General features: G+C 36.3%; 4 protein-coding genes, 2 long non-coding RNA genes, 1 other non-coding gene and 2 pseudogenes across 11 annotated transcripts; 7 read left to right on the top strand and 2 right to left on the bottom strand.

Moving 5' to 3' along the window:
* The first annotated feature begins 82,705 nt into the window (after positions 1–82,705).
* On the top strand, positions 82,706–87,671 carry LOC145015347 (AMP deaminase-like). Of its 2 annotated transcripts, XM_078973811.1 has the most exons (19): positions 82,708–83,179; positions 83,777–83,958; positions 84,053–84,236; positions 84,360–84,538; positions 84,618–84,669; positions 84,758–84,885; positions 84,980–85,159; positions 85,243–85,310; positions 85,393–85,535; positions 85,615–85,676; positions 85,768–85,881; positions 85,970–86,110; positions 86,214–86,366; positions 86,456–86,509; positions 86,639–86,749; positions 86,826–86,999; positions 87,064–87,144; positions 87,213–87,311; positions 87,408–87,671. In XM_078973811.1, exons 1-19 carry the CDS (start codon positions 82,831–82,833, stop codon positions 87,474–87,476), a joined length of 2,523 nt encoding a protein of 840 aa, XP_078829937.1. In that variant the 5' UTR covers positions 82,708–82,830; the 3' UTR covers positions 87,477–87,671. The 2 variants fall into 2 exon arrangements, 1 of the variants encoding a protein (XP_078829937.1); XR_013665846.1 differs by lacking the exons at positions 87,213–87,311; positions 87,408–87,671 and having other exon boundaries at positions 82,706–83,179; positions 86,710–86,749.
* Positions 87,672–88,169: 498 nt separating this feature from the next.
* On the bottom strand, positions 88,170–89,792 carry LOC145017145 (uncharacterized). The gene is made up of 5 exons (XR_013666391.1): positions 89,677–89,792; positions 89,373–89,470; positions 88,753–88,814; positions 88,607–88,665; positions 88,170–88,443 (listed from the first exon to the last, which is right to left on the bottom strand). It is a non-coding gene; the product is annotated as an uncharacterized LOC145017145 (long non-coding RNA).
* An 8,057-nt stretch (positions 89,793–97,849) lies between these two features.
* Positions 97,850–102,392, top strand: SAC8 (SAC domain-containing protein 8). Of its 4 annotated transcripts, none has more exons than XM_078975932.1 (20): positions 97,852–98,187; positions 98,558–98,632; positions 98,845–98,972; positions 99,048–99,139; positions 99,230–99,287; positions 99,454–99,510; positions 99,611–99,644; positions 99,753–99,833; positions 99,921–100,027; positions 100,173–100,259; positions 100,368–100,445; positions 100,589–100,653; positions 100,742–100,840; positions 100,935–101,037; positions 101,130–101,244; positions 101,337–101,409; positions 101,489–101,582; positions 101,696–101,782; positions 101,880–101,946; positions 102,112–102,392. In XM_078975932.1, the coding sequence occupies exons 1-20, from the start codon at positions 98,025–98,027 to the stop codon at positions 102,234–102,236; spliced, it is 1,788 nt and encodes a 595-aa protein (XP_078832058.1). In that variant the 5' UTR covers positions 97,852–98,024; the 3' UTR covers positions 102,237–102,392. The 4 variants fall into 4 exon arrangements, 3 of the variants coding, with proteins under 3 accessions (XP_078832058.1, XP_078832056.1, XP_078832057.1); XM_078975930.1 differs by having other exon boundaries at positions 97,854–98,187; positions 102,109–102,392; XM_078975931.1 differs by having other exon boundaries at positions 97,855–98,187; positions 100,938–101,037; positions 102,109–102,392.
* A 6,637-nt stretch (positions 102,393–109,029) lies between these two features.
* LOC145017528 (protein ZW2 pseudogene) lies at positions 109,030–110,118 on the top strand (annotated as a pseudogene).
* A 6,309-nt stretch (positions 110,119–116,427) lies between these two features.
* LOC145018013 (protein RESPONSE TO ABA AND SALT 1-like) lies at positions 116,428–117,311 on the top strand. The gene has a single exon (XM_078975951.1). It carries the CDS (start codon positions 116,440–116,442, stop codon positions 117,148–117,150), a length of 711 nt encoding a protein of 236 aa, XP_078832077.1. The 5' UTR covers positions 116,428–116,439; the 3' UTR covers positions 117,151–117,311.
* Positions 117,312–119,738: 2,427 nt separating this feature from the next.
* Positions 119,739–122,098, top strand: LOC145016127 (uncharacterized). Its single transcript, XM_078974539.1, has 4 exons — positions 119,739–120,698; positions 120,763–120,953; positions 120,998–121,228; positions 121,306–122,098. Exons 1-4 carry the CDS (start codon positions 119,739–119,741, stop codon positions 122,096–122,098), a joined length of 2,175 nt encoding a protein of 724 aa, XP_078830665.1.
* Positions 122,099–123,734: 1,636 nt separating this feature from the next.
* TRNAA-AGC (transfer RNA alanine (anticodon AGC)) lies at positions 123,735–123,807 on the bottom strand. The gene has a single exon. It is a non-coding gene; the product is annotated as a tRNA-Ala (tRNA).
* Positions 123,808–132,962: 9,155 nt separating this feature from the next.
* Positions 132,963–133,974, top strand: LOC145018918 (18S ribosomal RNA; annotated as a pseudogene).
* A 23-nt stretch (positions 133,975–133,997) lies between these two features.
* LOC145018662 (uncharacterized) lies at positions 133,998–139,174 on the top strand. Its single transcript, XR_013667111.1, has 3 exons — positions 133,998–134,305; positions 135,234–135,581; positions 139,064–139,174. It is a non-coding gene; the product is annotated as an uncharacterized LOC145018662 (long non-coding RNA).
* The last annotated feature ends 5,005 nt before the right edge of the window (positions 139,175–144,179 follow it).

The raw sequence follows: 144,179 nt of genomic DNA, 5'->3' as shown, positions 1-144,179 counted from the left end.
ATGTATTTTAAATTAAACGTATTTTTTTACATATTTATACGTATTTTACATATTTTATGTATTTTGATGTTTTTTTATGTATTACACATTTATATGTATTTTTATATATTTATGTATTTTTTTAAGGTTTTTATATATATGTTTATGTATTTTAAATGTATAACTGTATTTTTTTACGTATTTATGTATTTTTTTACTTCAAATCGTTTTCATCATTTCATCAAATTCGTACAATGTAACACCGTAAATTTCCAAAACAATTTTTCGCATTTATAAAAACATAATTCATTTGTAAATCATAAAAACATCATTGTTTGAAACTCAATGTATAACATATAACAATATCCCAAGATCTCGTATCATAAAATCCCATGTGTGTACTGATCAAGCCGGCTCCTTCCCGCGATCCTCACTAGTACCTGAAACACATAACACAAAACACTGTAAGCACAAAGCTTAGTGAGTTCCCCAAAATACCACATATAACACATATTAGCCACTCGAGGCTATAACTCTATGGGTCCGTGCACCCAAACTCTGTGAACCCTCAGGTTCTAACTCTGTAAGCATGCACAGCATAAATCACATAAAAGAATGCAGTACAACAAACAATATATATATAAAGCACTGTATCACATAACTCTATTTACCTATTCAAGGTAAAGTATAGTGAGAAGACTCACCTAGCGTATCTCGGTAACTCGTAAATCCCTGAAATCACTAGTGCTCGATCTCCCGAGCTATATTCCTCCTATAACACAATGCATCTCTAATTAACACTTCCTAATTAAGGTTGACTAACTCTATCAAGTCAACAACGGTCAACTCTGGTCAATGGTCAATGGTCAACCCCGACTCGTCGAGTCTGGCGTGGACTCGCCGAGTCCCTACGAGGACTCCATTTCCTCTGAGTCCCTTCCGACTCACCGAGTCACTCACCCAACTCGGTTACTCAACCTCTGGTTCGAAATCTATGAACAACCTGCATTAACTCGTCGAGTCTGCCAATAGACTCGACGAGTGCATTCCATGCACAACCCCAAACGACCTTCTGAGGTCAGATCTGTTCCACTAACTCATAGATCCAGTCCTTCCAAGCTTATTTATCATGTAAAGTTCATGTCTTAGCGTTCATATCACACCTAATGGCTCATAAATGGTGTTTTGACCTCAAACACAAAGATCCCAAACCAAAACCTCCATGGATTCATAAAAAGCTTGGACAAAGGGACACTCTGGACCTCCAAGGGTCCAGATCTAGAACCTAACTCGCTTAAGGGACCAAATGGGCACTAGATCTAGCCACAAAAGGGCTCAACAAACCCTAAATCAACATGAGCATCACCTCAATAGAAAAAGGTTCGAAAATGGTACCTCAAATGTAATGTTTTGGACCTCCAATCTTCAGGAAGTTGTTCCTCTTGCTTCCTCTTGGCTAAAACTTCCTTTCCCTTGCTAAACAACACCTCCAAGGTTTATAATGGCTCCTTCTCTCACTACACACGCTCAAATGCACTAGGGTTTCGCTCTGGGGGATGGTGAGCACAAATGACGGCCATAAGGCCCTTTAAATAGGCCCCAAACCGGAGAAATTAGGGTTTCATTAAACAGCGCTAACTCGCCGAGTCCACTATTGCGACTCGTCGAGTCCGGTCATTAACCCGGATGAGAAATCGCGTCTCTACTCGGCGAGTCTACGCACCAACTCGTCGAGTTCTTCCTCAAAACTCAAAATAAAAAGAAAAAATATAATACTTGAATTTTCCGGATGTTACATACAACTTCTTCAATTATGTCTAGATGGTTTTCCTACATATCCACATATTTTAAGCTTTTCCCATTAGCTTATCTTGAAATAAACATCGAATGGGAAAAGCTTAAAATATATGAGTATATAGTAAAACCATCTACATATACTCGAAGAAGCTGTGCAAATTAGATAAAATAATGAAGACGAATTGAAGTAAAAAAAAATCCATAAATACGTAAAAATAATACGATTAAACATTTAAAATACATAAAAATATATAAACATCTATATAAAAAAAACTAAAAAAATACATAAAAATACATAATACATAAAAAAAACACATAAATATATGTAAAAAATATGTAAAATACTTAAAATACATATAATTACGTAAAAAAAATACGTTTTTACATCTAAAATGCTTAAATATACATAAACATCTTTATAAAAACTTTTTAAAAGATACATAAATACATAATACATAAAAAAACACATAAAAATATATAAAATACTTAAAATAGATATAAATACATAAAAAAATATATGTTTATACATTTAAAATACATAAAGATCTACATAAAAAACTTTAAAAAAATACATAAATACGTAAAAATACTATATAAATACATAATACATAAAATATAACACATAAAAATACATTAAAAAGATATGTAAAATGGTTAAAAATATATATATAAATAAGTAAAAATATATGTTTACACATTTAAAATACATAAAAATATAAAAATATATACATATAAAAACTTAAAAATACACAAATACGTAAAAATAGATAAAAAGACGTAAAAAAATATTTATACATTATATACAAATTTTGACGAAATCTGCAAAAAAAATATCATTATTTTCAAAAAATTAACAATTTGGTCTCATGATCTGCTGAACAGATAAAAAAAGGAAAAAGTGAATAAATTAGCCATTTTTGGATTTTTCTATTCAAAAAGTGAAAAAGTTAAGATTTTTTTGTTTAAAAAATAAAATTTAAGACTTTATTAATAATTTTCCAAAAATATTAGGACATTTCTAGAGATTTTGACATGAAGGCATCTTAGAATACGGAGTACAAATCCTCAATGAACAGATGTAGGAATAGTAACAAACTGACTGACAACATGAACATCATTAGCGATATTCGGACGAATAACTTTGACATAAACCAAACTTTCAACAACGATTTGGTAAAGATTCGGATCAGACAAATGAACACCGTCAGTAGGAGAGTATCGTTCATTGGTTTCAAGAAGAGTATCTACAGTCCAGTTGTTAGAGAGCCCCGCTCGTGTAAATAAGTCATATATATATGTATATATATATATATATATATATATATATATATATATATATATATATATATATATAGTCTGGGAAAGAAGATACCCCTTCTTAGAGTGAGGTACCTTAATACCTAATAAATAATGCAACAAGCACAAATCCTTCATAGAAAAGTCAAATCATGATTACACTGAACAAATCAATTATAGGTAGTCACTGTGGAAAATTTATCACACCAAGCATGAGGTGCTTGCTTGAGACCATAGAAGGCTTTGCAAAGCCAACAAACCTAACCCAGCTACTATTGGATTCCTGGGGTAGGAGACAAATAAACCTCTTCATGGAGGTAACCATTCAAAAAGACATTCTTGACATCCATTGGAAAGATCTTCCATTGTGGAACAGATGCAACTTGTAACACTCGTGTTTCTAGCCTAGACATTTATATTGAGGTGATAGTCTAGGTTAACCTTTGTAACTCATTTTGAAGAAATGAAAAGGAATTATGTGAATTATGTGTTTTATGCTTAATTATTAGGGTTTAATTAATTAAGAATAAAAATGAGCGTCAAAAATTAAATTTTAGATAAATCCGATATATATATTAAGAAACTTGAAATGGGCGTGACAAGGATTACGGATATATAAAGATTACTGAAATCCGAGTTATAACGAAGAAGTTATGACATGTCGAAGTTTCATGACAAAACCGGCACGGGGTCGAATGTCGTAAAAAGTGAGTTTTCGATAAACTACTTTTTGGCCTTAGTGATCTAAACGAAACTCGTAGTGTTCGTTAAACCGAGAGTAGGTATAAAAAGAACACCCAAATCTGACTTCGTATGAGAAAGTTATGATTTTTCGAAGTTTCAGCTTAGCAGTAGACAACTAAAAACTCGAATTTTAGATTGAGTGATTTTTAGTCGACACAACCCAAACGAGAATCGAAGGTCTCGTCATTAGTAGCACAACGGTAAAAATTCTGATGAAAACGGATGTCGAATGAAGAAGTTATGAATTTTTAATAGATTTCCTATCCCGATCTGTTAAAAATAATAATATAAAAATTAAAATCAAAATTAGCCGACAAAGTTTAAACGAAAGTTGTAGAGCGTAATTTTACCTATGCGTGCATATAAAGAACATCAAAAACGGAGCTCGTATGCGAAAGTTATGGGTTTTAGAAATTCTTGCACAAAAACCGAGAAAATTCGCATAGTCACATTTTTGCCACGTCACCCTCACTCAAAACGCACCACGTGTCCAAAATTCTGCTTTGTCATCCGAGCTGCTAAGCTATTTGAAGTGGTCCACTAGGAGTCTGACGCATGTCCCTTATCACGTGTCCGAATCTCGCAGGAGGAGCCACGTCCGAAGCCTCAGACTAGACTGTGGTCCAATCAGGAGGCGACAGCGAGCCCTTCGCATGCGCAGCCCGCGTGCAAAGCCACCTGCCCCCTTCGGATCTGCTGCCACCTGGTAGCTTCTCAGCCGTCCGATCAGAAGCCCCCTATAAATAGAAGGTTGCGAGCCTTCTCGGATAATTTTAATAATTTGTCCATTTTCACCCCCTTTTCTCATATTTCTTTCATTTTAACATCCCCCAAAGCCTTGGTATCGATTATAAGCCCTGGATTACGCCTCTAAGTGCCCGAGAAGCCTGGGAAATTTATCTTTTCAGTTTCGAAGCCTGACCTTTGCAGAGCCCGGTTTCTTAATAAGACTCCCGGTTTTATTAGAAACGAACATTTTAGGAAACGAACTGTTGCCCGATTATCATCAAATCATGTGAGTGTATAGTCACCTTCATCTTACACCTAGATATGAAGTATTTTATATGAAATACGTGCTATGTGTAATTATATTTATTGTTTAACTGAGGTGACTGTTGAATTGATGTTTTATACAAGTTTTAAATTGTATATGTATTTTTATCTACAAATATGTTGGGTAAAAGATGGGTAGATAGTGATGTGTGATAAAATAAAAGTGATGAGAGGCCTCGATGTGATTTGAGATCCAGTCATCTAGCAGAGTTTGGATGACGACCACGGACTTTCTAGACAGTCCAGTGGAACACTGTCAGGCCCGCAACCTATAGGTGTAATAAGCTAGAGTGTTCATTTGTTGTACTCCATCCCCCTCATGGTTGCCTTTAGGACATGTATGGTTGAGGAAACCCCTTAGCAGTAGTGTCCATCCCGATGATATTCTTTAGGCTAGGTCCCTTGTGATAAGTGTTTAGGGACGTAAAGTGAGGATAACGGGAACGGGTAATCAGGGTTATTGTTGATCGATGAACTTAATAAGTTTATTATTACTGTGGGTTGAAAACCTTATATGCTCACCAAGCTCCCAAGCTTGACCCACTCAGCTTTTAATGTTACACGTAGTGGACCCCGAGCATAGTCGGAGGACGACGAGAGATTTTTGAATTATGTTGAAAGGCTTATAATGTCTTGGTTTATGCTTTTGATCTGTATCGGAACATGACATCCCGAGGTTTTGATATGAAATGAAACTATACATTTCTTAAAGAAGGTTTTGATAAACTTTTATCATGTTTTGTTTTGGGGACCAATTCTGCAACATCTTTTAAAAAGATTTCTCTAATTTTATTTTAAAAAGCATAAATTAAGTCGGTCTTTTCTGGCCGAGAAATTAGGGGATGTCACACAACTACAATCATAGTACGAATTATCATCATCTTTTCCACTGGTAAAAGATCTCCTCATAATTAAAACATTACTGTTGGGAATACGCTTTTGCTACAAGTTTGGCCTTGTACCGCTCAACAGACCTATCAAATTGTGGTATCTTGTACTCCCAACGACAACCAATCATATGTTTCCTAGGAGTAAGGGAAACCAAATCACATGTATGTATCTGATGAAGAGAAGTAAGTTCCTCGGCCATAGCATTTTTCCAAAGAGGATCTAATAGAACTTCTTTATACGATTCTGGTTCAAACAGATGATGAATTCTCACTATAAATGAAGCAAATGATCATGAGTATGTAGAGTAGGAAAAATATGGAAGCTTGGTGGACTTGATAGAACGAGTAGACATCCTGAGGTGTGGTGGAGGTAGGTCTTCAATCTCAACAGTCGAAGGTGCGGACTCATGTATACGAGAAGTCGATGTACTCTCTAAAGAAGTTGGCATGTCCTGAACTGGAGGATCAGGCGGTATAGATGAATCTCGATCCTCTGTATCTTCATGAAAAGGATCAATATGAAGAAGATCTGACTTCGTTACATCGTGGTCTGCAGCAAGAATCGAGTAGAAAGGAATATGTTCCAAAAAAGTGACATGTCGAGAAACATATAACTTCTGACTCACAGGATCATAGCAATGATATCGTTTCTTTCCAAAACCATACCACAAGAATACACAAATAGTAGATTTCAGTCCCAAATTTTTCCTCTCAACATGAGGAAGAAGAACAAACCAATTACATCTAAAGACTCGTAGAGCAAAGTAGTATTGTAAGTGACCATATAGCTTCTCAAAAGGAGACATTATTGAATTCAATGCATTAGGGATAGGATTAATCACATAAACATTTGTTAAGACTACTTTTCCCTAAAAGGCACTAGGAACCTGCGTAGAAAAGAGTAATGAACGAGTTTACTCAACAATATGACAGTGTTTCCATTTTGCTACACCGTTTTGCTGAGGAGTATTGGTACACAATGATTGGTGTATGGTATCATCAAAAGCAACTATATTAGTAAACTCATTAGAGGTATATTCACCCCTGAGTTACACATGAAGCACTTTATCACAATTGAATATTGAGTTTTATCAAGAGCTCTAAAATTATTGTAAATGCCAAGGAAATCAAATATGCATATCATAAGGTAAACCCAGGTATATGAAGTATAATCAACTATAAAAGATACATATTAGGTCGACCGACCTTTTATGCATACTAGTGTAGGACCCCAGACATCATAATGAATAATGTTAAAAGAAGCAATAAAGAAAGACATACTTTTACTGAAATGTATTGCAAAGAATTTTACCAGTTTACAACCACTACAATCAAAAATATCACAAGTGTTCAAATCACCTGAAACATCCCTAGAAGCTAGAAAACTAAAATATGATACATATAAATATCCCAAACGAGAATGCCAAGGATAAAACTGAGACGAAAAAGGACTCAAACAAAATGAAGACAAATCAATACTGGATGCAACAACATACACTATGAGAACCTCCAAGACATAAATTTCTCCCACCCTATGGCCGATACCAATCACCTTGTGAGTGTGTTGGTCATGTATAACACATATGGAATCAGAAATGAACACCCAATTACCAAACTTACATAACTGGCTAACCAAAATAGGATTCAAAGTGATCATCATGCTTATGTAGTCAAGATGGTATGAACTATGCAAGAAGGATTTAACCATTAATGAAAATGATCGACACTCTAGTCCATGTTTGACCAAAAGTAAAACTGGTCAAAATTCAAACATGTTAAAAGTCAACAATCAAAGCCAACTCAGTGAACCACTACATCATGGTGAACTCTTGGTCACGTTGTGGCCAAGTCTGGACAAAACAATCAAGAGGCAGAGCACCACCACGCTGTGGGCCTTCCTTGACCGTGTCGTGGTCTCTGGCAGAATGACCTTTTTCCTTCAATAAGAACTTAATCCATAAACACCAAGGCTCAAAACATTAGATATGGTACCTAATAGCTTTATAATGAATAAAGTTTCCAACTTTATCCATTAGGATGGTCCATGCAACCAAGATCTAGATTTTAAGTCTCAAAGGGCCAAGAATTCATCTCTCTCAACGTAATCAAATAAGTCCAAGTCTCCAGCCTACAGATCTGAATCAACATGATGTTTAGATGGATAAAGTTTCCAAATTTACCCATAATAATGCCAAAAACTTTCAATATCTAAACATGAATAAACCCAAAATAATCTAAAGGAACAAGATAACTTGTATGGCTTAAAGGGAAGGAAAAAGATCATAACTTTCCTAGTCTATGAGTTCCAATAAGAATTCCAAATAGATCAAAAGATATTGGAGTTCACACAACTCCAATATTAGCCATAAAATGGATTAAACGTTCTAAAAACTACAAATGACAAGATCTAATGAATTAAAGAGAAAAATATGAACTTTATACCCACAATAGTCCATAAACGGAGTGACTTTGATGGATCCAAATGTAACACCCACACAACTACCACCCTACGGTGGCTTATGGTGGCAGAAATGATTTCAAGGCATCAACCACCATGGTCGGCAGCCATGGTGTGTTTTTCCTCAATCTCCGGTGAAGCAAACACACCCACTCACGTTTTCTGGTTCGTAAATTAGTCCAGCCACCCACCTGGTGGTGTTCAACGGACGACATCAACCCATAATGGCAGACAACCGTGGCGCTTGCGGTGGCGGCAAGCCACAATGACAGCAAAAGTGGTCGTCGTAGCTTCTTAGTGGTCATTTCGAGATACTGGCAACCATAAGAAGAAGAAGAAGAAGAAGAAGAAGAAGAAGAAGAAGAAGAAGAAGAAAAAGAAGCAGGTAACAGGGGAGGAGTAGCAACGAACGGTCGTAACTGCATCGGTGGTCTTCACTAGCTTCTTCCCGGCGGCCCTCGATGGCTATTGGAGCGACGACATTGCTAGAAACGACCGTGGTGGCACTAAACGGTCCGGCGACCCACCAAACTGACATCACATGTGGCTCTTCATCGTTGTTGTGGCTGCAACGACGGTAGGATTTGATGGGTGGCACAGGTTGGGCTAGGAAACGACGGTCGGACACAACAACAATGTGAGTGGCGGCTGGAGGGACAAGGGTGTAGAGGGTGGTGATGGTTGTATGGTCTATTAGGGTTAGGGTAATGTAACAGGGTAGCTGTCTGGTTTGAATCCCGCTTCAATCAAACGTTTGCCCATTTTTACAAGTTCGGTCCCTCCCCCATTGGGATATTTTCAAATTAGCTCCAATAATTACAATTATGCCCCTCCTCTACAAATTTGTTCTCAATAAAGTCCCAATAATTCACAAGTTAGTCCCTTAGCCTCCAAGATCTCTTCAATGAAGTCCCAGAAGTTACCATATAGCCCCTACCTTCAAAAATATATACAAAACTCATCCAGAATTTACAAAACTACCCCTTGTTTGACAATTTCTTTTCAGTTAAGGTCCAATGCTCAAACTTCAGCCATGTTAACATTTTTAGTCCCTACCTTCTAACATTGTAGCCTTTGGTTCCCGGAAACCAACACCATGCCATGTAATTATTTATTTTAGGGCTACTAATCGTTCATTATTTTAGTTATTTATTTAATAAATAAATGGGTGTTACAACTCTCCCCCACTTAAATTAGATTTTGTCCTCGAAATCATTCCTTACCATTTCTTATGCACCAAACCACTCAAGTAATATGGTCACCATCTTGGGCACACCTTGGCCTTCCCAGGGTAACTGTGACCAATCTTCGCAAAGCCCTAGAATACATTGTCTCGAGATGGCCTGATTCCTTGACAGCCCACTCATACTGAATCATTATCCTTAAATCCAACATGTTTATCCCTCAACATACTACTCAACTTCTAATAACCTGAGGCTCCCACTAGAAAACTGAAATGGCAGACCAAATTATCCCTATAGGTCATTAAGCATAACCCAAGAAATCTGGTATTTCGTCCAAACTTGCAACCTAGAACACAAATACTAATGCTACCCAGACGCTGAAACTGCCTGAACATTGAACTGCCTGAAGCGGTATGTTGCCACATGTTTTCTTTCCAAAATCTAATGAGAACTCCCTGGTCTCTATTCGCTCACCAATCATCTGAAATACCAGTTTCCAACTAGTTGCGGAGCCAAAGGACTCCCACTTAGTCGCCTCTCACGACTTCTGAACAAGATCCTTCTCTAGAACTAGTTGCCACTAGTTATCATGCCACTGTGGCTCAAACATCCTTCTAATCTAACCGATCGGGTCTATGCGTCGAATCCTGTCATCATCAAATCCAAGGCTAAAAGTGATTGCCACCTAACCGATGGTAGCCTTATATCACAAGCAATCTTATACAGTCCATTGCTTTCCTGATCCCATAACTGTAGTGGCGCTACTACAGTCTTATCACTGGCTCAAACAGATCTAATCCATCTGGGTAACACCAAAATCCAATTTGTGGATTTCCATATCCTCACTAATGCACCCGAACTGGTGGGTACTACTATTTCTTCCACATTCTAACAACACCCTCAGGCCATCTACCAACCTAGTGAATGTTACGGCTACACCCGCAGTCTCAAGACACTCTATCACTATCTGGCCGCTAGTGAATGCTACGGCTACCCCGGTCGTCCTACAACACTTTCCATACCACCTGATCGCTAGTGAATGCTACGGCTACCCACGTAGTCTTACAACACTTTCCATACCACCTGATTGTTAGTGAATGCTACGGCTACCCCTGCAGTCTTATAACACTTCCCATAATACCTGATCGTTAGTAAATGCTACGGATACCCCTGCATTCTTACAACACTTTCCATACCACCTAATCGTTAGTGAATGCTACTGCTACCCCCGTATTCTTACAACACTTTCCAAACCAGGTCGAACACGCACTCGACCTAACACACCACTGAACTTGAGTCCTAACCAGAACTCTAACCTGATTCCCAAAACCGGCTATCACGTGACCCCACTGTATCAGTACCGTACCTATTCCTGTGATCAAAGCGTCACAGTAAACCACAAAATCATCTACACCCTCTGGCAGGGTGAGAATCGGTGCCTCGCACAACCACTATCTGAGAGTCTCAAAGGTTGCCTACTTCTCAAGCCCTCAACGAATGGCTACCGACTTCTTGGTCAGTCAGGTCAAAGGAACCGCAATCTCGGAGAAATTCCGCATAAATCTCCGGTAATAACCTGTTAAACCTAGGAAACTCCGAATCTCAGATGGAGACCTCGGAATCTCCCACTGCATCACGACATCTATCTTGGCCGGATAGACTAGTATACCCTTCTGGTTGACAAGGTGCCCAAGAGATTGCACCCTGCGCAACCAAAACTCACATTTGGAGAACTTTCTAAAAAGTATCTCCCCCACTTAGATTCAACTAAGTCTCACGACATGCAAGAACTAAAGGATTTCCAATCCTTCTCGCATTCTAGTATGCCACTGATGACAACCAGTGCTTACCAATGCTAGTGATTAATCGCCGGTTAAACCTTAAGATTGCCCATACTCGGAAATCTTGATGAGTACTCTTGAAATCTAGTTTAATCTGACACCTCAATCCACCTCCCGTGATGACACTAAAGGCCTTAATCTTCACTTTGGCTGACGAGTCCTCGTTCCCACTTCCAATCTCACAGTACCACTGAACACTAACTTCACTGGAGAACTATCACCCCAATCCTGACCGAGTACCCTCTAAACAATACTCCTGCATAGATTTCGACAAAGATCCGAAATAACAACGGTACACGCGGAACTCACTCTGCAAGGTACATCCCTCGGTGGGTTCATCGAGGGCCTTTCGGCATGCTGGATGACATATATGATCCTTGATAACCCAAACACTAGCAGAAAACTGACCCGAGATCCGACTTATCCAAACTCGCTCACAATTCCAAAGCGATACGTATTCCTAACATTCATCTAGTAGAAGTAAAAGATGACATACCCGCAACATCTGTAGGAATCCTAATCACCTCTAGCTGACATGATCAACCCTGCCACACCTGTAGCAGTCTAAATCCTTGGAGTGACAAATTCCCTCGTGTACTTCCTCGTACATGTTGCACTGACTCAGGCCCTGCTGGCCTTTTCACCCGATGATCGGAGGTCATGCATCTCTCCCCGGGACCTTCTATCATACACACCTAGCACGAACCTCTCTTCTCAAAGTGCTCCAAATCGATCTCGCATTTGCACCCTCTTGGAAATCATATCATTCAGGGTCGGACACCCGGTCACACTCACTAGCTCGCTTGCCAATGGTTAAGCTATAACAACTGGAACATCCTCTGTCCCCAAACCGGGTCACAAACTTCTCCCCGAAGCTTCTCTGATTCTCCAAGACTCTCGCTGATTCGAGTATGGATTTTGTGCTTTCAGTAGTACGGGCCCAATACTACCTTCCACACTTTCCTCAGTAATCCTCCTGAATCCTCCAAGTCACTTCCTCAAACTGGTACCCTAAATACTCGCTAACAGCGCAACCAAACCCACTAAAATACTTCCTAGGATTTCCTAGGTTCCCGTACTCACCCAGTCCTCAGCTGCTAAAGGACTTCCCACTAATGTCAACTAGCTACCTCATAAATATAGCCATTCGCGACTTAACATATTCACTTAGTAGCTAGCTCACATTACTAAGAGTCCCTCAAAGCACAAAGCAAGAAGCATTCAGACAATGTAAAATCTAACCAACATATTTCAATTAGATCAGTCCATCCTCTTGCTAGGGATCTATACTAGCATGCGATTCTAAGGCTCACACAGTCAGGCATAACCTAAACAGACTATCCTATCACTAACTGATCATTACTATCATGCAGCTCAACAAGCACATACAACATGCATATAAGGCATCTTCCTAGATCCTTATCCCTAATCTAGCATGCAGTTCTCATCGTCATATTATATCATAACATAACATGTACGGGTATCTTGGGGAAAACTTACTTGAGCTCAGCTGATTGCACGTATCACACACCTTGTTCTCTTTAAAGTTCTTTTCTCCTTCCAAATTCTTTTCAAATTCTTTTTATAAAAATAATTTTCTTTTACAAATTTTCATGCCAAGCCCTCAGTTTGAGTTCAGACACACCCGAGAGTGTGCCCGAATCCCTTAAACCAAGGCTTTGATACCAACTTGTAACATCCCAAAATTCAAGACCAAAAATTCTGTTTTTAAATAAGTTAATATAAAACCATATGTAATAAAACCGTCAATAATAATGTCTCGTGTCAAAACCAAAGTGTCAATAATAAAACCTAACATCATAAAACCATATCAGAATGTAACCCCAAGGATCTCATGTGCGGAAATCATAGTGTGATGCGCTGCGATCAAGCCGGCTCCTTTCCTTTGAAAACAAAGCTCCTGAAACCAAAACTGTAAACCGTAAGCACAAAGCTTAGTGAGTTCCCCCATCATACCACATACCACATAATACCATCGGTATCTTTCAACCGGTATCTGGGGATTATTTCACCCCTACCACTATCACATAATAATATATCATAAACATACTGATCACATACTAACATCATAAACAGATAGATAAGCATTGCATGGGTTCTGTATACCCCTTCGGTATCTTTCAACCGGTAACTGTCATCGGTATCTATCAACCGGTAACTGCCATCGGTATCTTTCAACCGGTATCCGCCATCGGTATCTTTCAACCGGTAACTGGGGACTATTTCACCCCTACCACTATCATACAATGACAAGATATAATCATACAGTTAGCCATATCTAGGGTACTAACCTACCCTTCGTTCCTAACAACCGAGTCAGGGAAAAACTATTCCCTACTACTACTACTAACACACATATCATATCACATAAGCATATAACATAAGCATATCTCATAAGCATATCACATAAGCATATCTCATGAACATATCACATAAACATACCAAGATAATTATCACAAAGACAATTATCTACCAACTACCCCTGTTGGTGGGCCGATATTTTGGCCATAGACCCACCCCTACTGGAAGGTAATTCACCTCACACTACTGAAGTCCCGTAGACACACTCCCACACTGCTGAAGTCCCGTAAACTCAACCCCAATTGTTGGCTGACAGATTCCCGAACTGTCAACACCAAAATAACACCCAATTAATAATTGGGTTCCACTACATAACCATGATTACATACTTTGGATAATTACTACATTACCCCAAGCTTGGCTTTATGCAAGTCCAAGGCACAATCCAAGGCCCAAAAGTCTAACTATGGCTCAAAGCCCAACATATGGCCCAATTTTCCAAATTGGGCCCAAACCTTTATAAGGTCTTACCACAAGGCCCAACCTTTTAGTCCAGTCTAACATTTAATATTCTAATGGACCAATATCACATAATCATAAAGGCCCAAAATATTGGCCATCTATGGCCCAATTTTCCAAATTGGGCCCAAACCCCTTACATGGGTCTTACCCTAGGACTATTAAATTATTTTTATCCCATTTCCTTGTTCTTGGATGGCCCATTATTATCCTAATCATCAAAGCCCAACAGAAGGGCCCAACTTAAGGCCCAAGTGAAATTAGGGTTTCACATACAATGATGATTAAGGTTAAGTTTCCTACATAACCCATTAAGGACTTAATCCACTAAGGACTTAATCCATTAAGTCCAATATTGCTTAGATTAATTCTTGCCAATGATTATTATTTAATATTTCAAGTTATCAACTAATTCCCGTGTGTCCCGATTAATTCCCCAAATTAGGGTTTCCAACCCATATTAGCCTAATAGGCCCACAATCAAGTCCTTAAGCCCATGAAGCCTCATTGGGCCCATTAGGGTTTCAAACACCCCAAACGAATCAACACAATGAGGCAAAGCACTCCGTCACCCGACACGGCAGCCGGTGGTGGCAGGAGGCGGCAACCACCACCTCATGGTGGCGGTTAGGGTTTCATTTCATTATTCTGCTGATTACAACTTACAATACATTCTAAAAAAATACACACACGCACACAACATAGCCGCTTAATGGCGGCAGACGGTTGTTCATGGTGGCAGCCACCACGCCGCAGTGGTGGTGGCTTTTCTAGATAATTTCGGTTACACAATATAGCAACAATGCACATACATACAAAGTAGCACGCACACCCACACAACCACCACCCTACAGTGGCTTGTGGTGGTAGAAATGATTTCAAGGCATCAAACACCATGGTCGGCGGCCATGGTCCGTTTTTCCTCAATCTCCGGTGAAGCAAACACACCCACTCATGTTTTCTGGTTTGTAGATGAGTCCAACCACCCACCTTGTGGCGTTCAACGGACAACAGCAATCCATAATGGCAGACAACTGTGGCGCTTGCGGCGGCGGCAAGCCACAATGACAGCAACTGTGGTCGTCGTAGCTTCTTAGTGGTCATTTCGATATACCAACAACCATAAGAAGAAGAAGAAGAAGAAGAAGAAGGTAACAGGGGAGGGGTAGCAGCGGACGGTCGCAACTGCATCGGCGGTCTGCATTGGCTTCTTCCTGGCGGCCCTCGATGGCTATTGGAGCGACGACATTGCTAGAAACAACCGTGGCGGCACTAAACGGTTTGACAACCCACCAAACTGACGTCACATGTGGCTCTTCATCATTGTTGTGGTTGCAACGGTGGTGGGATTCGATGGGTGGCACAGGTTGGGCTAGGAAACAACGGTCGGACACAACAACAATGTGAGTGGCGGCTGGAGGGACAAGGGTGGAAAGGGTGGTGACGGTTGTATGGTCTATTAGGGTTAGGGTAATGTAACAGGGCAGCTATCGGGTTTAAATCCCGCTTTAATCAAACATTTGCCCATTTTTACAAGTTCGGTCCATCCCCCTTGGGATCTTTTCAAATCAACTCCAATAATTACAATTCTGCCCCTCCTCTACAAATTTGTTCTCAATAAAGTCCCAATAATTCACAAGTTAGTCCCTTAGCCTCCAAGATCTCTTCAATGAAGTCCCAGAAGTTACCATATAGCCCCTACCTTCAAAAATATATACAAAACTCATCCAGAATTTACAAAACCACCCCTTGTTTGATAATTTCCTTTCAATTAAGGTCCAATGCTCAAACTTCAGCCATGTTAACATTTTTAGTCCCTGCCTTCTAACATTGTAGCCTTTGGTTCCCGGAAACCGACACCTTGCCATGTAATTATTTATTTTAGGGCTACTAATCGTTCATTATTTCATTTATTTATTTAATAAATCAAGGGGTGTTACACCAAACTTGTAACAACATTCCTTACAACCAAAAGAACATTATTCTTCTTCAAGATTCATCAAAACACCACTTAAAGCACCCAAAAATGAGAGAGGAGACGGAAGGAGCTTAATCTAAAAAGGGAGGTTAGTGTTTGCTAAAAAGAGGGTTTCTTGGTGCAAAGGAGGCTAAAAGATGACCACAAACAATGGGTTGAAGCCCTTAAATACGAGCCAAACCTAATTTAATAGGCTTGGGATACACAACATTCCATGGCATAAAGAACTCATTTTCACACAGTGGAGAACCTGATTTTCTCACAGTCCATTACAACTTCAAATACCCATAACTTCTTTGTTTCAACTTCGTTTTCAGTGATCTTTATGTGCATGCGAAGCTATTGACATACCCTCGGCTTCTATCTAATTACTTTTGACTTAAAACATACCGAACTAAATTATTAATTCACGCAAAAGTCGATAATATCACTTTTCCCCATATTACCCTTTTGCTCCAAAGCACAAATCAAGGGCTTAACTCACTTAACCAACATTATCAATATCTGAAAAGTTCTAAAATTTATTCCATTGAAGCCCAATGCCTTTTTATGATTGAATTACGGTTCAAAATCCCAAAATAAGAAACATCCCAAAACTGGATGTTACACCCCCACCCCTCCCAACTTAAACATAATTTTATTTTTGAAATCCATCTTGGTTGGAATCTTTGAAAACAATATCAACATAATTCATTATCTCCCTTCAACCACTCTATAAAATTAAATCACCCTTATAGAAAACTCTAGAGACCACTTAGAACCCAACTGATGCCACCAAACAACCCAAACACTTGAAACACTTAACTACAACAACTACTACTCTTTCCCTAACTATAAGACCCAACCTAGAGCGGAAACCACTCAATCTAGGAAACTCTCAAAACTACAACTACACACCAAATCTAGCAATATACTTCACAAAATTAGGAATCCATCTGCCTAAAACTCCTTAAATCAAACCTAAGGACTGATGGTTGCCCATTCATGATACCTACCCCTAATACCTTACTCGGATCACCATCAAGCATGCATAACGAACACCTAAAAAATCCCAATCTTGAATTCCAACAAATCCTAAATCTAGAAACAATGTCCTAGAAGACCTCAAATACACACTTAATTTCCTGACAAGTCATCATTAACCAACCGCTCCCAGGAGCGTAACCATGGTTAATCCACAAATTTTACATGGCATTAAGACTCCCATAACAACCCAGGTGCGCCACCAACTGACAAATCATCCCAAAGACCTTCAAGGAATTCCATCATTGATAACTAAACTCCTAAAAAATAGCTCACAAACAAGGGAGGTCCACAAATGCAATTTTTCTGCCCGTAACTTCTTATGCACAACTAAGTCTTCCAACAAAACAAAATTTTTACCATCCACATGATCCAAACCAGTTGGCCACTAAGCCTCCCGACTCACTAAAATATTATCCCACCCAACCATGACAAAGACTAACTATCCAAGACCTAAAAGTCTTAATCAAATGACTATCAGGTCCCACCCACATAAGTAATAAAATCACTATTTCACGGTACATCATGACACCTTCTAACCACTAGAACGAGAAGCTCAATATACAACGCCAATCTTTCCATCATTCCATCACCGACCTAAGGACTCACGACCAGCACCACAATACCTAAAGGTACTCAACCATCATCACATCATCTTGTAGGAACCCAATCAACATCCATCCCAACACTTAATAAACACAAAACAAGGTATGTAATTCTATATCACACAATCTTCCCTGTCTAGGCTGCTACCAACACGAAATCAGACAAAACATGGTTGTACACAACCAGAGAATAGAGAGACAACTAAAGGCTTATTCCAAATGAAAGTAATAAATTAAACAAGAACCATGTCATAAATCCAAACCATGTGTTCTCAGTCTATCATACTCAATGCACGTGTACCTCTCATTAAAATATTTGATGGACTACCACAATATTGTAAGGTCACACCTTCTGATCCGATGAGTCAAACACTCTACACACTATCTGTTAGCATTAGCATCTACATAACCACCAGCACCAGCGTATCATGAAAAATCAACGTCAGCACTTAGTATCGTTATTCTATGTAATCTTTTGTATATTAGGTAATGATATAGATAAGTATATAATAAATAGCAGATCCGATATCTTTGTGATGAGGGTCATTTCTTAGTATAGATTAGATATAATCCCTCCAATCAAGGGATATACTTGTAGAGATTAGTATATTATCTACATTAGGGTAAATCCTAATGTAGAGTTCGTCTTTATGACCATCTTTGTAACAAACTGTCTTCTTGGTGAAAGACAATGTGGAGAACTCCATGTGTTATTTACTATTTGTTCTTTGTTTTCTTAGATTAGTTTACTTATTTTCTTTATACTTAAAGTATATCCAATCGATACAAAACTTCAATTGGTATCATAGCAGGTTTTTGATACACTCAAGTAATCATGTCTACGTCTCTTTATCTAAAATCATTTGTCTGCAACAAGATCCCTCCGTTTAGTTAACATAACTTCTCTTCATGGAAATCAAAGGCCATGGAAGCTCTTGAGTTCATGCACTTTGATATGCTCGACATCATCAACAAAGGTCATGTGGCCACTATGCATCAACCATCCAATGATAGTGCATCTGGTAGTAAGTTGAAAGGGAAATCTATGACTGGTTATAACAAGGAAGAGAAAAGGTTGTTGAATCTCGATGTAAAGGCAAGAACTGCTATTAGAAACTCACTCCTTTATCCTATATATCGTTTGGTTCAAAACTGCTAAACCTCTAAAGAGATGATGATTACTTGATCATCTGCTTTTGAAAAATAAAACTCCTCAAATGATGAAGGTAAGTGTCTCATGGCCAAGATCGTTGAATCTCACATTAACACTTCAATTGACAACGTTGGAATTCTTGACGATGATCCTTCTCAAGCTACTATAGACCTTAAGAAAGAATAGGACACTACATCAGCGTATCAGGTAAAAAATTTCGTTAACTACTCTATAGTTGAAAACATCAAAAAAGATGACATGATTGATCACTTACGTTTTGACTTATTGGCCAAAAGTAAAGAAAGATCTTCTCTTAGTTTTGAGTTAAAGAAACTAAAAGAAAAACTCTTTTTTTAAAAAAAAATTCTTTATGTATTAGAAAAAAGGAAAACACATGTATCTCTTTGAACAATATTTTTCTTCACACTGAAAAATAAAAAGTTGTTTATCATGCTAGATGCATTCAACTTATTTTGAAAAATTAGGCCTCTTCTCACTTTAATATCACGAAAAGTATTAATGCTCAAATTCCAAATCAGTGTAAGAAAATTCTTGGAGACGACATAGAAGGTGTTATTTCTTTAACAAAAGTTGTTGAGACCAAACAAACCTTATATAAAGCTAACTGTTTAAAAGAAGATTTTAAGAATAGATTTGTGAGTTCTTTTTTTATAAATCAAACTTTAATTGATACTCATTGCTCTACTGATTCTAACGGTTTCACCAAATCTGTTTCTCAATTATCTGCTCTTGATCCCTCTCATCGACCTTCTCACCGTTAGTATGTTCTTCCCTCCACCAAGATTTTCCTAAAATTTACTATATGTAATGGTGAAGCTCATTCGGTAAACGAAAGTCTTAGCATTTTTCCTCAGTGATCTGTTAGCAATTCTGAACCTGAAGAACAACCAAATTTCTCTACTTCTAATGAATCTTCAATGATTTATGAGACTCATGACAAGGTATCATCTGAGCATACCATCGATGACATTCCTTGTTCCAGAACTAAAAAAAGAACTCTTCAAATCAAATTATCAAAGTTCTTTGGATTCAACAGTTAAAAAGAAATCAAAATATATTGTTAAAGGAAAGAATCCTAGAATCAAAGTTTGTTATCAGTGTGGCGATGTTTCTCACAAAGTCGGCGAGTACACTTTTGAAAAGAACTTCGTTCAAGCTGATAACATCATGACTCGTAACGATAAGGGGATCAAAAAGGAAACTCGTTGAACTGTCTCCCTGATGATTGTTATAATATCTTTTCTCGAGTGACCAATTTCAAAATGAGTCGATGTATATTGTGTGTGTATTTTTTATTTTGTTTTTTGTTTCAGGGCTTATTGTATCTTTTAGTTTTAGGGTAAAGAACATATTTGGTATTCAGACAGTAGTTGCTCAAGACATATGACAAGATTAAAGTCTCTCCTCGAAGATTTCATATAGAGGGATGGTTCGATTGTTACATATGGAGATAATGGAAAGGGACCTATGAAGGGATATGGATCCATAAAGTGCAATTATGCTGTTTTCAAGAATGTATCTTATGTAAAAGTTCTTCAGCATAATCTCATTTCAATTAGCCAACTGTGTGATGTTGGATATGAAGTCCACTTCAACAATAGAGAAAGATAGGTTGTTGATCAAAAGAATGTCACTGTTCTAGCTACAAACTGACAGAATGAAATTTATGTTTTGGATATGTTTTCTACTGATAACTTTCTTTGCCGTTTATTTTTTTCTCGTGCTCAGTCTCATCTAAATTGGTTGTGCCACAAGAGGCTATCACATTTGAATTTCATACAGGCCAAAAATTTCATTTTAATTAAGTTATTACATAAAGCCATCAGTATAAAACATTCATAATAATATCTCATGTCAAAACCAGTGTGTAAATTATCAGGCATGTCATCATAAAATAATATCAGAGTATAATCCCAAAGACCTCCTGTACGGAAAACATAGTGTGATGCGCTGCGATCGAGCCGACTCCTTTCCTTTGAAAATGAAGTACCTGAAACCAAAAATGAAAATCGTAAGCACGAAGCCTAGTGAGTTTCCTAGAGCATACCACACACATAATCCACATATCACATATCATGTTAGCTATAAAAGCTACACACATATCATATATCCTGGTAGCTATAAAAGCTACACACATATCACATATCCTGTTAGCTATAAAAGCTACACACATCACATATCCTGTTAGCTATAAAAGCTACACACATATCACATAAGCCATGCATACATAAAACCTATAATAGTGTCATGGGCTACCCCACATGGTCTTTACCTAGGACTGCCATGGGCTCCTCCACAAGGACTTACATCCAATGCCATGGGCTACCCCACATGATCTTTACCTAGGACTACCATGGGATACCCCACATGGTCTTAAATCCAATGTCATGGGCTACCCCACATGGTCTTTACCTACGACTGCCATGGGCTACCCTGCATGGTCTTATATCCAATATCACGGGCTCCCCCTGGGGTCTCCATGTAAAACACACAATCACATATCATATCAAAACACAGAATGGATAACACATATATCATAATCACATAATAGGTCGGCCTTGGTGCCTTAGACCCATGGATATGGTGAGAAGAATCACCTGACACTGCTGAAGTCCCACGGATAAAACTCCAGTGCTGGTTGACAGGTTCCCAAACTGCCAACATCAAACAATACCCAATTAATAATTGGGTTCCACTACATAACAATAAGTATATACTTTGGATAATTACTACATTACCCCAAGGTTAGCTTTATTCAAGCCTAGGGCCCAATCCATAGGCCCAAGGTCAACTAGAAATCAAAGTCCAACATATGGCCCAATTTTCCAAATTAAGCCCAAGCCTTTACATGGTCCTATTCTAAGGCCCAACATTATATAGTCATTAAGGCCCAAACTATGGCCCATCTATGGCCCAATTTTCCAAATTGGGCCCAAACCCCTTACATGGGCCTTACCCTAGGCCTATTAAATTATTTTAGCCCATTTGCTTGTTCTTGGATGGACCATTATTATCCCAATCATCAAAGCCCAGTAGAGAGGCCCAACAATAAACCCAAGTAAAATTACGGTTTCACACAAAATGATGATTAGGGTTAAGTGTTTCTTACTTAACTCATTAAGGACTTAATCCTCTAAGGACTTAATCCATTAACTCTAATATTGCTTAGATTAATCTTTGCTAATGATTATTATTTAATATCCTAAGTTATTAAATAATTCTCGTGTGTCCCGGTTAATTCCCCAAATTAGGGTTTTATTGGCATTAGGGTTTTCATCCCAAATACTAGCCTATTTATCAATTTGTTGGGCTTTTAGGTCAATTAGGGTCCATTAGACCCATTAGGGTTTTCACTAAGCCCATTAGGCTTCATTGGGCACATTCGGGCTTATAAGGCCCATTATGGTTTCAAGCACCCCAAATGAATCAAACTCAACGAGGCAAGCACACCGCCACCCGACACAACGGCCAGTGGTGGTTCAAGATTTCTATTATTATTTTGGCACCATTATAATGTAAAACTCGGTAATACATACATAGACACACTAATAATAACACACACGCACACACACAACCACCCTTGTGGTGGTCAGTGGTGGTAAGTGGTGGCAACCACCACCTCTCGATGGTGGTGGTGGCTTTTCCGGCTAAAAACCAACCTTACATCATAGAAATAACACACACAACACCCTTTTCCAAGAGAAGTAGCACAACCACCCACCCGGTGACATTTGGCGACGGCAGCAGCCGCACCGGCGGCGCAACGACGGCAGATGGCGATAGATTCTGATGGCGGCCACATGGGTCCTTCCCATCGGATAAGGAAACAACGACAAGAGTAGGGTGTTGGTTGCTCGGATTTACTGGAGCAGACCACCACGATTGAAGATGGTGGTGCGGCAATCGGCGCTTCAGTTTCTGATAGTGGCAGTTTCGCTACGACGGCAGAGTAACGACTGGCGGCAAGGGCTCCCACGTCGAAAAACAGTGTCATAAGCAATCCTTCGCACTGTCGATCTTCCTGGTTGTCTCGCATCGGCAACATAGCAGTGGTCAGCAAGCTCCGGTGGTTCTTCGGTGGTGGCGAGGAGGCGGCAATGAAACAATAGCGAGACGTGTCTTTGCCAGTAGCAAAGCCACGATGGCATTTCGATGGTGAGTCAGCAGGCGGCGGCATTCAGGACTCCATCTCCTTGGAAAACAAAAAAGGGACATCAGCGATGACTGGGGAGAATGAGAAGGAGGTGGCGCCAGAGATGGGAGGTATAAGGTGAAGAAGTGGCGGCTAAACATATTATCGTTAAGGTTAGGGTTTGCTTAACCCTTTATACCCGTCTCTACTCAAGAGTTTGCCATAATGGAACTAATAGTCCCTCCATGCCCCTTTTTATTCAAATGTAATCCATATTTTACCTTTTTAACACCTGCCATCTAAATACATTACAAATTAGGTCCGAGATTTACAATACAGCTCCCTCCCCTACCAATCCTTCGATGAAGACTCATTGAGTTAATCATCCCTCAACAATTCTGAATGAACTTACTCAGATTCCTTCAGACCATGTTCCTGATTTCTTGTCAAATGACACTGAGCTTATTGTTCCCAATGTTGATCAAATCCTCAGTTCACAACCTATCTTTGAAGATCAGTATTTCATCCTTAAAGAATTTGAACCATCCAATTGGGTGGACTCTGATCAAAGTAATATGAATGAAATTTCTATTTCAAAAATTCTTTGAGGTCATCCTGAATCTCAAATCATTAGAGATGTAAATTCTTGGATTCTAACTCGTAGCAGGGCCAGCAATAACTTCTGCATGTTTGTAAACTTTGTCTCAATGATTAAACCAAAGAATGTTGATGAGGCCTTGAAAGAAGCTGACTGGATCAAGGCTATGCAGGATGAGCTAAATGAATTTGAACGTTATCATGTGTGGACTCTTGTTCCTAAGCCTCAAGGAAAGACTATCATTGGCACTCGTTGGGTTTTCAGGAACAAAATGGATGAGGATGGGATCATCATAAGAAAAAAATATAGACTTGTATCTTAAGACTTCTGTCAACTAGAAGCGTTAGACTATGATGAAACTTTGCTCCTGTTGTGAGACTTGAAGCAATTTTCCTATTTCTTGCCTTTTCTTCTTTCAAGAACTTCAAAGTCCATCAAATGGATGTCAAGACTTCCTTCTTACATGGAGATCTTCAAGAATAAGTTTTTCTAAAACAACCACCATTGTTTGAAAGTGAAGAGTTTCCAAATCATGTGTATCATCTTGATAAAGATGTCTATGGTTTAAAGTAGGCACCTAGAGCATGGTATGGCACATTGGCGAGCTAACTTCTTGCAAGTGGATACAAACAAAGAAAGATTGAAAGCACTTTGTTCATCAAGCATTCAATATCTCATATCATTATTCCTCAAGTGTATGTTGATGATATCATTTTCGGATCTACTAATGAAAAGCTAAGTTTAGAATTCGTTGAGATCATGGCTAAGAAGTTAGAGAGGAGCATGATGGGTGAAGTAATGTTCATTTTGGGGTTGCAGGTTAAACAACTAATTGTCAGAATTTTTCTTGTCAAGCTAAATATATTGCAAATATGTTGAAGAAGTATGGTTTCTCTGATTGCAAACTGACAAAGACTCTGATGTCCTCATCATCGTCTATTGGCGCTAATCCAAATGGTGCTGATGTAAATGCAACTATGTTTCGAGGAATGATAGGCTCTTTGTGTCACACCCCCAAACCAGACGGTGGAAACGTCCGGGGGTGGAGGACTTCATTTGTAGTATCACAACACATGCATCATAGTAATCAAAGTACAAACAACCATTGTATTTAAAAGTATAATATTTACATGTTTTCAATCATTGTATATTGAAACCAAAACAGTTATACAAAAAAAGAAGATAAGACTCATAATGGCTCCATCTTCTCAAAAAGCTCGGGGAGTACCTGTTATTATTTCCCTAATAATACAAGTAATTTGAAAAGAGAGTATCAACAATAAGTTGAGTGAGTACATAAGTCTTTATGTTTGCATGGGTGTCTTTGTATTTTGAATATGAAAACTGTTCTAGAAAATTCTATATTTTCTGTGGTATGTGAAAAGTAGTTTTATTTCCATAAAATTGTCCTATTTGTAAACCAATGTATTTGTAAAACTTGTAACTGAGTGTGTGCTTGGCTTCGCTAGCTGTTATTGAAAACTGTAGTATACCATTGTACTTTGTATTTTGTAAACTGGTACTTTGAAGAGGTACTTACGTTTAGTTGTTTATACACTAACGTGTTGTTAATATATTTTTAATGAGTTATTATAACCATACTAAGACGTGAACGCCTGAAACAAATGCTTTGAGAGCGCTTAAACTGTTGATAACAATTGCCACTCATTGCCGTGTATGCCTGACTGTAGCTAGCAGCCTGAGTGCGGGGTTGTCAATCCCGATATAGATCTACACACAACTTGTTTTGATCCCCGGAATGGAGATTCTGGTTATAATGTCAGGGCTTTACCTTGGTTGTCTAAAATGAATTAAACAACCTGAATTGGATGTCTCATAAAAAGCATATAAACGTTATATGTATATTAGTTATGAAAACCCAATCATTCTGAAATAAATGATTGATAGTATGTTCTTGAATTAGTATTCCGAGCATGTATTTGACAAGTGTAAACCCTTGATTTGTTTTGAATTAAAACCCTTGTTTCATGTAAAACAGTGTATTCATGTATACTTAAATCATGAAGTATTGCTCTATGTATTATAAGTTATTATACTTTATATGTACTTTATGAATTGGTAAATAACTATTTTTGCATGTAATCCTTTGCTCAACATATTACAAAGGGTATTTAAACTGATGAGATAACTTATATATTTATATACATATACAATTTTATATATACAAATATGTATATTTGGGAAAAATATAAGTTTATAAAAGAGTTCAATATTTGGAGTATTTTTGATGCTTTAAAATCGTTTTATCGTGATTTGAAATCATTTATTTATAACACAAAGTTGTTGTGTTATACTTGTATTCCCCCCTTAAAACAGTACAAATTATGAAGATACGGGGGTATGAACTCACTTGATAGGTGGTAATTCGGACAAAGTTTTGACAGGAAAGAGGATGAATTCTCAAAAATTTCGGGGCTTCAAGACTTACTTCGGGCTCGAGTCTTGATACCGGGGCTTTAGGGGTTGTATATGAGCTTAGGGGAGTGGAGAATGTGAAAGAGGGTGAAATTTAGGGTGAAAAAGTGTAAAATACTCGGAACCCTCGCATGCCTTATATAGGCCGAAGCCTCGAATCCGAGGCCATGCGAGGCTACCGCGTGTCGGACAGGTAGCGAAGGGAGGGGAGCTTCTTCGGACCGGAAGCTCGTTGCTGGCTGGCTCGGATTGGACAGGACTTCGGTCCAATAAAAGAAGGACATGTGCGAAGCGGAGCGTGCGAGGGGCGTGCGATGGGCGTCTCCGGTGTGTCTCCATGCGAAGTTGTTGGCTTCTTAGTGGACCTCTGCTGCGGTCCAATCAAAAGGCGACACGCGAGGCATCGGTCCAATCAGCAGTCACCACGTGGAAGCTCGCATGCGAGGGTGATGTAGCGTTACTGTTCATGCGAAAATTCCCAATTTTTGCTATTTTTCTTTATTTTTGTGCCAAAACTTGTAAAATTCATAACTTTTGCATACGAACTCCGTTTTTGACGTTCTTTATATGCACGCCTAGGTAAAATTATACTCTACGACTTTCATTTAGATTTCATCGGCTAACTTTGACTTTATTTTTAATATTATTATTTTAAACAGACCGGGACGGGAATCCGTTATAAATTCATAACTTCTTCATACGACATCCGTTTTTGTCTGTCTTTTTACCATTGTACTACTAATGACGAGACCTTCAATTCTCGTTTAGGTTGTGTCAGCTAAAAACCACTCGATCTTTATTTCGAGTTTTGTCGCGGATTTTCGATTGGTCATAATTTCTTCGTTATAACTCGGATTTGTTTGTTCTTTATATTTTTGGAAACCTTGTTACAATCTCTATCACTTGGTTCATCCCAATTGAGATTATTTAATAATTTCTTTTTGAGGGTCAATTATGTAAATATACATAGTATGCTAAAATTTCGCTTTATTAATTTACAAAGAAGTACAAATTGACTTACACTATTACATAGATTTGAAATAACAGTTTGTTATAGTTTGCTATATATTACTATCAGTCGTCCAGAAATTATGTTTGCTACTATATTATGTGCTCGTTATCAAGCAAATCCTAAGGAATCTCATATTCTCTCCATAAAAATGATCTTTCCTTACATAAAGCATACACACAATTTTGGGTTATGGTACCCTCATGATTTTAAGTTCAAGCTAGTAGGATACACTGACTCCAAATATGGTGGGTGTGGCATTGATCGTAAAAGCACTTCAGGAGGAGCTCAAATGCTTGGAGATGGATTGGTAAGCTGGTCCAACAAAAAGCAGACATTGGTGGCTTGTTCTACCGCTGAAGTTGAATATGTAGCCATTGGAAGGGGTTGTGCTCAGATCCTATGGATTTAAAATCAACTCTTAGATTATGGTCTAAACATCTCAAAGACTCCCATTTGTTGTGAAAACACTAGGTCCATATAGAATCCAGTACAATATTCATAAACCAATCACATTGATAACTGTCAACATTTCATCAAGGACATTGTTCAGAAATGAAAAGCGGAGTTGTTCTACATTCCATCCACTGATCAGTTGGCTGGCATTTTCACAAATGCATTGGATGAGAAGACTTTAACAAATTGGTTGCAGATCTTGGCATGCTTTCGATGACTTAATTGTTCTTTAACTGTTTTTATTTAACATTGCTTCTATGTGCTTTTTAAAAAAAACACAAAAATGCAAAAACAAGTGTTGCTTTTATTGTGTTTACATATTTTTACATAGCTTTGATTCTAGTATTTACAAGTAGTTTCTTCTATCTCTTATTCATCCTTCACGCATATCTAAGATTTATATGCATCTCCTTCCTTCAGAATTTGTAAGAACTATAGCCATCCAGAAAGATCCCAATGCTCTTGGTGTTAATAAAAAGAGGGGAATCATGTCCTCTTATTCTTGTGAATACCCTCTTTCTCCTCCACTTGCTTTTATGGATGCAAGGATCAACCATCAATACAAGGAGTCTTAATTTCATCTACTGATTCATAATCTAATGAAAACTCGAATTCATTTGTGTTGATCTTGTTAACATAATGGTTTCATAGATTAGAGTCAGTTAACTCGTTGGTTACAAAGACTATTTTCTGCTCCTTTTTTGATGAACATGTGGCTTGGAATCGACCTGCAACATCTCAATGATAAATAGCTTCATCATTCTTGGTTTGTAGTGAGTTGTATTGTATATTAATGGGTTCTTAATTGTGTTTTCTTTTATAGCCAGATTTGAAGAACAAATTTTTCAAAGAAAGGAAACTAATTAATGAGTATTTATTTTAAAAGATTCTTCTGTTGAAATTTTACTCAAAAGATTTTTTGCCTCTAAGATTTTTTTAAAAAAGGCTACTTAAAGTCTTCTGAAAAAACTGTTAAAAAATATCACTTTATTGTTTGACTATCTCTTGTTTGTATTATTATATCTTATACCATTCTTAAGGATTTGACAGTGGCAATTTAAAATCCAAGTATGCAACTATTGACACTTAATTTTCCATAGAAGCATGTTATTGTATGTGCCTAAATTTCTCTAAGTATCTAATCTGTGAGACCATCTGTTGAGAACACTGAGTCACCCCCTCACGCTGATTGTTTAACACTGTCTAAACTTTCTAAGTGAGATTGCTTGGTCCAAATATAATTTTTTTATAGAAAGGATTGGGTGTTTATTCTTATATAACTACTTTACCTAACTTCGTCTTTGGAAGCATACTTGTCGTATGCATCAAGTCTCATGTTCTGTTGAAATATTGAGCATAACCTAATGGATTACCCTGACCGCACATTAATCAGTATAAGAGATATTTGTATGGTCCTTAAATGACAAGGGATTGTTCATGTCCTTGACCTCCTTGACTGAGGCATGACATGGTACCGTTATGAATTGACGATGAATCATTGATCCTAGACTGCAACTAAACTTTGTGATTGAAGGATAAAAAACATTTCTTGCAGATGAGTTATACTTATTAATGATTCACACTAATTCCACCTCAGCATGACTAAAACAACTCATTCTTTCCCTTATATTCTTCTTTAAAGCTTTATGATTTAGCATAATGTACCATACGCCGATGAGAGCTTGACATATATGTGCTGATGGTTAAGCAAAAACACCACAACATATCACACGCATCAAGCCATTATTTCTATAAATTCTTCTATAGAATTTTATGATTTAGCATATGATACCAGATGTTGATAAGAATTTGAAAAATCTGTGTTGATGGGTATGTCATTGCCCATGATATATTACACGCACCTACCCATTCTTTCCCTTTTCTTATAATAAAAGTGATTAATGAGTCAACGTATGAAAACACATGCTGATGAAATCTCGCAATACTGTGTTAATGAATGATAGTTAAAACATATACTATCACGAGACATCACGATATTACTAGATTGCAAGTTGCAACTCTGATGCTCTGGTCTCCCCCTCCAGTTCCATTATTCTGCTGAATTCAAAAAGGGGGAGCATCTTGCTAGCAAGAACTGAAGAAACTAGTAGATGTTATTGATTGAGCTGAAGAAACTAAATGATGTTATTGATCGAGCTGAGGAAACTACTAGTTGTTAATAATCTAAATATAAGCACAATCTAAGGGGGAATCAAGATGACATCAACACTCTCAGCTCATCACCTATCTGTCCACGACAATTCATAAATGCTACCTTAACTGCTTGATAATCATGGGAAGTCATTCACCTTCTCAGATGGAGCATTAGTTAAAGTTGGATAACTTAAATTTTCATTCTTATTCTCAAGGAGAGCATGAGCTAAAGAATTAATTGAAGATTTGTTTTGACATCATCAGATAGGGGGAGACTGTAAGGTCACACTTTATGATCTGATAACTCAAACACACTACCTACTATCTGTCAATGTCAACGTCTACATATCCACCAGCACCAATGTATCAAGTCCATCAGCGTCAACGTTTAGTGTCATTAATCTATGTAATCTTTTGTGTATTAAGAAACGATATAGATAAGTATAAAATAGATAGCAGATCCGATATCTTCATGACGAGGATTGTTTCTTAATATAGATCAAATACAATCCCTTCAATCAACGGATATACTTGTACAGATTAGTATATAATCTACATTAGGTAAACCCTAATGAAGAGTTTGTCATTGTGACCATCTTTGTGACAAACTGTCTTCTTAGTGAAAGAAAATTTAGAGAACTCCATATGTTATTTACTTTTTGTTCCTTGATTGCTTAGATTATTTTACTTTTGTTATTTATACTTGAAGTGTATCTGATCAATACAAACCTTCAAATACAAACCCTCAAGGGAACACATAACCAACCCTAGGTCTACTACATTCCTTCTTCATTACAACTTTACCCAAAAGTGAAGTACCAGCGGATCTAACAGGCGATGAAGCCCAACTACTAAAAAACATCCTCATGAACAACCAAAACAAGATCCCACACTTTAATCGAAACTAAACACATCCCATCAATGTGCAACTAACCCGATAAGACTTCCAAATTCGAGGAGAATTCCAAATCCATTTGGAAATGTTGGCAGAATCCTAATCGGATCAACCCAAATACCAATTATGCCAACATGATATGCATATATCGAACATTGTGTAGATCCATTGTTACACCCGAAAACTGAATAATGTCACTTTTACTTCCGAACTTCCAATAACCTAGGACACCTGCCAAACGTAATCCTGCTAGAGACAATGATTCTACAACTAAACAATCAAGATTAAACATATCTAGAAACCATTACATACACCTAATAGAACTTTAGTATTGGTTGAAGATGAATGAAATAAAAACAATCAAAAATGGTAGACTAACTAAACCCAATGATTCCACATACTACCAAATAAGCCAATACAAAAATGCACATATCATTTTCTAAAATGGATCAACAAATCAACCACTACCCATGTTGACCAAAGATAACTGATCCATACAAGGAGCTAACCATGTCCTCTATATTTGGTACATGACCTGAGCAGCTCAAACGCTCCTCTATCAATAACATGGCGCTTCGAAAAGGAACTTCTTACTATGGTGAGTTCATTGCCGATTCTTGCATTGAGAGGGCAACACAAACATCCGTGAAGACGTAATTCCAATGGAAAATTGGTACATGCCCATGATCAGACGAATCCTTGAAGGACTTCTGACGGATTACCATAAAGGACTTCTGATGGATCATTGAGACACACAACGACAATGTTGGAGTATGAAGTGCACTACGATGATAAGTGATTTATTAGGCAAAATGTAACATCCTGTTTCCTGCCATTTCTGAGCCATGGACCAGAAGTTAATTGTGTAAGGTTTTGGACCTTAATGAGGCAAAGTTTAGTCCTTATGGAAGGAGGTAATGATAGTCAAGAGATTTTACCCTTGAATTGTGCTTTGGGCTGAAGGGTAGAATGGGAAAAGTCATAGGTTGGGTTCTTGCATGAAATGTGGAATTTTGTTCGAGAAGTTTTAAGTCTAATATATTTAAATAATATTGTATAGCTCTTAAAAACCTTTCCGTGGATATAAAGAACGTCGGAAACAAAGTTGGAAAGAAGAAGTTATGAGTCTTTGAAGTTAGGGCAGTTATGGGTTGAGCCGAGTACATTGGGCGTACTCAAACGTGTACGTGGGGCGTACTAGGGCATCCCTGGTACGCTAGGCGTGATACTGAGTACATTAGGCATACACGATCAGTTCCCAAACCCTTTTTATGGTTTAAGCCCTATTTAAGATTCTTAACTTCCCCAAACCCATTCCATTCTCATCCTCCACCTCTGCAACACCCTCTCCTAAAACCCTAACCCTAGATTGAGCCTTGTGGGCAAAAGAATGTGTTTTAAAGTGCTTTGGAGTGTTCTTGTTGTACCTTGGAGAAGAAGGAACTCATTGAAGAAGTGTTGGTTGCATTGGAGCTTGAAGAAATAGACTTTGTGCACCATTATCTTTCTTCTAGAGGTATAAAGTTTGAATCTTGATGATGACATTGTTAGATCTAGCTAGTTTTGAGTGGTATTAGCTTCTGGTCACTTTTAGTGCATAAAGTTTAGATCTTGAAAGTTTGTGACCTTGTTATGGATAAAGTTGGAAACTTTATCCATCTAAACATCATTTTGATTCAAATATGAAGGTTGGAGACTTGGACTTAATGGAATAAGTCGAAAAAGAGGCACTTTTGGGTCCCTTTGAGACTTAAAGACTAGATCTTGTCTATTGGGACCATTCTAATGGGTAAAGTTGGAAACTTTATCCATTATGGAGCTATTATGAACCATAAAAATGTGATCTTGGACTATCTATCCCTTCCATGCAAGAGTTGTAATGTCTTATTGGGTTAAGAACATAGGGTTGTGAACATTAAGCACTTTATAGACATGCAAAGTCATAAAGTTGGAAACTTTATGACTTAGGACATTATTTTGGGCTTGGATATGAGCTTTAGACATAAGGCCTTAATGGAATAAGCTCTTAACGGAGTTTTGGGACTAGGCTATATACGTTGGGTGTACCTGGTGGTACGTTGTGCCTATGCAGTCAGCGCCCCGATATTTGGTCAACATCAACGTACACCGATCATACTCTACTAGGGGAAGAAATATTGACTTTTGGACCTTGACCGTTGACTTTGAATTTGAACAGGGTTGACCATGTTTGAATTAAGGGTATTTATGGTATTTCGAGCTATAGTTAAGACTTGGTCTCTATCTGTTAAATAGGTGACCTGTAGAGTCGGTATTTGGAGCAGTGTATTGTTCAGCTATTCGTTAGACTACTATGTGATTTTTCCTCACTGTACTTACAGGTTGAAGGCACCAATGTCGTCCCATTGGATTGATATCTTGGTTTATTGTATGTTGCTATGCCATAGTGATCTGTTACATTTGTATCCTGGTATATAGGATGTTGTTATGCTATAGTGATATGTTAGATCTTCATGTTTGCTTGTTGACTGATTATGTGTCCTTTTATATGTATATGTAGACATAGTATGGTTGGGTTGAGGTGGTACTGCTTTGTGTGGTAGCCAACAACTGGAGCAAGCCAGACATAAGATGTGGGTCCCGAAGGCTAACCACACTTATGTTGTGGCTCAGAGCAAGCCAAACATAAGTTGTGGGCTTCGAGGGCAAGCTAGACTTATGATGTGGGCTCAGGAGCAAGATAGACATAAGTTGTGTGCACCGAGGACAAACCATACTTATGTTGTGGACTCAAGAGCAAGCCAGGTATGAGCTATGGGCCCAACAGGCAAGCTAGACTCATATTGTGGGCTTAAGGGTAATCCAACCGGATGGTTGTGGACCCGTGGGTATTCCATTCCAATGACTGAATGGACCCAGCGTGCTTGTTTGTATATGATATGTGTATTGTGTGTTGGTACTTTGGGGTAACTCATCAATCTTTGTGCTTACAATTTTAGTTTATGGTTTCAGGTACTTTAGAGGACCATGGCAAGGCGAAGGCGTGATCGTACACATCCTGATTTTAATGTTATTGATCTTGGGAGATTCTGATTTTAAATATTGTTTTTGAAACAATGGTTTTGTAAACACTTTTAGTAGTAAATTGGTTGTTTTGAAAAGTTTAAACTGGTTGTGATTTTTGAGATGTTACAAGTTGGTATCAGAGTCTTGGTTTGAGCGAATTGGAGGAACATCTGTGTGAATCCATGCTTAAACTAAGGAACTATAAAGGTATTAAAATGTTTTTCAAAAAAAATAACCAAAGAAGCACGCAATGTGTACAATCAGCCAAATCCAGTAAGTATACCCCAAGTTACCACATTGTTATTTGATGTCATGTTATGTTAGAACAACATGTTAGTTGTAGGATAAGGATCTTCAGGAATTGAATGATAGAATTATCTGATATACGATGCCTTATTTCCTATAGAGTTTTCTTGCTAATTGTTTTATGGCTATTTCGGGTGTGAACTAACTACTAATTGAATACGTTACGTCACATGTTGCATGGGTAAAAAAAATTAGGGTAAAGGATTTGGTCCTATTGTGCAACTCTTGTCTGAGTCCAACCGTGGTAGGGTTAAATCTTTTAATCTTATATTACTTAAGTTATGTTGCATGTGATTGTATTCATACAATTGTTAACTGGGACCAATGGGGGTTGTTTAGAAGTTGATGGTAGGGTGAGATGTTGATCCTAGGATAGCCTACGGAGCATGTAGTGCTCATAATACGCTCTTGTTGGAAGTTTTATGGATGGGTTTATGTATGAGGAACCAGTCTGAGGAGGAATGATTAGCCACTCTTGACAGGGGAGGATAGGATAAACGTGTATATATCTAAGATGCTTGGGCCTAGAGGATGGGGATTTCATGTGAGGATCTTCCTGATTTTAGTGTCTTAGGGCCAGTCGACTCCACTTCGCGAATGTTGCTTGCTTTGTGCTTTATGGGACTCATATTGATGTGAGTTAACTATCAAATGAATACATTAAATTACATGCTATGAAGGTTAAATAATCTTAGACTGAAGGATTTGGTTCTATTGCGCAGCTCTTGTCTAAGTATAACTATTGTAGGGTTGAGTCCTTTAGCTAAAAGATTATTTAAACTTTGTTGCATGTAATTGGATTCATGAAATGGTTAGTTGAAATTAGTATGGGTTCTTTAGCAGTTGGTGGCAGGGGAGGTGGGGGAATCCCAGGGAGCCTAGGAATTATATTAGTGTGGTTTCTATGCTATTGAGTAAGTATTGGGAGAATTATTATGAGTAGGTGTCTTAGAGGACCCGATATGATTCTTGAGGAAAGCGTGGATAGGTTTGAAAGGTAGTATTGGACCCATACTACTGAAAGAACATGATCCATACTCAAATTGAGGAAAATTTAAGGGATTCTAAGGATTTGTCGGGGAAGATAGCATGGTTTGAAACCATAAATCGTGACAGTGGTTCTGTATCTGTCAATCTTTTGGTTATCATTGTTCAAGCATGAGGATGGGTCTGGTAATTGTTTTGGGCTCAGTGGCGATGTCAGTTTCGGTTGAATGGTGCAGACCTAGATATTTTTGTTGGTTTTGAGGACTTGAGGGCTTTCCTCGAGGTCGTGCACATGAGTCGCGGGACTCAAAAGGAAAGGATTGTTATGATCAGCTTGAGGATTGCAACTGGAAGTTGGGTGGTTGACTGATGGATTGGAATGTTGCCATCTATGGTGAGGATTACTTTCTTTCAATTTTTTGAGTTCGGAGAAGGAGTAAGCAGGCTTGTGACTATCAGAGTTAGGATGTAAATCCAACATGGGGCCAGTTGGTTGTGGTGTTTGGTGGCAGTATGACAGTGTAGGAGTGCGCATGAGGATTGATGTGGTATAAATGCTTAGAGATGTGATCAAGGGTCTGTTTTCTTTGGATGTAGGCAGGTCAGGTACCGAATCAACGGTCGGGATTGCAGGCGAGGAATGAATGTTTTGGATAGTAAGTTGGTGTTTGCTTATGCATTTGCATGAAACCCTTAATGTTAAAGGTAGTTATGATTGGAATATTTTATGATGTCTTCATTTGAATTTCAGAATCTTTTAGGGTTGTTTGGTCCTTATATAGAAGATCATTATGTGTGTGTTATACATTCCAGGGCCAGGGATGGTTGTACCTGGTTGAGCCGGTTTGATATATGGTTGAGTCAAAACACTAGTGGGTGGTAGTTCGGACCCTAAGTAGCGGAAAACTGAGTACTCTGCTTGTAGGATCATCAATCTATTCAAGTTCGTGATTTTGGAAGAATGGCTCATAGAGATCTACGGTGCGGGTATATGGAATCTCGGTCCAAGATTTGATCAAGTCAGGGGTGTAGAGTAAGTGACTATCGAATGTATGTATTCAAGAGATACATGAGTTGTCTCTCAGTAAAAAAAAGTTGGTCAAGGAGCTTTTTGCAGCCATTGGTTCCTTTTGGGAGTGTCAATCAATAGATGATGAGCCGATAGGATCACTCGGATTGAGTATCGGTTGTTGAGGGAATTTGTCAACTCGTTGGATGGATTGCTATTTATAGTCTAGCTTGGGCAAAAGACGATCAGGAAATCAATTTTAGATTTGGGTACGTTCAACTCCGCATGGGTTTTGGTTCGTTGGATTTAGTGTCAATGTGTCCTCGATCATTGGTCAATTTGTTCATCATCAAGCAAGGGTTCTCCAAAATTTTCAAGTGGTGGCAGTTGAATTTCAATGGATGTGTCATCCTATCGTCAAGTTCCATATGTTTTATGTCTCTTTGGTCTCTGGGTATGTTTACCCTAAATTGTGGTGTGTACTTTTGGTTCATAGCAGGCTCAAGTCTGGTAGTTGTCCTTAGTGATTGGAAGTTTGAATGTTGGGGCAGTGTCGTTCAGTTTTCAGGTGTGACTTTGATCTGTGAAGAATTTGTTCAGATTCAACCATGGTGTGGAGTTTGGTTCGGTCATTCATAAGGATGTTTCTAATAATGGTTGAGGATCATCATTTCATTAGATCTACTGGCACTTCACCCTTTTGGGTAAGGTTGTAACTTGTAAGGATGAAGGAATGCAGTAGATCTAGAGATGGTTATGTGCTTCCCTTGGGGATGTATACGATGGTAAATTATTAGATATAGTCATGAGGAGGTGTATATGGATTTTGTAAGATAAAACATGAGAACACCTGGTCTGAATTCTTTTGTATGGTTCTTAATTGGTTTGTAGCCGTTGAGTTGGAATACAACCGCCTATCCCATTCTTTGGTTGGATGCGACCATATTTTTGTCTAATTTTGCATTGGTAGCAGCCTATGTTGTGCAAGGAATTATATGTTAGAGAAGGGTATGGCATGGGTCAGGTTTGGTTAGCATCGAAAGGAATGTTGAAAGGGTTTTCTACAAGATAATGGATTGATGGTTGAGTATCTTTAGACCTGGTAGTCATTTGGTTAAGACTCTTAGGTCTCAGATCGTTAGTCTTTTCGGTATGGTTGGATGGCAGTGCGTTATTCTTGGGAGTCAAGAGACTCAGTGACTAGCTGGTTTGGATCATGTGGTCAAGAGAAGTTATTTAGAATTGTATATTATTTTGTGCACCGAAAGTCGCTTAATGAATGGTAGATATGGTGGACCCCATCTTCTTGTGGGCTGTCTATTAGGAGTTGATTTCCAATATAAGGAATCGGTCCAAAAATCTTGAGTGATTGTTAGGTGGAGGTACACCTGAGTTGTACGGGTTGGATACAGTATGAAAAAAATTGGATTGACCAACTTTGTTCGTAGGAGTAGTGGGTTGGTAATGACATGTCGGGAATCAAGGGTGTATATAAGGTTTTGGTACCACTTCCGGTTTTAGGATTTGGTGAAATTCGCGATCAGTGTGTTATGAGTACTTTATTCCGCGTGTTTCGTGGTGATCATAGTCAAAGACAAGGGGTGGGTTCAACAAATGGATGAATATCAGTCCTGGAATATGGGTTTAGAAGTTTAGATATGATGGTTTCCCAGTATCAGGAAGCATATTGACAGAGTTGATTCGGTGATTTTAGTTTTGAGAGTCCCCGACTCTGTGGTTCTCACTAGAAGTTCGGTCTTATAGATAAGAAGTTGTTGAATATGTTGGTGTTGTACGTGCTTCTCTGCAGTAGTTATATAGATAAGACTCGCATTAGGAGTCACCTTGTTTTTAAATGGAGGTTCCAACAACAGTAAATAGTCAAGGTTCTTCTTTCCAGTTCGTTCTCATCGCAACAGTGCACCTATGTGCGGGTTTAGAGCTGATTAAATCTTTGGGTTTTCGGAAAGGGATGTCATCGTGAAGCGGAAGCAGGAGATGATTTCAAGGAAAAAGTCTAATTTAAGTGGGGGAGAATTGTAACATCATGTTTCCTTCCATTTTTGATCCATGGACCAAAAGTAGATTGTGTAAGTTTTTAGGCCTTAAGGAGGCAAAGTTTAGTCCTTGTGGAAGGAGGTAATGATATTTAAGAGATTTTACCCATGAATTGTGTTTTGGGATAAAGGTTATAAAAAGAAAAGTCATAGGTCGGGTTCTTGCATGAAATATGGATTTTTGTTTGAAAGTATTTTAGTCCAAGATATTTAGATAATATTGTATGACTCTTCAACACCTTTTTATGGATATAAAGAACATCGAAAACGGAGTTGGAACAAAGAAGTTATAACTGTTTGAAGTTAGGGTGGTTTTGGGTTGAACCGAGTGTGTTTGGCATACTCAAATGTGTACTTTGGGCATACTTGGGTATCCCTAGTATGCTAGGCGTAAATTGAGTACGTTGCATGTACGTGATCAGTGCCCAAACCCTATTTTTGTGGTTTGAGCCCTATTTAAGCTCCTTAACTTCCCCAAACCCATTCCATTCTCAGCCTCCACCTCTCCAACACCCTATCTTGAAATCCTAACCCTATATTGAGCCTTGTGGGCAAAAGAAGGTGTTTTTAAGTTCTTTGGAGTGTTCTTGGTGCACCTTGGAGAAGGAGGAATTCATTGAAGAAGTTTTGATTGCATTGGATCTTGTATATCCAAAGTTTGTTCACCTTGATCTTTCTTCTAGACGTATAAAGTTTGAATCTTGATGATGAAATTGTTAGATCTATCTAGTTTTGAGTGTTATGAGATTTTGGTCATTTTAAGTGCATAAAGTATAGATCTTGAAAGTTTGTGACCTTGTTATGGATAAAGTTGGAAACTTTATCCATCTAAACATCATTTTGATTTAAATCTGAAGGTTGGAGACTTCGCCTTAATGGATTAAGTGGAAAAGGATGCACTTTTGGGTCCCTTTGAGACTTAAAGACTAGATATTGTTTGTTGGGATCATTATAATGGGTAAAGTTGGAAACTTTATCCATTATGGAGTTATTACGAACCACAATTGGACTATTTATCCCTTCCATGTGAGAGTTGTAATGTCTTATTGGGTTAAAAACTTAGGGTTGTGGACATTAAGCACCTTATAGCCATGCAAACTCATAAAGTTTGAAACTTTATGACATAGGACATCATTTTGGGCTTGGATATGAGCTTTGGACGTAAGGGCTTAATGGAATAAGTTCTTAATGGAGTTTTGCGACTAGGATGCTTATGTTGGGCGTACCTGGTGGTACGTTGCACGTACGTGGTCAGCGCCCCACTTTTGGTCAACATCATAGTACACTACGCGTATTCTCTTATAATGCAGTGCCTACACAGTTGGGGAAGAAATATTGACTTTTGGACCTTGATCGTTAGCTTTGACTTTGACCAGGGTTGACCAAGTTCGACTTAAGGGTGTTTATGATATTACGAGGTATAGATAATCCTTAGTCTCTATCTGTTTAATAAGTAACATGTAGAGCCGGTATTCGGAGCAGTGTATTGTTCAACTATTCGTCAGACTGCAAGGTGAGTTTTCCTCACTGTACTTACAGGTTGAAGGCACCAAGGCCGGCCCATTGGATTGATATCCTAATTTGTTGTATGTTGCTATGTTATAATGATCTATAGATTTGTATACTGGTATATAGGATGTTGTTATGTTGTAGTGATATGTTAGATCTGTTTGTTTTCCTATTGACAGGTTATGTCTCCTTTTATATGTATATGTCGACATAGTATGGTTCGGTTGAGGTGGTACTGCTTTGTGTGGTAGAGCAAGCCAGATTTATAATGTGATTTTTATGATATTACACAAAATCTGTAGTCATCGGAAATAGATCACAAACAATTACAGACAAGAATATACCGAGGTATTTAGATCTATTGAAATTTCGTCGGTAATGCCAATTAACGACGGACTACCGACGGTTTTGACTGCCGGTAATGTCCTTTTTAGTAGCTCTTTGTGTGTGTGTGTGAGAGAGAGAGTGAGAGAGAGAGAGAGAGAGAGAGAGAGACCAAATGTAATTTTGAGCAATAATTATACAAAAAGACCAAAATGCCTAAATTGCATGGTACATGACTAACATGAGGGATCTCACAACGACATAAGCCTAGTTACACGAGGGGCCAAATCTAATAATTTAGTTTAAATAAGGGACCAAACTTGCAACAAACATGATATTTGCACCAAAGTTGCTTGGGGTGAGCAAAATCGAACTCGAAAACCCAAAAACCAATAAAAACTGACAAAATTGAAACTGGAATAGAAACCGAACCGAATATTTAATTATATATAAAAAAAATACACATTATGTATTATATATTAGCGTTGTAAGACACAAACATTTAGTAGATCAGGTGGTTGAGGCGCTAAATGCATTAAGCAAACCACCAAGGTTTGAATCTTGTCGTCTATCCCACTTCGGCCCTCACATGAAACTTACCCCTTCTTCATCTATGATATAAGTCAATACCAACTTATCAATTCTTAAAGTTAGGTTTGGAGTCAGTTTGAGTTTAAACTCGAAACCGATCCGGAAAAACCAAAAAAACCGAGAACTTATACCAACAATTTGGGTTTTGGGTTGGGTTCTAATTTTTTAAGAGCCGATAAGTTGGTTTTTGGTTCGGCTTTAGCCAAAACCGAGCCAACTCAGCTCATACTCAACACTAAAAAGTTGCTCTAAACACCCAAGGTTTATTTCTATTTTATTGTAACACATATCATATAATACTCCTCTATGGTAGGGTAGTACATGTTTGGATTTGGCCTTTTAAGTTGCATTATTGTCTAATCTACTTTTGGGACTAGGATTAAACTACTAAAAATTGTTTTTTAACCCGAGGCTAGGCTATAGTGGAGGTGCTTTTGAGTTTTGACGTTTATTGTTTCAAAAGTGCGTAATTTCTGTTTTACACAATTAAATTCTGGTGACTATTATATCATCGAGTTATGAAAATTCTAAAATCGTTGTTTAGGTAAACTCCAATCTTAATACTAGAATTTATATAATATTAAACTATCTAAATTATAACCATCAGTTAAAAGTCGAGAAAGAAACTTATTTCAATATGATTTTCCCCAAAATTGTTAATGTGGTTTGTCATTTTGTTAGATCGGTCTCAAAAAAAATCTGTTGGGTTTTATTGTGGCTTTAGCCTTTGTTCGAATTGAAATGGCTAATTTTCATTTAGTTTTTTTATACGGCTGTAAATAAATCGCACGACCACGAACAAGAGTTTGGTTATGTTCGTTCGTTTAAGTTAGTCGAACAAACAAACGAACACGAACGAATAAACAAACGAGTTTTCTTGATCATATTTATTCATTTAACAAATTAACATGTTCATGTTCGTTTATTTATGTTCATGAACATGCTAAATGAACATAAACAATCGGAGATAAACATACACAACTGAACATATATATGCTTGTTCATACAACCTTTTTTTTATTTAAATAAAAAATATATTATTAAATAAAAAATGGGCTCACACGCCACCTCCCCACCCTACCCCACCGCTTTCTCCATTTTCCATCCATAGTTTGTATGATTTGTTTGTAGGTTTTGTTGCAAATCTCTCATCTCCGATAAGAAACATCCACATGTAAATACCTCTCAGTCTCACATCCTATTATATACTAGTATATATGTAACATTCATAAAATTCTAAAAATTTTAAAACTTTTAAAAATTTACTCAAAACCATCATTGTTTACAAATTGTTTTCAAAATAAGTTCAACATCAGAATAATCCCAAAATCGTGAAATAAAACCTGAGGAGGTTCACGATCACGCCTTCGCCTTCCCGTGGTCCTCTAAAGTGTCTGAAACATAATCCAAAACTGTAAGCCCAAAGCTAAGTGAGTTCCCCTAAAATACCAATACATAACAAACATCACAAATACAATAACATGTAATTGGTCCACAGCTAACAGATTGGATTACCCATGAGCCCACAACATAAGTTTGGCTTGCCCCTGGGCCCACAACTTATGCTTGCCTTGCTCCCCGACCCTCATTAAAAGCCTGGCATGCCCTACCCGGCCCTCAACTCGTATCTGGAACGTCCATGAGCCCTCAGTATGAGTTTGGCATGCCCTTTATGGCCCTCAGCTCATATCTGGTATACTTCAGGTTTTGTTGGCTACAGCACAGAGTAGTACAACCTCAACCCAACCTACACCATATGTCGACATATAATAGATAATATCATATTCATATAACATGAGTACCACAGGTAGTCCTACAGATTTACCAAACTAGCATATCAAAACTAGCATGCATATATACTCCATACTCAACATACAATATCATGTTATCAAACCAATGGGTCGCCCTTGGTGCCTTCGACCTGAAAGTATAGTGAGGAAGATTCACCTCACAAGTTGGACAGAGCTGGTAAGGTCTGACTCCGAATCTTAGCTCCCGACTCAAATGCCTATAACCACCATGTGACCAATTCCATCAAAACCCAAATACCCAAAATACCCTTAAAAGTCAAACTTGGTCAACCATTGTCAAAGTCAAAGTCAACGGTCTAGGTCAACAGTCCATGTTGACCCAACACGTCGTGTGCATTAATAAACACGTCATGTTTCTGTAGCAATCAGATGGTTGGGAAAACCCCTGCCAACACGTCGTGTTTTCCTGAGCTTAACACATTCAGGTGTTCCTACGATTCCAGGGACTCCAAGACTCAAATCTAAACTAAAATGCCATAAAAAGGATAAAGTTTCCAACTTTATCCTTTGGGGCTACCCCAAGTCTTCAAAAACCCATCCACAAGGCTTGAAGATTCAAGGGATTATCCAATAAGCACAAAAACCTTGAGATCTGAAACTCAACCTTTCCAAAAGAGATTCTAGCACCAAAATCGACCTAAAGGTTAGTGCTTTATAAACATTCATGTCCAATGCATGTCTTGAACCCAAAATGGGTCAAAAAAGGAAAATATGACCTAAACTCCATGCATGGAATCAAAACTTGGCAAATGACCAGATCCAAGCCACTACAAGGTCACCTTGACCTAGAGAGCGGTTGGGTTGAGGCGGAAAGAGAACACACCCACGGTAATCTAATCTGATGACTGTGGACCCAGTATGCATTCTTGTATATGTTATGATGTGTGTGATATTTTGGGGTAACTCTCTAATCTTTGTGCTTACCTAGTTGTTCATGCTTTCAAGTTCTATCAGTGATTGTGGGAAGGCGAAGGCATGACTATACACTCTTATTAGCAACATTGAGGATTTTGCATTTATTATATTACTCTGATTTTCGAAAAATGTAATTTGGAATAAATGGTTTTCTTAAAATGGATTTATAATTGTGAAGTTTTACCTTAATAAAAATGAAATTTTTTTGTTGTGAAAATGGAATGTTACAAGTTGGTATTAGAGGGTGGAGGCTGTCAAATGAGGCAACCTTAGAAGCTAGTGTCCTTAAATAGGGTACCAAGCCCGAAATTAAGGTTTTAGGCCCAAATGGCTGCCATGTCGTGGCAAACATATTGTCACGTCGTGGTTAATCGTGGATGTGCGTTTCTCATCAATCGAGTGCCACGCCATGGCACTCCCAATGACATGCCATGGCCAGGCCAAATAAACAGATATAAATAGCTAGTACTAAAAAATAAATACGTGGAAAGAGGATGTTACAGGTACTTTAGTGAATGATTTATTGAAGTATTCTGGAAATGGTGAGCGGTTAAGAGTCTCCAAGGGTGCTCTTATGGTTATAAAAGGGAAAATGAAACATGGGATTTATATCCTAGAAGGCATGACTATTAAGGGAACGATGACTATATCCCAATCCATGGATCAATATGATGATGAAAGAAAGTTGTGGCACCATAAGTTGGGACATGTGAGTAAGAAAGGGTTGTTTATTGAAGATGTCATTGTAAACGCTACACCTGGTGAAGCTTGTGTTCAAGAGATACAATGCATGGTGAAGTTTAATTCGATTCAACACTCGAGGAACGAGATCCTCGAGTGTGTTCACTCAGATCTATGGGGTCCCTCTCCTATGAAGTCTCATGGTGGATGTTAATAATTTGTGACTTTTATCAATGATTACTCAAGAAAGACATAGGTGTACTTTCTAAATACAAAGGACCAAGATGAAGTGTTTAGACGGTTCAAGGAGTGGAAGACCATAGTTGAGAAACATACCGGGAACCATGTCAGGTTACTCACAACGAAAAATAGGTTGGAGTTCTGAAAGGCTTCGTGTGACAACTTCTGCAAAATAAAAGGTACAGTGACGTATTGCACTATACGACTAACACCATAGCAAAGTGGAGTGGCAGAACAGATGAACCAAACACTGGTGGAGCATGCTCAATGCATAAGATTTTCTGCTGATTTATCAGAGTAATTCTAGGCCGAAAAAGTCAACATTCATTGCTATCTGGCAATTACATCTCCATTAACTGCAACTTATTATAAGAATCCTCAAGAGGTGTGGTCTGGAAACCCCTTTGAGAATTCGGGTTTATAAATGTTTGGATGCCCTGCTTACGCTCATGTGAATGATGGTAAACTGGAGTCAAGAGCAATGAAGTGCATATTCTAGGATATGCATCTAGAGGGAAAGGTCATCGTTTGTGGTGTACAAAAGAAGGAAAGATGCCAAAATTCATTATTAGCATAAATAAGACCTTTAAAGTTGTTGCGTAACAAGATATGAGGTGGTACAAGTGTTGCGGGGAACGATCAGGATGCTAGCCAGAAGGTGGAGTTTGAAACATAAACCCACATAGTTTTGTGATAAATATGGAATAACAGGGTGGCATGGATCAACGTAGACGTGAGGAGTCCTTTGAACAACCCAGGGAAGAAGCGTTTGGTGATGTTGATGCTAGGAAAAACAACTTGAAGACGCTTATGGAGAATGAGTTTGTGATGAACAACTTAGGAGCTGAAAAGAAGATAGAATGGATGGAGATCCGGATATATATATATATATATATATATATATATATATATATATATATATATATATATATATATATATAAGAGCAGGATGGTTATACTTTTTTCACTGTATTGATAAAGTATTACGATTGTTCTATTGTGATCAATCCAAACTTGTTGGTACTTTTTTGGTGGTCCTAGGAAATAAGGGAAAATCTCATTGGGAAGTGATCAAGTGGATCTTGCGACACTTAAAGGGAATGCTAGATGTTTGTCTGGTGTATGGTGCAAATGCAAGACATACAGACTTGGTTGGATTGATAGACTCAGACCATGAAAGTGATCAAGAGACAAGAAGATCATTGGAGGGTGTCGTTTAGAGTCGTCTTTTGAAGGTGGAGAAACCTATCATGTTCTATGACAAGTTGTGCATTCAAAGGTTCAGTAGAAAGGAGAATCTGGAAGACATGGTGAAAAGGATGTTGCCCAGAGAGAAGTTCAAGCTTTTCTTGGACTTGGTTGATGTTCATAGGAGGTAAGCCCCTTCAACGCTTGATGGCAGGAAGGGAGAGGAAGTTCTTGTTTAAGGTGGAGTTCATAGGATGCTCAGTTCAAGATGGAGATTGTTAAATGTGACTCGAGCATTTGGAGCATTCTCATGGAGCATTTAGAGTACTTAGAACTCAATGTAACACTTGAGATTCATGGAGCATGTAACAAAGGAATGTATCATATGATATGGCTTTGGATCATATGAAAAAGGAACGGATCAAGTTCCAAAGGAATGGATCATTTAAAAGGGGGTTTAGAGCAACTTGGAGTGGCTTGGAGTGACTTGGAGCAACTTGGCGCAACATGTTCCAACATGTTGAGCCAAGTAAAGATGTTAAGCCAAGTAAAGATGTTGGACCAACATGGAGAAGTTATGTCACCTTTGGGAGATGTTGAGGCAAGCATAAAGGATGTTGTGCCATCCTTGCACTAGATGGACCAATATCATACATGTTGCGCCATCTTGGTTTCTTTTTGATCCATGATATTTATGATAATCCACTTATGCTATGAAGTCCATCCTATGATGCTTAGAAGTTGGTGATGCTCAAGGAATACACCATGTTTTGCCACTAGTATTCATGATGCACCACTTGTGCATCATGATGCTCCACTATGGCTCAATGTGGTCAATCATGTGTGGTGCTGATACTCATTTGTTGCATGTCATGGATGAATGTTCTAAAAGATGTTACATGGCGGATTGTGATTGGTTGACACCATTCATGGGCCTATGGTTAATGGGTTTGGCTCATTATGGATTTAGGTCTGATCCATTAACTATAAATAGGGTGTATGCTTTGTCATTTGATGTGTCTTGTGTCTTGTATCCTTAGTGAGTAGACAATTATCTATTGAGTTGTACTTGTAAATTATGTTTAAGAACTCTGTGAATAAACTCTCTTCATGCCTGTGAACGTATGTCACCTTGACTGAACCATGTAAATATTGTGTCTTTGTGTGCTTTTAGTTTCGTGTGTTATCCGCAATTTGCATTATTTCCTAATATGGGACATCAGAACTTGGCAAGTGGCATTAGATTTGTTCTAAGTCTTGACAAGTATCGTCTGATTTCCTATTTATATATATATATATATATATATATATATATATATATATATATATATATATATAGTTAGGTTCATATATGAACCTTAACTACTGTGTGATTGTATGACCAGATTTGAACCATTGATCTCCACAAGGGTATGCTCGACATTTTCCTTTTATCTTATCTATATATCCAAATTAATATATATATATATATATATATATATATATATATATATATATATATATGGAAGCGACTCTATCAGACGTTTCAAAAGCTAATATATTTTCCATTGTTTAAATAGGGTTCCAATCGACATCTTTATTTGTCGCCTCCTTTCTTAATCATCTTTTGCAGTAGTTTGTTTGAATTTATCATACACACCCATTTCAAAATTCCTTTAAGAAAATTTCTCGTCGACGATGAAATCAACACCAACATATATGAGGGATTTTTTCGAATTATGTTTGGAACTAAAGGTATGCTTTTTTCTGCTTACTTTTTCTTTTATATTTTTTTACATTACGTTAATTAAACTAGTTTTTTTTTTTTGATTATTTTATGCTCATATGAAATTCTTAAAGAATGGTATATATAATCATTTATAAACCACCATGGGTTTTTAAAGATATGAAGTTTACATCGAAAATTCGTTGAGAATATTGATACCAAAGTTTTTTTTTCAAGATTTGTGATGAGCCACATATATTCTTAAAGAATGTTGAAATTTTTTTACAGTATGGTAGATGTTTATCCTTTTATTGTGATTGAAACGACTTTCAAATATTTATCCATTCTATAAGATTTTTCATAATTAACTTGAATATTTGTGCTTATCAATTTATATTGATACTAAATGTATTGTGTGTTCAATTGATTTTGTCTAGAACATAAAATTCTTGTAGAATAAAAGAATTTGCTTTGTATGTAGTTTTAGTTTGTACAAATCATTCATTTAGAATTAACATACAAATTAATAAGCATTGCATCAGACACAAGAAAAGAGAGTATAAGAAGTTGATAGTGGATATAGAGGAAGGAACCCCGTTATCTTACGATCCAAGGATGCATGAAACCACATTATGTTAAATTTGGTGTTCAAAGAAATGCACTTGAGGAAAGGAAGATATTGTGTAAGATTTGTAATCAATCATGACATGATGAATTGTCCATAAATGAAGATATGATGTGATTGAATTTTAATTTCATTTGCAAGTCATTTTAGTTTTTCCATGTTTATGAGAATTTGTTTGCATATTGGAATATGTTTGATTTCATTGAATAAAATGATTACAATTATATATATATATTTTTATCAAATGTTGGAATATATTTACTTTCAATTCTTTTCTTATTAACAGACAGTCAATATTTCATTCAAGAGTTTTCATTCTATAAGAATAGTCATTTATTTTTTGGAAAATGTCCATGTAAATGTAATAATATTTATTACTTAAAACCATAGAATTATAAAATATTCTTAGAGATTATTCATGTAAATGTAACATACTATTATTAGACATTGTTCATGTAAATGTTACATCGTTTAAATGCATTAACAGTTGAAAAAATTGTTAGACTAATACCCAAAAACGTCACTTGTTTTTTCAACCATAACTTCAATAAATCGTCGTTTTTTGTTCATACCATAAATTCAAAAGAGTAAAAGGTTCCATCAACCAGTGGCAAGTCTAGAACGTAAAATCACATGGTTCACTATTTAAATGAAACTGATGAAAAATTAAAAAAAAATCAAACAATACTAGTTGCGGGTTCGAATCGGTCGAGTCGTATAAACTAAAAAGATATTTAAAATTCTTAAAACTGTATCCGACAAGGTCTTATATCTTGATATATTTTTATAATTGCATCATTACTAATGACGGAGGGAGAGACGACGACTGTTGGTGATGGCACTGGCACCTGAGAGTGATGTAGGTTGGCAATTGAGATGGCTGATGGGCTCATGAGTGATGTCCGATGGTGATCGTTCGTTAACTGTGAGGCTTGGAGAGGAAATGTCGTTTTACCTTCACACGATTATTGTTTTTGTTTTTTCTTTTTATTAAATTTTAGCTGTATTGGGCTATTTATATTAGATTGAGCTATTAAAATACAAAGTATGAGCTATAAAAATACATATATTTTAGTTGTCTAAAATACTAAGGTAGTTCGCTAAAGTTATTTAAGATGGGTCATTAATTTTAATTGTACACACCTTGTTATAAAATTAAGAAAAATAGGTGGGTCAAGTGACCCACCAAAACTCAATATAAACTCGCCGCTGCCATAAACTAAAAACATGCATAAGCTAAAACCAGAGATAGACAAAAACTAAGACCAACGACAAACATAAACTAAAATCAAACCAAACAAAATAAAAACCTAATGTTTTGAAAACTAAACCAACATTCAAAAGACTAACATTCTTCTGCAACTATACCCTTTTCAATCATTTTTCCCTTTCCTTTCTTCTTATCAAACTTCTTTCTTGTGTTCCTTGCCAACTCCTTTGCATCATCAAACTAAAAAACATTTATGTAATATATCTAGCTTTGAAAAATTATCAACTTCCTTCTACAACATGTCTCTCAGTAGGTTGTGATCCAAGGTCATCAATTTGTACATATATTTGTACATCAACCTTGATAATACTCCAACATCATACGCTTTATTCCTTTAGATTTTGTTTCCCACTTCCCTTCTAGATCTCCCTTGTAGCACTACATGTGCCTCATTAGATATAAACCAGAAACCAATATTAGGAACTTCCCAAACCACTCTCATGATTTTAGCTTCCTTTCCGTACAAATCAGAATGCATTGGATGGTTTTGTGTCATCAAGTAGTTGCAAAAGAACCGTTGTTGCAACATAGATCAAATACAAAATGTTAAACATAATTCATATACAAAAAGGTTTATATTTCTTAAAATATAATAATATAACTTCTTACCATCATTTTGGTATGCTTCCATATCTATTTTCCAGTGTTTTGATACATTTCACATGATATATTCTACAAGAATACATTGTTATATAAGCTGTACACAACAACAAACCAATGTACTAACTGATCAATGAATACATAATTAGCCTAACAACAAAAAACATTCCAATCAACCAACTGATCTCTGACATTAAATTTTGTAAGTAAGTGTTGCGCTCAAAAACACTTTCCAAACTAATTGTAATAGCATCGGTTCATCTGAACATCAAAGGCATTGTAATCAACCATTAATTCTTAGAACGTTAAGTGTACATGCAAGGAAAAATCTTTAAATAACTAATACTAATAAGCACCAATACCAAAAAACCCAAAATGCCCTTAACATTTTAAAAACAACAAACTTTTCCAAACCCTTACTTGTTCAAACCCTAAATTATTTTAAACTTAATTTCATACTCAATTCTCCAAGAATAAGGCTTCATTCTTACAGAATGAACTACATTTGACAAATTGCATTAGAATTCTTGAAGAATAAATCGAAAAACAAAATATAAGAAAAACTGAAACTAAGAATATAATAAAATCATCAACATTCTTCACTAAAAAAGAAACAAACTTTTCTAAACCCTAACCTGTTCAAACCCAAACTTGTTTTGAACTAAATTTCATATAAAAAAATATCACACATTACGTTTTTATTCCTAATGAATGAACACTATTTACGATACATCACTTGGATTCTTTAGAATAATCCGCAAAAGATTACCTGCCAGTAGTGGATCGACAAAATCATTCTCATTGTCATCGATCCGAAGTGGCACAGTTGTTGTTTGTAAACTTTGATTTGAAGTTCTCTCGTAATTGATTTGTTTTCGGGGAAATCGTATATTCATTTGATAAAATCATAAACATTCTTCCATAATAATAATAAAGAATGATATTAAATAGTGTAACGAAAGAAACAAGGTTGTAGGAAAGTAACGTGTCGACTTCTATTTTTAAAATCCGACAATATTATCAGCTATTAAAGATATAATTTAAATCATAAATTAATAAATTCATCATTCATTCTTAACCACTTGATTTTTTTTCATCCGACGGACCAAATTCAGTCCTACAATGATATTATATTTACCATTCACAATTAATCTTAACCCTATATATATATATATATATATATATATATATATATATATATATATATATATATATATATATATATATATCCGACAATATTATCAGCTATTAAAGATATAATTTAAATCATAAATTAATAAATTTATCATTCATTCTTAACCACTTTATTTTTTTTTCATCCGACGGACCAACTTCAGTCCTACATTCACATTATATTTACCATTCACAATTAATTATAACCCTATATATATATATATATATATATATATATATATATATATATATATATATATATATATTATCAGCTATTAAAGATATAATTTAAATCATAAATTAATAAATTCATCATTCATTCTTAACCATTTGATTCTTTTCATCCGACGGACCAAATTCAATCCTACATTCACATTATATTTACGATTCACACTTAATCTTAACCATATATATATATATATATATATATATATATATATATATATATATATATATATATATATATATATATATATATATATATATACTATCTTATAAAACAAATCCCATTATTTCTAAAAATAGATTGAATAAAATAATAATTTATTTTTAAGACATCCAAATCATTAAGCTAATTGTACAACTAATCACTAATAAAATAATATTAAAATTTAAACAAACTCATATAAATCTTCTCTTCCAAGGTTTTGACTAGATCTTTTTTCATCCAAATAAATACTCAACACCCTATAATTTGGTCATTTTATGAATTTTCTTTATTTTTAATATGAAATGTTTCCTAAAACAAACTAATGATTGAATTAAAATTAATGATTCTCTATCGAAAAGAAATTAATTGTCGAAACAAACTATTTGTCGCTCGCCGCTTTGCGCGGGCAACGGCTAGTATATATATATATATATATATATATATATATTTGTAACTAGATATTTCATATACAAAAAACTTTTTGAAAAAAGTTTTTGTATAAAAAATATAAGATTTTTAAGTGAAAATATGTTTTTTTTATAAATATGATTTTATAAAGAAAAAACATATTATAAACAATTATTTGAGAATTTTTTTTTTAAAGAAAACTAAAGTTAGGATTAATTCATAATAATTTGGGCAAAAATGGTAAAGTTTGGAGCAAATTTGTAACAAAGTTTAAAATCTTAGGCAAAAATGTAAATTTTGGATCAAATTTGTAATAAATTTTGAAATCTAGGTCAAAAATGTAATTTTTGAAAGTTGGAAGACCTGTTGGCCGGGATAAATAGTTAAATTGAATACGATTCCTAGTATTTAGGACTTAATTGAATAAAAAATATATAGAGACTAAATCGATTATGAGACCGATATGTAGGAATTTTATTACAATTTTTCCATTTCTTAATTTTAAAGGGTGGTATTATTTCTGATTTTACCTCGGACTTCAAATCGGCTTGGATCAGCCCTCGTTACCCATTTCTCGTAGGTACACTATCGTATTTAAATAAGTTCAGTATTGAGTGGTTATCTATTAAGATGTCAAAGTAAACCAAACGATGATGCAATATTTATTTTGAGTTATAATATAATATAACTATGGGATGCTCTTAAGACTAGAAAGAAAAGGAGGTGCTAAGCTTACATTAACACCGTTCCTTGGGTCTCCCGGAGCAACCATGACCATGCAGCCAGCAAGAAGATAGAAGGAAGAGAAAGGGAAAAAAAATATAGGTAGTAATTGGTATTTTCTAATTTGCTTTTTCTTTTTCTCTCTCTTTTTTTTTTTTTTTTTTTTAAAAAAAAAAAAATCAAACCTATTTCAATACTACTCCACAGCTTTTACAAGGTGGTTATTTATTTATTTTTTTTATTAAAGATGATTTGGCTGCTCCCCAATTTTTACAAGATTAACATGTTTTCTCGACAAATACTTTGGTAGGTTCAATAAAACAAACTGATGTGATTGCTAAACTCATCACCAAATGTTGATAAAGGAAGTGAGTGGAGAAGGGTATATATTCCCTAGTGGTGATCGAGATGCGGGGCATTTAATTAAGTTTTTAGAATTGACAAAAACATCCAACAAACCTTTTAATTTTAAAAGCTAGCTGTCTCGTTTTACATGTTATGTTTCATGTCTTTCATCTAATTTAGTAATCAAAAGTGTATAAAAAATTAGTAACCAAAACAAACCCTTTGTTACTTGGTTGTTATTCAATTATATTAGCCCAGATGATGATTAAAAAACTCCTTTGAGACCGCTTAGTCAATTTTAATTCATACGAATCGTATGCAACTAAAACACCATTTTATCGATTGATATTCAATATCATCCTACGCTATTATTTTTTCTATTATACATGCGTTGTCGATGATAAATATTTTTAATATTTGATTGTTCTATCACATTTTATTAGTGTTATTCTTGACATTGACATAAAAGAAAAAAGAACTAATTTGAAACTTTTTGTTACAAAAGTTCTTTTCAAACCATAATCTCTTATTTTGTTAGATACTCAGATGCATTTATATAGGGTGAATTGGTATTGTACCAATCTCTTTTTATTTCTAAAGTGTGTTCGTATCAATTATAGTTGGTACTAAAAAAATTTATCACTAGCATACCAACTTCTTTGGCTACCAAAAATTTTGGTTGGTGCATGATGGTAATGGTATATACCAACATGAATGCAGTGTTTTTGTGAATGAAGATTTAGTGTTCTTGAATATTGTGAAACGTGGATAATAGGTTTTATGAATAAAAGCTTTGTAGTTATTGGTATTGAAATTTTGATCCAAAAAGATTTTATTAAGTTCTATCATAAGTTCAAAAGTTAAAAATAGTTGAGAAAAATAGGACATACCAACATGCGTTTAAACTTTAAACTCTACTAATACGGTAAATGTTAATATCAAAACTCTTAAAATCTTAAACAATATATATATATATATATATATATATATATATATATATATATATATATATATATATATATATATATATATGTTATAATGTGGATGGATAACTATTGTGTGGACGTGTGGATAATGTTATTTTATGAAAATTATTAAGAGAGTATGTTGTTTAGTAATGTAAATACGTTCAATCTCACAGAACTATTGTTATTTTAATGGATTCTTACCAATTGTAATTCATTTTTGTTCTCATTCAACGTTTTTTATTTATTTTAATTCTAAAAGAATACGACTCAATAAACATCCTGATAACATTCTGACAGAATGAGAATAATTAAAAAAAAACTGTATAATAACCTTATAGACGACTTAATTAGCGAAAATGCTTAATAATTAAAATAATTATATAAGATTGAACGTATTCATATTATCAACCAACATATTTTCTAAAGTAGTTACCTAATGTTGATTTTTCTTGCTCCTGCTTTGGTTCTAAAGTCTTTAGAGTCGATGCGAGCTAGATTCTTTTGGGGAGCAGCCTTGGATGAGAGACGTATGCACTGGGTCAGATGGGACAGAGTTTTAGCGGCAAAAGTAGAGGGTGGTTTGGGTATTTGGAGTCTATATTCCTTTAATAGGGCCATGATGCTACGATGGTAGTGGAGACTCTATCATTGTCATGATCTGTTATGGGTTAAGATCATCAAATCGTTATATGGCTCAGATGGAGGTTGCAAGTCTATGTCCCCTAGGAGATCCGGATCGGGACCTTGGTGTGGAGTGATTCGTATGTTTACTCAATTGCGGGAGAATGGAATCAATATTCCGTCCTTATTTCCTATCAGGGTTGGTGATGGGAACCATACATATTTTTGGCAGGATTTGTGGATTGGAGAGGCCCTTCTTGCCGAAACTTTTCATAATTTTTTTTTTCTATTACTGTTAGACAAGCTACAATTAGAGATCGTCTAACATTGGGGTGGGATCCTGTTACTTTCAGACGTAGTCCTAGAGGTGGAATTGAGCAGGAGCAGTGGGATGCTTTTATTTCTCTTTTGCGGGATTTCCAGTTGAAATCGATTCTTGATAGATTGGGTTGGTCTATTGATGTTTCATATACTTTTTCTCTCTCCTCTGCTCGTTGGTTCTTAGATGGGAGTATGCTTTATTTTGGAGATGGTGAGACTAGATGGAATAATTGGGTTCCCATCAAGATCAACATTCTTTTATGGAGGATTTAGTTACTCAGTATTCCTACTAGAGAGAGAGATTATCTCATAGGGGAATCACAGTGGACTTGATTTTATGCCCTATATGTTCTCGTTCGGTGGAATCTCTTGATCACCTTTTTACAGAATGTATTGAGTTGATGGAGATTTGGCCGTACATTGCTATTTGGTGGGGAATTCAGATTCCGACCCAGTTTAACGTTCACACCCTTATTAAGTGGTCAAATTGTGTTGCTTTGAGAAAGGGTCAACGAAAGGCATTTGATGCTGTGGTTATGACATCTTTCTGGTGCATGTGGAATTTTCGTAATTCGACAGTTTTTGGAACGGTTATGCCTAGGAAATCCATGCTTTTTAATGATATTGTTTATAGATTGTTCTTTTGGATTTCTAACAGATGTAGTAAAGCCAAGATTAGTTGGAGCTCTTGGCTTCATAATCCGGCTTCTGCCACTTTGTTATTTCATGATTTCTTTCTAGCTTATTGCTAGTTTTTTAATAAAATATTCCGCCGTTCCAAAAAATAAAATAAAAAAAACATATTTTCTTTGTAATTCTCACAGAATAACATTATCCACACATCCACACAATAGATGTCAATCCACACACACACACACACACACACATATATATATATATATATATGCTTAGATTATTTTGTTTTTATTAACTATTGTATACCAAAATGCATAGATCTGGACCACCGGATGTAATAGAATTAAAGGTCATGATCTGAGGGTCTATGATATTTGAATATGATAACATGTACCATATAGTTATACAAATTTCAGCATAAGGGCATTTTAGTCAATTAACTTATATTAAAAAAGGAAATTTTCATATTTTTAGGGATAATTAATTCCTTTATTTTTAAAATCTGGATAATTTAAATTAATTCAATTTGAAAAATCCGATTTTATTCTGTCAGAATGATAGAATGTCAACCATAAACTAGTAAATATATTTTTCAATTTTATTCTGTCAGAATGACATAATGCCAACCATAAACTAGTAAATATATTTTCGATTTTATTCTGTCAGAATGACAGAATGTCAATCATAAACTAGTAAATACATTCTGAAAGAATACACAAAATCGATTCTTGAAATAATAATATACCAAATAATTACATTGTATGATTGTGATTCATTGAATATAACAACATTCTGAAAGAATATCAAGTGTAATTTTTAAAAAATAATAACATTCTTAAAGAGTGAGTGTGATGATTCTTTAACTCATTCTTCAAGACTTTCCCATCAGGTCTTTAAGTCATTCTGCAAGTCATTTCTATCACAAATTCATTGTCAAATATTTTGTACTTGTACACTTGAAACAACTGCACATTAAACATATAAATAATTAACTACAATTCTATCAGAATACAACAATAATATTCTTAAAGAATAAGCTATTCTTGCATAATGGTTTTGAATAATCTTAAAGAATTTGTATTATTAAGAATATAGCCAACGAACAAAACATTTGAAATATAAATGCATGAAAAGATGATGCTAACACAAATGGTGACTAAGAAAAAAAACAATTATAATATATAAACCATCTTCGTAAGGGAACAATCAGTAGGAAGAAGACCCTCCAAAAATATGTATGCCAACCTGCAATAAACATCATATAGATCTATTTGGAATTACAATGTAAACAATAATTTAAGCCAACAACTTCCGAAACACATAAGAAACTAAACAAGAAAACACTTCATTTAGGCAAAACAAAGCTAGGGGTAGAAAAATCAAAAAAGATATAAAAAGATCAGCAAATAAACCTCCTACCACTAGGAACCATAACAAACAAAGAATAGAAATCCAAACCCACCGATCAAACAAATTGTATACATTATATCAAGTTCTCCAAACCTAACGATCAAACAAATTGTATATATTATATCAAGTTCTCTTTTAGACAAATTCACAAACACCTAACATGCAATAAGATAAAGTACAACTAAACACACTAACATACTAATCGAATCCATCTAAATTAATCACATACAAAACAATCATGAAATAAACAAGTAGGTTTACAAAAAGAAATTATAATACCTCCCTAGGAATTGGGATGCTATTTTTCACATCACCAACGTCATTGGTGGTGGTGGAGTTGGAGGGCTTGACATTGATGAATTGGATAACTAGGGTTAGCGTGTAAGTGGGGGATGACATAAGCGATAATAGATGCAAGGAAAAAGAAGGGGAAAGATACTTAGGGTTAGAAGATCGTTGTGATGGTTTTGATGTACATTGGTTGTTATAGAGGCGGTGCAGGAATGCAAGATGAAATTGAAAGCCTTGATTTCGAGGTAGTGATGGTAGAGTTGAGGCCGGTCGTTTGAAGATAAAGAGGGGAGAAGACTAGGTTTTAGGAAGTTAATGAATTACCATAATTGAATTTGCAAAGATTACTATAATACCCTTACATGATTTATTTAGATGATTTATTATTTCCTCAATTCTCATTAGTGCATACACACACACAATAGTTGCTATAAACATTTGAACCTAGCTCTCTCTCTCTCTATATATATATATATATATACATATATATATATATATATACACACACACACACACGGCTAGGTTGATGTGTTTTTCTTACATTTATTGTGTGCTAGAATGCACCAATAAACATTTATCAAATTAAATAATTATTTAATTAACTATAGATATATATTAAATGATTTTCGTAATTGTATGTATATTAAATGATATCCATAATTATAATTCTTTTTTATGGAAACTAATTAAATTCCTTATTAATGTCAGGAATAACATCTTTTCAGAATGAATTTGCATCTGAGTTTTTTATGTATGACTTCGTGTTTCGTTTTAGCACACACTCACTTAAAATACAATATAGTTGCATGGAACATAAAGAACGAGAGTGTATTCTACTAGAATACACTTTTACTCTGCTATAATACGCTTTCATTCTTCTAAATACGAATTCATTCTGAAAAAAATATTATTATTGAAATTAATGATGAATTTAATTAGTTTCCATAAAAAAATATTATAAATATGGATATCACTTAATATACATATAATTATGTAAATCATTTAATATTTATCTTTATTTGATGGAATTGCAGTCAACCATTTCTGATTTTTTTTACCAGTTCGGTTCACTGGTTATCGATTTGGACCAGATTTTTTATGTATTCTATAAAATAAAAAACATAAATTATTTGTTTGAAGTCAGACTAGCATTTGATCTTTCCAACATATACTTTAATGGTAGTACTTCATTTGTAACATCTCGGAAATTCAGAAGTAAAGTTGAAGGGCTAAAAGTGTAAATAAGAAGGTCGAATCGGCGAGTCTATGGATAGACTCGGCGAGTTGAGTCGCGTTTCAGGTCGCGTGATAAGTGACCAACTCGGCGAGTTGGTGCTGTATGGAGAAAACCCTAATCTCGGGTCTTGAGCCCTATATAAAGAACATAATACCCTCCCCCAGCCTCTTTACCTTCCCTTTGAGTTCCAGAGGCCCTAGATTCGTGTGAGCTTTCCTTTGTGAGTAATTAGAGCCTTGGAGGAGGAAATCTTGGACGGGAATTGAAGAGCAAGAAGATTTGGAGCAAGGGGATTTGGAGAGATTTGGTTTATTCTCCAGTAGGAGCTTGCATTGGAGGTAAGATATTTGTTCTTGAGATTTTGTGAATCTAGATTTATCCATTGTGGGGTTTTTGGAGCATAAATGAGGTCCATCTCGAGTTTGGTGGAAGATCTGAGGTTGCTACCACAGATCTAGGATTGTAGTGGTCCAGGAAGCCATAAAGTTCATGCCCAAGAGTTGTTAGAGAAGCCTTCTTGTCCCAAACCCTAGCCTAAGAGTGTTTTATGCTTAGATCTCCTTGGATTCACGTAAAGTTTGCCACTTTACATGATGGATGGCTTGTAAAAGAGTAGATCTATAGATTGGAGACCTTGCATGGCTTGGAAAGCCTCTATATGGGTTAAGAGCTAGTGGTACTCGGCGAGTCACATGGGTGTACTCGACGAGTTGCTTGAAGATAGGCAACAACTCGACGAGTTGGTTGAAGATAGCCTTGGACTCGGCGAGTCTGTTCTTGGACTCGGAGAGTCTGGTCGTGAGGTCCTAACCTTTCCTGGTTGAGCTGTGAATCGGTGAGTCAAGGGACGACTCAGTGAGTTGAGCAGGACGTGACTCATAGTTCATGGGACTTAGTGAGTCTTGGGGTGACTCGGCGAGTTGGGTCGCGATATGGGAGTTTTCAGAGTTGAGGAACTCGACGAGTCAGCGGGCTGACTTGGCGAGTAGGGTCAGTCAGGAAGTTTGAGTTTGACTGAGGACTTTAACTTTGACCAAGAGTTGACCAGTTGACTTCCAGGGGTAATTTTGGTAATTATTGGTATTTATTGAGTTCGGTTTTTTGGTATTGTCAGTGGTGGAGTTCGTGTCAGAGGTTGGAGCAGCGTGATCTTATCTTTTCAGTCAGCAGTTGCGAGGTGAGTTATCCTCACTATATCGACAGGGTCTAAGGCACCAAGGTCGGCCCTTTATCGGATTGTAATTCGGGTATCGTTGTTATGTTGTTGCTTTGATATGGTTGCATCTTGGTAGTTAGGATGGTATATGTTAGAGACCTGGTTAACGTCGGTATCCTGGTATATAGGATGATGCTATGCTAGTGACCGGTTAGGTCGGTATCCTGTTTGGAGTATGTTATGTTATGTGATTTGCTAGATCGGTTTGATTGGAAGTGAATTGTTATATGATTGTATGTTTATGTGCACATGGTTGTTGGACTGGGGTTGGGTTGAGGCGGGTCTTGCTTTGTGCTGTAGGCCAACATAACCAGGGCGAATCGGTTATCCCGAAGGCCCAACGAGCGTCCGGATAGGCTGTAGGCCCCACGAGGGCGGACCAGATCTGCCAAGGCTCGGAGAGTGGACCACGCCGACTGAAGGCCCGGTGCGTGCGGACCAGTCATACTGTAGACTCAGAGAGTGGAGCGGGTGAGTTGAAGGCCCAATGCGGGTGGACCAACCACATTGCAGACTCGATGGATATGGATAGGCTCGGAGGGTGGACCAGGTGGACTGAAGGCCCAGTAGGGCAGACCAGTCACACAGTAGACCTGAGGTGCATTGTTGTTCTGTTCGTTTATGAAATTTTATGCGTGGTATACGAGGTTGGTATTTTGGGGGTATCTCACTAAGCTTTCGGGCTTACAGTTGTGGGTTAATGTTTTTCAGGTACTTCAGGAGACCGTGGCAAGGCGAAGGCGTAATCGTACTGCTCCTCATGTTTATGTTTTACGATATGGTTCTGGGAAGACTCTGATAATAATTGTATTGAAAACCTTTTTGTAATGACTTAACGAAACTGGGTTGTTTTTTAAAAGTTTAAATTGGCTTGAATTTTTAAAGTGTTACAAGTTGGTATCAGAGCATTGGTTTGAGTGAATTGGAGGAACATTCGTGTGAATCCAGTCTCAAATCAAGGAGAGTTTTCAAAAGAGAATTTAAAATGGTTTTCAAAATGAGTAAAAGAGGATGCGGAGGTACGATCAGCCGGAGCCAATAAGTAGCCCCAAAATACCATGCAAATTATTTGTTTATGTGATATGGTAGAACAACATGTTAGTACTAGGATAGGGATCTTCAGGAATTGGATGATAGTGTTGCCTGATTTGTGATGCCTGCTAGCCTAGGGTTTCTTTCTCTATGAGATTTCCAGTGTTCCTCTAGGAGTGAGGGTTGAGTGCTTGGTATGCCTGTTCTTCACTAGGGTGTTGTAGTGATACTTGGTATAAATATGGGTAGGTGTGGAAGGTAGTATGGTCCTGTACTACTGAAAGCATAGGACCCATACATGTATCAAGGAAGTTACAACCTCTAGGGCGGTGTTGAGAGTCGGTTCCCAGGTTAGTGAGAGGTATCTGATGTTTGCGATATTTTCCTTCAGTATGGTGGTTACGAGGCATGCTGGGAGCGGATCCGGATTAGGATCGGGAGCAGGAGAGGGTGGTCAGGGTGGGTCAGCACCACCCGAGGTTATCGGTCAAATGAGCACATGCGAGTTGGATGCTAGGATTTGCGAGATCCTGCATGATGAGGTTGCTGCGATGTTCCGGGATGAGTTGTCGTAACTGTTTGGGTCAATCAAAACCGCTATGGTTGAGTATAAATTATGAGCGTTATGTAGGTCTTACAGAGACGGCTGCCGCGGTAACTACAACGGCTGTAGCCGCAGCGGGGGGAGGAGCCGGTAGAGGTTTTCATTATCGGGACTTCGATAATACGAAGCCCCCTACCTTGGATGGAGTTCAGGACCCGATTGTTGCTATGAGATGGTTGTCGGATGTGGAGGGGTGTTTCTTCACGTGATCATGCCGTGCTGATCAGAGGGTGAGGTGTGCTCTGAACCTTTTGAGGCTCGGGGAGAAGAATTGGTGGAGGTTGACCACGGGATCATATTCTAATGCGCAGCGAGCTGCGGTTTCTTGAGATCAGTTCAGAGATATGTTCAGTACTCGCTATGTTCCACGATTCGAGAGGGAGATATTAGCTCAGGAGTTCCTGGAGCTGAAGCAGGATTCCGAGTCGGTGACGAAGATCACCAGGATGTTCAATGAAAGAGCGATGTTTTGCCCTAAGTTTGCTTCTAAGAAGGCCCAGATGTCCCGATATCTGAGTATGCTGAAGAGGTATATCAGGCAGTTTGTGTCTACGCAGAGGTGCGAGACATTATTGGAGTTGCAGGAAGCCGCTAGGCAGCGGGAGTTGGAGATCGAGTTACAATTGAGAGAACAGAGGCAGGCTCAGGTACAGTCGCAGTCGGTGCCGAAACAGTCTAAGACTGTTGATTTCAGTTTGAGCAGTCAGAGCAGCCGTACTTGTGAGAAGTGCGGGAGAAAGGGGCACCACGCTAGGGATTATCGTCAGTCAGCCTCAACCCAGGATATGAGGATTTTCTATCAGTGTCATCAGGTTGGTCACATGAGGGCCAACTATCCACATCTGGTTGGGAGGTCGGTGCAGGCTCTAGCACCGGCCACGTTGAGGATTATGGGTGGAGGTCAGGGTGAAGCAGAGCCCCCAAGGGCTCAGGGTCGTGCTTTTCAGCTTATAGTAGAGGAGGTAAGGGCAGTACCTGATGCAGGTGCAGGTATGTTTCCTTTTTGATATTCTGTTATCTTGTGATTATTATGGAGTATTGTATATCTGCTAGTCTCGTTCTGTGATTTTTGGTATTGTATTTGTTGTTCCTTGAGGGTGGTATGGTTAAGGGTTTTGGTATTGGGAGTTTCGTTGGTTATCATCAATGAGGGTTATTAGTGGGAAATCAGGCTTTTGGTATGAATGGCGGGTAACATCTGCAGTCTGAAGAATGCTTAGCTGAAGGTCGGGCTTCTTTCAAGTCTGATATGATCTGTGTTGACATCTGATTTTGTGAAGGTAGTTCGTTCTAGTGGGAATCGATTCGCGTGTAAGGGATTGTGTTGTGTAGGGATGTTAAGGGAGGTCGGTTATGGTGACTGGTAGTTGATAGTCAGAGCTCTAAGTGGGGAGAATTGGAAAATTCTCCGAAAGATCGACAAGCATGAAAGGTTGATTAGCTGTCTGGGATTCAGCAGCGATTCTGTCAGCCAAGAGCGTAGGCTGGTATGAGAAGGTGTCAGGCAAGCGTGGCGGGATACAGACTAAGGGTTTTGTAGAAAGGACGATTGATTGTGGAATGCCTAGGATCAAACCGGGAGTGAGTATGTAGGATGGAGTTAGAGTTCGGAACCCCTAGAGGGCTAGAACAGTATGCTTGGGAGAGTTTTCCAAAGGGATGATTCGGGATGATAAATTCTAGTCGAGCGGTCTGGATAGACTGAAGGCCGGTGGGCGTACCAGTCAAGCCGAAGGCTCGGGGACGGTCCAGACAGGCTGAAGGCCCTGGAGGGCGGTCCAAACATGCTGAAGGTTCTCAGAGTGGTCCAGATTGGCTGAAGGTCTAGTAAGGCGGTCCAGTCATGCTGAAGACTCTGCATGGGCTGATAGATCTGTATGAGGAGATGGAAGGAGTATGTTGTGTTGTGATAGCATCAGAAGGTCGGGCCCCGGGTATTGATCATGATTAGTGGAAGGTAGTGCATGGAATCGAGAGTCCTTGCAAGCAGATTCAGAGCATGTGTGGTGCATGGGATAACGGTTATGCTATAAGGGAATGTTGTAGCGTTGGGCGACCACCGTGGCACTTGTTGTAGTGACAAGGCGGCCAAGTAGATTTCCTTGGATGAGGAAAGGGAAAGGTATGTAGCTCCGAGAGGGAGTGTAAGTTCACGGAAGCAAAAGAAGTAGCACGGAGGTATGATTGAGGTGTTCCAATCATGGTTATTGAGCAGTGTGTTTGCGCTGATGGTATGGAATCACATCTGGGTTGGATGTCTGTGGTGGTCACGGAAGGAGTTCCGAGGGTGTAGAGCCAAATAGGCTCGGAAGGGATGCAAGGATGGAGCCTTGGATTCCCAGTTTGGTGTGAACAAGAAAATTATGCATGTAGCGGTAATTCATCCTGGGGGGATGTTTGGAGGTGACGTCAGTGCGTCGGGTTTTCCCAACCCGAGAATGCTAGAGCTAGTTCAGCATGTGTATGTGATGGCGGAGAAGAACTCATGGGAGTTGCCCTAAAGTTGAAGGATGTGTCATCCTGTCAGCACGGAAGGGATAGAGTTGGACTCAGAAAGAGAGCAGGTTAAGTCTCAGCAGTGAATTTGGTGAAGGATATGTCTGATGAGGAAAATGATAGCAGTGTGGTACCGGGTCGGGATCCCGGTGGTTCAAGGATTATATCTAGCTCGTAAGAGTCAAGTGGTTGTTGTGATCTGGAACGAGTGAAGTACCATGGAGTGGTACTCGGTTGATAAGTGTGGTTATCCGAGAATGAAGCCGGTGGCCGGCTTGAGACGGTGGTCAGGACACCGCAGGGGAAGAGTTGGGTTTCTAATTTCGATGGTAGTGTTTTGAGGAACCTGGTTAAGTTAATGCCAGGTGGTGCCTTGCGAGAATAGTTTATGGAGTTGTGTTGCCGCAGGCTTCGAGGACAAAGCCTAATTTAAGTGGGGGAGAATAGTAACATCCCGAAAATTCAGAAGTAAAGTTGAAGGGCTAAAAGTGTAAATCAGAAGGTCGACTCGGCAAGTCGAGTCGCGTTTCAGGTCGTGTGATAAGTGACCAACTTGGTGAGTCGCATGGGTGGACTCGACGAGTTGGTGTTGTATGGAGAAAACCCTAATCCTGGGTGTTGAGCCTTATATAAAGAACATAATACCCTTTCCCCAGCCTTTTTACCTTCCCTTTGAGTTCCAGAGGCCCTAGATTCGTGTGAGCTTTCCTTTGTGAGTAATTAGAGACTTGGAGGAAATCTTGGAGGGGAATTGAAGAGCAAGAAGATTTGGAGCAAGGGGATTTGGAGATATTTGGTTTATTCTCTAGTAGGAGCTTGCATTGGAGGTAAGAGATCTGTTCTTGAGCTTTTGTGAATCTAGATTTATCCATTGTGGGGTTTTTGGAGCATAAATGAGGTCCATCTCGATTTTGGTGTAAGATCTGAGGTTGCTACCACAGATCTAGGATTGTAGTGGTCCAGGAAGCCATAAAGTTCATGCCCAAGAGTTGTTAGAGAAGCCTTCTTGTCCCAAATCCTAGCCTAAGAGTGTTTTATGCTTAGATCTCCTTGGATTCACGTAAAGTTTGCCACTTTACATGATGGATGGATTGTAAAAGAGTAGATCTATGGATTAGAGACCTTGTATGGCTTGGAAAGCCTTTGTATGGGTTAAGAGCTAGTGGTACTCGGCGAGTCACATGGGTGTACTCGACGAGTTGCTTGAAGATAGGCAACAACTCGACGAGTTGGAAGAACAACTCGACGAGTTGGTTGAAGATAGCCTTGGACTCGGCGAGTCTGTTCTTGGACTCGGAGAGTCTGGTCGTGAGGTCCTAACCTTTCCTGGTTGAGCTGTGAATCGGTGAGTCAAGGGACGACTCGGTGAGTTGAGCAGGACGTGACTCAGAGTTCGTGGGACTCGGTGAGTCTTGGGGCGACTCGGCGAGTTGGGTCACGATATGGGAGTTTTCAGAGTTGAGAGACTCGACGAGTCAGCGGGCTGACTTGGCGAGTAGGGTCAGTCAGGAAGTTTGACTTTGACTGAGGACTTTAACGTTGACCAAGAGTTGACCAGTTGACTTCCAGGGGTAATTTTGGTAATTATTGGTATTTATTGAGTTCGGTTTTTGGTATTGTTAGTGGTGGAGTTCGTGTCAGAGGTTGGAGCAGCGTGATCTTATCTTTTCAGTCAGCAGTTGCGAGGTGAGTTATCCTCACTATATCGATAGGGTCTAAGGCACCAAGGTCGGCCCTTTATCGGATTGTAATTCGGGTATCGTTGTTATGTTGTTGCTTTGATATGGTTGCATCTTGGTAGTTAGGATGGTATATGTTAGAGACCTGGTTAAGGTCGGTATCCTGGTATATAGGATGATGCTATGATAGTGACCGGTTAGGTCGGTATCCTGTTTGGAGTATGTTATGTTATGTGATTTGCTAGATCGGTTTGATTGGAAGTGAATTGTTATATGATTGTATGTTTATGTGCACATGGTTGTTGGACTGGGGTTGGGTTGAGGCGGGTCTTGCTTTGTGTTGTAGGCCAACATAACCAGGGCAGACCGGTTATCCCGAAGGCCCAACGAGCGGTCCGGATAGGCTGTAGGCCCCACGAGGGCGGACCAGATCTGCCAAGGCTCGGAGAGTGGACCACGCCGACTGAAGGCCCGGTGCGTACGGACCAGTCATATTGTAGACTCAGAGAGTGGACCGGGTGGGTTGAAGTCCCGGTGCGGGCGGACCAACCACACTGCAGACTTGATGGATATGGATAGGCTCGGAGGGTGGACCAGGTGGACTGAATGCCCGGTAGGGCGGACCAGTCACACAGTAGACCCGAGGTGTTCGGTTATGATATGTTATGCGTGGTATTTGTGGTTGGTATTTTGGGGGTATCTAACTAAGCTTTCGGGCTTACAGTTGTGGGTTAATGTTTTTCAGGTACTTCAGGAGACCGTGGCAATGCGAAGGCGTGATCGTACCGCTCCTCATGTTTATGTTTTACGATATGGTTCTGGGAAGACTTTGATAATAATTGTATTGAAAACCTTTTTGTAATGACTTAACGAAACTGAGTTGTTTTTTAAAAAGTTTAAATTGGCTTGAATTTTTAGATTGTTACATCATTTGAAACTATAATCTTATCATTTTTTGTTTCATATTCAATCAGTTACAACCTCCGAAACTCAGAATATCAAAGCTAAAGGTTTTTCAACTTTTATGATTTTTCATTTTCTGCATTATGATTAATCTTAATTCATTGTTTATATAAATTTGACAGAAAAAAATGTATGAAAATGATCTTGGTAGAGTACTGAAACATTCGAACTCTGGTGTGATAACGGATACGATGACGTTCCTCCAAAGGATTTTGGTAGAGTACCCAAATGCATATTACTATTAAGTCTCATAGTACAATTTTCGCTTAAAAATTAACTTCAACGTCAATAAATTAAATTTTGCTACAACTTCAATGATTTGTACCATACACAACGAATGTTGTACCAATCCAACCGCTTTAAGAACTTGAAAACTGGCAACATCACCGCCACCAGTATGTCTATATCTGTCCAATTCATGGTCCTTGGAATCCTCCCAATACGGTATGGTCTGGTCCAAATATTTACAACTAGTTTATCTCTTACATTAATTTAGTTTTTTTTCTAAGGCATTAAGCATTTAATTTAATCAATTAGATAACGTAAGATTCAATTTCTTTTATATAATGTAATATATATATTTTTAAATTTATAATTTACAATATATATATATATATATATATATATATATATATATATATATATATGTGTGTGTGTGTATGTATGTATGTAGTTATTACGTAATATTGTAAGATAGAATTTTGTAATAAAAAAAGTTAAATCATGTATTGCGGAAAACACGGGTATATACGCTGCGATCGTCCCGAGCTCTTTCATTTGAAAACTAGAGTACTTGGAACAAAAAATAAAAATCATAAGCACTAAGCTTAGTGAGTTCCCCAAATACCACATACCATAGATATCCAACGATCCATACAAGTCATACGTAACTGTGAGCCATACATATCATTCATATATCATAATCAATAAAGGTGCTATGTGCCGCACATAGTCTTGCCATTATGCCACGAGCCACCTCGTGGTCTTTTTTGCCAGGTTGGGGGCCACAACCCTGGGTCTTACAGACAAGTTCCAAGAGCCACCTCCAGGTCTTCCATGCAAGTATCACAAAGACAACTAACATACAAAAAATACTACTTAACTAATTACATTCCAGATTCAGATTTCGGACTTGCATACAGTGTGCCAGGAGTCGCCCCCTGGTCTTTCATACATAATGCCAAGGGCTAACCCCCGGGTATTCCTACAATACGTAAGCCAAATAGGTCGATATTGGTGCCTTCGACCCATACAACAGTGAGAAAACTCGCCTCGAATGTAGAAGCTCACTACACGAAATCCCTAGCTGCTTCCTTGACAATTTCCCAAACTAATAATAACCAAAAAAAACATCCAATTAGCAAATGAATTCCAAACCATGATCCATAATCCAAATTTGGGGTAAAATGACCATTTTACCCCTGGCCCAACAAGATTCACAACAAAAGCCCAAGCCCCAAAACTATAAGATCCATAAAAGTCCATTAATGGCTTAGTTTCCAAATTGGGCCCAAACCCATGTGTCCTTACCCAAAAGCCCAACAATTCCTAGTAGAATAACAAAATCTCAAAAAACCCAAAGGTTCCACATGGCTCAAGCCCATTGGGCCCATAAAGCCTAAAACGATACTAGGCTATTACGCAGGGCATACCACAAAGACCTCATTTATGGTATGTGATTTAAATAAAGTAATTTTCATTTCTTAAGGGGTACTCGACAAGTCAGTAGCCCGACTCGTCGAGTAGAGACGGGATTTGCACGCAGTTTAAGTTAGCGACTCGACGAGTCCATATTCTCGGACTCAGCGAGTCTGCCAGTCTGGATGAAACCCTAATTTCAAGGGTTTTCACCCTATTTATACGTCATTATAGCCTCAAACCAGCCTCCTTCACTTCCTAGAGACTTATTCCCAAAACCCTAGCCTCCTTGAAGTGTGTGTGAGTGATATTTGCCTTGTGAAGAAACTTTTGGTGCATTTTGGAGCAAGGAGAAGAAGGAGAAGGTAGAAGAACTCAAGAAAGAAGAAGTAGATCCAGAATACACTCCTCTTTGGCCATCCCTTTTGGTAATAAAGCTTCCATCTTGATTATTGTGCTAATAGATCTATTTTGTCCCCAAATTGTTGGTTTTAAGCTTAAAACCCCCAAATCCTTTGTGATAAAGCCTTATGATTGAGTCATATCTCAGATCTAGTCTCTCTTGAGCTTTAGAAGCTCAAGGAGACCACCTTTTGGCATCCATGGCTTTGTTTTAGTCAAGTAACCCCCCTATAATAGCAAAGTATAAGTGTTATTGCTTCATTGCATCTTAGATACACGTAAAGTTAGCAACTTTACGTGTTCAGATAGTCCCAGAAGCTTAGATCTATGAATTGGATGCACTAAGGTTGATTAGAATCGATTGTATGGAATCTGCATACAAAGGACTCGGCAAGTCGTTCTTCTGACTCGACGAATCGGGTCGCGAGTCTTAGACTCCCGGTTTAGTAGTAACGAGCCTGTGTAGTTAGTAGAGTAAGGACTCAGTGAATTAAGACTTGGATCTGGAAGCAGACGGACTCGACGAGTTGTTAATATGACTCGGCGAGTCATAGACTAGGTGTGTTCTTCTGTTGAAGGGGAACTCAACGAGTTGTTCATATAACTCGGCGAGTTGTTCATATAACTCGTTGAGTCTTTGCCAAACTCGACGAGTGGAAGCGGGTAGAGGACTAGAATGGATGATAGGAACTCGGTGAGTTGGCGGCCCAACTTGGCGAGTTCGGTCAACTGAAAGTTGACTTGACAGGGGTAAATAATCATTTTACCCTAAGATTAGCTATCAGTATTTGACTTAGTGTTTATGGGATTTGTAGCCGGGGAGTTCCGGAGCAGCAGTTCGACAGTTTCAGATCTAGCATCTCAGCAACCAACATTACGAGGTGAGTTATCCTTCCAGTAGGATCGGGTCTACGGCCACAATGCCGACCCGTTTAGTCAGCAGTAGTTTCGGACTTCGGTTCGATGCAGTAGTTCAGTGTGTTTGATGTCTTTGTGATTCAAGCATGTCTTTATGTTATGTGTTCTGCACTTTGGTCCAATGCAGTATGCAGTTTATGTGTTATGTTAGTAGATATGATTTTGCTATGCTATGTTCGGTCAGTTTCCGGACTTCGGTCTGATGCATAGGGCAAGGCCCTGGTTAGTTTCCGGTCTTCGGTACGATGCAGAGGGCAAGGTTGTGGTTAGTTTTGGACTTCGGTCCGATGCAATTTTCGAACTTTGGTCCGATGCAAAGGTCAAGGCCCTAGTTAGTTTCCCGACTTCAGTCCGATGCAGTTTTCGGATTTCGGTCTAATGTAGTGGGCAAGGCCCAGTATGTGCTTTATATGTTATTGTATGGTATGTGGTAGTTTAGTGGAGCTCACTAAGCTTCGTGCTTACAGTTTCAGTTTTGGTTTTAGCTACCTCAGCTAGCAAGGGAAAGGGCTTGAGATGATGGCATGACACCCACCACAGTTTTGGCCTGGGAGTTAGACTCTCATATTTTGTCACGATTTGACATCAGTTGTGATATGAGACATATTTTATGATATCTTGATACACATGACTTATGGTTTTATTATATGATATTTGATATTGGTTTTAGTAATGTGTAATAAAAAATTGGCTAGTATTTTTGGGATGTTTCATACTTCCTATACGTTAGGCGTACGTCTCCCAACCCGTATTTCACTAATCCAGCACTATGTTGGGCGTACTCATGCACATGCATCCTTGCATGCATGGGACTACCTTGCCAATTATTTCTGTTAGGGACTAAAACTACCAATAGCTTCAAAATACCATAACTCCCTCATCCTAGGCTCGTTTCCAACGAACCTTATATACAGTCCTTATTCACACGGGGCATCGGGATGAGAAACCCAAACTATTTATCAATTAATGCATGCAGAGCGTGATGGAAAATGTAGGTTACAAAAAAAATCTATGCACTAAGGGGAAAACATTCAAACAACTCAAATGATCAGGGCACATGAAACCTATTGTGGATCTATATCTTTCAAGTATAGGCAACGTACTATGAACTATCATCCTACAAAACTTTTCTAATGAAAAAATAATTCAATAGGTCAAGAAACTTACTTTAAAGATTTTTATTGTACATAACCTTGAATCCTTCTTCAAATCTTTTAGCAACTAACACCACAAGTGTCGTGTCTCTGAAGGTTCACACCCAAGACTAGCAACTAAGGATTATGGAGAGGGAGAAAGTGAATTTCGTCCATATCGCTCTAGAATTATGAGTTCCGAATATCATAGCCCTACGGGGCTATTTATAGTGCGGTCAGGAAACCCTAGATAAGCCCAAACCCAATATAATAATATTATCTTGAACCGGGTAATTATCCAGCTTCCTAATTATCCACATGGATAATTCTAGAAACCCTAAAGACCCTCTAGAATTGCCCATGCCTTATGGAGTGTTCTAGAATGCCTCTTGCTCAACTATTGGACAAATTCACTTCATTCCCTACACTTTTAATTAATTCTTTTAATCACCAAATTAATTCTAATTAATTTTTATTAAATATTAATTAAATATTACTATTTCTACTTAATATACTATTTCCATAATATATACTCTTTAGGTGTACTTAGGATCTATTTTTTGATGTTGGTTGATATAGCCTTGGTTCTGAATAGAGTTAGAAACTTTATCCATTAAGAACATTATTTGATTTAAATTTGAGAGATTGAACCATTGACTTAATGGCTTAAGCACTTAATAAAAGGAATGTCTAGAAAAATGTATGTGTAGCATGCAGTACTTATTCACGCGAGGCATCCAGCTGAGAAACCCCGACTATTTATCAAGTAGTTCATGCAGCGTGTGATGGAAAATGTAGGTTACAAAAATTCTATGCACTAAGCGCACAACATTCAAACAATTTAAATGATTAGGGCACATGCAGCCTATTGAGGATCTATATATTTCAAGTATAGGCAACATACTATGAACTATCATCCTATAAAACGTTTCTAATGAAAAAATAATTCAGTAGGTCAAGAAACTTACTTTAAAGATTGTTATCGTAAACAACCTTGAATCCTTCTTCAAATCTTCTGGCAGCTAGCACCACAAGCATTGTGCCTCTGATGGTTCACACCCAAGACTAGAAACTAAGGATTGTGGAGAGGGATAAAGAGAATTTCGGCCAGATCTCTCTAGAATTATGAGTGCCGAATTTCATAGCCCTAGGGGCCTATTTATAATGCAGTCAGGATATCCTAGATAAGCCCAAACCTAATATAATAATATTATCTTGAACTGGGTAATTATTCAATTATTAGTGTCACTTTAAGTATAACATACTCAAGTAAATGATGGAAAAATAGTAGTTATATCATATAGATATATGAAGTCTTGTCCAAGTCAGACTTCTCCAACTCGATGAGATGAGAGGATCAATTCCTCCTTTAGTGTCCAGTTTGTTCCACAATAGAAACAACACTAATCATTCGGTCCTTTCTTGATTTCTAGGTTTATGTTGTATTTCCCTTAACCGAACTATAAGTCTATATGAGTGCACAATCTCTTAGACTTCCTTTTAATCAATGCTTGAAGAAACTTGAAGTACTTTCTAGTGTTCTGATTGAATATTCGTTTTACTCGATGAGACATCTGATATGTTTCATAATTATCCAAGAATTTCAGCAATTCATGGTTAATCACTCCAGTATGATGTGAGACACATCAGCATTATCATAGAAATACTTTCATCAAAGTATCATGATCAGACAGACTGGCTTGCAGAGGTTATTTAGGTATGGGATCTTTCAAAATATATAATTTCTTTTTATTCTTAAGGTGGAACCTCAAGATATTATACCAGTTATAGAAATTATAATCATCAAATAGTACTGTCTCTTGAAACTCAACAAGAGAGAGGTTTTGCAGGGTGTAAAATTATTAACAATTATCAATAGAATTTAACAAAGTTTCATATAGTATTTTCAATATTTAGTCTTTAAAAATTAATACCTTTTATTGTTTCTTATAACATTAATTTATTAAAGTCTAGGATCCAAGTAACGAAACAAGTAAATGGTTAGGTGACCTTTAACCCATAAACTTAATCAAACTCGGTAGGTAGCGATTACCAATTGCATACGATATGTAACTCCTAGATCATGGGATCATAAACAACTATTACTTAGCTTGGCATGTTTATCCCATCTATGCTTCAGACCTCTCATGATTAGGTGACCTTTATCACACAAGATTCCGATCAAGTCATCCTACTTGAAACACCTTGTAGCATTGTAACTAACCAGTAACAAGGTGACCCTTTAGAAACCAAAAACTACAAAACTACCGCGAACATCAAAATCCAATCCTAGTGACCAGGTGACCCTTTGACACTAAGACCATACAAATGATAACAAGTGTTCTTCAAAAGGACGACAATGACTTGCATTTTTAGAAAAGGTTTTATATATGTTTTATACTTATAGTTTATAAAAACATGGTCTCATGAATATTGCATGCACCGAACAATTCATGTACCATTTTGTAAAATTCATATCACTTGTTATGAGGTTCTTTAGGTGTCAAATAAATGTTCATTTTTATTTGCCATTAACCGCGATCAATTATAAACTAAAATCCGGTATTTTAAAGTTTAGTTGTAGATCGGTTTTAAGAACCAGTAACAATCTTAATAAAATTTCATTTTATACTTAAGACTTGGAGTTTTGGAAGAGTTATAAAATCACTATTTTAAATCTACTTTTAACAATAAAAAACATATGACTTGATGAATTTATAGAATAAACTCATTTTATTTTATAAACTCAATTTTATGCATCTTATGATAAAAGTCATATTTTGATAAACCAAAACTTCGGTGACGATACTTATGTTTTAAATCTCATTTGACATGCATAAAACATAATATCAACATGTTGCATTATGTTTACAACACCTATATCATATATTAAGCTTTGACGGAAAAAAATAATCACTAGTTTTATTATTTGTCGCTATAACGCTATAAACCGATTTTAGCCTTTTTAATAAAACGTCTTGTTTATTATAAAGACATGGAGTTTATATAATATTTTAACATCTTTTAAACCATTTCAATTTTCAAATATTTTAAAGTTGGATATTTATAAGATTTACAATAAAATTATTTTCAACAAAAAAAACGATTTTTAACCGGTAACCGGTAAAAACGTTTTTGTATAAACATCTTATGTTATCTTTTAAATATTTTTTACTCAAAATCCAAGTGATATTATCTTATTTTAAAATATTGTTTGACATGTAAAACTCATTTTGATGCATAAAACATAACATAAAATTAAACATCACATGCATGCATTTTAATATGTATAAACCAAGTCATATCTAGTAATAATTTTTGTGAGCCATCACAAGAATTATTAAGTCTTTCCTAAAGAACTTAAGAGACACTTCAAAAAGGGTCTTCAAGCTCCCACTTGCTAAGTCAACTCTTGCTTGCAAAATGACTTCAAATCTTCATGTTGTGAAAGTTGCAACACTTAAACCATTAAGACTATAATTAAGCCGAAAACCAAAAATAGAAGCTTATGGTTGGGATTATGGTCTTAAATGGTTAAGTCATCTTCAAGGAGGTCATTTCTTCATCTTGTTACATTTAAAATGAATACAACTAGTCTAACTAATTTATTACAACAAATCAACAAATGAAAAAAATACATATTTATCTATTACATCTTATGAATAAATAAATATCAACCAAACACAACACAAATATCCAAATGGCTTGTTTATACACAACAACATATCAAATATTATAACAACAAAATCATTGTTTTTTCTAAGGCAACTTTTATATAACCAAAATGCATGAAAATTGCTTATATATAAAAATAAACAATTTTAACCAAGAAGTTTCCAAAGAAGACAAATATGAATTTTTCTTAACAAAAAGAAATTCATGTTTGTTTTCCAAAAAACAAAGATTATCAAACACAAAAAATCATTCTAACATATAAAAGATGGCTCTGATACCACTAATGAGTTTTGATACAAAATATAAGTTTGTTTTTCATAAAAAAAACGGCAAAGGAAGTCTTAAAAAATAATAATAATATTTTCGAGTTTATAACAAAACCAAACCATCTAGGATCCATTTATAGAGGTTAGAATGATGTTAAAACAACCATAGGATGTTTTAGAGATAACCTTTGAATCTTTTGAACCCATTTGGTTATGGGGTGTTGATGAAGATATAAAGATCAAAGAATATGATCTTCTCTGCAAATATCCACCATCAAGAGTAAGGAACTTGGAATGCTGGTTCCTTCTTGTATAAAGTACTTCTTAAGCCTTTAAGTACTTAACTTAAATAAGCACTAAAGGAGAAGCACTTTAAGCCACCAAAGACTTGAATGATCTTCAAAAGAAAGCAAGAGAAGTAGCTCCATGCTACTTACAGTTTTAGTGAAGAATAAGAGGAAGAAGAGAATGTTTCACTTTACAAAAATGCAAGCCTCATGCATCTCTTATATAGTCCATGCAAAGTAAGGTCTTTTGATTAAAATACTCTAAAGTATTTCTACCCTTTAGAAGCATTGGAGACAATACATAGGGGTTGACAAAGCATGGAGGTTGATAAGCAACCCCCATATTTTAATATTTTTTGCCATACCTCTTGAAAAGATGATGATTCTTTAATTTTTATAAATTATAAATTTGTGCATGACTTATTAATTCATAACATATGAAATAATAACTAGTTATACTCTTTTATAATTATTATTTTCACAAAACAATAATTATTCCCTAATTAAAATACAAGAACCGATATTATTTATTAATAATCACATTAATACAAAATGTGCCACCTTGACAAAGGTATGACCCTATAGGATCATATATTATTAGAAATATCACTCCATAATGATTCTTGGGCATATAGATTCAACATCAAGTACTTCCGGTTCGAGAGGGAAGAGCTTGGTTTGATTGCAACACATCCACCCATGTTTTTCCACACTTATATGATTTTGGGAATTATACTTTGGTAACTAATTCACTATGACATACTTTTGAATGGTTGATATGTGATTTGATGGTGTTTGGATTGAATTAAAAATGGAAATTTTACTTAGATTTTTGGGATGTTATACACCAAGCAAGAGTAGAACCAGTAGAAGATGTTAGTATTCACTTGTATTAAGTTGTTCTTAAGCTTTAAGACTTATATATACCAAATAAGTACTTAAAGAGAAGCAAATTTATGAACCAAGAACATGAAACAAAAATACAAAAGATGGAGAAGGGATTACCTTTTTTGTTCACAACAATTGGCAGCCAAAAGAGGGAGAAAGAATGTATTTTAATGCATTCAAGTATCCCCAATAACTAGTAAGAACTCTCTTTTATTTTCATGTCATATGTACTAAATTGAGGCTAGTAAAAAAGGAAGAGTATGTCGTTCTTACAAGTATGACATTAAGCATTAAACAAATTCAAAAACAACTTTGCTCCGTCATGAAGAACATACGGTTCTACATGCATTGGAGACAAAGTTGAAGTGCCCTTTACTTAACAGTAACTAGCTAGTTGTAACTTAACTAAATGGATTACTCAAAGTGTCCAAAAAATTATACACAGCATAACTATTCATACCATATGATATCAAACCAGTTTTTGTTCTCTTTTATTGCTATTTCTTAGAAACAATAATTCTCAATATGTTGGTAAAATATTATTTTTTTCATAAAATAATGTTTTTCCAATTAAACACAAGTTTTGACTATATTTGTTAATAATCAAATTATACTAATAAATAATCAATTAGTAGTAACTTTCTGTAAGGTATAACCCTATTGAATTATATGTCATTAGCAATATTATTTTATAATGACTCTTGATCATACAATATCTTTCAATAACGACGATGGTTGTGAACTTCAAGACCATGAAATCGAATCAGTGAAATTAGAAACCATGATTTTGGTGAAACCACCACCATGTTCACAATTTCTCAAGATCATAAACTCAAATCTTCCACCATCTTATTCATCAAAGTCACACATGCAGATCTATCAGAAGGGAATGATAATGACAAAAAAGAATGAACAATCTTTGATACCTTTTGAATTAATAAAGGGGTGATCTAGAATCAAGATATGGAAGAAATAGTTGATTGTGTTTCGAAAGAGTGTGTATGTGTGTGTGTGGGGGGGGGGGGAGATGGTTTGGGCGTCGGGTGTTTGAGTTGGTATTTTCTTCCATTTCAATTATTTAATGAACCAACCACATCACCATAAAAAAACACTATTGTTACAAGTTTTGGTTCCTTTTAATAGGCAAAGATGACTTTGTACCCCAAAATGCAAGAAAAAAAAAACTCATGGGATCTTTTAAATCATTTCAAAAAAGTTTATTACCTAATAATGACATTAACCCTTTTATAAAACATATGGAATATGTAAGATAAATGTCTATTTATTAGAGAAAAATACATTTCAAAAAAATTTAGTGCATTAAATAATAATTTTAAAATATAAATTGTCTAGCTAATATGATTATTATAAATTATGATATTCTAATAAGTACATTCCCATAAGGTTGTTCAAACCTTAATTTTTCATTGCTTATTACTGAGGTCATCTCATGTGCATCACTTGAAGTAAATCTTTAACATATCATCAAATCATTTATAATTAATATGTAACTATTTATCATATGTTATTCATCAACGTCTAACAAGCATTGTGATTATTTTAGGGTTTTGTTTTATTATTAAATTGTAAAATGACATCAGATAAAAATCAAAACACTATAGTAAAATAAAAACAAAAACAAAAACTCATAGTATTATGAAGAAAACACATCTTTTGATATCATTATAATGAAAAATAGTTTTTGGTCAAAGTATTTGTTAATTTAGTATTCCAATTTAGGTTTTATATTTAATATTTTATTTAAGAATTTACTATTAAAAATAGTATTGAAAAAGAATTCAAGTTTTCTTTGAAAATTTCATTTATGTTTTCAATTAAATACTATATTTGAAATTTTGTTTTAAATTTTCCATTTAACAATTTACTTTTAATTAGTGAAAATAATAGTTGAATTTTTTTTTCAAGTTTATTTTACATTTTTATTTATGTTTTGAATTTAATACAATATTAAAATTAATAAGTTAAATATCTTAAATTAATAATAATTATATAGTGATAGTATTGAAGAAAAAGAAAATTAAAAAAGGTGAGAGATTCAATGAATATGATACAAAATGAGGATTATCTTGAATCATATTCATTTTGATGACCTCAATTATAAGATAGTAGAGATGTGCGTTTACATCACTTTTCCGCGGTTTTCATCCCTACACAAATGGTTCAAACAAACATTCAAAGTAGGACCAACCACATCACCATAAAAAAAACATTATTGTTACAAGTTTTGGTTCCTTTTAATAGGCAAAGATGACTTTGTACCCCAAAATGTAAGAAAAAAAAACTTGTGGGATCTTTTAAATCATTTCAAAAAAGTTTATTACCTAATAATGACATTAACCCTTTTATAAAACATATGGAATATGTAAGATAAATGTCTATTTATTAGAGAAAAATACATTTCAAAAAAACTTAGTGCATTAAATAATAATTTTAAAATATAAATTGTCTAGCTAATATGATTATTATAAATTATGATATTCTAATAAGTACATTCTCATAGGGTTGTTCAAACCTTAATTTTTCATTGCTTATTACGAGGTCATCTCATGTACATCACTTGGAGTAAATCTTTAACATATCATCAAGTAATTTGTAATTAATATGTAACTATTTATCATATGTTATTCATCAACGTCTAACAAGCATTGTGATTATTTTAGGGTTTTGTTTTATTATTAAATTGTAAAATAACATCAGATAAAAATCAAAACACTATAGTAAAATAAAAACAAAAACAAAAACTCGTAGTATTATGAAGAAAACACATCTTTTGATATCATTATAATAAAAAATTGTTTTTGGTCAAAGTATTTGTTAATTTAGTATTTCAATTTTGGTTTTATATTTAATATTTTATTTAAGAATTTACTATTAAAAATAGTATTGAAAAAGAATTCAAGTTTTCTTTGAAAATTTCATTTATGTTTCCAATTAAATACTATATTTGAAATTTTGTTTTAAATTTTCCATTTAACAATTTACTTTTAATTAGTGAAAATAATAGTTGGATTTTTTTTCAAGTTTATTTTACATTTTTATTTATGTTTTGAATTTAATACAATATTAAAATTAATAAGTTAAATATCTTAAATTAATAATAATTATATAGTGATAGTATTGAAGAAAAAGAAAATTAAAAAGGTGAGAGATTCAATGAATATGATACAAAATGAGGATTATCTTGAATCATATTCATTTTGATGACCTCAATTATAAGATACTAGAGATGTGCGTTTACATCACTTTTCCGCGGTTCTCATCCTACACAAATGGTTCAAACAAACATTCAAAGTAGGACCATTCACAAGTAAAATCAAATCCTTTGTAATTAAATATATTCAAATTAAAATGATACAAGACAAACCCGATCAACTCCAATCTAGTTTACTTTCCATATAATAGCCTCGATTCTGCAATAATCTCCAAGTTGTTTATCTCATGTTTTACTTGATTAATTGTAATATTCTATTTCTTTTTCACCTCCCGCCATGAGTGGATAGAAACCTTGATGACTTTCAAACGAATGGCTAGAGTTTTATCAAGAGATCCATAAACAACCACCTATTTTGTTGTCTTCATCACCGGTTTAAAGAAACTTATTTTACATAATCAATTGTTGTATAGTTTAAATGGGGAAATAGGGAGAGCCATGATCAACATTAAGTTATATTAGAATCTCCATGCAATGGTTCAAATATTCACGAGAAAGGTTTATAAGAGTATCGTTTGGCCCCATCCCCAAGAATGAAGGACAAACCAAGACTCGATCAATATTACTCAACTGATCATCAACAAAAATCATGTATATGTATCTTTTCCATTCCATCGAATATTCCACAAAAGAAGCTTGTTAGATAAACTCATTAAAATTCAAACACCAACCTCACAGAAAGATAAGTTGACTATTTCATTTGGAGATCAAACTTCATTATTGTCTCCCAAAGCTATCCAAATCCCAACCAACGAGATTTTTAGTGAAAGTAATATCTCTAAGACACCATTTCTTGATTAATACATTGAGGGACGTAAACATTTGCAACGATTAGATTCCCCTTAGGCTATGGGGAGTGGTTACACTCATTCCACCGGAAAAGTGCTGCCATATATGCGTCACGTCAGCTTCAAACCCAACCCGCTAAACATTGAAAATTGTTACCACTCCACAAATTTCTTTTTTTATTTTTTTGTTTTTTTAACATTATATTAAATAAAAAACAAAATACAAACCATAATTTAAAATAAAACCATAATTAATATAAAAAACACGAATTAAAAAACAAAAACACACATTACATTAAAGTTAAAAACACATTACATTAATACAAAAACACAAATTAAAATTCTAAAATTCTTAAAAAAAAACATTAAAAAATTAAAATCCTAAATTACTTAAAACCATAAATAAAATCCTAAATTTTTTAAAACCATTAAGATTAGAACCTAAATTCCATATTTCTCCAGGATTTGTCGTTGAATTTTAAGAAATGTCGCAAGATTTTTTGGGTCGAGATCCGGTTGGGGCTTTGTGTTTATGATTTGAAGATCGGTAAGAGCTATTTTTTGGTGGTTAGCGGCCTCCGATAATTCGTACTTTTTTTCTAGAAAAACTAGAGCTTTATCTATGGATGTCGCAAGCTCGCTGCCGCTAGTTGTTGGTGCTTTTCCGCTTGAAGACACTCCTTTTCTCGCTTTGTCCCGTCCCGGTGGTCGACGAAGTTAGACGTCCGGTAGTCCCTCCCCCTCGGTGGTGTCGAAGTCATCGTTGAGGTCGAGTCCAAAACTCACGTCCGACTCGGACGTTCTTGCCCTTTTGTTGGAACTGATTGTAGATCCCGAATGTGCCGTTTCCGGATATAGAACCCATTTTGGATCGTTACGACAAACTTCTCACGCTTTTTGGTGGCCGAACGGTTTACCGTTGGTGGTAACTTTGTATTCGTAGAACGCGATCGCTAAAATGTTAAAGTCGTTGCTACCACTTCTATGCATATTTTTAAGCTTGTCAAATATGCCATTAAATTTGGTGCAAGCCACTCGTAAGTCCGCCATTTTGCGTTGATCGAGTCGTACGTCCGCTCCGTTTTCTTTCCTAATAACGCGTGGAAATGATCTAAAATACGACACCAAAAACTTTGACCCGATTGTGCGTTGGCGACATCCCCATCTTGGGATATGAAAATCCAAGATTTCGCTAAAGCTTCATCATCCTCTTCGTTCCATGCGGTAGTTTTTTTCTTGGATCTTTGTTTTTTTTTTTTTGCCTTCAACGAGTTGGTTATTGTGTTTCTTGGACCCGTTCATCATCGTCGTCATTGTCGAGATTTATAGGTTGAGATTGAAATGGTTGAAATTGTTGAGTAGGTTGTTGAAATTATTGAGAAGGTTGTTGAAATTGGTGTGAAGGTTGTTGTTGACAGACTTGGAATTGGGGTTGATTGAATTGTTGTGGTTGTTGTTGGTAGAAGTTTTGTGGGTATAAAGTGGTAAATAGAGGTTGTTATTGGATTGGGGAGGTTAGCATGTAACTAACATTTGCATTTGGAGTGTTTAGGGTATTTAGATTTGAATCCATGTTGAGAGAAAAAAAATATGAGAGATGAGATTTTTTTTGTAGGAGGTAATAAAATATAGAGCGTGTTTTTTGAAGTGTAAATTGTAAGTAGAATAGTGGATAATTTATAGATGTAAATATTTGTGTTTAAATGGTAAAAAAAAAAAATTAATGTTGAAACGGCTATATAGCCGTTTGTTTTACAAATTCTGAACGTTACAAAAATGAAGGATTGTGATTGGGCGTCTCATCGCGTCTTTGGAACCACGTCACCAGCACCCCACCGGCTTTGGGGGCGGTGTTCACGCGTGGGAGAGGGTGCCACCTCAACCCAAGACGCGTGAAACTACCCCCATACCGCGTAGCCTCAAGATATTGAGGGACGTAAATATTTGCAACGATTAGATTCCCCTCAAGACATTTATCGAGACTAAAGTTACCAAAATAGTATGACCGGTTATTGTTTGTTTTAGTTTAAAAATACCATGATTCCAAATTCTAAAAACTCAACCAAACCTACGATATACATCCACACCCATAAACTTAATTGCAATAGAATCCAAAAATTTTATGACTTGGATTTTTGATGAGTCCAAATTGATATTCTTGAAGTGCAACAAATGAAGTTTATGTTCTCCCTTAAACTTACAAACCCTATATTTTGAATTCCACTGGCTCTTAAAATATTTAGGGTTAAAAATTTCACGACACACTTCTTTCGACACCTTCATCGAAAATCAATCCTTTGACATGTTTATCAAAACCTTTAACCTCAAACCCTAACATCTCCCATACATTCTTATATTTATTTCTTAATTGAGAGTTATTCCTCTGATTCATAGAATCTCTAAAGATGCACTTGGCATGAGATCTCACTCAAGAAGATTGAGATGGTCTTAAAAGCCACATGACATCTTTAAATTTAATCGAGTGAACGGACCATATGAGAAGAGTTTTTGCCGAGAGCATTTTCTTCTTTGGAAAATGTGTTAAATCCGCCAAATCCATCATAGAAAAACCAATGGAATGCAACCCTTTTTCGACCCCAACCATATCGATCCACAAGCTAGACGCTTATGACCCTCCAAATACCGACACCACTTTATACAACACCTTAGTCGGGGCTCTTCAGTACCTTACTTTCATGAAATGTGATATTGCTTTTACTATCCAACATATATGTTTATTCATGCATGATCCTCGTAAACAACGTCTACACACTCTTAAACACATTTTGCAATACCTTCATGAGACACATGATCATGGCCTCCAAATACACATCTCCTCCCCAACAAGCCTTATATCATATTTTGATACCGATTGGGGAGGATGGCCGACCAGCAGACACTCTACCCTGAGTTACTGTCTTTTCTTAGGTGACAACATTATTTATTGGTCCTCAAAATGCTAGGGTGTTATCTCTCAATCCAACGCGGTGGCCGAGTACCGTGGGGCAACTAACACGAGTGATAAGTCATGTTGGGCTCGTAAACCTCCTTTGTGAACCACATTGTCCCATTCCAATGGTTTATTGTGATAATATCATTGTTGTCAACATGTCTATAAATCCGATTCAACATCAACAAACCAAAAAGAAAGACACAATTTTATCAGAGACAAAATTGCTTTTAGCCATATCTGAGTCGCCCACATACCATCAACACAAACATATTCATTTAATGTTGATTTCCTTAACATCAATAGCCAGTAACGAATATTAACATTTTTACAAATATTATTTATTATGTATATGTATTATGTTACAAATTAATTTGTGAAAAATGACAAGAGATATGAAAAAGACGAAAATCCCCATTGTGGAAGAGGCACGTGGTATTTGATAGAGGAACTCAGGGACCACCACACCACCACTGTCGAAAGTAAGATAGAGGGTGTGGGACCCATTTCATCACTATAATCCTAATCCAATCTCAATAAATCCCAACTATAAATACTCCATATATATCTTCCTTCTTCACTTCCCTTAAGTAGGGTTTTGATCTCTCTATAACCCTCGAATCTATACGTATGTAGAGATATATAGAGAGAATTGAAAAGTTTATCTAGAGATTATTACATATAAAGGTAGAATATGGATGCTTATTCGTTGCATCTAGCTATGGCGGCACTAGTCGGAGCTTCATTTGTTGCTGTTTCGGCTTATTATATGCACCGCAAAACCCTAAATCAATTGCTGGAGTTTGCCAAAACTGTTGAGAAGGAGAGAAACGATGGCGAAGATGAATTGCTGCAGCATTACAGGAACCAAAATAGTACTGAGAAGCCGTTGCAGAGGCGGAACCAGGGTGGTCGGATAAATGGATTTTATCGTCGGGTTTCTGCTTCCTTGCCGGAAATCACATCGATTTCTGGTGGGAGTGGTGGTCATGATGAGGATGCTATTCCAGCGGGGTTGCCAAGACTCCATACGCTTCGAGAAGGTAAGAAAGTGTTGATGCTTTCACGTTTCTTTTTGTGCTTAATGTGTTATCAAAGCGTGAATTTGGTCGAACAGTTGATGAGTGTTATTGTTCATTAACTGATTTCGCAGGCATTTGATATTATTTTATAATACTGAAGTCAAATTGCATCTTTGTATATCATATTTCTCTGTCAATACCTTTTGCATGAATAAAATGATACCATGTTTGAATATATCCTGGAGATGAAATTAACTGGGATGTTTTGTGTTACACTTAGATTTAAAATCTCCTGCTGTTAACGTTTATTAATCCTCAATTGTATATTCCAATATCCATGAAATGGCTGTGGGATTTTAGATTCGGATCATAGTAAAGTTAGGTTTTCCAATTACCCTTTCTTGCTCTTATTATCTGACTACCTTAAAGGTTTAAAAATTCTTCTTGAGGGATTAAAGAGCTGAACTCTAGAGACAAGGAAAACAAACACAATGTTTTCAGACATATATGAAATAGGAATACTTCAAGGCTTCTTTAATAATCACAAAATTAGAAAAGAATATAAGAAGAAATACTAGAGTTCAGCTTTCTTATGCTACACTGCTCCATTTATTGTAGGAAAATCTCCCAGCCACACAGGATTGGCAAAGAGAGCTGGACACTTACTTAGACCAACTTCTCCAAAGTCTCCAGTTGCAAGTGCAAGTGCTTTTGAAAGTGTTGAAGGATCCGATGAAGATGCTGATTTAAATGAAAGCATCAATCTAGATCCTACATACCTTCACACAAATGGAAACACAGTAAACTTTTATGAACTTTCCTCTTCTATCTTCCACTCTCTTATTCTGTATGGATAACTTACAAGTTACAATCTATTTGGACATGAAACTACAGGGGGCAGAATGTGAGGGTGTTAATGCAAATGGTGAACAATTGCCAATTCCTGCATCTTCTATGATACGATCACACAGTGTATCTGGTGACCTACATGGTGTACAACCTGATCCTGTAGCTGCTGATATTCTTAGAAAAGAACCAGAGCATGAAACTTTTGTCAGACTTAAAATCAGCCCACATGGTATATACACTACTCAATAGTATACTCATGTCTCTTTCTATTTCATGTGTGTGATGTGTCTACACCTAAGTGAGCTTATTCTTATTCTTTTACTTTTTACAATTACCACTATGATTATTTCAGAGACACCATCACCTGATGAAGCAGAAGTCTACAGGGCTTTACAAGTCTGCCTTGAAATGAGAAACAGTTATGTTTTCAGGGAAAGCATTGCTCCATGGGAGAAAGAGGTCATATCTGATCCAAGCACTCCTAAACGCAATCCAAATCCTTTTGATTATGTCCCTGAGACTAAATCTGATGTAAGTTCTTCTAAACCATTTTATAAATTATGAATTTTTCTTGACATGACATATATTAATTGTGTTACTACTGCTACAGCATTACTTTGAAATGGAAGATGGAGTCATTCATGTTTATGGAAAGAAAAATTGTAAGACTAAAAGTAAAACCCATGATTTTGTTATAATCATGGAGTATTGTAGTGTAGTGTAGTGTCTCTAATTGTTTTCTTTTTTCAGCAAATGAGAAGCTTTTTCCTGTTGTTGATGCAACAACTTTTTTCACTGATTTGCATCACATCCTTAAAGTGATTGCTGCTGGGAATACACGAACAGTATGTCATCACAGGCTTGGTCTCCTTGAACAGGTGGATATTATGAATTATTATTATGTTTTTCATTTATTTTTGTGGGATAAGTTATCATCTGACTTTGATATTCTTCTTCTATATATATATCAAGAAATTCAACCTTCATTTGATGCTAAATGCTGACAAAGAATTCCTAGCTCAAAAAAGTGCACCACATCGTGACTTTTATAATGTTAGAAAAGTCGATACTCATGTTCATCATTCTGCATGCATGAATCAAAAACATCTCTTGAGATTCATCAAGTCCAAGTTAAGAAAAGAACCTGATGAGGTAATAATCTTTTATCTGGTGTTCATTCTTATTAAACCCTAAAACCCTAAAACCCTAAATTTCTGTTTTCTGCTTTTTTGCAGGTTGTAATATTTCGGGATGGAACTTATCTGACGTTAAGAGAGGTTTTTGAGAGCTTGGATTTAACTGGGTATTAAAAAAAATAAAAAAACTTTTCTTTATTAATAAAAATGAATTAGTCTTTTGATTATATTTAAAAATTGTTGATGCAGATATGACCTCAATGTTGACCTGTTAGATGTACATGCAGACAAAAGCACATTTCATCGTTTTGACAAATTCAATCTCAAATACAATCCCTGTGGTCAAAGTAGACTTAGGGAGATTTTCTTGAAACAAGATAATCTAATCCAGGGTACTAGGTTTGATTTTAACATTCCAATCTGAATAAAATAATTTTATTTTAGATTTTTAATAAACTATTTTTTTCTCAGGCCGGTTTCTTGCTGAGTTGACCAAACAAGTATTTGCTGATCTTGATGCAAGTAAATATCAGGTGAGATCCTCATCCAACTTCCTCTCTTTAATAATTTCATTTATGATTTATTATATATATAATCTTGTTTTTAATAATGTTGGTTTTACAGATGGCTGAATACAGAATATCCATATATGGTAGAAAGCAAAGTGAGTGGGATAATTTAGCAAGTTGGATTGTAAACAATGAACTCTATAGTGATAATGTTGTCTGGCTGATTCAGGTACTAATTAAAATTCAAAACTAAAACCTCTCATCTTTTCATGCTTAGTTTCTGATTTATAAAACTTTTTTTTTTTTTTTTTTTGCAGTTGCCTCGGCTTTATAACATATACAAAGAAATGGGAATTGTGACATCATTTCAGACAATTCTTGACAATATATTCCTTCCTTTATTTGAGGTTACAGTCGATCCAGGATCACATCCTCAATTGCATGTTTTCTTGAAACAAGTAATATATCTTATCTTCTCTTTCTCTCTCTCTCTCTCTCTCTCTCTCTCTCTCTTTTTTTTTTTTTTTTTTTTTTAAATTAAATCTTAATGATAAATTTAAGGTTGTGGGATTGGATTTGGTGGATGATGAAAGCAAGCCAGAAAGACGCCCTACAAAGCACATGCCAACACCTGAGCAATGGACCAATATCTTTAACCCTGCCTTCTCATACTATGTTTACTATTGTTATGCAAATCTCTATACCCTCAACAAGGTAACTATGCATCCATCCATACATACATACATACATACATACATACATGAAAGGTATGAATTCTGAGTATGTTCGATGTGATGCTGCAGCTTCGTGAATCAAAAGGCATGACTACCATCCGATTCCGCCCTCATTGTGGGGAGGTATATTTTAATTTATCAAGTCATTTTTTCTGCATTATGTAAAAAATAAAACATTTATATATATATATATATATATATATATATATATATATATATATATATATATATATATTTTTTATTTTGTATAAGGCTGGTGACATTGATCATCTTGCTGCTGCATTTCTTACAACTCATAACATTGCACATGGGATCAACCTCAGAAAGTCTCCTGTACTTCAATACCTCTACTACCTTGCTCAGGTCAAACACAAAACAATATAACTTTTTTTTTTTGGTGTTTGGTTTATTAACTAATTTATATATTGTTTGTGGTCAGATTGGTCTTGCCATGTCACCATTGAGCAACAACTCATTATTTCTGGATTATCACCGAAACCCTTTTCCAATGTTTTTCCTACGAGGCCTTAATGTCTCTTTATCTACTGATGACCCTTTACAAATCCATCTCACAAAGGAGCCCTTAGTCGAGGAGTACAGTATTGCTGCCTCTGTAAGCATATACACTTTTCCCTTTTTGCCGTTTTCCCATCATTAAACATTTTCTTGTTGCATAGGTATGGAAACTAAGCGCGTGTGATCTTTGTGAGATTGCGCGTAATTCAGTATACCAGTCTGGTTTTTCCCATGTTCTCAAGGTACAAATTGATTCTTCAAGTTATGGAAATGGGAACATGTTCTCAAGGGCGTTTATGTCTTTTTGCAGTCGCATTGGATTGGGCCGGTGTATTACAAGAGAGGGCCAGATGGGAATGATATTCACAAGACAAATGTGCCACATATTCGACTTGAATTTCGTGACATGGTTAGTATGGTTCAAAGTACATGATATATTTTTTTTTATTGAATATATGGATTATTAAAGTGAAAAAAGATAACATGATTGAATTTTGATACTCAGATTTGGAGAGAGGAGATGCAACAGGTATATCTAGGGAAGGTGCGTTTGCCTGAATACATTGAGACTTAGCTTCCTTCTTCAATCACACGCCCTAAAGCTTAAGAGCTAATGTGAGGGGTCAACTCAGGAGTTCAGTGAAAGCTTTAGGTCAACACAAGTGTAAACTGTAAATTATAACGTAATTTGAGGTTGTTAAGGACCACTCCAAATATAATTATATAAAAGCAAGATAAAATAATAATCTTAAAGATGATTTTGCGTTAATACACTTTTGGTCTAAAGATCTGTTTAATCAGTTTTGAGTAGTAGTGCGTTTAGTGTGCTATGAACATTTCATGATGTGACCTATTTGCTTTCTTTTTTATGCCTATCTGATTTGATGTATGTGACAAAAACTAAAATTGCCATTTGCTTTTCTTTTTGTGCAAGTTTTCATCCCATCACTAAAAAAACCTAGAATAGTGAACATGTTTTGATTTTTACGAAAAAATATAGGAGGTAACAAATCCAAATGGAGATTGGGTTATATTATATGTTTAAAACATACAATTTCATGTGAAAAGTTGTCAAGTGTATTGCAAAATCTAGGTCAAAGCGACAATTTAAACCTCCAAATCACCATTAATTATTTATGAGTTTCAAGTCCATGGAATCTTGAACCTGATTATAATATTTACATGAATGCAAACACAAACACTAAACGTTAAAATATGAAACTAATAGTTCGACAAATTAGTCCTATAATATTCGAAACATAACTAATAAGGTCTAAAACAAATGGTTTACAATTCAAAATTAAGAATTCAGATTTCAGAATTCATTATTCAAACAAAAAACTTCATCACTAGACAGCAATTCAACAGTCTAAGAATGGTTTAGAATTCTAAATATTTTGGTTTCATAATACAACCCATAATTTACAAAGTGATAATGTTGTATTAAAAAGAGTGTCTTGTCAATAACCTAAATGCTTCCGTGAGCTTACAGGTTTCGACCACAAAACTTTTTCCACAAACAGACATCAACGGTTCTTGGACTGCAACACACAAAAAAACAAAAATGAGATATGTCAGATTATACTGTATTTGACACGCATTAGACCGGGACCAATGTCAATAGGACAAAAACTGCATCTTTTTATCCCATCCAATTTTTTTGTGTAACAAACAAAGCATGAATGAATCAAATCAAAATCCAACCTCAAAGTTGCGAGACATTTCCTTCACCTGCTCAGCAATTTCTTGTCTCTTTTTTGCAGCTGCCAAAAAAACAAATCAAGTAATGAAAAACTTGGTTACATTTATACATGCTAATTTAATTGAAGGCGTATGAATCATGAATGTACCTATGCTTGACATTTCTTCCATTGACTTTGAAGTCTTCACTGCAAATCGTTGAAATGCTCGGCTGTAAAATCACATACCAATACCAATAACACATTGTCAACTTCGTGTAAGAAAAGTAGAATTACAAAGATAAAACATATTGTGTTTGAACACACCATGTAACTATATTTATACTTGTTTTAAGAAGAATATGGAATTCAATAACAGAGCTTTTGTAATATTGTTCATGAACCAATACCATACCATACACAAGTCTCTCAACAATTGAAAAGATACATATGGAATTGACTTAATGGACTTAATAAAAAGTCATATGGCATGCTTCTCTATAGAACTTTCATATATGTTCTTATCATGTTTGAGTAATAAAAAGTCAGCATATACTTCCATACCTAAAACTCTAGACTCTTCATCTTTAAGGAGAACAACAAAAGAATATTTGGATATTTAATTGCAATATGAACCAACCTAGTCCTAAATTAATATAATCATCCAAAACTATTACAAAGAATTTCTTTTACCATATTTTTGAAATCATTAGTATCTCAAATCGTACGAAAGTGAATTGAATACAAAGAGATTAACGCTATCTTTCAGAAGACAGAGAGAAAAAGATCACCTGTTGGCAAGACTGTCGACGAGGATCTCATTAACAAGGTAAGACATAACACGCTGCACAAAATTTCCTCCTGCCATGATCTAACACAGCCTCGCTAGCTGCCAGATAGATTAACGATGTTACAAATTGATGAAATCAAAACAAAAATCGTAGAAACTTGCGATTGGAAGATATATGAAACCTAATGCTTTCTTGATACGAAAATTGTACACAAACTATGGAATAAATATCGAGTTAAGGAATGAACAGCAATAAGAATCTTCGAATTGAGGCAAAGGAGAAGGCCTATCAGATATTTGTTCACCTGAGATTTCCGATTGTTGAGCACAAAGGGCAATAGAATCCCTAGCTTCCAGAAACGTCGAGAGAAGGAGATGGAAAAATGGGTTAAAATCGGTTATTAGTTCGCTTATGTGTTTGTGACTTGGTTCGGGGTTGGGCCGATGTCTCATTAAGCGTTTTCTGACACTTGAGCTGCAAGGCATTGACTCCGGAAACATTTATTTATTTATTTTTAAGAACAAAATTTCCAAATAATTGAATATTTTATTTATTTATTTACTTTCAAGAACTAATTTTCCAACAATCGATCATCTTAAGTGAAGGGCATTATATCACTCTAATATATTGTCCGGCTATACATAGGTCTTTTGGTACTTACACATATCCCTTACCTAATAAAAATATTGATACACGAAAGTGACCCTTGACAATTGGAGTGTATCAGTTATGTGAATATTTGATTGAATGAATAGCAAAGTGTTTTATTGAGAAGTGATAGCGAGGAGCTGTATGGTTTCGACTGAAGACTTAGGGGTCGTTTGATAATTACTAACTGGGTTAGAGTTGATTGAGTTAGAAGTTCTAACTGAGTTAACTTCTGACTGAAATTTGGTGTTTGATTTTGCATTTGACCAATTGTGCAAAATGACTATATTACCCTCAAACGACATTTCTTTTGGTTTCATATACACATGCAATAAATCATAAATGTTTCCCTGTTCTGTATATAGATGATGATTTCAATCATTTGAGTGTTTTAAACCATAAATCTTTACATAAAACAACTTTGTTTCAACTGGAATGTACAACAACCCAACTCAATTTATCATCTTTTCCATTCCATAAACCATTTATGTTACCACTATTCGAAGTTTCCCCAATCAGCTTCTGGATATTCGAATTAAGGAAAAGTACTAAATCAACAACATTAAAATGTATTTTAAAAAAGGATAAAAGCACACACTATTGATGAAAGATCAGACACCATTGTCATCAAATTACTTCTGGATATTCGACTTAAGAAAAGTACTAAATCAACAACATTAAAATGTATTTTAAAAAGGATAGAAGCACACACTATTGATGAAAGACCAGACACCATTGTCATCAAATTTAGATCATATACATAAAGAAACAAGAGCCACCTGTTTACACAGACATTTACTATTTTAACATGCTCTACTGCCATCACACCTGGTATTTATTAACGAGTCTTTGTCACCCAAAACATATGAGATAACACAAACCTGAAAAGCATATTCCGTTAGAGATAAACATGGACCAACGTGTAGAAAAGGTTTAATTGTATAGCAGGTTGAGAAGAAGACCACCAATTAAATTTTGCAGAGCATGTTGAGAAGAAGACCACCAATTCAATTTTGCACACCAATTGAATAAATCTTTTACCCTTAGTTCATGGTTTTCGTTTCATTCAGAATAGTTTGGAACCAATCGAAATATAAGCTTATTTGACCAAGACAATTGAAATTGGTTAGCCAATTCACAGTTCCAATCAGTTGAGCAATTATATATTTGTGATCCAAAAATCATAATAAAAAATCTTGAGATCAGAAACCCCAAATAGAAATAAAAAGCTTGAGATCAGAAATCCTAAATCGAATCAAAAACCTTAATTTTCTTTGAAAAATTGAGAAACTGTTGTGAGAAATCACAAACCCCAAATGAGATGAGATAGGAAAGATGGTTGGCACTGGAGAGAACGGTGGTGGATGAGGTTATCGGCATTGGAGATAAGGGCGGTGGAAGAGGTAGTCAACGATGTTGAAGACTGAAGATGATCAAGAGAGATGCGATGGAGAGGATGGAGTGAACTCCGTTTCAAAGAGAAAGGGAAGGGCCAAATGGGAAAATGAGTCTCTCCTTCCAGTCAACTTCATTTTTTAGATCGACCGAGTCAGAGCAAAACAACTGACCGAGTCATCTAGAGTGTCTGATTGTTTACGAATCAAACATACTGACCCGGACCGGGTCAACCAAAATGTTTGACTGGACCCGGTTAAAAGCAAATCAAACAGCCCCTTAGAGAGACCGGGGATAAGGAAGAAATTGTGAAGTGAAGAAAAACTCTTGTCTGTTGTGGATACCGCAGCGTAAGAAAAGTAATGATTACCTTTTATAACTTTGTGTGTTAGTGTCACACCCCCGAACCAGACGGCGAAAACATCCGGGGGCTTGCACGTGACTTCATCTTGAAATATCATTACAGTGAATATAAATGAAACATAACATCATCACCACCGTGCATAATATAATACAATTGTCATTGTTCACATCAAGTACAATATTTTAAATTACATGGCCATAACATTCAACGTATGATGTTTAACAGTACACAAAACAAAATCTCATATTCTTGTTGACTCTTCCACTTAACGAGTTTCTGAGAATACAAGTCATTTTGAAAACGGTCAACATAACAATGTTGGTGAGTTCGTAAGTGTATTTTAATGAAAAGTTTTGTATCGAAAGTAAAACACCAGAAAATCCGATATTTTCTGCAAAAGAGTTTGAAAATGATGTATCAAATCAAGTATTAATGCATGTGTGGTTTCCATTGTAGAAAATATGCAAAAATAAGTTCCCGAAAATCCTATTTGTTTCTGTTGTAAATTGAAGGTGGTGTGCAAATGTATATTTTCCCCAGAAAATCCGATATTTTCTAACTGTAAAAGTAATGTAGTCTTAAAACCCTAAGACTAGGTATTAGTGTGTATAGGTTTTGTGTCACCACGATTTGTATTTGTATTCCGTAATATTCTGATGGTATTGATCTTTATGTGAGTTGTTACAACCATGCTTAATAATGACTAATTCACCTGCCATGACGTATCAGACGCCGATTTGTTGAAGGTAAGGTTTGTCACCCTAAACTAGCCTAGTCTAGCTGTAGCGAACAACTCAGGTGTGGGATGTCATCCCGTATAGATCTATACAAAAACTCCCGCTCTCCCTGCAGGAGACTCTCGTTATAACTACAAGCTACGATCATACACTTGAGGATGTTAACTGACAAGTCTCATCAGATCCTTAACTGGTTCACGAGTAATGTACTACACCAAGTATATTGTTTATGGGTACATTTTAAGTTTTCAAATCCAAAAGTATGTAAGTGATTGTATGTAGTCCAACAGACATGTAAGGGGCATTTAACGCCCACTAAACATATGACTTTTAATCCAAGCCGAATTAGCATGTGGATGGACCACTAAGGCCCAATAAACATGTAAGGGGTAATTCAGGTCCCAATAGGTATTTAAATGAGCCACCAAGACCCAATAAACATGTGATCCATAACATAGGCCCAAATTAACATATAAATGGACCACAAAGGCCCAATTAACATGACATGGAAATGTAGGCCCAATGTACACTTAAATGGATCCCTAAGGTCCATTAGCCATGTAACGAGAGTATTAAGCCCAATAAGCATGTTATCGATGTATTTCGTCCATTGTTATTATTTCATTGTTTGTTTTTTATTACGAGTTTAACGGAGTAACATAAAAAGGTTTAATTTTCGTAATAGTGATATTTTTGGCCCACTAGACTGAAAATATACAATTTAATCACATTTTTGGAAAATTTGACACTTTAGGTCCCTTAAGGCTAAGAGTTTTCATTTTATGGGCTTAATTCTAAAAAATAGCTTTTATGGCCCATTTTAGTTAAAAACTTCATTTTTGGTCCAAAATCATAAATATTAACATCTTTGGCCCAAATATATTTAAATTGTTGTTTTCGGCCCCTTTTCTACGAGAATTTACATTTTCAGCCCATTTTTGATAAAAATGACAATTTTGGTCCAAACTTTATGAAAATAACATTTTTGGCTCAAATTCAAGGAAAGTGACATTTTCAGCCCCTATATCCGTAAATTCACATTTTTTACTCAAATTTGCATAGAGTGACAATTTAGTCCACAAAAACCAAAAGTTTTACACTTTAAGCCCAAGAAAACCGCAAGGCCCATTTTATGGCCCATTATGCGAAAATTTTCACTTTTAACCCCTTGGAAACTATGAATGTTATAAAAACCCATTTTTATGTAAAAGAGGCCATTTTAGCCCTTGTAAAAACCACGTATATGGCATAGAAGTCTCAATCTTTTGTTTATTAGTCATAAATAGCCCTCTTTCAAGTGTTGTTTAGTTTCTTATGGATCTTCACATACTTAGCATATTTATCCTTATAGTAAGTTGTATAAAGTGTTGTAGTTTAAAATATTGTCTAGACCTATGAATTTCTTTACACCATCACAACATACACTTATAAAACACACATAAACATACACAAAGACATAGATCTAACACATATTAGCTTGTATTCTCCCCCAAAAACAATGTAAAACCGAAATCAAGGGGGTATGAACTCACTTTGGGGTTTGGATTCGATTTGATGAAGAGATTGAAGAATATCTCTACTTTAGCAAGACTCTTGAAGAGGTTTTCGAACTTGGATGGTTCTAAGAAACATGATCTACAAAAATATGGGTGTAAGAGGAGCGATTTGAGTTTAAAGATGTAGTAAATAAACTTAGGTTTGTGAGATCTTACCAAGATGATGATTTCTGATGAAAACTCCTCTTGAAACACACCCAAAATCTTGAAACTTTGGTGGAAGAAGGAGAAGTTTTTGAGAGATTTCTTGAGAGTGTTTGACGGAAAATCTCGAAACATTGGCAAACAGCTTTGTTATCATTTTTTTAAATTATATATATATATATATACACACACACACACACACACACATATTTTACCATTCATTTCAAAACACACACATAATCAAAATGTCCTCCAACACCCTAAACTCTTCCAACCCAAATGCTTTAAACCAAAATGCTTCCAACGTATTTGCACTTTTCGGTTACGATCCAACATTACTACCACCTTATCGGCCACAAATGGATAAATCTCAAAACCAAGCGTTTGTAGGTGGTGTTCTTAGCTATTATTCACAATTCCTAACGCCACAAAAATTCTAATTCCAATCCCCACCACCTCGAACAACATCCCAAATCCAAACGCAAACCCAATTCCAATTTCAATCTCAACCGCCTTTCACACCCGCAACCAAAACTCTTTATGATTCTGAGCCCGAAGAACAACCTAAAAAAAAGGAAGGTCGATCTAAGAAGATGGAGTAAAACAGAAGAAACGAAATTAGCAAAGGCATATGTCGACATATCATAAGATAGCAACACAGGAAAAAGGCCAATCATGTGATGAATTTTGCTTACATGTTATGGAGTGGTTTTGTAAGGTTATAGGTCGAGAACTAGATTACCAAACATCCTACCAATGTTACTCAAAAATGGAATCTTGCTAACAAACTCGTGACACATTGGAACAAAATTTACACAAACTTCGAAAAGCAATGGGCTAGCGGTGAAAGTAAAATGAGTTTGTTGAAAAAAACGCACGCGACATTCCAAGATGACATGTTGAAGCCTTTTAAGTTCATTCATGTGTGGGAAGTTGTCAAAAGAAACATTAGGTGGAAGGAGTTTCCAACACATGAAGACATTGCTAAATCGCCAAAAAGAAGCTGAACATCTTCATATTCAAGCTCACAACAAATATCATTGGATGGTCACATTGGCGTTGATCTTAATGATGATAACGATGAAATTGAAGAGCTACGCGTGCCTCTTCGTCCCATGGGAAGGGACAAAGCAAAAGCTCGAGGAAAAGGAAAAAAAAAATTACATCATCAAATCGTCAGCCGGAACAGAGCGGTCAATTAGATCGGAGGAGATGATGACACAAATGACACAATTGAATACAACTTTGGAGAAGCATATGGTTGAAATCATCCGATTCATAAATATTTGTTGTTGATGCAAGATGTGAGATACCTCGACCCCAAAGATTAGGAGACGACTAAATTGGTGAAGATGTTGATTCTTGAAAAATATAAGCTAATATGCAATTGTAGCTTTGATGTTATGTTTTTTTTTTCTAGGATTTTTTTTTTTAATTTTCACTTCATTTTTTTTTTTTTTTTTTTTTTTTTTTTTTTTTTTTTTTTTTTTTTTAGGTTTTAAATGTAATTTGTAATTTCATATTATTTTTTAGAAATTCTAAAATGTAATTATTAATTTTATGTTATTTTTAATTTTAGTATGATTTTTATTAAAAACTGAAATTAAAAAAAAAAAAAAAAAGTTTATAGGTAAAGGGTGTGTTCGGCACAGAGCTTTTGGGAGCGTTTGAGAGCTTCTAGCTTCTAGCGTTTGACAAAACGCTTTGTTTTGAACAGAAAGCCTCGTTCGACACTGCAATATTCTAGCGTTTAGTTTAAACAAAACGATCCAAATTCAAATACTACTTCATGTAGCGTTCAATAAAACGCTACAAGCTACAAGCTACCCGCTACCAGCTAGTTTTGCCGAATACGCCCAAAACCATTATAGTTTGTAGATAAAGGATGTGTTCGACACAGAGCTTTTGGGAGCATTTGAGAGCTTATAGCGTTTGACAAAACGCTTCGTTTTGAATAAAAAGTCTCGTTCGACATTGCAAGCTTCTAGTGTTTAGTTTAAACAAAACACTCCAAATTCAAATGCTACTTCTTGTAACATGTAACAAAACGTTACAAGCTACAAGCTACCCGCTATAAGTTACCTGAAACCAACTAGTTTTGCCGAACACATCCACAATTTATAAAAATATTAAAACTATATAACGCCTAAATGACATCCTTTTACCATTAACAAAAAAAAAAATACACTACACCCTTCAGCCTCGCCTCTCAAAAATTAAATATTGTCAAAATTCCTTAAATTTTGAATAGCCATGAGGCCTCCATTACCCCGATATATGTGTCTACCCCTAAAGCCACTCCTCTTGGTTAAAAAGAGAATCAACCAAGCATTTTTTTATCCAACTCGAGCACAAATAAACTCGGGAACCGCATCCTAAAAGAAGAGCCACCAAGCCAATTTTCAACCCAAATCGTGGCTAAATTCCCTTTACCGACCTTTTTATGTAATAATAAATTAATAATCGATATCTATGTGTTGGTATTGAATATGATTTAATATAATAATAATATAATATTGCTCCAAATGCCTTGAAATTTGCATCTTAGTGTTCCGTTAACAAAAAGTACACAACCCCTACGAATTGCCAAAAATGAGCGAGACCCAAAGAGCATTCATCTCGGTTAAAAATCTCCACCTCCAATTTACAAACATACAAACATAACATGGTTAAAATCCATTAAATATAATGAAGTACTTTTTAAATTTTAAACAAGTTAAAAAGTATATATTTGAAATATTCGTTTTTTGGTATGATGTGATGGTTGTTGTTGATTCTTTTTTATTTAAAACCATGTTTAATATATATGTCAACCTTGTTGTATAAAAACGTGCACGATCAACCTAAGAAAGTCATTCAAGACCTATCCACATAGACAACACAAATCTTATCAAATTGCCATAGGCAAATCATGGATGAGCCTCACTACCATACGCAACCCCCCATCAACGTAACCAACTCATGAATCCTGAATGGATAACTTCCATTTGTATAGGAAAATTAATTACTACATACTGACAATTATCGTCGATTTGACGGTGATTGATGCTAACATGTGCCGCCGTAATTACAGAAATGACCCCTGGTGTAATACAATGGTTACATGTTTAGTCCCCTAGATTTACAATTATAGTTTTGGTCTATATAGTTCTAAATTGTATAGATTTAGCTCCTGTGGTTTTCTTTTTCCACGATTACATTTGGCTCTTTATATATTGCCTTAACTACAGTTTTGGACTCTATAGTTGTAACTAAATTGAAGATTATTATAGTTTTACTCCTTGTAGTTTTGAATTTGTAGATTTAGATAGTTTAAATTTCAATAATTATAATTTCAGTCATTATAATTTTCATTAGGTACAATTATGGTTTATGTAATCCAAGGCTACCGACTAGTTACAAACAAATTCAAACAAAATTTCCAAAAATCAAAGCCATAATTTAAACAAAACCACATGAAACCATTAATTATATATATCTTTATTACAATTTAAAATGATAAACAATGGAATTATGGATTACCTTAAAATAAAATCGAAAGTTACTATAATAAGTAGCATCCGATTATTTGGTAATTTTGTTAAGCAAAAGCGATTGACCAAATATAGTCAATTTTTTTGTTCATCGCAACTACCAATACCTTTTCATTGAAGGAATATTATTGCTGGTGGTTTAATCACCTAATCCCCCATCTGCATTAGCCATTTCAATTTAAATTACTCTTTCCATCTTTAATCATTCACCAATCGGGTAGCTACGCTTCTTTAATCAACTAGTATTCACTCAATCAAACAATCGTATTTGCTAAATGGAAATCGAATCTCCTTCTTCAACTGGAAAGAGTCATTTCAAGCTATGGAGCGAACTAGAGTTACACGACTTTCCAGATAAATTCGTTATCAGACCAGTTAAATCTCCGGATCAAGGCTTCTCTATCGCTCGCTCTGATGGAACCTTTCGTAATCTTGACGGTTTGTTTGATTGCTTTTTTTCAATTTTCAAGTTTCTCCGTTTGTGTATGTTAGATTTGGTTTTTTATTTATGCAAAATTGAGACGCTAGAGGAGCTAAGAGCATGTTTAATTTTGCGTAGAATAGCTAAACTTCCTGGCATTTGCTCAGTTTCAGAATCAAGTCGCCTGGCTTGTTTTCTGTAGACTAGAATTTAAAATTGAATCAGTAATTCAGTATGTTGAAGTTTCAGAAACATAAATTTGTTACTTACCTAAATAATTCGAAAAGGTTCATGGTAAATCGAAACAACGAATCAATTGAAGATGTAAATATATGCATTATCCTATTTATAAGATGTGCTAACATGGAAATTCTTAACTTGTCACAGGTGAAGTTAATTTGGAAACTGCTTCCAGGATGTATACTATATTTGGAGTTGCTGGAACAATTAGATTGCTTGCAGGTGATAATTGCTACGCATTATATAAGGGTTTGTTGGACATATACATTAAATACAGGCATAGAGCCATTGAACCTTTTGGAATTTGGATAAAATATCATTTAGCATCCATAACAATGATACTTACAGTTGTTTTTCCATACATGGACAGTTGTTCAACTTCTAGTAGGCCCAAATTTGATGAGTGTATTGAACTTTTTGTGGTTTTTATGTAGGGACATATGTATTGGTTATAACTTCTCGCAAGGAGGTTGGAACTTACCTTGGTTATCCTGTCTTCAGAGTCATGTCTATGAAATTCTTATCCTGTAATGAAGGTTTAAGTAATCTTAATAATCAGCAAGTAAGTTCATTTATTCTGCAAGCTGTTCCATTAAGCCACACACCTTAATTGTTTCATAAATCCATCATTATACAGAAAAAAGATGAGGCTTACTTCCAGACATTGTTGAGAACTGTAGAGGAGACTCCTGGATTGTATTATTCCTACGAAACAGATATTACATTAAAGTACGTTTTCTTATTGAATGATGAACTCCTATAATTTGGTATTTGGATTAGAAAACCTTTTTGATTTCAAAGAAATTTGATGTCTTACAGCTTACAGAGAAGATATAAGATGGCTGATGGATGGATGAGTAAACCAATTTGGAAGCAGGTATATTCTCACATATGATATTCTGTTTTAATTGCACTGTAGCATTTATTATTTGGAATTTCATGTCCATTTTCATTATAAGACATGTAGTCACTTGTTTAAACAACTCCATTTCCTTCATAACAATACTTCTTGAAGATCAAAAACTTCCCTGTTTGTATTTCAGGCTGACCCACGGTTTGTTTGGAACAGGAATATCTTGGAGGAGCTAATTGAGAATAAGGTTAGACAATAGACACCACATTTTCATTATTTTCATGATTATGATTTTAAATTGTTGAAATATAATCTTCTCTGATATATATTCATATTTCTTACCACAGCTTGATGAGTTCGTTGTGCCACTCTTACAAGGAAATATCCTTTACAATTATTCTTATGAATGCATTCTGTCATTTTTGATTTTCCATACAATAGTAGTTAGATTCCATGCTATTTATGATGTTCTCCTTAACAGAAGATTACGTTTCCAAACTGGACAGCTGAAACTGAATAATTTAACGTCCACAATCACATTAATATCAAGGAGGTGCACAAGGCGTCTTGGTAGGTTAAATTGAAATGTTCTGATTTGATAACTTTAAGATTGTTATTTATTTATGTGAGGAGTTTGAGGTATTTGATATGAATTAGGTACTAGAATGTGGAGACGTGGAGCTAACCTAGAAGGTGACACTGCAAATTTTATTGAAACTGAACAGTTGCTGGAATATGATGGATTCAAGTCATCATTTTTACAGGTAATTACTACAATTACATCATTTCAGTAGATAAATTTCAAATTCCCAAATAATGGTTGTTGACTTGTGTTAATCTTCTGAACATATGATCTTTCAGCAGCTTCTAAACATTCATTTTACTTCATAAATTGAAATTGTATTTCAGGTCCGAGGTTCAATTCCTCTATTGTGGGAGCAAATTGTTGATTTAAGTTATAAACCGCGTCTTGCTGTTATTGAGCATCAGGATACAGTATGAAATTCCATCATAATAACATCATATATTTTACTCCTGAATTCATTTATTTTATGTATTATTTCCTTAAAGTGTGGAATGTTTTATTTATTTAACTGAATACAGCCAATGGTGGTGAAACGCCACTTTCATGATCTTATGCAAAGATATGGAGATACTATTGCTGTTGACTTAACTGACCAGGTTAATACCTTGGCCCAAAGCATTAACTGATAAATGATGTTGAAACATTTGACTATTTGACCAACCCTGTTTAAATATGTATCATATGTTGTTATATTTCTTCACAGTTATAACAATCTTTTTATGTTATTGTGATAATGTAGCATGGAAATGAGAGCCTTTTAAACTTGGCATTTGCCACAGAAATGGAAAAGCTTCCTGATGTAAGGTGATTCTTTAATCTTTATTCATGTCTTAGGATTTAATAAGTTATATCATTTGATTGCAATTTTAATGTGAAGTTATTATTGATTCAGATATGTCTCGTTTGATTTCCATCAACGATGTGGCAACCGAAATTTTGAGAATTTGAAACTTTTGTATGATGAAATAGCCGATGACTTTGAAAAGCAGGGGTATTAGCAAAAACTTAACTACACTATTTACAATTTTGCCACCTGAAATAGTTTCCTTAAAAATGGAGCTATAATATTCACTTTTCCAGCTCAGCAGATTCTTCCTCCAAACCGCACAAGGAGAGTTGGTAGCAGAGCAGAAAGGAATCATCCGATCCAACTGCATTGACTGCCTTGACCGCACAAATGTTACCCAGGTATTACCAAAAGACGTTAATGCCCTTGTCATTCTTCTAGTCCTAAAAGGGTAAACATGTAAAATTGGTGTTTTTTTTTTTAATTGTTGCAGAGTTATCTTGCAAGGATTTCTTTGAATCAACAATTGCAGCGGATGTGTGCACTGACACAATCAGAAAGCATTTGTAGTTTCACAGCTGATGAAGATCTTGAGATTTTCAGGACTTGTAAGTCCTTATTTATTTTTTTTATTATTATTATTTGTTTTCCATTAAGTTATGTCTGGATAAAGTGCTGTATGGATAAATTATGTTCATAGTGTGGGTGGATCAAGGTGATGAAATCAGCCTCGAGTATTCTGGAACAAATGCTCTAAAAGGGGACATTGTCAGGTAATAATAATATTACTATTAATAATAAGTATTAAAATTTCTTATGTTTCCTTTCTCATTCATGATGTTTTTTTTAAAGATATGGCAAACAGACTATATCCGGATTAATCAAAGATGGGATGAGTGCCCTTTCAAGATATTATTTAAATAATTTCCAAGATGGAGTTCGCCAGGCAAGTTTCTCAATCTCTTGCGTGTGCAAAAAGACGTGAATGCCCTCGTCATAGAAAACAGCTCTTCATCTTTTTTCATGATTATTATTATTATTATTCTGTGTGTTTTTCAGGATGCAATAGACCTAATAAGTGGTAACTATACTGCTAACGGAAACAGTCCTTCCCCATTTCAACTAAACAAATTCGAAACACGCACTGTAAGTTTATATTATATTTTGTGTTAACTTTTTTTTTTTTTTTTTAAATTTCAATTACTAAACAATTATTATATATTTTTTGGATATATATATTCAGTTGTTTCCAGTGGCATCGGCTTTATTGATCGGAGGGTTGACAGTGACATCTATCACACTTAACCGAGGTATGGTTTTCCATGAACTCCATTTTTAACTTTGGATCTACTACTACACACATGATTTAAAAAAATATATAAATATTTGAGAAAATGTAAGGAAAAAAAAGACATGAGGGAAAAATTGTGAAAAATGAGGGACTTAAATGGGTTGAAACTGAAACTACACAGCAGGACAAAACGCACAGAGTATGATATCTTCAGTAATATGCGTTGGTGCAACTGCTGGAATGATGGCCCTGGTGAAAGCCAACGGAAGACAAATCTGTTCTAGGCCTCGTTTGTGTGGCCTTCTATAATTTCATCTTTAAATATTCCTATTAAGTGCTGAATAGATAATGATGTTTGGTTGGGCTCTATCAACAAGGGCAGTTTATATTCTTTTTTATTTTTTGTACCAATAATAGCATAATGCAACTCATAATAGCAATGTGCTTACATCTCTTCACACATAATAGCAGTGTTCCTAAACAAACATTTTTTTTTTTTGAAATTGTGTGTTATGCAGTTCATATTGTTGAAAAATAAGTGATGGTATAGAAAAAAAAATATGTTAAAAGGAGTGGGTCCCATTAATAAACTATATATGTTAAAAGAAGTGGGTCCCATTAATAAATTATATGGAAAAACTTTTGTATTATGTACACATGTTTTTAGGTTGTTGGGGTTGGGTGGGTATAGTGGGGTCAGAGGTGTGGTGGGTGGATGTATGTACGTGGGTATGCATATGCGTAGGTGGGTAGGCAGGGATGGGTATATGGTGAGGTTGTAGGGATAAGGGGAGTCTTTGAGTGTGAAATAGGGATGAATAGTTTGTACCAAATACCGATCTCGTATCGGAACAAGTATCGAATTTAAAAATATGGAACAATACTCGGTACTCTGAAATCATGAAATTTGGGATTCTGTACAGGCACTAGTACCGAAAACTTGTACCATTCTCGGTATCGGGAATGCTAATTCGGTTAAGTACTCGGGATTGATTTTCGATCAAATTCGATTTTCAGAAAATCAGAAACAATACTCGACACTCTTAAGCAATTGGGACCTCGTTTTTATCATTCAAAATCCCTTCAAGAGTCTAGAAGGATAGCTTATTTTGTCCAAATCATAACATGCACCAACTTGGGGACTTTTGGGACAAGAATGGTTTCATAAAGCTAGAATGACTAGATCTATATCATACAAGCATAAAGTTTGAAGCTTTTTTTTTTTTTTTTTTTTTTTTTTTTTTTTTTTTTTTTAATACCTTCTGAAGCTTTTAGGGCACAAACTAACTTCAGATCTACAAGCTTGATCTTCTTATCCAACTCCTTTATGCAACACCTTCTTAAAACACTCAAGAAACACTTAATAAGCTCATACACTCAAGGAAATGGTTAGGGTTTTGTGAAAACGACTCTTAAGCAGTGGAGGCTGAGGGTAAGGGAAAGTTTTGTGCTCATAATGTTGCTTATATAGTCCCCAAACCCTAAATATTAAGGTTTCCTTCTGTCATGAGTACGCCCAACGTACACAAGTGTACGCCCAACGTACTAGTGTGCGCCTAGTACACTCAGCGTACCCTTATGTACGCGCAGCGTACTCCTCTTGATCCCAATAATTGCAATTTAGCCCTTAGACTTTCATGGCTTCATCCTTCTATCCCAGGGACCATAAATGACAAATATTGGGATGTTACACATAAAACCATAAAGGGAAAATCAGAGTATGTCAATCAATCATCTCAGTACATCAAAGTCAAATAAAGTGGAAATCATGGTGTGTGCAATACGATCACCCCGAGCCTTTCCTCTTCGATCCGAAAGTACCTGAAACATAAACTGAAAATCGTAAGCACGAAGCTTAGTGAGCTCCCTAAAATACCTCATTTCATACATATCATGCATACATATATACATTGAGCCCTGCTCGGCTTCGGGCCCTGCCCGATACATCCATCAAGCCCCGCCCGATATACACACAACCACATACAAAACATGCAAGAGTTACACAAACAACTAGCAAACTAATAACCAAAATCCATGGGCTGACATTCTTGCCTTCGACTTGTTAAACACTGGGAGGAGACTCACCTCAATCTACTGGAAAATCAGGTAAATGCTCGGGTTGCTGAAGCGGAGAATCCTCGCACCAACCAACCAAATAAAATCCCAATTAATAATTAGGTCATAAACCATAACCAGGAATCTAGTTCATTTGTTCAACACCCTCGGTAAAAGACCATTTTACCCTTCCTCACTTGGCCCAAAAACCGAGGCTCAAACTCTTTAGCCCAATAATGGACCAATTCCTAAAGGACCCCAAAAGCCCAATATGGGCCCAAAGTCAAAAGTGATCTAATACCATAAAAAGTCTAAGGTCCAAACCCAACAAAGCAAATCCTAACTAAATCCGAGCCCAAAAACTCAAAAAGTTCAATGGCTAACGTACGCTCGACGTACCTAGCTCGTACGCCCGACATACGTGGCTGATTCAGAATCGAGGCTCGCATCCAGTACATCCAGTATACTCAGAAGTACGCCCAGCGTATTGTTTTGAACCCCAATCTTGCCCCAAGGTCTTAACCTGTGACATCCCCATTTTCACGGCCAGAAAAACCGATTTTATTTATGCTATATAAAAATCAGAGTACTTCTTTTCATAAAAATGTTGCGGAATTTGTTCCCAGAAAAACATGATAAATACGTTATCAAAACATTTTCGAAGAAACGTATTTCATTCATTTTGAAATGTTTAGGATGTCATCATCAATACAGAAACATAAGCATAAACAGAACTTACATTTATTTACACTAGTGATCTACATCTCTTTAATCTCTCAGTGTAATGTGACTTCATAACAACACCTGTGACATAAATAAACTAAGTGGGTCGGGTTGGGAAACCTGGTGAGTACATAGGGTTTTCAACCCACAATAATATAATTATTATGTTTAAACAATCAAATAATCAACCCAATTACCCATCCCCATTATCTTCTTTACTCTTAGGGATTTATCCTAAGAGTCATCTATCATGCATTCGTTTATTCTGAGGTCCCTTACTTCCAGGTTTATAGGACTGGCACTAAATCCATAGCTGCCAATGCTCGTTTGTAAAGCACTAATTCATAGCTGTTATAGTTTATTCATCGGGTACTAAATCCATAGCTACCAGTGTTTATCTAATAGGTACTAAGTCCATAGCTACCAATTCCTAACATGTACTAAGTCCATAGCTACCAGTGTTTATCTAGTAGGTACTAAGTCCATAGCTACCAATTCCTAACAGGTACTAAATCCATAGCTACCGGTGTTTGTCCAATAGGCACTAAGTCCATAGCTGCCGATGTTATTTATTAGGCACTAAGTTTGTAGCTGCCAATGTTTATGCACATCATCTTTTATCTCTCATCATTCATCTACCCATGTCATACCCAACATATTTGTATATATAAAAAACGTATACAGTTTAAATCATTTAAAACATGTATAAAACGTTCATCCAGCATAGACAACAAGTACTCAGACAATATGCACACATAACACGTAATTTATATAAAATACTTCATATCTATGTGTAAGATGAAAAGAACTATGCACTCACCCGATTAGGTGGTGACTTGGCGCTTGGACAACACTTCGTTACTCTTAACACAATTTTCCTTCAGCAAAACCTAGTATCAATATCACTAGGGCTTAGTCTAACGTTAACCGCGACTAATTAATAGTCTAGCTATTATTATTATTATTATATAAGCGTTAAACAACGCTCTATATAACTCATAATAATATCCCAAATAATTATTTTAAGGTCCTAATAATGTTATTATATCGAAACATAAGTTATACTAAGGATAGGATAGACGTCGCTCACTTACAACGGGTTTCTCTCAAAACCGGGCTCCGTTGGAGCAGCGTTCCCGAGCCGAAAGGCTCTTCTTCTCGGAGCCGTCGGGCGCTCCGGGGCTTCTGCCTCGTGCTAGGGAGGTTCCCTAGGCTTTTCGGGGGGGTTTCGGGGGGCTAGAGAGAGGTTCTAGAGAGAGGGAAAGAAGTAGGAAGGTGTAAGAATGAATGGAGGCCTCACCACTTATTTATATGGGCTGGAGGAAGGTTCACATCGTGAATTTTTGATATTCACGTCGTGAGACAGGCTGGCTACAGCCAAGCGCAGCCTGGTGCTGATACGTGACATCGCACACAGGGATAAAAGCAGTCGATTTTCAAAAATTCATAACTTTCGCATACGAATTCCGTTTTTGACGTTCTTTATATCCACGCGTAGGTAAAAACAAGATCTACAACTTTCATTTAGACTTCGTTGGCTAATTCTCGACCGATCTTAAATTTAACTGTAGGAGGAGATTAGACAGCTAAATGACCGCGAAGAATTTGTAACTCCTTCATACGGACTCCGTTTTCGTCTATCTTTTTACCGTTGAGTTCCTATTAATGAGATCTTCAACTTTCATTAAGGTTGTGTAAGCCAAAAACCGCTCGAACTAAAATTCGAGTTTCGGACCGTGCACTTCTATGCCAAATCTTAGAAAAATCATAACTTCCTCATACGAAGTCAGATTTAGGCGTTTTTTTTTTTTTTTTTTTTTTTTTTTTTTTTTTTTTTTTTGTATGTTCTCGGTTTAATGTATACTACAAATTTTTTTTAGATCCCTAAGGCTAAAAAGCCCTATCTTAAATTCACTATTTACGTCTCCCGATGTAGTGCCGGTTTTGCCAAAAAACTTCGACGGGCCATTACTTCTTCGTTATAACTCGGATTTCATCGTTCTTTATATGTACGGAACCTTTGAGACATATTCTACAATTTAGTTAAGATTATTTATTCTAAATAATCATTTGTCGAAAAATCATTTTCGACCCCTGTTATCTCTAAATTAACTAGCCCGGATCTACGGGCGTTACATAACCACTTAAGAACTTAACGACCAACCCTCAGAACAACCTCATAGCAAGGTCTTAAACCATAAAGTCGAAGACTTTATGCCTTTTCATGGCTAAAAACACCCCAAAGTCCAAATCTAGCATTCTAACTTCATTAAATCGACATGAACCCTACATGGATGAGCTAAACCCATCAAGTTATCATTTTTGTGCACAAGGAACCTAAGAAATGCTAAGATCTACCATCCCTAGCTTCTTCTAGTGTAGCCTATACCCCCAAGCATGACTTAACGGACCATAAAGTTCACAAAATCAAGCCATAAACTATATCTATCATAAAGAGCCATCAAGTTAAGTGCTTTATACCTCCAAAAACTTTCCAAGTTGGTGATGGTTCTGGATCCACAAGCTTCAACTACACCAACATAACTTCCAAGAGCTCTCCTTCCTTGAAGATCTCTAAAAACACCCTCAAAGGTCACTCCCAAGTTCAAAACAATTAAATGGAAATTAGGGTTTCATTCTCAGGGTTTGGAGAGGTGGATGTTGGTCATATGAAGGTCCAAGAAGAGCAAATTAAGGTGTTTAAATAGGGCTACAAACCAAAAAATTAGGGTTTGTCCTAGGTGACTGTACGCCCAACAGACTCTAGGTACGCCCAGTGTATGTAGATGCCTCCACGACCAACTTTTTGGCCTAGTACGCCCAACGTACTCCTAACGTATGCCCAACATACTGGCCGGGGACCCAAATGCAAAAAGTTTGAAGTTTGAGGGCAAAAGAGGAATACCCGAAATTCGAATGTTACAAAGATGCATACATTTTACAGTTCAATTTTTGGCCCAAACACACAATGATCACTCTAAAAAACGTTATTGACAAAAAAGTCCTTAGGTTTGTCAAGTTTGGTTGGTTTTGTCTCTACGACGATTTTTTCTTCGTTTTTTCTTAAGTTTTTCAACCTTTTTTATTTTTGCTATTTTACCTGTAATAATAGGTGTCAAGGTTATCATGAAATATTATTTGCAAAAAAACCCTTAAGTTTATAAAATATTTTGCAAAAAAAAAACCCTTAAGTTTACAAATCTTAATAATGATTTTGGTATGTTGTTTAGGATGCTTAAATTCGTATTGATGAACACATAGTGACATCACTTCTTATCAAGATCGAATGGAATAAGATCTTTCCAAATAAGGTTAATATATTTCCATGGAGAGCTACATTTGACCATTTACCTGCTAAAACAAACTTGTCTAGCCGTGGTATTAACATTCCATGTGCCTTATACCTGATTTGTAACAACTCTATAGAAGATATTTGACATGTGCTCATCAAGTGTGAAGTTGTGTTCCAAATTATTCTTAAGATTATTTGTTGGTGTGATATAGACTTATCTAATTTTATTTTTATTTGTGAATTACCTGGTTTTTTTGGATTCATTGCATGTGTATGTGGCTCGTAAAGCAGTTTTGGAACTGATCATAGTCACTACGTCGTGGTTCGGTTTGGAATTTCAGAAATAGATGCATCTTTAATACAAATAAACCTAGAAAGGATAAAATGTTTGATGACATAGTTTTGATTGCTTTTAGTTGGATAGCTCATAGGAAGTATAAATTCCAATTTAAATGGCACCATTGGTTTCAAAACCCTCTTTTATACTTGATGTAATTGGTTCATTTTTGCTCTAGCTCCTTGTTAGAATGTGGTTTATGTAATCAACCGTTCAAAAAAAAAATTATTCATATAATATGTAAACATAGGGTAAAATACATAAATAAACCCTTTAAATCTTTGTGGAAAAAAACATATTTGCATTGAATTATCGACATGAGGCAAAGCTTCATGTTTCCAGTGGGGGATTAGTCGGTACGTGAAAGCTGGTCCGAAAACCCTAGTTAGGGAAGTTCCCTTTTAAAAAAAAAACATATTTATTAAAAATAAAATATTTATAAACTTAAGTGTTTTTATACAAATAATATATCATGATAACTTGTTATTACAGACATTTTTTTTTTTTAAACTCACAGAAATAAACGAACAAAAAAATCATCACATGAACAAAAAAAATATAAATCTTTGAAAAACTAAAACATAATCCAAAAATAAAAAAATAAAAAAAAAACAAAAGAGTAAGCTGACATAGTGACATAGATAATCGGAGTCCGATTAAAAAAATGGGGTGTCGGTGGATAAGCCTCGTACGTGCCACTCGCAGCTCCCTGTAACCAGGGTTACTTCATACGTCACCTTTGCCTGCATATTCCACTTGTACTCGCAAGCATTCCAGAACCATCGGCAAATTTCTCTTCCACCGCCCCCGTATAAATTTCAGCAGCTCAAGCAAAATTTTCTGGTGTCTTCGTTCCAAATGACGAAATCCAGAAGAACAATCGACACAAATGTAAAAGAGTTCGAGAATTTCTTCCAAGGATGGTTAGTTCGTCAGGAACATTACCTGGAAGACCTCCGATCGGCTATGCAAACCTGTGACGCCTCCGACGATGATCTCCGTGATTTGATCGCTCGTGTTCTTGCGCATTACCTGCAATACTTCGAGGAGAAATCTCGAATTGCAAACCATGATGTGTCGTTAGTTTTCTCGCCGCCGTGGTTTTCGTCTTTTGAACGGAGTTTCTTCTGGATTGCTGGATTTAATCTCGGATTAACGTTTCGCGTTGTGGATCTTTCGGTGGAGGATATGAACAAGGAGCAGGTGGAGATGATGGAGAGGCTGAAGGCGGAGACGAAGGCTGAGGAGAGGGAATTGGAGAATGAGTTGGCGATGATTCAGGAAAGCGTAGCGGCGCCGCCGATTGTTGAGGTTGCTAGGAGAGGAGAGAATTGGTTGGCGGATGGGAAGTATGACAAAATGGAATCGGCGTTTGAGACATTGAAAGAGCAGTTGGAGGTGGTTGTGGCGAACGCGGATATGTTGAGGTCGAGAGTGGCGGAGAGGGTGGTGGAGATATTAACGCCGGTGCAGAACGTGAGGTTTTTAGCGGCAGTGACAGATTTGCAGCTCAAAATAAGGACGCGTGGTTGGCAGCTTGACTCCCATCGAGGAGACAAAGGACGATGAGTTACGCACTTTACTTGTAATCCGTTTTGCTTCTTTACCAAAAAAAGAAAAAGTTCGAAATTTTGGTAGTTTTTTGTTATAAATTAAATAAGACTTCTCATGTGAATCTTTTTGAATTAGAGAGTTATTAAATTTTGTTTTAATGCTGTGTTAAATGTGCGTTAGTGTACCTTAAGATCATGTGATCTTGATTTTAAGATTTTACAATTTTAATATCTTACAAACAAAAAAACCTCAATCTTATTAGGATTTATGTGATCTACAATGGGTTTTTAGGATCCGGAATAGGATATTAAAATATTAAAATCTTCACATTGATTTTAACACGGTCTTGATCCCTTCCTTTTAGTTTTATAACTTTATTATCTAGTTTAATCTAAAGAATGCGTCTATTAGATAAATTCATTCTGAATTATACATGTTATACTTTTGATATTCTTTTTGTGATGTTAGGCCTTGATTTGTAAATATCACAATGATCTTGATTTTGTTTAGGGTAAATTACAACCAATCGTCACTCGTGCATATGCCAAAAAGCGTGTTTAGTCCCTATTTTGAAAAATTAACACGGACCGTCCCTGAGTTTGTTTTTTCTTGCACGCTTAGTCCCTATGGACATGAAATGACTATTTTACCCTTATTAATTTCTTTTTTCATTTTCTTTCATTTCTTTATCAATTTAAATTATAAAAAAATACATAAAACAAATATCCCCATAAGCATCGCAGGAAATCGCCAACACCCACTTTCTATCACCCTTAAATCATAGTACACCCTTTCCTTTCTCCCCCGTTCTCACCTCCTTTGTAAACCTACATCGAATCAAATTACAATCACCACCTGCTACCACCTTCTATTACCCTCTCCATCTCGGATGACATCGTCCGGGTGACGATGGAGGCCCGGATCGATCTAAACTTCTGTTGAAAATCGATCAAAACATATGTTAGAAATCATCGATCTCAATACCCTATCTGATGGAGATCGATGGCGGCGTACAAATGAAGAAGGAGATCGACAACCTCAATCAGTTTGAAACCCTAATCGATAGCGATGATCGTGTTCGTCAAACCTTATGTTCTTGGAGGTGAAGGAGGTCGGGGACGGATCTACACTCCAACAACCACCCAAAACCCTAGTCGTCGTAGGCTTTCTTCTTCAATTCCTCATTGGCGCTCCTCCTCATTCTTCTTTCTCTGGCAAACAAACCAATCCTTCTTCCTTCTCCTACTCACTCTTTTCCGATCATCGTTAACTCACCAACGATATACACTTCGACACCCACCCAAAACCATCAACGTGTTGTAGGTATCCTTTTTCCCTTTCATCGAGTCTGTGTATTTTGTGTTTTTATTTTCTCGAACAGTAACGTAGTGAAATGGTGGGGAAGGTTCATCGGAGGGTGGTCGGTGACTGTATATATGTGTGTGTTTGTATGTTTCTCTTCGACCGGTAACAGTGAAATGTAAACGAGTTGGGGAAAGTGAAGGGGATAGGGGCATTTATTATTATTTTTTAATTGAAAATGATAATATAGATAATAAATTAATTGAAAAATAAAAACACAAGGGTATAATGGTCATTTAAATTTTGGCAAGGACTAAGTTCACAATAAAATTGTTTTTCAGGGATGAAACGTGCAACGTTAAATCAAACCAGGGACGATCCGAGTTAATTTTTAAAAATAGGGACTAAACACGCTTTTTGATATATGCACGAGGGACGATTGGTGTAATTTACCCTTTTGTTTATAATTATCATGTAATAATCCAATGATGATGTATTTTTAATTTTAACCCTAAGTATGAGGATTAATTGCATTTTAACCCTTATGTATGAGAAATGTTGCAATTTGGCCCATAATGTCATTTTTGTAATTTTGGAAATGAGCTCACGTATGTTAGGTGTACGAAGCGTACGTTGGGCGTATGTGCCTGATCCATAAACCCTAATTTGAAGCATACGTTGGGTGTATGTGCCTGATCCACAAACCCTAATTTTAGGGTTTGGACCATATATAAACATCATTAACTCTTAAATGCTCACTCCCTTACCAACCTCAAAACCTCATTTCGTCCATTGCAACCCTAATCTCTTGTGTGTGTTCCTTTGAGCTCAAAAGTGTGTGGTTGTGGTGTCTTTGAAGCAAGGTGAAGATAGAAGCCCCAACTTGGAAGATCAAGACCTTATAGATCTAGGAACACCTCATCTCCAAGCTTCATTTTCAGGTATGAAGTTATGAACTTGATGAACCTATCTCCAAATCTTGTTATGTTAAAGTTTATGCTTCTTAGCCCCATGTTCTTGGTTTTTTAGGGTATGAGCTACCATATACCCAATGAGTTGTCTTTCTGGATGTTTCAAGGTAGTTTAAGTGATAAAAACATGATCTTGGCTCTTAGTTCTTCCCCATGCATGAGTTTGGTTGTCTTAATGGTTTAAGATGTTGGGGGTTTTTGGTGTTAAGTACTTAATGGCCATGCAAGACCATAAAGTTGGAAACTTTATGGTCAAGGACAAGATTTGGAAATTTGGACGTGAAAGCTTAAGTATTAAGCACTTAATGAGTTGGGAAAGCATCCAACTGCATACGTTGGGCGTACCAGGTGGTACGCTACGCGTACGTGGTCAAGTCCTCATTTCTGGTCAGCGATCGAGTGCGTCCCGCGTACATCCGTAGTACGCCTTACGTATGAGGATTAATTTGACTCGGCTGAGTTGAATCGGTTGATTTTGTTAGGTTTGACCAATCATGACCAAAGCGTATTTTCAGTAAATTGTTATTAATTTTAGTTGGGAAATATTTTGGTTAATAGATGTTAAGTAGAGCCGGTTCCAAAGCAGAGATTTATTCAGCTTGCATTCAGACTGAGAGGTGAGTTTTCCTCATTGTGCCCGTGGGTCGAAGATACCAATGTCGACCCACTAGATTATGTATCCCGGTTAGGATAGTGATATGCTAGTATGTGGCTGATTAGTAGATCTGCATGATTATCTGTATTTTTTTGGTTCTATTTTTATATTTGTTTGTTACATATGTCGACATATTGTGTTTGGGTTGAGGCGGTCCTGCTTTGTGTTGTAGGCCAAGACATCCGGGGACGACCGAATAGGCAGTAGGCACTACGACGTGGTAAAGTCAGGCCGGTGGCCCGTAGAGCGGTCTAGATAGGATGTAGGCTTTGCGAGACGGCTCAATCATGCTAAAGGCTCGTAGAGCGGTCCAGATAGGTTGTAGGCCTTGCGAGGCGGTCCATTCAGGCTGGCTGCTTATATATGTATGTTTGTTTGTCATTTGGTGTGTTGGTACTTTGGGGAAACTCACTAAACTTTGTCTTACAATTTTAGGTTATTGTTTTAGGTACTTTAGAGGATCGTGGGAAAGCGAATGCATGTTCGTGCATATCTTCCCTTTTTTATGTGATTGGTTTACTTGGGACACTCTGATATGATGTTACTTTTAAAACAATGAGTATTTGTGTAAACAATATTGGTTCATGGTTGATTTTGAAAATTTTAAATTTATTGTGATTTTTGGAATGTTACATAACATGTTTTTATGGTCTTAATAACAAAAATTATGGTTTATGTTTAAAAAGTTATGGTTTCAAAAACAAAAAGTTAAGGTCCATGCTTAAGGAGGTAAATTTCATTCCATATCAACGTCTTAATCAACATCAAGTTATAATCTATAATGTACATCTAAGACTTTACAAACAAATTTGAATATGAGTTTATTTTACTATGAACTTACGACCCCGATGTAATCTTATAATCAAGATCTTGCAACACATAAAACGATCATGCTAATATATTGATCTTGACAACCTTGCTATCAAGTTGTTATTTAAGGTAGTTACTTGTATATGGAATGATATTTTAAGTTAGGGTTATTATCATTGTAGCCAAACAATGCTTGACATAAATACAGTTAAAATTTCACTACAAGAATATCGAGCTTTTGTGGTGATATCATTAGCGTCAACAACAACTATTAGCAGCAACACTCAACATTAGAGTTAGGTGTCGCCGCTAATACTCGTTGTCTTTGTTAGTAATGTTTCCACTAAAGCTCATCAACCCTATTTGCATGAATCTCTGGGGTTAAACCTTATTTGTTGATTTTGTGCCTAATCAAACTGTAGAAACCAAGATACGTACACAATAATGGCAGCGATCCCAATACCTGCGAAGGGTATCGTCGTTAATACTTGAAAAAAAATGACCGCCAACAAGTCCCTCCAAAGTTGTCGCCGCTATTAATAACCCGTCGTCGCTAATACATGTCGCATATAACACCGCTCCATGCTCATTCCTTCCCTCCTATGTGTTCTCTTTTCTCTATTAACACTCCGGTGAAATTACTACCCTCCCGTCGATTTTTCACCGACAAAGGCCACAATCTACAACCTATCAATACTCTGGCGATGAGGTAGCTCATCACTTCCACGATAGTACCGACAATGACATGTGACCAATCCGTGTGAAACCTATCTTTTTTCTTTTTCATTCTCATTTTCTTTCACTTCTCTGATTCCCAATGACCAAACTCGTCGATTTTGTCAGATTTTATCAGTTATATGTCAATGTTGTTGCCCTCTGCCGAAATTTCTAACTTTCTACCAGAATATCGGTTCTACTGTCGAAGCACTGCCACTACCATCCTTCTCCGCCGGATTACGCCACCATAGGTTCTATATAATCTGTTTTTTTTCATATGTATACTATATATTTTGTGTCTGCATGTGTATTTGTATATACATTTGTATGCATGATGTATATATGGAAAAAAGATAATTATGTATGTATATATGTTTATGTATACGTGTATTGTGTGTGTATTCTGTATTAGTATGTATAATGTATATATGAAAATAGAAAATTATATATGTATATATGTATTTATATGCAATTTGGAATATATTTGTGTATTATATATATATATATATATATATATATATATATATATATATATATATATATATATATATATCATGACCTTAATTTATAAATTACAATGCTATCATGAAAAAAAGATACTATAACTCACAAAATAAATAAATAAATAAAACTATATAATATGTAAAATACAATATTAAAAGTACAATTCTATAATAGAAAAAAATCAAAAAATATAAAAAATACAATGTTATAATAAAAAAATAATATAATATTTAAAGTACAATGTTATAATAGAAAATTTAAAATAAAATAAAATGCCTTAGATAGCAAAAAAAAAAGTTATAAAAAATATGCTAAATCACCTTTTGCAACGATAGGTGTCGCCGCTAAAAATCGTTATTCTTGTAGCTCTTTTCTTATTTATATGATATGATCATTGTTGAATTCCACGTAATTCATCTTTTGAAACGAGAAATGCCTCCACTAAAAGTCGAAATTCTTGTAGTGTTTTCTTACTTAAATGATATAATCCTTGTTGAATACTATGTGATATGACAAAGTATGAATATAATAAGTTTAAAAACTTGTATAAAAAACTTAAAGCTTTTATTTATATCGAGGGAAATATACAGAATCTTATTATTAATTTTTTTTAGAAGTTTATCAAACTTTTTTTCTCAAATAAATGTTTTCTGCATATTTCCTTCTATTTATAGTAATAATAATTTGTGCGTATCGAGATTAGGGTGCTTGTGGCACTAATTAAAAAAATAAAGTAAAATGGCACTTGGTCAATAATGTTGTACGCCCTTTGTCCTTCGTAAGTAATGACTAATGACACATCTCACCCTTTTTGGGTTGCAACTTGCATGTTAGTGTTCTATCTAGAATATTCTTTTTTTACTAAGAATAATAGTAAGTCTGGAAAAGTGTAGCTCAATAATCACAAAAAATAATACATATACATGTCACAAATTCGATCGCCTAGCCACATGGCCTCAGTCGCTTTTAAAATTATGCCAATTTTCACGAGATCCTAAACAAATGCTACAAAACCTAAATTAAACCATAATAAGTTCATAACAAATAAAACTCATTGTCATTTATTTTTATCTACAAAAGTTTATAGTATATAGTCATATAGAGCATGAAGAACATATGCCTTGAATCTTGATGCATGAGTTTATGACTTCAATAATGACAAATAAATAATACATGATATCCTCTTAGAAGATCTCCAATAATCTTTCTTTCAAAAACTTTTTATGATGTGAAAAACCAAGTAGATAATAAATTTACAATAAAATAAAATGAGATTCCATAACAAATAAATAGCTAATTTTATGTTTCCATTTCCATAAGCACTAAGCAGAATCCAATTAAAAATAAAAAGGGGGCTGGTGGTCAAAAAAATTCATGTGATTTTTCCGCTTAGGTGTCACTCACAGTTGATTTCCCCCTAACCAGGGTTTTTTCCATCTGTCACCTTCGCATGCAACTTCCAATTGTACTCACACAACTTCTAGAAAATTCCTGAATATCACCCAAAATATCCAACTCCATCGCCACCTTATAAATTTCCGTCGCTCAAATCAAAAAAATTCCTGTGATTTTTACGACATCAATCACTCAAGATGTCGCCCAAATCTCGAAGAACAGTCGTCACAAGTGAAAGAGAGTTCGAGAATTTCTTCCAAGGATGGTTAGTTCGTCAGGAGCATTACCTGGATGAGCTTCGATCGAATTTACGAACTTCTGATCATAGCTCCGATGATGAACATCTCCGTGATTTGATCGCTCGTGTTCTCTCGCATTACCAGCAGTACTACGAGGAGAAATCTCGAATCTCGAATCATGATGTGTCGTTAGTGTTCTCTCCGCCGTGGTTCTCGTCGTTTGAACGGAGTTTCTTCTGGATTGCTGGATTCAAGCCAGTATTAACCTTTCGAATTGTAGGTAGTACGGTTGGGGATATGAGTCCGGCGCAGGTGGAGAGAATGGAGAGGCTGAAGGCGGAAACGAAGGCGGATGAGAGGGAATTGGATAATGAGTTGGCGAGGATTCAGGAAAGCGTAGCGGCACCGCCGATTGTTGAGATTGCAAGGAGAGGGGGTAATCCGCTGGTGGATGGGGAGTATGATGAAATGGAATCGGTGATTGAGACGTTGAGGGCGCAGATGGAGGTGGTTGTGGCGAACGCGGATATGTTGAGGACGAGAACGGCAGAGAAGGTGGTGGAGATATTAACGCCGGTGCAAAACTTGAGGTTTTTAGCAGCGGTGACGGAATTGCAGCTTAAAATTAGGATGTGCGGTTGGCAGCTTGATGCGCAGAGAGGACGATGAGATAAGCAGTTGACTTTGTAATCAATTCTGCTTCTTTTTCCCCAAAAAAACAAAAAATATTTGTCTTTTGTCTTTTTTTTTTTTTTTTTTTTTGTGTAATTTAATTAATTATAAGAGGTATACTTTTTCCTATAAATATTCTTTGCGAGGGATTTTCACGGGTATCCTTTCAAAGAATGTTTTGAAATAAATAAGAGTTGAAATGTAATCTGTTTTGACGATAAATCTAAATATGTTTAATAAGTAGTACCAAATTGATTTTTTAGTTTTGAGAATACCGCAATTTTGATTATGAGGCTCTCTTGGTTGAAGGATGATTAGGTTATATAATGGAGGTGGTGGTTACTGGTTAGGCTACTATTGATATACTCATGTTTCTTCTTTTATTTCCAACTATCGTCTTGTCATGCAACAACGACATATCATTATCTCATTCATCTTTCATTTTAATTTAATGATATCAATATTTCAAAAAGAAAAAAAAAATAAAAAAATAAAGATTAGATTCCATTGTGATACCATAGTCAGGTATCACATCTTATTGTGGATGGGGGATAGGTGAAGTAGATGATGATGATGAAAGGTAATGGTTCGATCAGTATGAGAACGACGAACAATGAGGCATCTTAAAGGTTACATCAAGATAGATTTTATTTATTTATTTTGAGATTTAGACCATCATAATATCAAAGATTTTTTGAGATTTCAAGTTTTATAACAAATGATGATTACTATTATTCATTTATTCCATCTTGACGGTGGTAAAAAAAATCTAAATGGAGGTATTACTAAGGAAGGGGTCATTTTCATTGTTACTGTTCCGGCTGTTAAAATAAGGTTCGCTTGTCTAGGACTCGACCTTGGTACTAGTCCATAACGATCAAAATCGAATCGTGAGCCTATTAGTGAAGCAAATTCAATGAAGCAACAACTGGTACCATAGAGAAGCGGCCATAAACTAGAGAGTCTTGATCAATTTGAAAGATCATTTAATGTAGTTGAAATAACTGAATTTTGAGTTGTTCGATCAAATAAGGGAAACTCAATGGAATTCATAACTATCTCAATTTTTTCATTTTTTCTCGAAAACGGTCAGTGTAATTGAGCCTAGTCGAGTATTATCAAGCTCGAAACTCGACCGGACTAAATAACTCGAGTTCGAAACTTGAATCAAGCTCAACCCGAGCCTTAATTTCAAAGCTTGAACTTGAACTCGATAAAGTAATCGTGGTTTCCAGCTCTGCTCGACTTGACTTAATTAACTACTAAAAAAATAAATTAAATTAAATCACAATAAAAATGTGATTAAGCTTGTGAGCTCGACTCGACTTGACTCGTTTCTACAATATATAAATATGAATAAAATAAAGGGTAAATATATAAATATAACAATGCTAGATGTTCGTGAGCTTCAAGAGTCCAATATTCCAATACTTAAGGTCGACTCGATAATATAATGTACGTGAGTAGCTCAAGCTCAAGCTTGACTTGACTTGAGCCGAGTTGATTTCGAATATACTGGTTTTGAATATCTTACAGATTTGTTCGATACAGTACATCCATATCAGTCAGCCAAAGTGGGATCAAAACAAGAGTCAAGTATTTCCTTCCAATTTATGTTGAAAAATGACTACTTGATATGTAGAAATTGTCTTTGTGAGAGGTTCCACGTCCTTTTAACACTTTATGAACTAAGAAAATAGAGAAGAGAGGTTTCACATCCCTTTAACACTTTAATGACATGCACTGTGCACATGAGAAAATGCATTTTTCATTATCTTTTTTACAATAAGGGACAAAAAGGGATCCATCATTCCATCTTGGGATAATGACTTGGGAGGGTAATTAGGTTTCTTGTTTGTCCGCATTAGGTCACTTAGGTTTTTTTTGTGCGTATTAGACCATTATGGTCGTAATTACCGTTTACATTTAATCCTTTTTACCGTTTGCTTCTTGTTTAACCGGTTACAAAGTGAATACGGGTGTTACGTGGTTATTAGGCCATTACGTGGATAATTAGGTGGCACTTAATGTATATTAGGTCTCCTTAAATTAGGGCAAGACGAATCCCAATCACTTTCTCTTCACTCTCACTCAATCGTCCCCACCCATTGTTCTTACTTCGATCAATCCACAATCAAATGGCTGAAACTGATACACCGGTCGTTGAAGTATGGTACAATGGGATGTTCATCAAGAAACCACTAATCTATTTTGATCCAGATAAAAAGGAGATAATGTACGCCGATTTCAGGGAGATGGGGTATGCTGAATTCATTGCGCACCTCAACGTGATTACTAGAAGAATATGCAAAGATGTATACTATTGTCCAGATGGGCAAACATTGTGTCAAGGATTGGCTGCATTGCATAACGAATGTGATTACCACGAATTTCATGAGTGTCTCCATGAGAAAAAGAAAGTAAATCTGTATGTGGACCATATGCATGAACCCTTGTTCGACTGGATTGAAATGGAAGAGCCTGGAATTGAAGATGATACCAACTCCAAAGCAGATGAAGATGTTGATTCAATGTTAATAGATAAAGACTGATGGGAACACGAGGTGGATGATGAGGATTTTTCAATGAAAAGGGCAACAACAACTATTCAGAATAAAGACAGGTTTTTGAACAAACTTTGTCCAAATGTTGAAGAGGAAGAAGATTCTAATGTTGAGCAACTACCACATGTATACCCTGTGCACAATTCTGAGCAACAATGGGATGAAATGGCTCCTGTGTTAGGTATGAAATTCACCAATCCTACTGAACTTAAACAATGTCTTACCAACTATGCTGTTAAGCATGGTTATGATTTGTGGTATGAAAAGAATGATAAAAACAGACTTCTAGTGAAGTGTTGCAAAGACAAAGAACCTTCATGTCCTTTTCGGTTGTGGGCTTCTTGGATGCAAGAGGAAAGGACTTTTCAGATTAAGTCACTTAAATCAAGTCACAATTGTGGTAGAGTTTTTAAAATAGGCTTAGTGAATTACAAGTGGACAGGGAAACAATATTTCAATGTACTTCTAGAAAACCCCAGGCTTAGTTTGAGGAAGATGAAAGCTCAAATCTCAAGCACATACAACATCATAGTTAGCATTGGACAATGTAGAAATGCAAAAAAGTTTGCATTGTCTGAGATAGAAGGCACTCTAAAAGAGCATTATAGTAGGTTGTGGGACTATGGCATAGAAATCAAAAGAGCTAATCCAGGATCAACTGTGAGTATGCATGTTGACCATACCCTTGATGGAAGTCTAATTTTCGAACGGTTGTATGTATGCTTTAAAGGTGTAAGAGATGGTTGGGTAGAAGGGTGTAGACAAATCATTGGGATTGATGGGTGCTTTCTCAAAGGAATTTGCAAGGGTGAACTCTTAGCTGCTGTGGGTAGGGATGCCAATAACAGCATGTTCCCACTAGCTTGGGCTGTTGTGACTGTTGAGAACAAAGACACTTGGAAATGGTTTCTTGATCTACTCATGGATGATATTAACAGAGGCAGTGGAAATGGGCTTACTCTTATATCAGATGGACACAAGGTACCACTCATGTTTACTCTTAACTTTATAGTTTAATTATTAATTAATATTGTAAATTGTACAGGGTTTAATTGAAGCTATCAAAGAAAGGGTTCCTCATGCTGAGCATAGATTATGTGCTAGGCACATACTAGCCAACTTTAACACAAGGTTCAAAGGTGAGCATTTTATCAAGCCATTTTGGAGAGCTGTGAAGGCTACTACAAAACAGAGACATGAAGCTGCTATGCAAGAGATCAAGGAATTAGACAGGGGGCATTTGATTATCTCATGGAGAGGGACCCTAAATGTTATTGCAGGGCTTTTCAAGTAGAAGGAGTATTTTGTGATGCTGTGGAAAATGGAATTTCAGAGAGTTTTAATGTTGAAATAGTTCAGGCTAGACATAAACCAATAATAGCAATGTTGGAGGATATAAGGGTTTATGTGATGCAGAGGTTATACCATCAGAGGAGTAAAGGAGAGGCTTGGGATTTAACTATATGCCCAAGCATTAGGAAGAAAATAGGAGATTTGAAGGAGAAACAAAGGTAAGAATGTTTGTATTTACTTGTTAATATTTATACATGTGTTTATGTGTTCTTACCTGTTTTATGTTTATGTACAGATTCTGGGCTGTGTACCCTTGTGGGTATCAACAATTTGAGGTGGTATTATGTAATGACAGGTATGCAGTTGACCTGATCAGAAGGACTTATGGATGCAGGAGATGGCAGTTGACTGGAATACCCTGTGTACATGGAGTGGCTGCAATTTCATCCATGAACTTAAACTCAGAGGATTATGTAGCTAACTGTTACAGTAAGGCAACTTATCTCACCTGCTATGCATACATTATTCATCCTTTGAATGATAGCTCTTTATGGACACAAAGTGAGTACACCAAACCTTTACCCCCAAAGAGTAGAAGGCTACCTGGTAGGCCATCTACTAAGAGGAGGAAAAGTACAGCAGAAAGGGAGATATCAAGCAGACACACAGTATCAAGAGTAAAGCAGGTGCAAAGGTGTTCAATATGCTATGTTAGTGGGCATAAAAAAAATGGGTGCCCAACAAAAAGAATTCCAACAACAGGTGATCCGGTTCCTGGATCTTCCACTCCAGCTCCAAGTGCAACACTAGGATCCACTTCTGCAGCTCCAAGTCCAACACCAGGATCCACTTCTGTAGCTCCAAGATCCACTCCGGCAACTCCAAGACCAAGATCCACTTCTGCAACTCCAAGACCAAGATCCACTCCTGTAACTCCAAGATCCACTTCTGCAAGACCAATTCAAAGTGAAGTTCAATTGAGAAAGAGGAAAGCTTCAGAAAGAATCATCAAACAATGCCTGAGGAAAAAAGTGGTGCCCAAGGATGGTAGTGGTTGTAGTTCAAACAAACCTGTAGATTTGGGTTGATTGTAGGTTTGATGTTGAACTCTTTTTTTGTTATGTATGCATGTGGGGTGTAAATGTTAGGTAAGCATGTGTTGGTCGAATCTTTTGATATTAAATGTAATGTTGTACTAGACTAAGGGACAAAACTATCCAGCTTTTGATGCTATTTTGATGCTTAATGGGACACCTTTTTAAGGGTGTTTGTAGCTATGACAATATTACCCTTTAATATATTTTTTGCTTTAAATCTTTAAATTGATTCTTGGTTGTTGAATCATGCGCTTTACAAATGTACTTTGCCTTCAATTACTGCTTCTTCCTTTAATATATTTTCTCCTTTAAAACTTTTAACTGATTCTTGGTTGTTCATTATAATTATTGCTTTTGCATTACACTGAGATTGGTTGTTCACTATAATAGCATTTAGATTTCAATACATTACAATTAAAATTTTCATTACCAAAAGCTTCATTTGCATTCAGACATATGATTTCATTACATTATAGGTACCCTTACAATCAGAATAACAAAATAATGGGTACCCTTTATATTCAAAAGATGTCAACTGCATCATAATTCCATTCAATATAATTTAACAAAGTACAATAGAAACAAGACAATCAAAGCTACTTTATGCCATTTCATCATCTTCTTCATTTCATTCAACTCATGACTAAGACCCAAAAGCTCCTCTGTGTACGGATCTTCAACAACCCATTCCCAAAATCCAAACTTTCTCCCTGCTCTCTATAAAAAAAAATGAAAAAGAACAAAACTTTAGCATAAATGCCATAACTTACACACTTATAACAGAGATTTAAAGAGAGAAAAGCTTCAATCTTCAAAATTGGCCATTACCAACGAATTAGGGCATGTTCTGAACCTTTTCCCCGGATTCTGTGGTGTCGTGGAGACTCGAATCCGACTCGGGAGCCCACAGTAGCACATGATTCGGTTGTTTGAGGTGGAGGCGATGGAGGCTTGCGACATCTTCTTCTGTTCTTCTTCAACTCTTCAATTTAGGGCATAAGAAAAATAGGACATTGTTTGAGGTGGACTCGATGGGGTTGTTATAGGCATGCCACCGGACACGTAAGCTGCCAACTAAGCTAAACAAGAAGCAAACGGTAAAAAAGGTTAAATGTAAACGGTAATTACGACCATAATGGTCTAATACGCACAAAAAAAACCTAAGTGACCTAATGCGGACAAACAAGAAACCTAATTACCCTCCCAAGTCATTATCCCTTCCATCTTTTCTATCAGATCCGAACCCATTCTTAGGATAAGTTTCAGTCCGCTTAATTAAATAGGTAGATATGTTTAATGACTTTAATCTATTTATTTATTTGGGTTAAGATTGATGCTGGAATTCTCAATATAATTATAATTAATTGTGAGACTGGTATATTAAATTTATTTGAATTTAAAAATTGACATAAGTAAAAATTATGAAAAAAAAATTTAAAAACTTTAAAAAAATTTAACTACTACATATACCGTTATTTTTTAATTACTGCATTTACCATTATTTTGAATATGTTTACTGTGATTTGGAGAAGCATGTTAGTAACTCCTTTTTTCTTTTTTGCAATTAATCGTTTGAACAAATGAATTTTTAGGAAAAAAGTCTGAATGCCAAATTAAAGCATGAAATTGGAGATGCGGGGTATCGATCCCCGTACCTCTCGCATGCTAAGCGAGCGCTCTACCATCTGAGCTACATCCCCATTTGCTACTGACATTAATTTTATCAACATAATCCAACTGCAAAATAAATTGCATAACACACTTTTGCAAAAGACACGTAAAACGATTTATTGTAAAAATGAGAAATTGCTTTTTCTAGAAATCTGGTAGGCTTTATTCTTTTTGTGTTAGTGTTTTTTCTTCAATCTACCATTATATAAAAATAAATTGCATGATACTTTACAATTTTGCCACAAATGTTTTTGGCTTTTAAACATTTGCCACAAGCACCTTTTGTTTTGGGTACAACCTTTCCTAGGTAGTTCATAATATAAAAATCAACTTGCAGGGGCGGCCCAAGCCCAGGACGAGCTGGGCCACGGCCTAGGGCAACAAATCCTGAAGGGGCATGAATCTTTTGATGTCGGTTATATATATTCTCTTATTTGGGACATTGATTCACTACCAAAGTCCAATCCATTTCAAAAAAGGCAGCCGAAAGCGCTTATCAATTATCAACATTGAGACCTAATTCGATGTCGATTGGAATTTGATTTCGCAGCTTCCCACTTCTCGATCCAAGCACCAGCCACGCGGTCATACCTAATAATTGAAGATGATGAAGACGAAGCGTCTGGTTTTCTAGAAGGTGATGGACCATTCAAAATAAAAATCATCTAGTCCAATTCAAACTAAATGTTCTGTTTTCTTCTCTCAGTCTCTCTTAGTCGCTCCTAATTTTGCTTCAATCTGAATCGTTTCTTCTACAATCCTATTACACTTCTGAAGATTCAAACAATCATTCACTCTTCTAATCGGTCATATTAAAGTGAAGTTTCAATGAGCAGTAATCGATCCAGGTAAGTCTTCCCTGATTTTATGAAATTTTAGTTTTTTTTATATAACTTACTGCTGAAAATAAGATGTTAATCAAAGTTGTAATCTTCTTATCCAGGGCTAGGGCTGTTATAAGTTCCATGATTTCCCGAGGTATTTCAATTTTTTAAATTTCTTGAAACTTTTATAAGGTTTAATGTTATAAGATTTTCTTAAATTTCTTGATGTAATTGTTTTTTCTTATTTCTGATTAATCTGATGTATGCTAAATTCTAATTTAAAATCTGATAATATACATTCTGATTTTGAAATCCATTATAATATTCTAAATTTTGTATTTCTATATAATTTGATTTTGAAATTCTGATATTGAAAATCTGTAATGTGAAATTTGATGTATTTGAAATTCTTAAGTGAATTAAGATACTGAAATTCTTATTTTAAAAAACAGATGTATCTGAAATTTTGATACTGAAATTCTGATATTAAAATTATGGTATTGGAGTTTTGTTGTGTGAATTCCAATTCTGAAAATCTATTATGTGAATTCCAATTTTGAAAATCTATTATGTGAATTCCAAGTTTGAAAATCTGATGTATATGAAAATCTAATAGGTTATTTGAATAATATGATGTATCAGAAATATTTCGCAAGGTTCTCAAAGTACGAGTTTTGATTGCGCAAGGTGCAGTTTTTGTGACACCTCATCAACCAGAACGGTATACTAGTCGATTTGATCTAGGTAGAGGCCGTGATGATATGGAAGGTTCCGAGGTCTCTATCCAAGATTCAGACTTTTCTTGGTCTGACGGGTTATTATCGAAGATTCATCCATGATTTCTCCAAGATTGTTGTTCTACTGACCCAAATGACGAAGAAGTTGATGACTTTCCGGTGGGGGCCTGAGCATCAGGCGACTTTCGAGACTTTGAGGCAGAAGTTGTGCGAGGTACTGATATTGACTCTGCCAAAGGGCATTAAGGATTTCATAGTGTATTGTGATGTGTCTATCACAGGCTTAGGCACAATATTGATGCAGAAAGGGTGCGTCATCGCTTACGCCTCAAGGAAGTTGAAGCCTCACAAGGCAAATTACCCGACATACGACCTGGAGTTAGGGGCAGTTGTTTTGCCCTCAAAATTTGGCGATGCTACCTCTATGGGGTCTGATGTAATATCTACACGGACCACAAGAGCCTGAGGTACTTGATGGATCAGCCAAATCTGAACATGAGACAACAATATTGGTTGGATGTGGTGAAGGATTAGGATTGCGAGATCCTTTACAACCTGTGGAAGGCTAATGTGGTGGCCTATGCACTCAGCCGTAAGGAGGTCGCGACTCTGATTCAGGATATATGCCTGAGCATGACAGTGATTACTCCGCTGCTGGAGCGGATTAAGGAGGCTCAGGTCGAGGGTATGAAGGAGGAGTGCTAGAAGTGTGGGTGGATCATAGGACATGTGGCTTCATTTAATTATGATAGTTGTGGGTTGTTGACCCTTGATGTGTATTTTTAATGCACTAGTTTTTTATTTATAAGTCCTAATTTATCGCATATAAACCACACCTTACAGGCAGTGAACCTGATCGAGTATAGTATAGCTTTGATAAGCAAGGGTGTCGATCACAGGGAACGGTGGTGAATTAATTTAATATATTTGATTATAGGTTACAGGTCACACGAAAATAATAAAGAAAATGGTTTAATAAATCTCAAACTAGCAATTAACAACTCTCGATAAACTAACAGAAAAGAAAATCTCTACAGGTACTTTGGTTTAGATAAATTACACTTTAAAACATAGACAATTGCATACACAAATTCATTTATTCATGTTCACCGATTCCTAAAATGATTAGATTCGCGTTCACTATAACCAATCCTTTAGCAAACAAGTCAATTTAAACAGTGATCAGTTGATTAAACTAACATGCTTCCTAGTGTTCAGTTCGTATCAAGCAAGACTTGTAAATATAGTTAATCGAATTACTAATTCAATTTAACCTCTTGTTGATGGTCATTAAACAAGGCTCACACATTAACTTAATTATTGTCAAGTTAATCCTAGTTTCACATTCGTTATTCCTAGACTTATAATCTCGATGGTCATCAAAATCATAAGAGACAAGCAATCAAGTAGTTGTTCACACAACTCAATTCACTTAACAATTAACAGCAAATAATCATCATTAATACGTAAGGATCTTTTAACAAGCTTGGAAAGATAAATTAAACATAAACAAACAATTCAATATAGCAATTAGTCTAATAATCAAAGCTTCATTCAATCATAAACACAAAGTAAAAGGTTTTTACACCCAAGTCAGAAACTAAATACAGAATAGTAACACAATGGAATGCTAAACATGGTCACGTTAACATCCCATATGATTACCGACACGTATCCGCTCTCCAACCCTTCCGATCTCTGCTCCCGTTAGCTTAACGGCCTTCCGGCCACCTCCTAGACCCTCAAAACGGCAACTATGAAGTTTTCTTGTTGCACAAGTCGAAGTGGAATATCATAGATTATTCAAATTGGTGGAATGATATGGGGTATTTATAGTTGATGGAGATGGATTTATATGGAATATTAGAGTTGGATTGCAATAAGGAAACTAATGTGGCTTAGGGATTAAGCAAATAAAGATAAGGAAAGTGGTGCTTGGGGAATAAGTAACTTGGAGGGAATTTCCGTCCAGCTTTTATGCTTCATCTTCAAGTCCGATTTTGGATAAGATAAGTGTCGAAATAGCCAAAAGTCCCTCTCACATAAGTCGTAGGAAATTTCGTCTAGTTTTCAGAACAATTTGAATCTCGTCAATTGGACTTGTGAGTCATCAGATATACCCGAAACACTAAAGTGGGGTCAATCTGCCAGCAATATCCTTTTTGCATCTTTTCAGCTTCATTCTCTTCCTTTTGCATTCCAACTCTCATTTTTACTGTAATTAAATATTTCAAAGCATATTAAGTATATTTTAGCTCTAAATAATAATAATAAAGGCTAAAATATTAAGATATGTTATACATAAATATATATATATAAAAATACACATATCAACCCTACATCGAAGGGTCTGGGTTCCTTACAGGGGCGGTGTATGCCAGGTACTGATGGAGGAGGCTCACAATTCTATATTCTCCATTCATCCCGAGGCGACGAAGATGTATCGGGATATTCACCCTGATTATTGGTGGCCCTGCATGAAGCGGGACATAGCTTGGTATATGGAGCGATGCTTGACTTGCATGAAAGTCAAGGTCGAGCATCAACAATCTCATGACAAGACGCAGCCGTTGGAGATTCCAGTATGGAAATTGTAACGACCCAATTTTCACGTCCGAAAATTTCGTTTTAAAACATTACTTTAGAAAACATTAATAATTAAAAACATTGTTTGATCACACCACAGCACAACGTAAACCATGTTTAAAAAGCCAAACCATACAACCCATCAAAATATCAGAGTAGAAATCCCAGTGAATCTCATACATGCGGAAACCAGAGTGTGTGCATGATGTGTCGCTACCGCGCCAGCTCCTTCCCCTTCGAAGAAGAGGTACCTGAAACCAAAACTGTAAAACGTAAGCACAAAGCTTAGTGAGTTCCCCCATCGTACCACATACCATACAAACACATAACATATATACTGCCAGGCTATTCTGGGGTGCCTGGCTACCCGGTACGACCATTCTGGGGTGCCGACCTACCCATACGGCCATTCTGGGGTGCTGTCCTACCCGTGTCAAGCCATTCTGGGGTGCTGACAGCCCATGTCAAGCCATTCTAGGGTGCTGACTACCCATCGGTCCTAACAACCGATCCTCGGGGACTGTTCCCCTCCTACTACCTCTATCGCATAACATAACAGGCCAACATACAAACATATCATCACATACTGTCAGACAGTTCTGGGGTGTCTGACTACCCTTCGGTCCTAACAACCGAACTCTACTACTATCACATATAACGTATCATGCTAGCATATAACATATCAGGTAGTAGCAACCTAGATGATATCATAAAGACAATCATTTATTATACGTCTCCTACTGGTGGGTCGGCATTGTGGCCTTAGACCCACCACAAGTGGAAGGTAACTCACCTGATACTGCTGAATTGCTGCTGCTAATCCCTTTGACCGCTACCTGACCTCTGTCTTCGAACTGCTGCTCCACTAGCTCCTCAAGCTACCAATATCAATATAACACTTAGTCTCACTGACCTCCAATAGTCAACTAAGTCAACTATTACCAATGCCAAAGTCCTGGTCACAGTCAACCTTCCAGGCCAACCCTACTCGCCGAGTCACCATACTGACTCGCCGAGTTCATATACTTAGAGTTATTCCTATTCGCGACTCGACTCGCCGAATCAGCCACTGACTCGCCGAGTCTACTGATTCCCGAGTCTTGTCCTGTCCAACTCACTGAGTCCTGGCTCGACTCGCTGACTCGAGTCTTAACTCGAAGGGTTTGGGACCACGCGACCTGACTCGTCGAGTCCAAGAACAGACTCGCCGAGCACAAGGCAATCTCCAACCAACTCGCCGAGTTGTTCATCCAACTCGCCGAGTTCCTGCCCATCTTCATCCGACTCGTCGAGCTGTTCATCCCACTCGTCGAGTTCCTCCTCATCTTCAAGCTACTCATCGAGTCCACTCGAAGGACTCGCCGAGTCCATTCGGTTCTACATACATGCAGAGGACTTTTGAGTCATGCATGGACTCGAAACTGTAGATCCACTCTTCGAAGGTCTTTTCCTTACGTAAAGTGGCAAACTTTACGTGTGGTTGAGGAGATCTAGGCTCAAAACACTATAAACTAGGGTTTAAGACAAAGGGGCTCAACAATCAACCCAACAACTGATGCTTTATGAGTCTTCTAGGCCAAGATACACTTAGATCTGAAGTAGCAACTTCAGATCTGAGCTTCCAACTCAAAATGGGTCTTAATCAACCATAAAACCCCTAAAACTCATAACAAAATAGATCTAGATGCAAGGAAGGGAAAATGGCAGCTTAATACCTCCAAAAAGAACACAAACTGAAGTAGATCTCGGATCTACACCTCTCCTTTGAAGCCACCTTCCTGATCTTCCAGTCCTTTCCAATATTTCTTTCCCCCAAAGCTATTTCTCTCAACTGATGGAGGCTCCCACGAATCCAGGGTTTACAGTTTCTCTAGGATGATATGGAGGCTGAGGGAGGGACATAACTCCCTTTTATATAGGATACAACTCCCAGAATTAGGGTTTTCCTCGCACAGACCAGACTCGCCGAGTCTCCTTGGTCGACTCGCCGAGTCGGTCACTTACTCCCCGACCCGGATCCCGCTCGGACTCGCCGAGTCCCTCCTTGGACTCGCCGAGTCGACCCCTAAACTTAGGGTTTTCTTTCCTTTCTTGGTCTTCGAAACTTTGGGTGTTACAGAAATAGGAAGACAACACTATGGATTTCATCACAAAGCTTCCCAGGATCGCACATGGGGTAGATTCTATATAGGTCATCGTGGATCGTTTGACCAAGAGTGCCCATTTCATACCGATCCAGGAAAGCATTTCGGTTGAGAAGCTGGCAGGTATCTACATCAGGGAGGTAGTAGCTCGGCATGGGGTGCCGGTTTCTGTGATTTCTGACAGGGATATGCGGTTCACTTCCAGATTCTGGAAGAAGTTTCATGATGAGTTAGGCACTCGTCTACACTTTAGCATAGCCTTCCACCCGCAGACGGATGGTCAGAGCGAACAGACCATTCAGACTTTGGAGGATATATTGTGGGCGTACGTTCTAGATGTTGATGGTAGCTAGGATACCTACGTTCCTTTGGCAGAGTTTTCCTATAATAATAGCTACCACGCTAGTATCAAACGACCTCCCTTTAAGATGTTATACGGGAGGAAATGTGGAACCCCGATATGTTGGGGTGAGATCGGTCAGTGGGTCATGGGTAGAACTGAGGTGGTGCTCAAGATGACTAAGATGATCTAGCATGTTAGGAGTAAACTCCAGACGACCCAGAGTCGGCAGAAGAGCTACATTGACAGATGCGATCGGACCTAGACTTTCAGGTTGGGAATATGGTTCTCCTGAAGGTGTCACATTGGAAAGGTATCATTCACTTCAGGAAGTGGGGCAAGTTGGGCCCCAGGTATATCAAACGTTTCAGGGTTACAGCCAGGGTGGGCAAGGTGGCATACCGGTTGTAACTTCCAGAAGAGCTTAGACAGATCCACAACACCTTTCATGTTTCGCAACCATGGAAGTGTATAGCCAATGATTCTGCGGTGGTTCCTTGGGAGGACATTCAGGTGGATGACAACCTGAACTATATCGAGAGACCAGTAGCCATTCTCAACAGGAAAACGAAGGATCTGAGGAACAAGAGGGTAGAGTTGGTGAATGTGCAGTGGCAGCACTACAAGGGCTGAGAATGGATGTGGGAGTCGGAAGACGAGATTAGGGAGCACTACCGAAAGCTATTTCCAACCGCAACAGACTTCGGGGATGAAGACTAGTTCAAGTGGGGGAGATTTGTAACGCCTTGGATTTGTCAGGTATTATGTTGCTTTCTATTCAAGTTATAATTATGAAATGTTGGAATTTTGGGGCCAAGACGTACGCTGGGCGTACAAGGCGTACGCACGACGTACATATATAAGGCGCGGAGCAAGGAGTCCCCATGCGTACGTTGGGCGTAGGTTGATCATATGCAAACCCTAAATTGTACGGTTTGCCCGCTATTTAAGCAACTTATAACCCTCCAAACCCTTATCCTCTCATCCTTTCTTGTCCTCACAGTGTCCAACTAGAACCCTAACTCCATTGCATGTATCTTGAGCCTACTTTGAGCATTTTGGTGTTGTTTTGGTGGTTTTAAAGAGCAAGGAGTTTAAAGAAGGAGCAAGGACTTGAAGAAAGCTTGTAGATCTAGAAGTTTGGCATCTTTTCTGACTCATTTGAGGTATCAAGCTCCAACCTTGATCATTGCATGCTTAGATGTTGTTTTGGGGTGTCTTATGTCACATTTTGGTCCCATATTTGAGGTTCTTTTGATGGGTTTTTAGCATTCTAACACTCCTATGGTGTACATGCAACCCTAGATGCTTTGGATCTATGTTTTCTCTAATATACATGCAAACTTTCAATTTTCCAAAGCATCATCCTAACTAGCATACAATGGAGTATCTATACTACAAAACTCTAGTTAGATGACATAGCTTTTAGTGTAGTTGAAAACCTTGAAGCTATAAGAGCCTAGCACCAATAATGTGAATGCCTCAAATGGAACCATAAATCACCACCAACAATTTGGAGGACTTGAGAGAATATATCTTGCTCACAAAATCGGATATGCTCTTCTAAAGACTCACTACTGTCGATTTCATGTGCTAGAGGATCTCTTATATAGTGTGGGTAAGGATCGACCCAAGAGTTACTCTTCTAGATCTGGTGCCTAGAGGGGATGTGAAGACATAAAGGTGCAAACTTTATGTCATTAGAGCCCCCATTAAAGTGCTAAAGACATATTTATGAACTTTTGAGCTCAAAAGGCCATACATGGAAGCAAGCTTGAGACTTTTTGTGGTTATCTGATAGCTAGGCCCTAGATCTAGGTTTACATGCATGAATTTTAGATTCTAAGGATTTTTGGACAAGATCCATGCCCTAAAGGAATTAGGGTTTTAGCTAAACCCTTCAAAAAGAGTTATCAATGGGTAAAGTTAAAACCTTTATCCTTAGAAAGGTAATTCCCAGTAAACAAGTGAAGTATGGTCTACAGATCTAGAGAACAAGGGCTTAATCTGTTAAGATGGCCAATTAGACAGAAAGACTCATCGAGTCCATGAGGGAAATCGATGAGTCGAGTTGTGTTATCCCGATTCCAGTTTATAGTAGAACTCAACGAGTCTGTAGAGGGACTCGACGAGTCGATTAGCCAAGTTGCGACTGAGCAGCTCGATAGGACTCGACGAGTCGGTGGAGTGACTCGACGAACTGAGTCATGATTCCAGGATTTTTGAGTTATAGAACTCAACGAGTGGAAGGTTGACTCAGCGAGTTGGTTAACCCAGAATGTTGACTTTGACCGAGGGTAAAATGGTTATTTTACCCATAGATGGATTTTTAGTTTTCTGACCAAGTAATATTGTATAGAGCTATCCGGGGAGTCGTGGGAGCAACTAACAGAGATTTCTCACGCACGAGTTTAGTATCTAGTTTGAGAGGCGAGTCCTCTTCCATTAGGAATGGGTCTAAGGCCACAATGTCAGCCCGTTTAGTTGTTAGTATTTCCGGACTATGGTCCGATGTCGGGGCGGTCCCGAGAAGAGTATATGTATGTTTGATGTCTTTGTGATTCATGCATGTTATGTGTTATGTGTTCCGAGGCAAGCCCGATGTATGTTATGTGTAATGAACTTTTTTTCCCAGAGAAGAAGCAATGACGATATCTGGGTAATAAGCATCGGCTAACTCTATGCCAGCAGTCGCAATAATACAGAGGATGCAAGCGTTATTCCAATTTTTTGGGCGTAAAGCGTTTGTAGGTGGCGTTTTAAGTCCGCGGTCAAATCGCGGGGCTAAACTCTGGACAGACGGTGGAAACTACCAAGCTGGAGTACGGTAGGGGCAGAGGGAATTTTCGGTGGACCGGTGAAATGCATAGAGATCGGAAAGAACATCAGCGACAAAAGCACTCTGTTGGGTCGACACTGACACTGAGAGACGAAAGCTAGGGGAGCGAACGGGATTAGATGCCCCAGTAGTCCTATCCGTAAACGATGGATACTAGGCGATGTGCCGATGTGCGTATCGACCCGTGCAATGTTGTAGCTAACGCGTTAAGTATCCCGCCTATGGAGTACGTTTGCAAGAATGAAACTCAAAGGAATTGATGGGGGCCCGCACAAGCGGTGAAGCATGTGGTTTAATTTGATGCAAAGCGAAGAAACTTACCAGGGCTTGACATGCCGTGAATCCTCTTGAAAGAGAGGGGTGCCTTCGAGAACGCGGACACAAGTGGTGCATGACTATCGTCAGCTCGTGTCGTAAGGTGTTGGGTTAAGTCCAACAATGAACGCAACCCACATGTTTAGTTGTCATCATTGAGTGTGGAGCTCTGAACATACTGTCGGTGATAAGTCGGAGGAAGGTGAGGATGACATCAAGTCATCATGCCCTGGGCGACACATCACACATGTGCTACAATGGCCGCTAAGATCTATAATACTACAAAGATATTCTCGAAACCTTTTATAAATTTTTACCTAAAATTTTCTAAATCTCATATTAAATCTTAGAGTGCATAGTCATTTCCCGCTTGATATGATATATATTTACTTAAAAGTTGAGCGATCTTTAATTTTTTTTTTTTTTTTTTTTTTTTTTTAGAATTTGGTGTCATATTTCAAAACTAATGCAAATTCCCCTAACATCCTATTTCAAACCACCTATAACTACTGTATCTCCTCTATCTTTCGTCCAGTTGTCCTCTCTTAATTTCTGTAGTTGAGTGTGTGAAGGCGAAGGCCATGGACGGCGACGACAACAACAACAATGGCCATGGCACTCGCTATGAGATTTCCGCATATGAGATTTCGTTACGCGCGACAGCGTTTTGCATAACGCTACTAGCTACGCTGCTCACAAGTGTCGATAATGAGAAATCCTCTTTCGAAGTCACCGTTCACTGGTATGAACTTTCTTCTACCGTGTTCATTCATTAAGACTATTCCTCTTCTGATGATTTCGCTATCAACATGAATCTATTTTGTTCTGAAATGTGAACTCATTTTCGATGAACTATGAAGTAAAACGTAGTTGAAAAGGTGTGGATCTGTAATCTGTATCACATATTCGTTTTAGGTCAAATACCTATCTAAAAACAAACTATATTATAATTACTTTAATAACGTCGTCGATCGAGAGAAATGTTGCCGCTCAGCTTGATGTATCGGTCACGTTCCGGCCTTGAGCGCTTTAATCACGAGAGCGGCGGCGGAGGGACGACGGATACCTTAGCCGGACGATTAGATCTGAAGGTATATAAGCTATCTGAAATCATTCGGTCCTTGGCGGTTTCCGTGGTGATGTCTTCCGATTAGGAGAGACCGAGTCGTTCAACCTTAGGAGCGAGTCAGCTAGCTAGTGAACTCGCTGGCTGCACGCCTGCACGGCGGACATAGACGTCAACGACGACTTCTGACGGATCAAACTTCGGCGGCAAGACGGTGAATAGTACGGATTTGGCAAGGCGACGGAGTGTGAACATAATATTCAGATCTTACCATATCTTTTATTGTTTTTTTTTTTTCTTATTTTTTTTTAATATATTAATAGTTACAAACTTACAATCATATTAACAAATTAATACTAACAAAAGTATAATTATTACGAATATATGTTAATCGCTTGATCATTTAATTGTCAACTTTATTTGGCCTCGATTTTCATGATGATACAATGCTTAATTCCAACATGTATTATCTCTCATACTAAAAGGAATCGGAAATAAATAAATTTCTTTTGTATGTTTATTCCATCGACAATTAAACAAGAAACAAAGTGTTGAATTTACGGTTTGTTGCATGAATTTATATATAACTTTTGTTCTTGTGCAGCTGGATGTTGAAGATATCAAATGCAATAGTATGCTTATACTTGGAAGGATCAGCAATACTCGCCCTGATATATCACATCAAAAAGGTCCGTACAGAATTCCCAAGATTTTTGGTGTTGGACACTGTCGTGATGGCGATGCTGTTCTCCGCTGCTACTGTGTCTGCCCTGCCCCCGACTCCAATCACAGGCGTGTGGGAGTGGGACATCATTGGCTACCCGATACTCATGTCGTACCTTGGATCCCTTCTGGTGATATGGCTCATATATGCTTCATTTCAAAGCCACAATAAAAGATACTAGTTCAATACATACGCTGGAAGAAATTAACTACCATGCAAAATATTGAGGTTAGATTTTTGTTTCTTTTTTGTGTTTTTCATCTTTAGATCATATGTTTTCGAAGAAATTGAATCTGTTTAATAAATTTGAATATTACGGACTTGGAGTTTGAATCGGTGCATGTATTTGTTTGACAGGCAATGGAAGGAAATGTTGGTTTTGTGTTTAGTTTGTAGATATGCATGTCTAATTAGATTAATGTAAGTTGTGTCAATTGACCTAAACAATTATTTATTGAAGTTTTTATTACGGATAATAAAAAAGAACATATTATTTTAGGAGATACACAAAAATACCCCAATGTTTGAGAAATAACTATAAATAATGATCCTCCATCCGGCCCAATATATATATATATATATATATATATATATATATATATATATATATATATATATATATATATATATATATATATATATATATATATATATATATATATATATATATGAAAAAGTATAATAAAGAACCATTATAAATAGTTTTTCAAAAAATTAAATATTTTTTTTCAATTTGTAGAATTTATTCTTTATCGAAAAAAAATTAAAAATATCAAAATTCATAACTTTACATTGTGAATTTGCATAGATTTACACTGTGAATTTGACGAAAAAACAAAATTTTTTTTTTATCAAATTTGATATCATTGGAAAAAGGATAAAAAATTATAAATTTCTATATTTTTAGTTTTTTTTATTGATAAAAAATAAACTCTAAAAATTGAAAAAAATGGTTCTTTGGTTTCTTGGTTTCATTGTTGAAAATGGCTCTTTTTTGAACTTCACTATATATATATATATATATATATATATATATATATATATATATATATATATATATATATGCAAAAGTGAATATGTGGCTATTAGATATGTAAGCTTACATATAGAACTCATAAAATCAATCTAATTTTGGACAAATCATAAAATAATCTATATATATATATATATATATATATATATATATATATATATATATATATATATATATATATATATATATATATATATATATATATATAAGAATCCTAAAAAAACTTTTAATTTTAGCTTGTTAAAATGAAATAATGGCATTATTGTAAATAACAACACATTTGAGTCTACTTTCACAAATAATTTATCAGATGTTGCAAACTAGATCTAAAAGCTAGATCTGATTCTTTCTTTCATAGTTCTCAAAAAATCAACCCATCAATTCTCTCCCCCATTCCATCAGTGGCAGGAACCTCCAGCCGTCGTCGCCGCCACTGTCGATGTCTACCTCGCCGGAATCCAAGTTTGTACCATCGTCGTCATCTAGATGTGTGATTTATACCCGAGATCCACTTGATCGAACCACCAGATACATCGCTAGCGTCATCCTCCTCCACCTTTAGAGCTATGATTTTTGCCGGTAGCCATCACCACTGACGACATACCTCCTCCGACAACATCATCTTCTCTATCCTCCACCGTTACTCCACCAGATCTACAACAATATCCATCATTTTCTCTCCGGTTTCTTGTGAACCAATAGATCTACATCAGATCTCTCTAGATCTAGATCAGACCTCATCAGATCTGTATTGGATATCACCAGATCTGATGTGTTTATGCATTTTCAATTCAGATCAGATCTGGTCGGCGCACCAGATCTCAAGATTAACGAAGTTTTAAATGCCATATCACTACCCAACACCATATCTTCATCAAATCTGATGTGTACAATGCATTTCATGTATGGATCAGGTGTATCTAGTGCATTTCATGTTGGCTTGCAGCAGATCTAATTTTTTGAAGATAAATCTTCAAAAAACAGTTGTAATGCCCCAATTGTCAGGTATCATTATGGTTTAATTTAAAATTTGATGTTTTAAGACTTACTCGGCGAGTTAAGGCTATGACTCGTCGAGTAGAAGCGAGTTGGTACACGTCATTTAATGAGTTGATTCGACGAGTTGGGAAGGGGACTCGACGAGTAGGAGCTAGCAGAGGAAACCCTAAATTTCAAGGTTTTTGTACCCTATATATTAGACCATTAGCGCTTCCCATTGTCCCTTATCACCCCTTGAGAGCCAGAAACCCTAATTTCATGTGTGTGAACTTTTGTGAGTGTTTTGCGGCTTTGGAAAGTGAATCAGTGAAGGAAACTTGCGGATCAAGAGGCTTGCATCAAGGAAATTCGTGTAGATCTTGAATCCATCTCAGTTTGGGGCACGTTTTGGAGGTAATCAACTGTTACTTTGATCTATTTCTTCTTAGAACCTCTCATGGATGGAGTTAGGGGTTTCTTTAGCATATTCATGAAGGGAGTGTGGTGTATGAGCTAGATCTGAAGTTGAAACTTCAGATCTGGACCTCCCTTGGGTCCTAAGTTCATAAAGTTCCTTATATGGCTATGAAAGAACCCTCCCTTATGAATAAAGTTTCATTTCAAGCTTGGATTAGGATTTTGAGGCATGCAAATATGTAAATGTAGCAACTTTACGTTGCTAATACTCTATAGGGACCTAGATCTACTGTTTGGAACGAAATAATAGTTTTGTATCGCTTGATCATGGGAATAACCGTATGGACTCGACGAGTCTGGGAGATGACTCGGCGAGTCGAGTAGGGTTTTGTCTGAATTCATCCCGTGTGGACTCGGCAGGTCTGGGAGATGACTCGGTGAGTCAATTTGGATTTTTAAGCTCTGATTCACGTAATGACTCGACGAGTTGGGTCGAGTAATTCTTAAATCAGTAGGGACTCAGCGAGGGGAAAGTTGCACTCAGCAATAATATAACATGGGTTGTTGACCATTGACCAATGACTTTGACTTTGTTTTAGAATTGTCTTGTGTCTTCCATGAGCATTTTGGTAATTTTTGTATTGATTGGTAGGTCACTCATGGGTACAAGCGAGGTTGTTGGAGCTATATCTGGAGGAGTGGGTAGTATTATCCCGAGCCACTAGCGAGGTGAGTTATCCTCACTATGTCAAAAGGGTCTAAGGCACCAAGACCGACCCTTTAGGTTGATTTACTGATTTGAGTAGGATGCATTTGATTATGATCTGTTAGTTTGGTATCAGGATAGACATGATGTTGTTATGCTATGATGATTCGATATAGTGGTATGTTGGTGATTTGGTTAGGTCGGTATTCCAATAAATGAGATTGCTATGATTGATGATCTGTGAGGTAGTTATACCTGATATATGTACTAGGATATGTTATTTATCTGTACATGGTTATTGGTTTGGTGGGGGTTAAGGTGGTCCTGCTTTGTGCTGAAGGCCAACATACCCGATAAGTGGTTCGGATGGCTGTGAGCCTGTTTGACGGCCCAGTCACACCGAAGGCTTGGAATAGATTTAGATAGACTGTAGGCCTTTCAAGGCGGTCCAATCAGGAGGCCCATTATGCATATTGTGATTGTTTGTTATTGTTATGGTATTATCAGTGTGGTATCGGTATTTTGGGGGTAACTCACTAAGCTCTCGAGCTTACAGTTTTCAGTTTATTGTTTTAGGTACATCAGGAGATCATGGCAAGGCAAAGGTGTAACCGTACTGCTTCTCATCCTTATGATTTTGTTTTTGGGACACTCTGATGAATAATATTTTGAAAACAATTCGTATCACACTATTTGGTTTTTAATGGTTGGAAAAGTTTAAAATTTGGCTTAAATTTTTGGATGTTACAAAAATCAGGTATGTCGACTATTATAGATAAATCTCCTTTAAGTTTTGTTTTCTACTTATTTTCTACTTGCATCTGTTGTAGATCTCTATGATATAATTTTTTTCTGCTAAAGTGTGAATTTGATGTTTTAATCTAACATTTGTCATATAAATTTGTTAATCTTAGTTGCAACTGCTATTTAGTTGTGAATGTATAATTTTTTTGAATTAAACTTTGAATTTATTATACTAGTTTGTGAATTTTCTATATTAATTTGTGTATTTGTAATAGGTGTTTTAAGTTGATAATATTGATGTAAATATTACTTTTTATGTATTAAAATGTGAATTTAGTGTACTAAGTTGTGATTTTTGTGTTTTAAACTGTGAATTGACTGCATTAAGCTTTGAATTTTCTTTTTAAGCTACGAATTAACTACATTATGCTTGAATTTTTGTTTGAACTGTAAATTGACTAGATTAAACTGTGATTATGTGTAGTAAGCTATGAAGTTACTTGTATTAAGTTAAGTTATGAATTTTGTATATAAACTTTGAATTGGCTATATAAAGAGTGTTAAGTTGAAAATATGGTTGTGGATGCTTACTTTTTGTGTATTAGACTTTGAACTTTGTGTGCTAAACTGTGATTTTTTGTGTTTTGAACTGTGAATTGACTGCATTAAAATGTGAATTTTCTTCTTAGACTATGAATCGACTATATTAAGCTGTGATTTTGTGTTTTGTGAATTGACTGCATTAAATTGTAAATTTTCTTCCTAGACTAAGAATTGAATATATTAAGCTGTGAATTTTGTGTATTAAATTATGAATTGATTGTATTAAGCTGTGAATGAATTGGCATTAAGTTGTGATACTTTTATAATTTTTTTGTTTGTTTTTGAAATAATGTAAGTTTTATTCACAACTTAATATATTAAATTCACAATTTAAAATATGTATAATTTATGTATAAATTTTTATTGTTAATTTTCTTCTGAATATATTTATTTTTTGTGTTGTATAAGTATGTAAGAATACATTAGTTTTAATAATAGTTTTGCATTGAATTCAAACCGCGTGAAATAAATGATTTTATTAGGCTATGAATGTAGTATTTAAGTTATTATTGTATGGCTTTATTTACAAATCTGATTTAAAAGAAAATGATGGTTGCGATGCTAGTACAAATGGTTAGTGGCAGCATGGTGTGGTGGTAGTAGTAGAGTTCTAGATTTTTATTTCTTTGAGTTTATAAATTATTGTAAAATTGTTTGTATTAAATTGTGAATTTTGTGATTTAAACTATAAATGGATTGTATAAACTTGTAATTTATATAAGTATTGTGTTTAAATATGAGAGCACAAAAGAATGAAAATATTATACTGCAAAATTACCATTTTCCCCTTTTTGTATCAAAAAGAGAAAAAAAATAGGATTTTCACATGTTTAATAAGAATATCATATAAATATTTACTAACTAATGAGGGTTCGTAGGGTTCTTAATATTTTGAGGTTGTTACTTGAACTACTCCCTATATATATATATATATATATATATATATATATATATATATATATATATATATATATATATATATATATATATATATATATATATATATATATATATATATATATATATCAAAGCTGCTAAGATCAGGATCTTATATAAGATCGTTTTCCGCTTTGCAAATGCATTTTAAAAAATAAAAAATACATATTTATCCGTCTGTTAACCATCTAGTTAACAATAAACACTTTAAAACATAAAAAATACATTTATAATACATTATTTAACGACATATAATTCAAAATGGTATTCTACGTAGTTAGTCCAAAAAAATTTTGAATTATATATATATATATATATATATATACACACACACACACACACATACATACATAGATACGTACATATTAACGATCCTACGATATTGGATCAATTTACGATCCGATCCTATACTCCTACTGCGATCCTATCGAAAAACGATCCAAGTAAGATTAGGATCGATTTACCTTGGTGGGATCGTAGGATTATACGACCTTACGATCAGTATCACGATTTTAACAACCATGATATATATATATATATATATATATATATATATATATATATATATATATATATATATATATGTCATATGTGTGTGTGTGTGTTCGTGCGCACATGGATGCCTTTATATTATCTTTATGTTTAAAAACACTCTTATGTTAATGTTTAACATTCAAATAAAACTAAAGTACAAGTTTTTTTTTATGAGAAACTATTATTGGCTAAAAATCTAATGTTGCATACATTTTTCTTTTTCAATATAAGATTGATGTTAATTGGGATAAAAATGATTAGTCAAGGAGGGAGAAATAATATGTATAGTTCCACACAGAGAATACAATCGAACAAAAGTAATCGAAATAGATGTAGTATTCCTAACATACAATCAAGAAAATTCAGGGATATATATGTCATATCATATTTCAATATTTACTTTAACATTGACAAACCTGTTATTTGATCAATGCTTCTTGAATTTAAAATCTTTACAAGACCTTGATAGTGTCAAATGCCATAGTATACTCATATTTAGGTGGAACATTGATGCACATACACTTGGTCATATATGTTACAACAAAAAATTCCATACCGAATTGCTAATATTTCTCCTCTTTGAAATCATCATTGGGTCGTTGTTGAGCTCTTATGCTACGTGTGCTGCTGTGGGAAGAGGCTGGTGAGGCCCACAATGCTCTTCTCAATATTTCTCCTCTTTGACACTCGAAGAAGTTGGTAAGGCCCACAATGCTCCATCGAATTTGATGAATTTTGTGAAGGACTTCCAAACCAAACAAATCCTTCTTCGATGTGATAGCTCGAGTGATCTATATCCGGTTACAAGCCCTGCTCCTTATGCTTTTGTCTCTGCTAGTTCTACCATGTGGCACCAAAGACTTGGTCATCCTGGTCAACCTATTTTTCAACATTTAATTTCTTATAATTCAATTTCATGTAATAAAAGGGACTCTCACTTATTGTGTCATGTGCATCAACTTGGCAAGCATGTGCTTACATTGAAAATCAATTTCTCACCAAAATTCAAGCTTTTCAATGTGAAAATAGAAAAGAATACGATAACTCCAACTTCGTTAAACTTTGTGCCACTCATGACATCCATATGCGCTTCTCTTGTCCCTATACCTCTCAACAAAATAGGAAATCTGAACGCATGCTTCATACACTTAACCACATTATACGTACTCTCTAATTTCAAGTTCATTGGGTGGAAGCTCTCCATATGGCCACTCATCCCTTGAATATTTTTCCATCCACAACTCTCAATAACGACACTCCATACTAAAAACTTTTCCACAAACATCCCTCATATACTCATCTTTTTGGTTGTCTATGTTATCCTTATCTCAACAGCTCCAATAAACTTCAATACTACTCAGTTCCTTGTGTTTTTCATGGATTCCCTTTGAATCACAAGGGTTTCCTCTGTCTAATCCTCCACACTAAACAAATCATCATTTCCCATCACATCACATTTGATGAAATTGTCTTCCCATTTAGACCTATGACTCCGAATAACTCTCCCAACTATGATTTCCTAGATATCGAAGATACCAGAAACCATTTCAATGAACCAAACACTCCGTTATACCCCCTCGTTGATCAAAATACAACCCCCGATCATTCTTCTATCGCTTCAACTTACTCATCCTCCCCCGCTGCTCACTTGACAACATCTCTCCTCTTCCTCGTGAAAATATGTTAACATCGGTTCCATCTCGCTCTTAACCCATGGTCACTCGTGCTTGCCATGGTATTCCCAAACCCATCCAAAAACTTAATCTTCATACTAACACCATAAACTCATCTTTATCCCCTCTTCCACGTAACCAATGTGAAGATTTCATTAATACTAACTAGCTAAATGCAATGAAAGATGAATATGATGCACTTATTGTTGGGTTTTGAGCATTCTAACACTCCTAAGTGTACATGCAACCCTAAATACCTTGGATCTATGTTTTCTCTATTATACATGCAAATAAGAATATACAAGGTATTATCCTAATCTATCATACAAAACATGAATATAACAAGATAGAATACATACCTCTTTGATGTAGAAAGTCTTCATGAAGCTTGAGTGCCTAGCCCCAATAGTGTGGAAGCCTCAAATGGAATCACAATCATCAAAACACTTAGAATAACTTGAGAGAGTTCTACACTTCATGAAATTGGCTAGCCCTTTGTTACACTCTCTAGTGGCCGATTTTTGTCAAGAATAATATCATTATATAGTGTTACAATTAGGGTAAATCCTTAATTGTCATGGCTTTCCATTTCCTTGGATCCATGGGTTCAAATACACCATGGAGCATCCATGGACCATCCTATGGGTTTTAGCCCAACTTGATTATCCATGGAGCATTAGCCCACTATATAAGTATGGATGATTTACACAATCAACCCATATATTTAATTAGTATTCTTTTGATCACTTAATTAATCCTAGATTAATTCTTGATCAATACTAATTAAATAATCTTATTATTCTTATTATTAATATACTATAACTTATAATATATTAATAACCATAAGTGTCTTATTTCTCTCATTATAGTCTATCCAAGTGCATGATGGTATGCAACCCAAATGGACCATGCCGGGTCGGGTCAAGTCTTACCAATTATAGTTATGGACTTAGACATTAATCCAACAGTCTCCCACTTGGATAAGTCTAAAACTATTATTGCGTATGACTTCAGGAACCAACCGACAATCGTAGCTCTCAAAAGCTTCTGTCGAACTCTGACCTTGTAGATGAACTCTGACCTTGTCAATGACTTGTCCATTAGATAAGGGATCATATAATCCTCTGTTCTCATGATATCAGCCGGACAAATACATGGAACAACGTCGTACTTATTGTCCAGCAGTTTGTTTCCCGATTTTC

Source organism: Lactuca saligna, chromosome 9 (assembly GCF_052625555.1).
Source record: "Lactuca saligna cultivar CGN05327 chromosome 9, ASM5262555v1, whole genome shotgun sequence".
Taxonomy (NCBI): Eukaryota; Viridiplantae; Streptophyta; class Magnoliopsida; order Asterales; family Asteraceae; genus Lactuca; species Lactuca saligna.
This window is presented reverse-complemented; position numbering and strand designations above follow the sequence as displayed.

What these genes read in the sequence shown, in the direction of transcription:
- LOC145015347 (XM_078973811.1), top strand. Translation starts at nt 82,831, where the DNA reads ATGGATGCTTATTCGTTGCATCTAGCTATGGCGGCACTAGTCGGAGCT. An exon ending in ACTCCATACGCTTCGAGAAG is followed by an intron (nt 83,180 to 83,776) that starts GTAAGAAAGTGT and finishes CATTTATTGTAG; the next exon opens with GAAAATCTCCCAGCCACACA. An exon ending in TTCACACAAATGGAAACACA is followed by an intron (nt 83,959 to 84,052) that starts GTAAACTTTTAT and finishes ATGAAACTACAG; the next exon opens with GGGGCAGAATGTGAGGGTGT.
- LOC145016127 (XM_078974539.1), top strand. Translation starts at nt 119,739, where the DNA reads ATGAAAAGGGCAACAACAACTATTCAGAATAAAGACAGGTTTTTGAAC. An exon ending in ATCAAGGAATTAGACAGGGG is followed by an intron (nt 120,954 to 120,997) that starts GCATTTGATTAT and finishes ATGTTATTGCAG; the next exon opens with GGCTTTTCAAGTAGAAGGAG. An exon ending in GATTTGAAGGAGAAACAAAG is followed by an intron (nt 121,229 to 121,305) that starts GTAAGAATGTTT and finishes GTTTATGTACAG; the next exon opens with ATTCTGGGCTGTGTACCCTT.
- SAC8 (XM_078975930.1), top strand. Translation starts at nt 98,025, where the DNA reads ATGGAAATCGAATCTCCTTCTTCAACTGGAAAGAGTCATTTCAAGCTA. An exon ending in GAGGTGCACAAGGCGTCTTG is followed by an intron (nt 99,834 to 99,920) that starts GTAGGTTAAATT and finishes GATATGAATTAG; the next exon opens with GTACTAGAATGTGGAGACGT. An exon ending in GATGACTTTGAAAAGCAGGG is followed by an intron (nt 100,841 to 100,934) that starts GTATTAGCAAAA and finishes TTTCCAGCTCAG; the next exon opens with CAGATTCTTCCTCCAAACCG.
- LOC145018013 (XM_078975951.1), top strand. Translation starts at nt 116,440, where the DNA reads ATGTCGCCCAAATCTCGAAGAACAGTCGTCACAAGTGAAAGAGAGTTC.